The 121,896-nt window shown below is 43.6% G+C and overlaps 1 protein-coding gene and 1 long non-coding RNA gene across 3 annotated transcripts; one reads left to right on the plus strand and one right to left on the minus strand.

Moving 5' to 3' along the window:
- The first annotated feature begins 12,109 nt into the window (after positions 1–12,109).
- On the plus strand, positions 12,110–121,299 carry RIMS4 (regulating synaptic membrane exocytosis 4). 2 transcript variants are annotated; one of them, XM_028735057.2, is made up of 6 exons: positions 12,110–13,021; positions 81,013–81,154; positions 106,165–106,277; positions 108,431–108,532; positions 110,324–110,463; positions 111,417–121,299. In XM_028735057.2, the coding sequence occupies exons 1-6, from the start codon at positions 12,925–12,927 to the stop codon at positions 111,633–111,635; spliced, it is 813 nt and encodes a 270-aa protein (XP_028590890.1). In that variant the 5' UTR covers positions 12,110–12,924; the 3' UTR covers positions 111,636–121,299. The 2 variants fall into 2 exon arrangements, with proteins under 2 accessions (XP_028590890.1, XP_028590889.1); XM_028735056.2 differs by having other exon boundaries at positions 12,112–13,021; positions 81,016–81,154.
- On the minus strand, positions 90,755–93,719 carry LOC144327845 (uncharacterized). The gene is made up of 2 exons (XR_013393013.1): positions 93,102–93,719; positions 90,755–93,044 (listed from the first exon to the last, which is right to left on the minus strand). It is a non-coding gene; the product is annotated as an uncharacterized LOC144327845 (long non-coding RNA).
- Positions 121,300–121,896: the final 597 nt, after the last annotated feature.

A 121,896-nucleotide genomic window follows, 5' to 3' on the forward strand; every position in this document is an offset into this window, starting at 1 on the left:
AGAGATGAAGGAAGCAGTTTGTCTGCACAACAAGCAAGTGCTCATTCAAATGCATCCTGCTAGCTCTCTATTATGGCTTTCCACCTCCACATCCCTTCTGTATATAGCACAAAGCGTCTGTTCCACATTTGCTAAAGAGAGCTATGTGGGTCAGATTTTTTCCTCCCCAAAAGCAACTTCTGCTTTTGCACATGGAAGCAGTATCTATTTCCAAAGGTAAAAAAACCCAAAGCTAAAATGAAAGAGGAGGCTCAAATAGAAAACTCCAAACAAAAAATCAGTCGGGATTAAGTGTAATAAATTGGCTAACATAAAACTCGCCAGGTAAATATATTAACAGGACTTCAAGCGTCAAAGGGAATTGTTGTATAATGAAATAATTTCTAAGGAAAAAATGTAGGTGATTGGCAGAATAAGAAAGGCCTAATTTGCTAAGCAGGATAAGTGAATAACTAGGGATTGCAATTCTACAGCTAAAATGGAAATGACTTGACGGCAAGCTGTATTGCAAACTGACCTGAGCCTAAAAACAGCTCATGCAGTTCAGCATGGATTGCCTTAGGGCATTTTGATATGTTATGCAGACCAAGAGTTGGGGACCTTTGACCCTCCAGATCTGCAGCTCTCATCAGCCCTGGCAAACATGGTCAATGGGCAGGGATGATGTGAGTTGAAGTTCATCAACATCTGGAGGGCCAAAGGTCCCCTGCTCCTGATGCAGACTAGAGGCAGCTCATGACATTTTGCTGCCTGAAACAGATGGCACCCCATTCCAACATACAGAAGCCAACCAGACTGGCGGTGGAAGTTTATTTGGGCACTAGAAATGAGATAGCGCAGCCTCCGACACCACACTTGAGGGCAGGAAGGAGTAAATGGCAAGCCAAGTGAAATACACACAGCTCTGTCCTCCAGTGCCTCACTGCTGCTTCCCAGCATCTGCCGACTGAGGCAGCCTAAACCCTCTGCCTAATGATAGGGCCGGCTCTGTATGCAGAATAAGGTGGGAGAGTTCTGGATGTTGCCACTTCACACTGCAGGGATGGTTGTGTTGTATATTCTGAAGTCCTTGCATGTAAACAGCTTCCAGCATGTGGTAATTGTCAGAGATAGCACTACATATATTCAATCCCTTGATGAAGGGAGATATATTGCGCTTCCAGGCCATCTGTTGTGCAAGACATCCCAACCAACTGTGATTATGTACCCAGAATTTGCCAGTATGTGATTCAATCCTACCCCAAAATAGTAGCAGCTGGGCAGCACCCAGTCATGGGCGCAGCCAGGATTTTTGTTAGGGGAGGGGCAGAACCGACTTGATTGGTCAGTTAGTTAAGTATTTCTATTGTTTTACTTGATGGGGGGGCAACTGCCCCTCCTGGATCCCCCGGCTATGCCCACGCACCCTTGTTGTTTAGTCGTTTTTTCGTGTCCAACTCTTCGTGACCCCATGGACCAGAGCACGCCAGGCACTCCTATCTTCCACTGCCTCCCGCACTTTTTCAAACTCATGTTTGTAGCTTCGAGAACACTGTCCAGCCATCTCATCCTCTGTCATCCCCTTCTCTTTGTGCCCTCCATCTTTCCCAACATCAGGGTCTTTTCCAGGGAGTCTTCTCTTCTCATGAGGTGCCCAAAGTATTGGAGCCTCAGCTTCAGGATCTGTCCTTCCAGTGAGCACTCAGGGCTGATTTCCTTAAGAATGGATAGGTTTGATCTTCTTGCAGTCCATGGGACTCTCAAGAGTCTCCTCCAGCACCATAATTCAAAAGCATCAATTCTTTGGCAATCAGCCTTCTTTATGGTCCAGCTCTCACTTCCATACATCACTACTGGGAAAACCATAGCTTTAACTATATGGACCTTTGTTGGCAAGGTGATGTCTCTGCTTTTTAGTATGCTGTCTAGGTTTGTCATTGCTTTTCTCCCAAGAAGCAGGCGTCTTTTAATTTTGTGACTGCTGTGACCATCTGCAGTGATCATGGAACCCAAGAAAGTCAAATCTCTCACTGCCTCCATTTCTTCCCCTTCTATTTGCCAGGAGGTGATGGGCCCAGTGGCCATGATCTTCGTTTTTTTGATGTTGAACTTCAGACCATATTTTGCGCTCTCCTCTTTCACCCTCATTAAAAGGTTCTTTAATTGCTCCTCACTTTCTGCCATCAAGGTTGTGTCATCTGCATATCTGAGGTTGTTGATATTGCTTCCGGCTTGGGATTCATCCAGCCCATCCTTTCGCATGATGAATTTTGCATATAAGGTAAATAAGCAGGGAGACAATATACAGCCTTGTCGTACTCCTTTCCCAGTTTTGAATCAATCAATTGTTCCGTATCCAATTCTAACTGTAGCTTCTTGTCCCACATAGAGATTTCTCAGGAGACAGATGAGGTGATCAGGCACTCCCATTTCCTTAAGAACTTGCCATAGTTTGCTATGGTCAACACAGTCAAAGGCTTTTGCATAGTCAATGAAGCAGAAGTAGATGTTTTTCTGGAACTCTCTAGCTTTCTGCATAATCCAGCACATGTTTGCAATTTGGTCTCTGGTTCCTCTGCCCCTTTGAAATCCAGCTTGCACTTCTGGGAGTTCTCGGTCCACATACTGTTTAAGCCTTCCTTGTAGAATTTTAAGCATAACCTTGCTAGCGTGTGAAATGAGTGCAATTGTGCGGTAGTTGGAGCATTCTTTGGCACTGCCCTTCTTTGGGATTGGGATGTAGACTGATCTTCTCCAATCCTCTGGCCACTGCTGAGTGTTTATTAAATGCTTGGAGTTTCTTAGACAGGGGACTGCTCAAAAATATTCCCCCATCTGTAATCTGAAATGGTAGAGTTGAAAAGTCTACCACTTTACTCCACCATCAGGTGTAATGTATAGGATGGTTCCGAATGGTTCACAACAATGATTGCTTTGTCTCCTCTCCTGGTGCGGCAGAAACTGGGGGAAGGAAAACTCAGCCCTCATTACTCCCAAGGAAATCTCCTGCCCCTCAATTGGACATGCAGCTTTTTTTGGCAGAGGCAAGTGTTGTCGGCGAAGCCTAGGCAGAACACCAAAGCTCCTTGAATTGTCTGTGGCCTATATCTTCAGCAACAACAGCCTGGGGCCGTGCCTCTGGCATGGCTCTTTGTGTGTGCTTTTGTGTGTGTATAAGTCTGCATTTGTGTTTTTAATGCTTGGTCATCCTCAGTAGGATGCCTGGCTGTACAACAGGAAATGAACTGAGTTAAAATAGTTAAAATAACGACCACAGATCAATAAAATTCAACATATACTTGCATGGATACTTGCCAAGAAAGTCGGACACAGTCATGGCAGCCTGCACTTTCTCCACATTTAATTCAAAATCTCCTGATCCATGGATAATGCAGTAAGGAAGGGAGATCCACCATAAAACTGCAGGTTACATACTGAAGCATATTGCGTGGGCAGGATTCTTTTTTAAAAAAACCCATGTGTAGTGATATTTTACTGGATGCCATCTCCAATGACACCTCCATTGGTGAGGTGCTCCTTAGTAGGCTGCTGATGTGGTTGGTACAACACACACTTTGGGGGGGGGGTATCTTTAACCTGTGCAAATCTGGTATACCGGCAAACATTTATCTCATTTTTTAAAAAAAGAAAAAGCGGAATTGGTCATGCACAGGTAAACAAATACCTGTGCACATTCCCAAAATGGATCGCAGATGGGGAAGGACTAATTGAGGGGAGGGGACCGCAACACACAGTGCAAATACATATCCCATCAGGCACTGCCCACTAGTGAGGATGAGAAACACTGAGATAGCGTGAGGACTCATCCAGACTCACCCTTGCTTTGCCGTTTTCTCTTGGGTAAACCCAATCTCTATTGCTGAATCAGAGCAAACGTCAATCGGGTTTTCTCTGGATTGACATTTGCTCCGATTTATTGCTAAAGAGTGGGTTTTCCAGGGGAAAGCAGACCTGTGCCTAGAAAGAAAGCAGAAAACCTCTTGGACCTGTGCTTTCCAAGTACAGGATTAGCTCAGGTCTGGATGAGCCCTTAAATTGAAAGGAGCCGTGTGTGGATGAACATGCACAAAGGGAAAAATTGGATCTGTGTGGCCTGCATGCACCTCAACACTCTGGCGTGTACACAAGAAGAACATTGAAACTACTTTTTGTCATCATAAATTTCCAGAGTGGCTTAACAGTCAACCCCCCTTTCCAGGGAACTCTGGAAACTGGAAGATCTGTGAGGGGAATAAGGGTCACCCTTTTAGCGCTCTTAACAAAACTACACTTCCATTTCCAGACTGTCAGATAATGAATTCAGCCAATCAGGGTGCACTGATTGGGATTTCTTTTCCCTGGAAACTGAATGCCACGAGTAACTGAGTAACAATCAAAGTTGGAACCTGCTGTGCCATCTGACAGGAAGCTGCTGAACTGCCATCTCTGTTTTGCTTCAAAGATTGTCAATCTGGAGAGAATACGGCAAAAGCGGTGGCATTAGCTGAATATGGAGGATAGGGATATGAGACATAAGTGTCTGTGTGGCAGAGACATGAAGGAGAAGAAAAACTCCCCACATGCCAACAATTTAACTAGATTTGGAGTCAAAGCAGGCAATGCAGTTTCTTTAACCTGGGTTTGGATTCCTACAGAAATGCAGTGCATTGCAGGACTAAAATGCCACAGAGATGACCCAAAACAAGCTGGAAAAGGTGTGGCATCTGTTCCGAGGTCTTAACTGTAGTGTCCTGCATGTGTTCAGATTTTCCTTCCATAACAACAAGGGTTAGAAACTTACTTTTTAAAAGCAAGTATCAAAAATCCTAGATACTCTGAATTTTGAAAAGTAGAATCTGTGCCCAGTTGTGCAATTACAGGGATATCTATTCCAAAGGTAGGCTTTATTTCTGTGCATTTTTATTCATTTATGTTAATGACTGAATTTACTGGGGGGTGGGAAGGGAGCTCAAATGCTAAGCAGAGATCACAGAGGAAGATATCGGGCCTCTGAAGTGAGGGAGTTTTGGGGAGAAAGACTGCAAGGGTTCAGGAGTCTGCAGAAGTTATTAAAGAGAGAGACACAATTAACTGCATTAGCAAGGCATCTGAATCTCCAGCTAAAGACTTATCGCCTCTATCAACTGCTCAAAAATCTAGAGAAGTGTGGAGGTGTGTTATCACCAAATTTAATCACGCGGCCAGAAACTTTAGGCAGCTCAAACCCCATGTACCTACTAGCAACAGGCATTAAGCTTTCAAGAGCCGATTGCATGAATCTCGATAGCTTGAATCTGCTCCTGGACACTGTGGTAATAGAGAGAAGTCTTTGTACTTTAAGGCATTTGGACCACTTCCATCTAACAATATTGGCAGGTGATGCAGTGAAAGCAGCAAGAGGTCTATGACTCAAGATCTGCTTCCATGTTCTCAGAAGCAATAGAGATCTTTATTTCTCAACAGCAAGATTTATAGCACAGCTTATTCCCAGGGCTTAGGGTAATAATGTTACTTCACTTATTCTCAGTTTTCTCACTCCTATCAAGCTAGAGCATTATTACTGCCATTTACAAACAGAACATTGACTGAGGAGAATGCTTTGTCAAAAGCCACCAAACAGCCAACGGAACACAACTTATTTCTTTAATGGTACAAACCAATTTCTATCCAAACCCAGTGCTTTTTTTCTTAAAAAATGTTTAGGGGTACTCTCATTTTGACTCAAGAAAATCACCATTTTATAGTTTAAATCGGGGGAAATAAATACAGTAAATGGACAAAAGTACAAAGATTCACAAAATGTTTAGGGGTATGCGTCCCCCCCCAGAAAAAAGCACTGTCCAAACCTATGGTTTAAGGTAAAGGTAAAGGGACCCCTGACCATTAGGTCCAGTCGTGACCGACTCTGGGGTTGCGGCGCTCATCTTGCTTTATTGGCCGAGGGAGCCGGCGTACAGCTTCCGGGTCATGTGGCCAGCACGACTAAGCCACTTCTGGCAAACCAGAGCAGCGCACGTTAACCTTCCCGCTGGAGCGATACCTATTTATCTACTTGCACTTTGACATGCTTTCCAACTGCTAGGTGGGCAGGAGCAGGGTTCGAGCAATGGGAGCTCACCCCGTCACGGGGATTCGAACCACGGACCTTCTGATCGGCAAGTCCTAGGCTCTGTGGTTTAACCCACAGCGCCACCTATGGTTTAAGGTAGGAGTGCGCTAAAGATTTGAATGAATTCCAGGTCAAGAATTGAATTGGGTCAGATTTAAGGTTTCACAGAATAATAGAGTCATAAAACTGAAGAGTTGGAAGGTGCCTCAAGGATCATCTAGTCCAACCCCCTGCAATGCAGGAATCTTTCACCCGGGGTGGGACTCGAACCCACAACTCTGGGATTTAGAGTCTCATTCTCTACCGATTGAGCTATTTGTTTATTTTTTATTTGTCCAAGCCAAAGTAGAACCTCTCCAAAATACCCTAAGCCAATCTGATCTTTGAACAACCAGCCATAATGACAGCAGGAAATTGACATGTGGGTTACCCCTCCCACCTGTCAAAGTTGACCCATGTGGACGGACTCTCTGCCTGCCTGGGCTGCTGGGCCAAAAAGGTTCCTCCTCTCTGATGTATACTGATGATACTGTAATTGTATGGTGATTTGCATCCTGCCCTTTCTCCAAGGAACTCAAGTTGGTATACACAGAGGCTATCCATTTTATAGGGCTTACTGTCAAGTCTGAACATCTTGGGACATACAGAGTATTTTACAATTCCAAGCACAACTTCTTCATATATATATGGTATCTTGGGATACATACGCTTCAGGTTACATACGCTTCAGGTTACAGACTCCGCTAACCCACAAATATTACCCCGGCTTAAGAACTTTGCCTCAGGATGAGAACAGAAATCATGCAGCGGCGGTGCAGCAGGAGGCCCCATTAGCTAAAGTGGTGCTTCAGGTTAAAAACAGTTTCAGGTTAAGAACAGACCTCCAGAACGAATTAAGTTCTTAACCCGAGGTATACATATATATATATATATATATATATATATATATATATCTCACCACTTGATTGTAAAAAGCAAAAAAAAAAAACCTCAATGTAGTTTACAAAAAACAGAAAACAAGATAAATATCACTAAGAAAAATCAACAGCAATAATTTAAGACATTCAAAAAGGTAAAATGACAATAGAATAATCCTAATTCCTCCTTTTGATAGCAACTGGAAATGATTGGGGCAAAGGATTGGGGGCTTCTTCTCTTTGTGACACACCAAGGAAACCTGCCTGCTGCTGGGAAAACCAACTGAAGGCTAAGGCTCCATCTTATTTTCTATCTGAGGTTTGAGTCACACAGAATCGCTAGGCAGAGATCCCTCCACGCAAATGGAAGCATATGATGCAATTGTGCCTACACTGCTTTTGAGTTTCCTGGGTGAGCAATGCTCATCTTCTGAGGACAGCTGGTGCTTTTGATTGGCAGCCAGGTTTTCTGGGTGAACTTTGAGGGAGGGGAGAGAGAGAGAGAGAGAGAGAGAGAGAGAGAGAGAGAGAGAGAATGGGAAACCGGCCTTCAGGAAACGTTCGGAAACAAAGCTTGCTTATTTATATGTGACACCATAAACCCTGACCAGTGACTGCTCACTCTCAGATGCCGAGAGTCCACTGGACTGTGCTAGGAGAAGGCTTGCATTCTTAGAGAAGGGCTTCAGCAGCTGTTGACTAAATGATGCCTCTCTTTTTCTAGGAAGCCTGCCACAGCTCTACTGCTTCATTCCCACATTAAAGGAAGGAGTTGACACAACAAAATATGAGAGCAAGGAGATGAATCAAATCTGTTTGTCTCCTTTCTCCCAGCTAACTGTTGGAATGCTTTTGATGGTGCAAAATGTGCCTATATGTGTTGTGCATCAGACTGTTCACCTCCCATAGGGTAAATTTAAATGCTTGGAAACAAACATAGGATAACCTCACCTGCTTGATGATCTGTTCTGAGTTTATTCCGAGTCTTGATTTTTAAAGGCTGTGCAGAAGTAGTGGCTTTAAAGTGTTGAGTAACAAATACATGTAATGCTCCTTTGTGGCAATGTTGTACAAACGATCCATTTAATATGGCTGTGTCTGGAAATCATACAATGATGGAAGCATGGGAGAAAGAATGGAAATATAAGTTACCCACTTTGCAGAAAACATGGATCGCAAATTTAAAAATATATATTTTGCCCTTCTTCCCTCCAAGCAGGAAGAATTCTGAGCGGGGAGGGAAATTGGTGGTTGGAGCAGGGGAAATAGCCTGCCTGCTTTTGTGCCTTTGAACCATGGATTGATATAAACTACAGTGGTACCTCGGGTTACATACGCTTCAGGTTACAGACTCCGCTAACCCAGAAATAGTACCTCGGGTTAAGAACTTTGCTTCAGGATGAGAACAGAAATCACGCGGTGGCAGCGTGGCGGCAGCGGGAGGCCCCATTAGCTAAAGTGGTACCTCAGGTTAAGAACAGTTTCAGGTTAAGAACAGACCTCCGGAATGAATTACTTAACCCGAGGTATCACTGTACAGAAATCAACAGGAACAGCTTTTCACAGCATGGATGTAAGCATAGGAGCAAGGCATGGATAAAAAGTTGTATAAAAACAAACAGACTGACAGTACCAGATATTCACAATATCACCATTGTTCTCAGCTCTCTTTGCAAACACCAAGCAAAATTGATGTGCTATTTTAAAATAATAATAATGACATGTACACCACTTAGAAATTATGAATATTGAGCAGTGTATACTAAATGATATGTCCGCTACTGAAAGACAAGAGACCTAGCCACTGCTATCCTTGCCTGGGTAGGCTTTCATTCTGGATCCGCTGCAATGGTGTCTTTGTGGGGGTGTCCTAGTGCCAAATGATGCTGTTTGATTATGGTGGGCTCAAGCCAGCATTTTCCTATTAGCTGTTTTGAAACATTACAATAGTTCCCAGCTCCTTCCAAACTCAACTTAAGGTGCTGCTTTGACATCCAAAAGCCCTCAATGCCCTGGATTCTGATTATCTCAGGGCAAATCCCCTCCCATTTAGCCCTCTCAACATTTAACATCTGTTCAATGAGGTCATTTCAGACTCTCCTGCACATGGAAGTGACGCTGTTCTTTTCAAGAAGCAGGACCTTGTCTGTTGTGGCCCCAGAATCTTAGAATGACCTCCCACCAGATGCTCATTGGGCTTCCTCCCTGTTATTTTACAAAGACCTTCATTTTCAGTGCACCTTCAGTAATATCATTAATTCTTCTAGTTGGTGTTTAATATATATATATATAATATTTTCAGGTTTCTAGCTTGCTCAGGCTACTTGTCCTCCTATGGTGAAGTGTTTCTGTTGTCGTATATTCTTATGGCTTATATATCAAAGATCACAGTCCATCACACCTTCACTGCGCACTCATGCGTAGGCACTTAAATAATATATTCATATATTTACAACATTTTATTGTCTTTTTCTGGGTGTTTGGTTGCAGTATGCTGTTCAACATATTGGGAGCCTTTCAGCCCCAAAGTGGTATATGAATAAGCCAACATGCCCACTCCTTTTCTAAGCGCTTTTATATAATCATTGTTGTTGTTTTTTAATGGATTTTAAATAAGTTTAGTTGAGGATGTGATCTCTTGATTTTTTGTGTGTACTGCTTTGAGAGGCTGCTGCTGATTTTGGAAAAGCGGTATAAAAAACAATTAAAATAAACAGAGAGACCTCTGCCCGAAGTTCAAAGGCTGCAATCCTATATGTATTTAACTGGGTGTAAATGCGATTGAACTCAATGTCACTTACTTCTGACTAATCATGCACAGAATTGTGTTGGAAGGCATCCTTTCCACCCGGACATTTGGCACCTGTGCACACCGCAATCCCACCAGACACATGGTATTAAAATACTTTATTTTTCAGTTACAAAAAAGCCATATCACAATCCTCATATATCCTCAACCCCCCCCCCCCCAAGAAACATTTCATTTATATACAAGTTACAAGAAGAAAAGAGATTTCAAGTAAACATCAGGGATAACTTTCTTGAAAGTAAGAGCTGTTCAACAGTGGGACAGTCTCCCTCAGGAGCAGTAGATTCTCCTTCCTTGGAGGTTTTTAAGCAAATGTTGGATGGCCATCTGTCATGTCTGATCAAGTTGCAATTCCTGCATTGCAGAGGGCTGGACAAGATGACCCTGAGGAGCTCTTCTATGATAATGTAAATCGGGGTGACCAACTCCCAAGAGACTGCGATCTACTCACAGAGTTAAAAACTGGCAGCGTTCTATCCCTTTATTTGGGCTTCAGGTCTAAGTTGTTGAGGTTTTTTTTAGGAAGGAAAGCCCTGTTTTAGGGGTGCAGGGCAAAGTTGTTGAGTTTCTTTGGGGGGAGCCTGTGATCTACCACAGATGTCCACTGATCTACCGGTAGATCTACCTGTTGGTTGTGCCTGATGTAAATAATACAAACATAAAGTTTGTAAGTACAGATGTTAAATTATTTTTGTATGCCACAACTTCTGCTCGTATTTTGTTAGCTAGAAAGTGGGAAACTGAAGAATTACCAACGATAGAAGAATGGCAGATGAAGATGATGGATTTTTCGGAGCTAGCCGACCTAACCGGAAGAGTCCGCGACCAGAAGGAGAAAGAGTATCAGGAAGAGTGGATTAAATTTAATGATTACTTAGTTAAATATGTTAAGTTTAATTAACTGAAAACAGCTTGCAGATACTTAATTGGCTTAGGATTTTATTTATGTTAAGTGATGAATTAATATGTTTAATTTCATAATGTGAAGATCTAAGGATGTTAATGTTTAAGTTAAATTTTATAAGAACTGTGATTTGGAAAACTGTTAAAAGGATATGCAATGAAATTCAACCAAGGGGAAGCGAGGAAGTCACTTAACAATGTTAATAAGTGTAATTTTCAATAAGGCTATGATTTATGTTTGTTTGTCTTATGTGTTTTTTTATAATGTTGTGAAAACCAATAAAATTTTTTGTAAGTACAGTCATACCTCAGGTTACAGATGCTTCAGGTTGCATTTTTTCTGGTTATGGACCTGCCGAAACCCGGAAGTACCAGAACGGGTTACTTCCGAGTTTTGGGGGTCACACATGCACAGAAGCGCCGAATCACAACCCGTGTGTGCGCAGACGCACCAGTGCTGGTTGCGAACGTGCATCCTGCACGGATCACATTCGCAACCTGAGCATCCACTGTAGTTTAGATCTGATTGCATCAGTTTGGTGTCTTCTACTCTCTGTCTTAACAAGCTGTCCCAAAGTGAGCCATGGGTGGTGAGGGGACAGCATTGTCCTTTCCGGTGCACTGAATAAAGATGTGCTATGCAGTTTCAAGGGACGCGGGTGGCGCTGTGGGTTAAACCACAGAGCCTAGGACTTGCCAATCAAAAGGTCAGGGTGAGCTCCCATTGCTCGGTCCCTGCTCCTGCCAACCTAGCAGTTCGAAAGCACGCCAGTGCAAGTAGATAAATAGGTACCGCTCTGGCGAGATGAGTGCCGCAACCCCAGAGTCGGTCACGACTGGACCTAATGGTCAGGAGTCCTTTATGCAGTTTCAAAAACATCTTTGGTCTTTGTGTTCCTGGTTGCTTTAAGATGCCTTATTAGTTTCTCCATAAGGACTTAACTCTACATTCTACCGTGCCATTCCTCTGGAGTTAAGTCAGTACCTGCAACAGGGTAGCTCTGTCAGTAGAGCATGAGACTCTTTATTTGAGGGTTGTGGGTTCGAACCCCACGTTGGGCAAAAGATCCTTGCACTGCAGGGGGCTGGACTTAGATGACCCTCGTGGTCCCTTCCAACTCTACAGTCCCATGATTCTGTGACTGAACGGTGCTGAACATCCTACAGCCAGTGAACTCCAGCAGCGTGAAATCGCTGGGCTGCAAACCGTCCGCCGCAGCCGCCGCCACACAAAAGGCGCGAGGGCGCATGCTCCGTCGCTTTCCGCCTGGCAACGGCCGCCGCCAACCCTTATCCAGCGGCGGGTCCCCTTTCAAGCCCTAGCGACTGCCCCTCTCCGCCCGCCCTCGGGCTCCGATTGGCCGCGCCGGCTTTCCCGGGATGACTTCACGGCCGCAGCCCCCGCCCTCGACGCCGGGCTGAATGAAGAGCCATTGAGAGCCGGAGACGGGCAGCCGCGAGGAGCGCAGCCTGGCGGTGGGGGACGCGGCGAGAAGAGCCAGACGCGCCTCCGCGGGAAGAGCCGTGGACGCCCGGGGAGAGCGGGCGGAGCAGCAGGTGGTTCTCTCGCCGGGAGCTGCAGACTTCGCGGCGACGCAAGGGCATCGGGCTCCATCCTGACATCTGCATCGGGGATCACAGCAGCCTCCCTCCTCTCCTCCCTGGGGGCAAAAGAGCAGCTGCAGCATCTCTCCTCGGGAGAAGAGCGGCAGCTGGAAGAAGCAGCTCTCTTGGCAGCATCCTTCCTCACCGCATCCATCCTCCCTTTGGGTACCACCAGCATCCTTTCTGTCTTGGGTACCACCAGCATCCTTTCTCTCTTGGGTACCACACCAGCATCCTTCCTCTCTCGGGTACTGCCTGCATCCTTCCTCTCTTGGGTACCGCCAGCATCCTTTCTCCCGGGCGCTCAGTTTCCTGGGTATCACTAGCATCTTCCCTGCGCGTTCCCTCCTCAGCATCACCTTCTCTTTCTCCCTCCCTCCCATCTCCGCCGCGGGTGGGTTCAAGTCCGTTCTTCTGTCACCCCCCGCCTCATATCCCCCACCCCACCACCCCGGTCAGCCCATTTCTCACCTCCCTAAGGCCCCCCCACAGTAGCCAAGACGCCGCGGGCTGTGCTCCGAGTGAAGAATGGGGCGTCGAAGCTGGCCAAGCCGCAGGCTGCGGCCGAAGCCCCCGGCGGCGCCCCGGGCTCGGGGCTTTTCATGGAGCGATCGCAGAGCCGCCTCAGCCTCTCCGCGTCCTTCGAGGCCCTGGCCATTTACTTCCCCTGCATGAACAGCTTCGACGAGGAGGACGCGGGTAAGACTCGGCGCGGGGTGGGAGGGGGGGAGAGCAAAAGGGAAGCGGACGGAGGCAGCCGGAGCTGGGGAGAAAACCGAGGCATGTCGGCAGCAAAGGGGTTAATAGTTGGAGCGAAGGAGAGGCTTGTGTTGGGGGGGGGGTTGGGGGGATGCTTGGCGTGGGACCCACCTTGAGCTCCTTGAAGGGAAAGCTGGGATGGAACTGTACCAATCAAACAAATGGACAGGCTGCATAGAGTTAACCGTTGTTCCACATCCCTCAGTCATGTCTGCCATCTCTCTCCCAGGTAAATAGCAGCCAAGAGGAAGGGTGCAAAAATTAGATTCTAGAGGTGCAGAGGAGGGAGAAAAGGAAGCCACCTCCAGTTGTGTGGATTAACTTTTCATCGTGGTACATCTGTAGAAACATGTGTCTGTGGGAATTATACACACACATTCATACACACACAATTTGATGGCGCAAGAGCTGCTTCAATATTGGCTCTCCTACCTTCCACATGCCTACGACCTGCTGTGAAAATAGCTTGAATGGAATTGACAGGGTGTGTTTCTCTCTCTCTCTCTCTCTCTCTCTCTCTCCCCGTGTGCTGTGGGTGATGGAGAAGGCTTTTTTTTTTTTTTTTTTTTTTTTTTTTTTTTTTTGCATTCCTCTGGTGTGAAAGGCATGAGCAAAACTAAAAGAACTTGTGGGGTGGGAGTGGTAGATTCATGTTGCACAGGCCAAGGGCACTTTGGGGGCAGACCACAGGAAAAGTGGAGAGTGGTGTAATGATTGCATACATAGAGAGGAATGAAAGGAATGAGATAGTTGGTGGTGAAGACCAATACAGTGGTACCTTGGGTTAAGTACTTAATTCGTTCTGGAGGTCCATTCTTAACCTGAAACTGTTCTTAACCTGAAGCACCACTTTAGCTAATGGGGCCTCCTCCTGCTGCTGTGCCGCTGGAGCACGATTTCCGTTCTCATCCTGAAGCAAAGTTCTTAACCTGAAGCACTATTTCTGGGTTAGCGGAGTCTGTAACCTGAAGCGTCTGTAACCTGAAGCGTCTGTAACCCAAGGTACCACTGTAATATGAATGGGCTGGACTAATGAAGGGGGCAACAGAAGTTGCTGTTGGTGGCCTCAAGGTGGATGGGTAAGAAGCTTGGGGGTGGGTGGGTGGGTGTTTGGGTTAGTAAAGGTAGGAATGCCAATGCAGATGGTGGGTGCTCTTAGCCTACAGGATACTGGAATGAGAAGGACGATGGATCAGATTTGAGAGCACTGCTTGGCTTTCAGCAGGACTGTGTGGTCATGGATGCACTGACTCAACCCCTCCCTGACTCAGTATGAGCTGCGGATGACACCCTACTTAAACCGCCTGACTAGCAGCCTGCCAGCCACTGCCTACCACACATGCTGTGTGTTTGCCGTGCGAGGCATACCAAGTTACGACCCTGAATTAGTGTGCGGGGTTTAAAGGGCCATCCTTAGGCATAATCAAGTGACCTCTCTGCTTTTCGATTTACACTGAAGTCAATGCATTTATAAAAGCATGGTGCAATCTTAATCCTTCTATTAAGCTCCTCAGCCTTCTGGGGAACGTGATGAAAGGGGAAACTTTAAATACGACCAAAAAAAGCCCTCTCTGACTGCACTTTCTGGTCTTGTAAAAACAAAAGACTGCCCTGCTATTCAGATGGCAAGCCTCACTGCTCCCAGAATAAACACTCCCGCTGTAATTAATTGATAAATATGCTAATTGAGACAGATGGATTTAATACATTTCAAGAATATGCGAGTTTAAAGGTAATCTGCCGCCCGTGAAGCTTTCACCCAGGCAAATTTATGAATTTGTTAGAATAGCATTGTGCTGGGAGTAGATGTGTCTAATGAAATTAATCCTGTGACTTATTGACTTTGAAGGGGAGGGTCTCTTTTGCTGGGTACAGGAAACCCTGTCTTATTAATCCAAACAAAGTTTTAAATTTCGATTCTCCTATATAGGGATGGTCTTCAGGAGCAAGTACTGGCCTCAACTCCTTGTTCAGTGTGCATTTGGTGGCCATTCTCAAAATGGCCCTTATCTTGAATTCCCCAGATTGTACCGCTAAAGCCCTTGATGCTCTGAAGAGGGAATTCTCCATCCTGCCATTCTTGAGCCTGAACTGGAGGATGGAGTAAACCTGAGGCAGAACCAGAAAAAAGAAAAAAAAAAGCCACTCATGTCTTACCTTTTTTGACTGGAGAAGTGGCCTTTTCTTGGGCATCAGGAGGTGCACCACTCACACCATGCGTGACAGCCATGCTTCTCTGTTCAAAGCAGCACCATAGCCATTGTTGACAGTATGAGAGGAGAAAGATCTGTTTTACACGCACAGGACTGCTGCATATTATCACCAGTTTATTATTGTCAGATCTTGCTATTTGCGCAGCTGCGCTTCAGCTAATCTGTAGGATCAAGGTTGCCTGATAATAGAGGTATGTGTGCACTGATGCCCCTCCGCTACAATTTTTCACAACGGTTTGGCAATTGCCGTTCCTTGATTTCCTTCCCTTGCTCCGCATTTCCTTCCCTCGTGTGCTTCCTGCTCAGGCCCCAGGTTAAAGCCCTAGCATCTCCAAGTAAGGCTGAGCCCATCCCCAGTCTGAAACCCTGGAGAGCTGCTGCCAGTCCGTGTAGACATTACTGAGCTTGATGGAACAGTGGTCCGACTTGAGAACATAGAAAGCAACCTTAAACTATGTTCCTGCTCCTGGATGCTTTTTGTTCTTCTTCCTTTGGAAATCATGGTTAATATGCAGACAGCTGTGCATATTATATATCACAGCACATTATACTGATGAGCTATAGTAGTAGTAGTAGTAGTAATAATAATAATAATAATAATAATAATAATAATAATAATAATAATAATAATAATAATATATTTATACCCCGCCCATCTGGCTGGGTTTCCCCAGCCACTCTGGGCGGCTCCCAACAGATTAAAAGCAGAATAAACTAATAACCTTGTGGGTTCCTCCAGACCGGTTGTTTGTTTGCAGATGTATTCTGCAACCTGACACCGTTGCAATAATGACGGTGCTAGTGATGGATTTATTCTCGACCGTCCACACAGCTTTCTTCTTCGTTAGTTGTTCTGCGATGCTTCCCCAGTGTTATTGTATTAATGTCATTTGGAGGCGGCTAGAGCCCAAGAAGTGCAGGACAAACATTTGCGGGATTAAAAAGTTATAGGATTTAAGTTATGGGACATGCACTGGTTGGAAACGAAGCAGTGTGTCTGCCCTGAAATGTTTCCTGGTGCATACAGTATTGAAAATGGGATTGTGTACAACAACCCCGATACCATAAGTGAGCAGAAATAATTATGAATTCATAACAAAAAGGACATTCATAGGGACCCTGTATTTGCCTGTATGTGAGAGGGAAAGAAAAAGAGAGAAATATTTGGAATTAATGGAGGCTATTCAACTTCAAGAGGGAAATCTGCCAGAAGCACACAATAAAGCAGCTTGAAGTGTGTATTGGTGCGGGAAGACTGATGCCTATTTGATGGGTAAATAGGAAGGAAAGCACCCATTTCACCTTAATTGAACAGAAATAAAGAAAGGTGTTAAAAAAACATACTCGAGGAGAATAATGTCCTAGATTAGGGACACTGTGGAATATCTAACCAGGCACAATAGACATCGTACAAAGGTTAGCATCTGGGCATGGAGTATTAATCAAGGCAGAATGCAGGATACTGCGCAGACTGCATAAGCGCTTTGTGGCACACACAGGTGCAAACCATTTGGGGGGAAACAATTGGTGCAGGTGTGCCCTTGTGCTTGGCTACGTCTGCAAAGAAGCTGAATTCGAACACTCTTGATTGCTAAGAAGAATCATTTGTGGCCCCAAAATATGAAAACATCCCATCTGGGACAGCTGATCCAAGACGAGGATCTAACCTTCCAAATACATATTACTGGATGAATTCATTTCCTCAGGATGGATGATATCAGTCTAGACAAAAGTATTTTGGAGTGTGCTTGGAACTGGGCAGTTCAGTTGATGGTTTACGGTTATAGCAAACTAGGGTTTTGTACAAATAGGCAGTTTAAAACAGCGGTGGTTAGTTCGTTTTCGCAAATTAGATCGAAGCTGGTTTGGGGAGAATGCACCAAAACACAGTGTTTTGTAAGGAACGACAGGATAGATATGGATCATGGCTGATGCCCTCCCTCTGTGCACTGCTTGCCAGGCCAGCTATGGGAGTACACTAAATGGGAGTGTGTACACACTCCAACACAGTTAATGTGGCAGAACTAGTGCAACTTCATGCAGATAATATTCAAGCTAGTCCTGGGTTCAAATCCTTGTTCACCCATGAAGTTAGCTTGGTGATTGGTCCACCATCTTTCAGCCTAGAATCATAGAGTTGGAAGGGACCTCAAGGCTCATCGTCCAGCCCCTTGCAGAGCCTAACCTGCCTCACTGTGAGGTCACATTGATGAAGCTGAATATGTTTGTGAAGGCTCACTGTAATTTTTTTACATTGCATTTCTCTTTGACCTCGCTGCTTTCATTGGCCACCCCCCTTGCACTCCTTGCATACAATGTAGGAAACTTTTGCTCACAAAGGCTTATGCCATAATACCTTTGTTAAGTCTTCAAGGAGCCACAAAGCTCAATTTGGCTTTTTATGATTTTGCTTTGTCGAGCAAAAGGAGTAAGCTTCACCTGTCGCCTGAAATCACCTGAAATCGACTAGAAGTTTGCAAAGCCCATTTCACATTTTGGTATTATATCTGGACTGGAGCGACAGGTGAAGCTTGCCCGTTTTGCTCAGGAGCTCAGGAGGGGGACTGTAGGAAGGGGAGATTTTCCTCTGCTCCCTATAATGTCTCTTCCTGCCCTCGCCCCCAGCATACGCACGCAGTGGCGAACAGGTATCTGCCCTACTGCAGAAAGTTACTGCAATCTACGGTAGGAGGAGGCAGGGCCAAGATAAGGCCAGCGATTGAGACAAGAGGCCTTGCAGGGCTTTCAGGGAGCAGGTTTGGTTTGCAGGCTGCTGGCTGTGACTTAAAATGCAGCTCCAGCACTCTGTTTTTGGGCTCTTCCAGGAAACCTGTTGACTGAGCATGCATCCTGATTTGCTTATACAATGCTTACATGGAGGTTAGACTATGTCCGGACTTTATTGAGCTTTTGTTCCAATTTGTTTGTGGGAAGGTTGTATAATGAGTATCCATCCTGAATTGCTTGTTCGCAAGTTATATGTCTTCCTGTTAGCCGTTCCTTTGTTCTGCCCCTCCGTTTCAATGTCACAAGAAGTCTGTGTTTTGTCTGGAGTGGATTTGTTGAACTGGGGAGGCAGAGATCTTTGATCCACGTGAACTGTACAAACCTAAATTTCTGGTATGCACTCAAATCCCTCCTGCAAAATACTGGCAGTTTATAGAGGTGATTTTCGATTGGCGGGGAGTGATATTGACCTTCCTTTCCATTCACTTCTCCTGTAGTCAGCTTTCAACAGTTTCACCCAAATTCCCAATGAGCTTTGCTGTATAAAGCCTTTTTTTTTTTTGGCTGTAAAAGTCTCTCCCTTCTACAGCCTTCTACAGTCTCAAGGTAGTTAAGTTAGAACTTTGTTCCATTTAGTCCTGGTTGGTCTGCTTGGAGTAGCAGAAGAGTCCCAGATATTGGACAGAACTGTCCTGTGATCACCGGGAAAGGACTGGGCAGGCAAAATTCATGAAACAGAAGTAACTGGTGAGAATGACTTTTTCCCACCCCTGGAGCAGTAGCAAGTTGGTGACACATCCTCTTTACTGGGAAAAGGATGACTATTGAAGTTTCTACAACAGCAGCAGTGGACAAGTTAGGAAGGAACAGAGTGGTGGGTGAAATTTCTCCAGTATATCTCTTCCTTCTGAAAAAGGGTGCAGCACGATATTAGGACACCATAATGAGCAGTTAGGGCTGAATCCTACTAACACTCATATTCCATTAGCAAAACAATGGTTTTATTTTTGATTTTGAATCAGACAAACTGTGTTGACATGCTGAAAAGTGTACACTCTCTAATAAAGATAAAATACAAGGGCAGTAATACGGCTTTCTACTTCAGATGGCCAGTACTTGCAGAAACCAACTGCCAACTCTTCCATTGCCATTTCTGTGCAAGAAAAAAGAAAGTGCAAAAATACGATGGGCAGGTGTTGGGTTTGCCATTTTCCACAGGGGCATGTAATTCTACTTTGCACCCTAAACACAATAAACATTTCTGTGTGAAAAAGAGGGAAGTCAACCTGTCACATACGTATTATGGGATTATTTCCTACTTCATGACAAAATTGAGTGACCCGGTACTAGGAGAACCATGGGAGTGGAAATTTGAGCACAATTCCCCAATCATTAAATAGCTGAGGATTTTTACCTAGTCTTCCATGCTTTATCATGTGGTTACTGGACATCTGGAGGCAGGAAGTGGACTTATTAGTAGTGGGTGAGTCTACAGAAGCTGCCATTAATTATCAAATGGAGACTAGCAACCACTCTCATTGCTAGCTCAGGTTGGTTGCAGGCGTATTTTCATAAACCTTGTGAGGAGGACCATAGTAAGTTGAACTGAAAGAAGAAAAGCTTTCAAATTAAACTTTATGTATTAAATAATGGTGTTGGTTGTTGTTGTTTTTTAAGTTCCTAACCAAGCAGCAGTTTACTGCTTACTGTCCCATGAGACTAGGGCCCTTCAGGATTTAACCTCCTTCCTGTAAGACAGAGCTATTCCGCCTGGCCTTTAATTTGAATTCAGCTTGATCTTTTATTTCCCTTCTCTTCCCTCCCCTTTTATGAAGATTACCCACTCTGAGACCCCACAGCTAATTCTCCCCTGGCCTCCTCGCTGGCCCAAGAAGGACTAATTCAGTCAGCTAGCCCTGGTGACTATCTAATGCTTATTGGATGGATTTCCCCCAAATTGATTTTTGAACTTTGAATTTTATTGTTATTCATGCTTTTATACTGTATTTTATGCTGCTCTATGTTGTATTACAATTAAGTGTTTTGAATTTGTTGTTAGCCGCCCTGAGCCCGGTTTTCTGAACCGGGAAGGGCAGGGTATAAATAAAAATTAATTATTAATAATAATATTTATTATTACTGGGCAACTGGGTTGAACACTGCCTGCATGTTAACTCAGTCAAATGGGTGGAGTAAAAAATAGATAAATGATAAAAACCAGAAATTCTGGGCAGAAGACTGAAATATTCCTGAGGGGAGAGGTCATAGGTCAGTAGAGGAGCATCTGCTTTGCTTGTTTGTTTGCTCGCTTCTTATTTATTTACTTAAACAAAGCCTTGTCTTGCTGAGTGGCTTTTTCTCCCCACAAACTCGGTTCTTTAATTTTCCTCCGCTGCCCATTTCCTTGGCACTCTATCTATCTATCTATCTATCTATCATCTATCTATCTATCATCCATCTATCTATCTATCATCTATCTATCTCTATCTATCTATCTATCTATCTATCTATCTATCTATCTATCTATCTATCTATCATCTATCTATCTATCTATCTATCTATCTATCATCTATCTATCTATCATCTATATCTATCTATCTATCTATCTATCTATCTATCTATCTATCTATCTATCTATCTATCTATCATCTATCTATCTATCTATCTATCATCTATCTATCTATCTATCTATCTATATTGGACCTACCAGTCTATTTGCAGTTCTGCCTGCCATACAGATAAAGTGGTTTTGCTCCGAATGCTGCAGTTTCTCCATTGCCTTTTGTGTGATGAAATGGAGAGACAGTGTGTACCTACCTAATGCCAGGCCGTAAGAGAAGCCATAAGGAAAACAGACTTTCCGGTGAAGAAAGTGATTTCATAGCTGAGCAGTTTTCACAAATCCGTCTCATAACTTTTACCTGTCGTCAGCCCAGAGCATAAATCCTGGGAAGTCCTTCTGGCATCTCCTTGAAGACACCCAGCTATCACCAGCAGGGCAGGATTCACAGTGACATGATGTCAGGTAGAGCATCGTTCTGAGCAAATGAGGAGCCTTTCCTTGAAGGCTGAGCAGTCGGTCTCCTTTTTGTTGGACTGTGCATCATCCCATCCTAGTTTAAGCAACCTGGATATTGCTCCTTAGTGCAGCAAGCCTACTCCCCTCCTGAACTGTATTTCTTCTATTGTACCTGGAAGGAATATTGCTGCCGCAGTGGCTTGCAGGAATAGCCTGTAAAGCGTAAAATGCAGTTGGTATCTTATAAAGGGTAAAATGCAGTTGGGTATTTTGATGTGTTGGGAAGACTTAAGCCTCATCTCAAAGGCTAATGGAACAGTCAAAGTATTGCAATAGTGCTTTTGAGAAAAAAGTATTTACTTAGCCACTTTAAAACATACCCAGGATTCCCAGAATAGGTAGGTAAAACTCATATACGAAAAGAAGGACAACCAAGATGGAATCTACACAAATATTTTAAAAACTGCTGTGAAAATGCTTAAAAAAACAAACAAACACATTTTGAAAAACACATTGAATTTGCCACAGCTCACTGTTGCCATCTAATGTCATATTTGCATATTGCACTTTACAATATATTTAAAACGTTTTATTTGCAGCTGTATAGCTGAGTCCCAACCATGGTTCCTTTAAAGCAACTGGAAAGTGAAGACCAGGGGTGCAGAATCTGTGGCACTGTTTGGGTAGGACTACTAGGTGCAGGTCTGAGACCCTACAGTGACGGTGGTTTGTTTCTCCCCCACCCCTATTTTTCTTTAACTTTTCCCACAGAGCTGCCATGCTGCAGTGTGGAGGTCCAGGCCAACTTCATTTCCCAGAGTGCCTCAGGGCCCCATATGAGAAATGAAGGCCGCTGGCACGATTGGCTTTGTGTTTCACTCCACAGTGTGGCTGCTCTGTGGAACAAGTTAAGAGAACGAAGGAAAGATGAGCTTGGCAGTAACCGCCATCACCACCATTTCTGAAGCCTTCAGGATTTGGGGGAGAGGAGTCAAGCATCTTTCCTGTGGGCGCAAGCCTGACACATGGGCTCGGTATGACACATTTGTGGACCATAGGCTCTGTCTTTGTAGAGCACCCTAAACGGCCTTGGTCCAGTATACCTGAAGGAGCGTCTCCACCTCCATTGTTCTGCCCAGACACTGAGGTCCAGCTCCGAGAGCCTTCTGGCGGTTCCCTCACTGCAAGAAGCCAAGTTACAGGGAACCAGGCAGAGGGCCTTCTTGGTAGTGGCACCCGCCCTGTGGAACGCCCTTCCACCAGATGTCAAAGAGAAAAACAACTACCAGACTTTTAGAAGACATCTGAAGGCAGCCCTGTTTAGGGATGCTTTTAATGTTTAATAGGTTATTGTATTCTAGTGTTCTGTTGGAAGCCGCCCAGAGTGGCTGGGGAAGCCCAGCTAGATGGGTGGGGTACAAATTAATAATAATAATAATAATAATAATAATAATAATAATAATAATAATTTATTATTATTATTATTATTATTATTATTATTATTATTATTATTATTATTATCCCCAAGCCACATTCCCTCCTGAACAGCATCCTGGACAGAAGATAGGGAAGAGTACATGTAGAAACGAGCCTACTGTACAAAGATAATATTTGCATTAGTCACTCTACCTGCTTTTGCCTCTGGTCCCGCCCACCCCTGGAATGCGGCCCCCACAAGAATGCTCAGAACAGAATGTGGCCCTCAGACTGATTCCCCATCCTTAGTCCCACATTTAGCATGGGAGAGGGCGGGGGAGGGCCGTATGCAGAGAGGAAAAATCTTGGTCTGTTTCTCTGATTCCCTCTGGGTCTGAAAATCTAGTGCTTCTCAAAGAAAGCGTTTCCTTCCTCATCCCACTCCTTTTATTTTCACCAAGGACCTCTGTGCTTTTCTTGGTTTCAACCCCTCTGCCTGTTAAGTGGTCCCCTCCTGGCTTGGGAGAGGGAAAGAGGCAGCTTGTCATTTTTTCTGATTTGATCATCATGTTCGGTCGCTGCATTCAGGCGTAGCATTTGTAGGGATGCTGAGCTTCTGCAGAGAAGTTGTGTCACAGCTTTTTAATCTACCCTGTGTGGGTTTCTTCAGCTTCGCCAGTTGTTTGGTGATATGTTCATATTATTATTATGCTTAAGTGGAAGTTGGAGGAAAAGATAACCTGGACAGCAGTTGAGATTACGGATGGGTGAATCTGTCAGTTGTAGTTTCCCTCAGTTTCTCATTTTTTTGCAGTCTTAAATTTAATTTTCCACATTATATTTTTTAAAGCCCTCATCCATCATCATTTTAGTGTGAATGATTCTTAATATATACATCTTCGCCTAATATTATAGATTTTTGCCAAGAAATTCCCCCTAATATATCACCTTTTCGTATGTTGTTTTCAGCAATACATGCATTTTATTGCAAACTTTACCCTATTGTATGCATTTGTGCACACATAACTTGGCAGGTGAACTGCACTGCAAAACTTGTGTGAATCCTGAAGGATTGCTGTGTTTTCGATTCTTGTTTCAGAAAGTGCAAATGAGGCTGCTTTGCCTTTAAGTTCAGACTGGATCAAATTTCTCTCTCATCCCTAGGAGAGACTGTTAGAGCCTTTTGCATGGCTTCCTATAGAATCAGGGGTGGGAGCAGAGCAGCTTGGACCACAGCTGTCCAACAGTTGAGTCCTCCCCCAAGCACATGCACACTCTTTCTCCAAGAATGTACCTTTGGGTTACTCATAAACAACAGACGCTAGAGAAGGAGTCGAAATTTTACCTGCAGAATTTTAAGACGATTCCTTGGGGCTCTATTCCTCTAATAACTTCAAAGCCCCACAGGTGCTGGAAGAAGCTGGCACTTGCTGAATCTCTCCCTGAAAAATGGAGTAAGTAAAAAGCTGGCATCCTTGGTGGTGGTGATCCTATGTAGCATTTGTGTGTCCTTTGTGATCTTCAAACTGGTTCTCCATTATCACTCTGAAAGCCTGACAACAAGGTTGCAAGCTGAGAAAAGGCAGAAGGACTAAACTGATCTGATCCAGGAGAAGAAGAAAAACAGTGGTTTTAAAAAATTAAAAAATAAAAATGCTTTAGCATGATTGCATTATGGGTGGTTCAGGGTTTTGAGCAAATATTCAAATTCAGAAATATTGTATGCTATTCCTATGCTACTGCAGACTGCGCACGAGAGATTACATGTTTGGGTGCCTTCTTCCTCTTGGCATAGAGGAAAGTAGCACATCTAAGCTAGCTTTCTCCCCAACTTGCTAGTTTCTACGGCTGTGAAAATTTTGAATATGGATGCTGTTTAATTTTCTTTTCCGGTGCCACTTTTCAAATTACGGTATTGCACCTGCTCCCATCCACCAAGCCATGCAGTTTGCCCAGCTTCTGCTAAGTCGTGGTATGGTCCGCATCATCACAACCTGAAAGCGATTGGACCATTTGCATATATACTGTGATTCTTTTTAAAGGTGTTAGTGCCATGTTAGAAAGCTGGATGCAGAGGCTTCACAATATTAAATGTGGCCAGAACCGTCTGTTTCTCAAGTACTTCAATGATAGTTTAGGAGTCTCCCCACCTTTCAGTTAAGGCGCATTGTGACCATTCCCAAGTTATGCTTTTTCTTCTTTTAATTTCACCCTGCCCCCTGCAGCTAATGTAGGTTAAAGTTCCTATATTTTGGCCCACGCTGCTCTGTGGCTAGACCTGGTCGCAGAGAGGCAGCATGGTGCAATGGTTAGTGTGCTGGACTAGGATTGGAGTTCAAATCCCCACTCAACCATAAAGTTGGCAACTGGCCTAGCTTTCAACCTAACATATCTCACAGGATTATTGTGATGATGATGGTGGTGGTGATAATTTTATACTCCACCCATCTGGCTGGGTTTCCCCAGCCACTCTGGGCAGCTTCCAGCAGAATATTAAAATGCAATGATTCATCCAGTATTGAAAGCTTCCCTAAACAGGGCTGCCTTCAGATGTCTTCTAAAAGTCAGATAGTTGTTTATTTCTTTGACATCTGATGGGAGGGCGTTCCACAGGGCAGGCACCACTACCAAGAAGACCCTCTCCCTGGTTTCCTATAACTTCGCTTCTTGCAGTGAGGGAACCACCAGAAAGCCCTCGGTGCTGGACCTCAGTGTCCAGGCAGAATGATGGGGGTGGAAACGTTCCTTCAGGTATACTTGGTCAAGGCCATTTGGGGCTTTAATGGTCAGCACCAACACTTTGAATTGTGCTCGGAAACGTACTGGGAGCCAATGCAGGTCTTTCAGGACTGGTGTTATGTGGTCTCGGCGGCTGCTCCCAATCACCAGTCTAGCTGCCACATTCTGGATTAGTTGTAATGGTAGCCCCACATAGAGCGCATTGCAGTAGTCCAAGCGGGAGATAACCAGAGCATGAGAATTGAGAAACGATATATATGTGTAATAAAAAACCCCCTGCAATATGGTTGGTGACAGGCCCTATTTGTGCATTACCAGCTTAGACTCACTGCTACCATTTCCTTCTCCATCCCTGCTCAGTGAAACTGACAAGTTATGAGGGAAGAACTTTTGGTGGTGCAGACGCCTCATTACTGTGCTGGAGCAAGGGGAGAAAAATGGAGATCAGCAAAACTGACAAGGCTTCCCCCCTGAGACCGAAACATACAGAACAGTGAAGGGAATGGCTGTGCCATAGTTGCTCAAGGTCATACAAAAGGGAGGAGGAATTGGGTAAAGGAGCAGTGCGAGTTAAGAGCGATCAAATCTATGCTTCCTTAGAGGAAGGAGAGGTTAAGTTGTGAGAAACCATTCCCAAATGTGTAGAACTCAGTGGGGGAAAATGGTGGGTGGAAGATTGAAAATAGGACGCACCTATTCTTAGATTATATGCAATCGCAGCCTCCTACCTGGCATTGCTCAGAAATGCTAGGAAACAACAACAACAACATCAGTGCAGTTTTGAAATCAGTGGTTAAAATCAGTGCAGTTTTGAAAGGTTCAGTTAGCCACTTTGCTTCAGTTGTATCTAAACACAGATGAAAACATGCTGCTTAATCTTAGGAACCATTATGCAAAGATTGGTTACAATATCCTAAGAGGTGTCCAAATACATAGCACAGGCTTCTTCAAACTCAGTCCTCCAGATGTTTTGGGACTACAGCTCCCGTCATCCCTAGCTAACAGGGCCAGTGGTCAGGGATGATGGGAATTGTAGTCTCAAAACATCTGGAGGGCCGAGTTTGAGGAAGCCTGGTATAGCAGCTAAACTAGCTTTCCAAAATATACAGTAGATTGTCAACCCACCTTCTGCCATGACCACCAGTCTAAATACTGATGTGTGTGTGTCTTGCCATTCATACCCAAGAGCCTGAAAAAGGCTGAAAAGTGCATTTTAGGTAGCATGCATGTAAAATCCTTCTGCTAATAGGGAAAAGGTGGGACATTTCCTCAATAATGATTTTTTTTGGGGTGTGGATCTTTTCCCTGTCAATTTACTCTAAATGAATGTGTCCCTAGATATCTTTCTATCTAGAAGCAAATGTTCTCCTGTCACTTCCAATTCATGTAAAATTAATTTCAATGCAAAATTTATTATCTCAAAACCATAACTCTTCCAGCTTTTTTTTTTTAAAAAAAACCCAAACCAGAAAAGAACTAAGGTACTTTGGTCTGTCATGTTTCGACATTGGGAGAATTCCTGAAGTGCTTGTAGCTGTATATGACTCCTGTATTCTCTTTGATGACTGCGTGCATCTGATTTGGTGAAAAGGAATGTCGCTCGATCGCACTTTTGTTTGAGGAATAACTTATTTGCGTGGGTTCTCTAAGCAATGAATTACCTACTGCAGTTTTAAACAACTGATTTAGGTGAGAAGTGCATATGTTTTCAGTTCAGTCTACTGTATCAATAAATCAAATAGGATTTAACCACTTACAGTACCAAATCACGTGATGTAATATAATACAAAATTCAATAGCTAGGCATGCAAAAAGTGCCTTTTTGGCATGCATTCTCACATGCACCCAGGGCTGGCTGGCCCATGAGGCAAGGGGAGGCGACTGCCTCAGGTGAAAGGATCCACGGGGGCAGCAGATCCCAATGTAGATCGTTATTCCCCCTCCTTTTTTCCATACGTAGATCTTCACTCGCTCCTTTTTGCCTGGCGAGGAGAGAGGCCGCCATTTTGTGGTTTGCCTGAAGTGCCAAAAAGTCTTGGACCAGCCCTGCACGCACTACGTACACAGGAGAAACAGGTGTATAGGACCCAGCACATGCACACCCCCCCCCCCAGCTTGCCTGATTCATGAAGATCATCTGGGGAGCAGGGTTATTGCCTTCTCTCCACTCAGCAAATGATCAGTCTGATAACTGACGGGGGGCGGGCGGTATTTATAGCTCCATCAGGATGCTGGGATTAGCAAAGAGGTTTAATATTTTTGCTGCTGCAGTGCTGCCAAAACTGATGGGGTTTGGCGAGCCAGAAGAAATTTGTTCAGGGAGCCAAGGTCTAATCCGCAGGCTTGGTTCACGCCTAGTGTAAGGCAACGATTTGCAGAGGTGCAACTGTTTTATTCTGGTCACTATTCTTATAAAAAAATAAAAAAATCCCACTCTTCACCAACATATTCCAGGTTGGGTTACAAGTAAAACTTCAGTATTAAAAACTGCTGTAGCAAAGACAAACAAAGAGCTTCTTTTATTGAGCGTTTATCCTGTATTGCTTGCAAAAAAGTTAACATAGAGGTTAGATTGCATCTGGTTTTTATTGAAGATTCCATCTGATTTGTTTATAGGGTGGCTATGTGACAATGCCCATTCATCCTGATTAGCTTGCAGGGTGTTTGGATGTTTCCCCATTAATCACACTTTTCAATGCACCTCCCCAAAAAGTCCTTAAAAAGAAACAGGGCAGAAAAACAGCAGATTTGTTGTGCTAGGGCATCAGAGCCCTTTAATCTACTTGGAGTGCCTCAAGTATTTTGTCAGTATTTAATGGGAGGCATTCAAAGAGCCTTGTGGCACCTTAAAGACTAAAAAATTTATTATGGCACAAGCTTTCATGGACTTAGTCCAATTCATTAGATGATGAAGTCCATGAAGCCTTATGCCATATATTTGTTAGTGAGAATGGAAGAGGAGTCCTGCTGGAGCCACAGGCATTTTGTTCTCACAGTGACCATCCAGATGCCTGCAAGCATGGCCTGGGTGCAACAGCACTCTCCCCACTTTTGATTCTCAGCAACTGGTATTTAGATGCAGGAAAAGGTAAAACAAGAGGGATGCAGGTGGCGCTGTGGGTTAAACCACAGAGCCTAGGACTTGCTGATCAGAAGGTCGGCGGTTCAAATTCCCGCGATGGGGTGAGCTCCCATTGCTCGGTCCCTGCTCCTGCCAACCTAGCAGTTCGAAAGCACGTCAAGGTGCAAGTAGATAAATAGGTACCGCTCTGGTGGGAAGGTAAACGGCGTTTCCGTGCACTGCTCTGGTTCGCCAGAAGCGGCTTAGTCATGCTGGCCACATGACCCGGAAGCTGTACTTCGGCTCCCTCAGCCAATAAAGCGAGATGAGCGCCGCAACCCCAGAGTCAGTCACGACTGGACCTAATGGTCAGGGGTCCCTTTACCTTTAAAGGTAAAACAGTAAAGGACCCCTGGACGGTTAAGTCCAGTCAAAGGCAACTATGGGGTTATGGAGCTTATCTTGCTTTCAGGCCAAGGGAACTGGAGTTTGTCCACAGACAGCTTTCCAGGTCATGTGGCCAGCATGCCTAAACTGCTTCTGGCACAGAAATGCTGTTTACCTTCCCACTGCAGCGGTACCTATTTATCTACTTGCACCAGTGTGCTTTCAAACTGCTAGATTGGCAGGAGCTGGGACAGAGCAACGGGAGTCCACCCTGGCCCGGGGATTCAAACTGCCAACCTTCTGATTAGCAAGCCCAAGAGAAGAGGCTCAGTGGTTTAGACCACAGTACCACCTGCATCCCACATGCATTTAGATGCATACTGCCTCTGACAGCGGAGGTAGAACATCGCCATTTTGGTTAGTCATTTTTGGTTTCTCTCAGTTTCTCATTTCTCAAATCTTAAGTCTATTTACCCACATTTCCATGTCAGTTTATTAGTTTTTTAAGTCGTGAAGCATCACCAGCATTTTAGTGTGAATCCATACATTTCAAATGAGCAAAAATTGCCTTCCAGGGGTCGGATCCTAGTCTAGAATTGTATTACCACCGGAAAGTGTGCGTGATATGTATTAACCGCTTACCTGGATCCATGGTGGGCGGTGGTTGCGATCTAGTGCCAGCTTCTCCCAGTACCTCCAGTGGGTGAAAGGCCATTCTCACAGCCAGCTGTTAGATCCATCCCTGACTGACCACTGGGCATGGTGGGATAGCCTGCCTAAACCAAATATTTGAATGGTCCAATCAGGGGCAGGTTGGTGGGCAGAGCTAGGTTGATGGACTGAAGCATGGAAGTCTTCACTGTGGTCCGCTGCCTGCAGACATAAGCAGGGGCGGAGGAAGGGGGTGTGGTGGGTGTGGTCTGCCCCGGGTGTCACCACTGAGGCGGGTAACAAAATGCCGGCCGGCCGGCACTCATTGCAGGGACTGCAGCGTGCCTGAGCCACACGTCTCTCCTGGGAGAGACACGGTGGCTTGGGCACTCGCAGGCTCTGCACTGCCCAAATGTTCTGCCTGCTGCCTCCCCCCAGCTGTAGGGCGGCTGAGTGGGAGGAGGCAGGCAGACTCCAGAGGCCCCTATAGGCTGCTCGCCCCACCCCTATGGGTGATTCGCCCCGCCCCTGGGCGCACCATCCCATACGCCTAAGCAGCTTCCTCCTCCTCCACTGAACATAAGATGTAGTAGCTTTTTTCCATGGCAAGATTATAAATGGGACAGCATCACTGATATTGACAAACATGATCCCTTTTCAGTGCACACTTCCAAATCCAAAAAAATCTGGAAACCAGGAACACGTTTAAACAGAAACTGCTGCCCTGTTGCTTTTAATTACCAAAGTCCTGATTCTGATCATTGCAGTTTTTACTTCCTTTTGGTGTTTCTGTCTTTGAAGTGTTGCCCCAGGCAGTTTTTTAAAAAGGAAAAAAAAAAGAATTAACTTATTTGAATGGAAGCATTTTATTATCTGGACAGTTGTCCAACAGTCTTTGGATGGTTGGTTAGAGCATAGTGCTGATAATGCTAAGCTTGCAGGTTCAATCCTCACATGAGCCACCTGCATATTCCTGCATCGCAGGGGGTTGGACTAGATGTCCCTCAGGGTCCCTTCCAAATCTACAATTCTATGATGGTGCAACCCACCAAGCTTTGTTGCAGCATCTCCTGTGATTTATTTCACTTGGATTGCACAGGAACCATGATCTCATACCCTCCAACATTTCTCTGATGAAAATAGGGGTGTACTATTCAACAATAGTAATAGTAATAGTAATAGTAATAATAATAATAATAATAACAATAATAATAATAATAATAATAATAATAATAATAATAATAATAATAATAATTTATTATTTATACCCCGCCCATCTGGCTGGGCTTCCCCAGCCACTCTGGGTGGCTTCCAAAAGAATATTAAAATACTATAATACATCAAACATTAAAAGCTTCCCGAAACAGGGCTGCCTTCAGATGTCTTCTAAAAGTCTGGTAGTTGTTGTTCTCTTTGACATCTGGTGGGAGGGCGTTCCACAGGGAGGGCGCCACTACCGAGAAGGCCCTCTGCCTGGTTCCCTGTAACTTGGCTTCTCGCAGTGAGGTAACCGCCAGAAGGCCCTCGGTGCTGGACCTCAGTGTCCGGGTAGAACGATGGAGGTGGAGACGCTCCTTCAGGTATACTGGACCAAGGCCGGTTAGGGCTTTAAAGTTCAGCACCAACACTTTGAATTGTGCTCGGAAACGTACTGGGAGCCAATGTAGGTCTTTCAAGACCGGTGTTATGTGGTCTCTGCGGCCGCTCCCAGTCACCAGTCTAGCTGCCTAATAATAATAATAATAATAATAATAATAATAATACAGTTGTACCCTGGAAGTCAAATGGAAATTGTTCCAGAAGTCCATTCAACTTTCAAAACGTTCGAAACCAAATCACAGCTCCTGCAGCCAATGAGAAGCCGCAAAAGTCCCATCGGATATTCAGGTTCCAAAAGAATGTTCACAAACTGGAACAATCACTTCTGGGTTTGCGGCAATCAGGAGCCAAAATGTCTGAGTTCCAGGGCATTCAAGGTACGACTGTAATAATATTTAAACCCCGCCCATCTGACTAAGTTGCCCAGCCACTCTGGGCAGCTTCCGACATATATAAAAGCAAAATAAAACATTAAGCATTAAAAACCTTCTCTATACAGGGCTGTCTTCAGGTGTCTTCTAAAGTTTGTATAGTTACTTACCTCCCTGGCTCTGGGGTCGCATAACTATACTCTCCAACATTTCTCTGATGAAAATAGGGACGTCCTAAGGAAAAGCAGGACATCAGAAACCAGGATGCCTTCTATAAATCCAGAACTGTCCCTGGAAAATAGGGACACTTGGAGGGTCTGTGATCTGTGAATGGCAATTGCTGGCTGCATTTGATACCATGTTTGCTGAAAATCCTTCCTCATCTTCTGAAATGAAGAAGGAAATTGTACATTTTATGAGTAAGCAGAAAAAAGATATTAGATGCATAGCTGATAGCACGGTGCTTCAATATATTATGCATATGCACAAACTGGACAATTAACAACAGCTGTACACTTACTGAGTCGGCAGGTTTCTTGAGCTCTGCGTTGCGGAACTCTTTCATGGAAAATGCTCTAGGGAAAGGGAGGCACATTTCTATTGAGCAGAAATGGGGAGAGACTAGTTCAGTGGTTGAGCACGTTCTTTGCATACAGATGGTTTGCAGTTCAATCCCCGTCATCTCCAGTGAAAAGGAAAAAAATGAGTAATGGGTTTTAGAAAACAAATACAAGACCTTGGAGTTTGACTGCTTGTACTGTCCAAATAGATAACATTGGGTATTATCTACACATATCACTATGTCATACATATACCGGTATTTCTATACAGTTTACAGCAACAAAACAAAACAAAAAGCATAAAATAAAAGCCATGTTTAAAAAGTTAAAATCAGAAATCAGATAACTATTGTGGAAAGATGTATTCTGAGTTGCCTGCCTAGGCCTGATGGAATAGAAGAGTTTCCAGCAGGTGTGTAGAAGTTGAAACAGAAGGTGCCTGCTGAATCTCGATTGGTGGAATATTCCATAATACCAAAGGCTCTGTTCCTTGTTGCCATCAAATGACCCTCACCAATTTGTGGAATGACCAGTGATGCGCCTGATCTCAGTGGCTGATGCGGATAGAATGGTTTGGGCAATCCCTGAGTTACCCTGGACCTAAGTTGTTCCAGGCTTTGCAAATTAATGCAAGCAGCTGGAACCTGGCTCAGTAGAAGATGGGTATCCAGTGCAGCTGTTTTAACAATGGTACAGTAATCCAGCCTCAAGGTTACCAACACATGGATGACAGCAGTCAGGCTGCCTCTGTCCAGGAACAGCCATAGCCGGCGAACTGGACAAAGCTGGTAAAAGGCATTCATAGCCACAGAGGACAATTGGGCCTCTGTTGACCAAGGTGTGTTCAGGAGTACCACCTGCTCCTTCAGAAGGAGTGCAACCCCGTCCAGAACGGGTAATTTGTCTATCTCCTGAAAATGGGAACCACCCACCCAAAAAGCCACCATCTTCCCAGGATGTCAAGACGAATGTCAGAATACGTCATCTGCATCTGTGTCTGTCCTCCTAGGCCCATTTAACTCTTCTACTCCATCCTGCAACCTGACACCTCCAGTTTTATCTTCTCTCCCTCTCTCAAATTATTTCATCCTCGTATAAAACTTCTCATCTGCAGAAACTGCAAGTCTCAAGTCAAATCCATTCTCTAGACAATCTGATTAAAGGATTTTTTGCGGGGGTGGGGGAAATCTCTTTTATGTAGGGTACTTAAATCCAGAAGGATACTATTCCCCTCCCCACCCCAAAGAAAGGTTATTTACAGTTAATCTTAAACGTTCACAGGGATAAAATGATTCCAGAGAAGAGAGATGTACGGATGACATCCCTTTGGGTTTATTCCATGCTTGCCAAATAGCTAAGAGGAACACATTATGATAATCTTTTGTTTCTTTTGTGCTGTCTTGCCCAGGATAAATCATATTATACACTCCCCTCTTCCTAAGCTATGAGAAATTCCAGGGGTTTTGTCTCTCTTTAAATGAGAGATCACTGAAGGCCTGTGGCATTTTTGTGATAAATCTTGTTTATTCTCAAATTGCGCATGGATGAGCATACTTGCGCTCGAGCTATCTATACAGTGGCTTCAGTTTCCCCAAAAGTAAACAGCATCTCCTTGAAGCTCTCCTTCCAGCCCAGTGCAAAACTCAGAACCTAGTTTAGCTTCACTGGGTCTATTATATTTTATCTCCCCGAGCGCTCTCTCTTCTCCCAGAACATTTGTCTCTGCTCCATCCTGGCTAGAGTGGCCTTAGGTACTCCTGAAACATCTTTCAGTCAGCAAAGGCTGACACTAGAAGCACCAGCTTATCACCACTGCCCATTAGCAAGTGTTCAAGTGTACAAAAGATGGTTGTCCTTCTAGCTGTTTCACAATTCTCCTTAGGCTAATAAGGGCTTATTCACACTTACCGTATTTTTCGCTCTATAGGATGCACCCGACCATAGGACGCACCTTGTTTTAGAGGGGGAGAACAAGAAAAAAAATTCTCTCCCTCTCTGCTCAGCGCCCCTTCAGCGAAGTGGCAGGAGAAACGGAGCCCCTTCCATTTCTCCTCCTGCTTGGCTGAAGGGGCGCTGCACAGCTCTCCCTCTCTGCTTAAGCCAGGAGAGTCTTCCTCTCCCGGCTTCAGCAAAAGGAACCCGAAGCCTCCGGAGCGCAGTGGGACCTCCCGCTGTGTTCTGGAGGCTTCAGGCAGCTATCCCTGAAGCAAGACTCTCCTGGCTTCAGCGAAAGGAACCTGAAGCCTCCGGAGCGCAGTGGGAACTCGTGCTGCGCTCCGAAGGCTTCAGGCGGCTATCCTTGAAGCCTCGAGAGCGAGGGGGGTCGGTGTGCACCGACCCCTCTCACTCTCCAGGCTTCAGTGAAAGCAACGTGAAGCCTCTGGAGCGTGGAGGGAGCGCTCCCTCTGCACTTTGGAGGCTTCGTGTTGCTATCGCTGAAGCCAAGGAGCCTGCATTCGCTCCATAGGACGCACACACATTTCCCCTTAATTTTTGGAGGGGAAAAAGTGCGTCCTATAGAGCGAAAAATACGATACCTTTCCTCTGCTCTTTCCAGGCATGGACTGCGCTTTAAATCTAAGTGTCTGAGCACCAGTTTTTGTTTTGCCCCAGAGCTTTCCCTGTGAAAACAATGCTCTTTAAAGCTTAATCAGAGCAAACGGCAATCTGCAGAAAACCCAAATTGATGTTTGCTCCAATTGAGGACTAATGAGTGAGTTTTTGCAGGGAAAGCTTGGGGCAGAACCAAAAATGCTCAGAGATGGGGCTTTTCAGCACGGACCTGTGCTTGGAAAGAGGGGGGCAAAAAGTAAGTGTGAAGCCCTTAAGAGATCCTGTTCCTAGCTGGTTGTTGGCTGCATTTTTGCTTCTCTCTCTTTTGCCGTTTTACAGTCTGGAAGCATCTTAAGTTTTTGCTGCTGTCTGGGAGAGTAGAAGCCTCTGGCGGATGCTTTAAAAGATGCTTGCTCATTTCCCTGCCATGCTCAAGTTGGATGTATATCTGTGTGTGTTTCCAGGGTGCTCTCTTTGCAAGGAGAATGTGGTAGGAAGTTCCTACCACTATGGGAAGGGCATAAAGCAATATAACTGCCTGCCTTCTCTTTCTCATGGTGCTACATACCTGAAGTACATTGTTTGGGAGTTGTGGCCATGTTAACAACATGTTAACATGCTGATGGTGTTCATCCTTGCAGATAATGGAATTATTATTATTATTATTATTATTATTATTTATATCCCGCCCTCCCCAGCCGAAGCCGGGCTCAGGGCGGCTAACAACAATAAAATAATACAACATTCTAAAATCATTTCATTAAAATTAATTCAACTCAAGCTGGGTCTCGTGGAGATTTATAATGTTGCTCCTAAAAAAAAGCTTTCTCACGTGCTCCGGAGTTCAGGGCTGCCAGGTTGGTTGGGATCCAATAGCCGGGCAGCTTGAATTAGCTGTCAGCTGCTGCAGCGACTGCGGTGAACTCTGGAGGCAACTTGATGTGAACCATATTGATGCCGCTTGTAATGAAACAGCCTGTGTCAAAACGCTGCACCGTATGAGGACATTTCCATGGCAACGCAGAGATCCCATGGTACCCTGCCTTGCACTTTGATATCGGCACAGACTTCCGTGGCTGTACATCCTCCCCCAATGAGATCGCTGGGAAATGACACAGTAGTTCTAAAGAGCGAGTTAGTAAAGGTGTGTTGATAGAGGTTATGGCCAGATGCAAAGAAGGACAGGTGGGTTTGACAGGGTTTTCAATAGCAACGGTATGTATCTAATTGTGGAGAGGTAAGAAAGGCTGCCCAAACACACCTGTCAAGAACCCTATTTTTTGTTCTTATTTACTATTATTATCAGTGCTATTTTTCTAGAAAAAAATAGGTGCCGGGACTCACCACAAACACCTGCCTCATTCTCTTAGAATGGCAATGGCGCCCACCTGACAGGTGCCGGAACTGAGTTCCAGCGAGTTCCGGCTAAAAGAAAGCCCTGATTATTATGAACTTTTCACTATATTCAAAAAGGCTCAACATCCCCCAAATCTGGTGAAACAGAAATGACTTTGTTTGTGCCTAAAAGGGCGCAAAAGAGGAAATGAAACTGAAAACTTATTGAGGGAGGGCCTTCTCACTGATAAGGCCCTGCTCACAGTACAGTGGTACCTCAAGTTACAGATGCTTCAGGTTACACACTCCGCTAACCCAGAAATAGTACCTCGGGTTAAGAACTTTGCTTCAGGATGAGAACAGAAATAGCGTGGTGGCGGCGCGGCGGCAGTGGGAGGCCCCATTAGTGAAAGTGGTACCTCAGGTGAAGAACAGTTTCAGGTTAGGAACGGACTTCCAGAACAAATTAAGTTCTTAACCCCAGGTACCACTGTAGTTGACAAAGTGGCATACATGAAATAGTGGTGCTTGGTGATTAATCTGACCAGCCATGTCCAGGTGGCCCACCTCCTGCTTTTCACTGTCTGCCCAGAACTTGAAAACCAGGAAGGTCATCAAGCTGCTGGTGAGCCACCATAAAACATCGTTCAGCTGGGTAGGTCACAAGCTGCACTGACCCATGTCTTGTTTGATGGATGCTTCGTTTTCAAACTGCGGATGCTCCACAAAGGTTTGTCAAATCAATGTCTCTTTCCCCTTTGTCCCCCCACCACCCATTTTTAAAGATCATTTTCTTTAATATAACTTTCCATTTCGATCTGCGTTGCATCTGTACAACTCAAGCACGGCCAGTGTCTCTGCTTCCAGTCTACATGATTAAGGACAGGATTTGGGCCATGGCAATGGTCCTCCGTTGCTCTAATCCAGCCTCTCTCTGTTTGTCCTGCACTTAGGTTATTTTGCAAAAATTGGCCTTTCCAAATGCAGTCAAGCGAGGCAGTGATTTTTGGCTGCTGTTACAGTGCAAGATGTCAGCTACTCATTAATGCCATTAGCTGTGGGAAGTTTTTCTTCTTCTCCCCATACATAAACCTGTGGCTTTTTGGTAGGATCTACCCATGCTGCAGTTGTTTCTGGTTTCATTCATGTCTTAATCAGTGCTTTCTGCACGCCTATAAATAATTCAACCCTTGCTGTCACTTTGGCACATGACATGAGTCCCTCCAGGACTCTTCATTTCTCTGTTGATGCATCTTTGGTGCATAAATAGTTTACGGTGTTTATTTCTTGCATTACAGTAATAGAATGCGCTCTCTCTCTCTCTCTCTCTCTCTCTCTCTCTCTCCTATTGCAAGGGACTCTTCCACATTCACAATTCCCCCTCCCCAAGTATTTATTTATAAGCAAGAAGGGGAACAAAGATACTTAACATCTGTTACGCTCGCTCATTAGCAAGTCCTTTGTAAAGTAGTATTTTGCAAAATACAATCAGTCTCGATCTGTTGCTGCAAAAATAGTAACTATTTTTTCCCCATAGAAGTTTATTCCCCTGCTTGTTTCCCTCCTCTGTGTCTTTGGCTATGTGTACTTTACCAGCGCAAATTGGAGCTAGGCTGTACATTTTCTCAATTTGGATCGAAGCTGGTTTGGAGGGGAAACACATCAAGCTGTAATATTTCATAAGAAATGACAGGATAAATATAGGATCCATATGGATTGTGGCTATCATCGGTTCCCAAACCAGCAGTGAGGGCACACTGGTTGCAGAGCAAATAAGTATGTGTACACAGAATAAGGCTTTGGTCTTCTGCACGCTTATGCGAGAATCGGTCCAGTATAATTCAGAATATACATCTGGTGAAACATGAACAGTATTGGACTACCCATATGTCTACTTTATCAGAATCAAAATGGCTTCCAGCAGTGCAATCCTATACAATCCTACTAGAAGCAAATCCCATTGAGTTCAATGGGGCTAACTCCCAGGAAGTTGGCTATAGGATTGCAGCCGAAATCTCCACACTCACTTACCTGGGAGTAAGCCTCCTTGACCTCAGTATGATTTGCTTCCCTGGTCTGCAAGTCTAGGATTGCACTGTGAAGCAATTTTTTTTAATCAAAAAAGCAATTAATTGAAATCACTTTGAGGCCAGTTCTTCCCCGGCGGTGAGAAGCAAATGTAGTTTACATTAAAAACAAAACAAAACTAGATGCATGGTTTTGTGGCATGAGGAACACTGGGTTCAATCATGCACAGAGAAGCAAACTATCTCTTGCACTGTAGCCTGTTACTAATCACAGTTCACAGCCAACCACCGCCTGTTTTGTATATTACATCAACCCCAACCTATTTAATGGATAATAAAGACATGAGAAATGATCATCTTAAAAGAATGGAATCCTTTACATTTTAAGTATTACTGAATATTGTTATTAACATTTATGTACCAGCCTATGGCATCCCTAACATAGCATAATAATAAAAGACAATAAAACAGCCTCAGGAAGAAAAATCATAACAACAGTCCCTCCACATTTCTAAGGCCATAGATTGTTTAACGGCAGAAGGCCTGGGTAAAGAGGAATGTCTTCTCCTGGCACCCAAAGACATGTAATGATGGTGCCAGGCAAGCCTCTCTGGGGATAGCATTCCACAAATGGGGAGCCACCACAGAAAAGGCCCGAACCTCTTGGGGAAGCGGGACATAGAGAAGGGCCTCAGATGACAAGCACAGGGTCCAGGTTGGTTCATGTGGGGAAGAGGTGGACTTTAAGGTATTGAGTTCCTGAGCCATGTAAGGCTTTATAGGTCAGCACCAGCACTTTGAATTGGGCCTGGAAACTACCGTATTTTTTGCTCTATAAGACTCACTTTTCCCCTCCTTAAAATTAAGGGAAATGTGTGTGCGTCTTATGGAGCGAATGCAGGCTGTGCAGCTATCCCAGAAGCCAGAACAGCAAGAGGGATTGCTGCTTTCACTGCACAGTGATCCCTCTTGCTGTTCTGGCTTCTGAGATTCAGAATATATTTTTTCTTGTTTTCCTCCTCCAAAAACTAGGTGCGTCTTGTGGTCTGGTGCGTCTTATGGAGCGAAAAATACGGTAATTGGCAGCCAATTAGTGAGTTACCGCAATTGGCAGTCAGATATATTTTTTAAAATGCATGCAATATTTGTTGCTCAAAACGGTATCTTGAATTGCTTTCACAAGTACTGTATACAGGTTTAGAAATGTTATAGTGAAATGGGTTGTCCATGTAACTTTTCTAGATGAGCATATGATTGTTTCTTGAAAGTGTACATGGATTCATTCTGTCCACATAAATGGGGCAAGGATAAGCCCTCTGTTTATTCCCTGTGTTTCATAATATATGTGGTACACACACACCAGAGGCATTTGGTACAAGCCAAGAAATTTATTTTAAAAGCAGATGCAAAAGGCACACATTTGAACCTAAGTGTTCAATTTAATTTCTCTTAAAAGCAGATGCAAAAGATACACACATTTGAACCTAAGCTTAGTCATTCATAAGTGAAATGTTTGTGAATAAACATTCCTGTTGTTTGCTCTGCTCAACCCTCAACTGTGCCCCATTGACAGACCAGGAAATTGGCATGGATGACATTCAGCTCTTTTCTGCGTACTGATTTATTCAAGGACACGGCCATGTGATTTCCTTATCACACAGATACTTAATTAGTGCATCCTATCCATTCAGACTCCAGAAGGCCAGTTTTTTGAGTCTCAGATGTGAAGCTGCTTGCAAAGAGCAGGCAGGGCTTTGGAAACGTGACTGCCTGATGGCTTGCTGCCCATTTGCCCTTTAGTTTGGGGATGAATGAGCAAAGGTGCCTAAGATCTACAAGGAAAAATCCTTTCCATTGTTAATCATTATTGTAAGTGAGGAAGGCAGCCTTTCTCAGCCCAGTGAATCTTTCCTCCACACTAGATGCGGTGTGATACTATGTGGAAACAGCTCTCATAGAATTCACTGGGACTACTCTGAAATAAGGGACGCGGGTGGCACTGTGGTTTAAACCACAGAGCCTAGAGCTTGCTGATCAGATGGTTGGCAGTTCGAATCCCCACGACGGGGTGAGCTCCCGTTGCTCAGTCCCTGCTCCTGCCAACCTAGCAGTTTGAAAGCACGTCAAAGTGCAAGTAGATAAATAGGTACCACTCTGGCGGGAAGGTAAATGGCGTTTCCGTGCGCTGCTCTGGTTCACCAGAAGCGGCTTAGTCATGCTGACCGCATGACCCGGAAGCTGTACGCCGGCTCCCTCGGCCAATAAAGCGAGAAGAGCGCCGCAACCCCAGAGTTGGTCACGACTGGATCTAATGGTCAGGGGTCCTTTTACTCTGAAATAAATAAGCATAGGATTGCAGCCATAGCATAGCCAAGACTGGGTGCTTTTTTAAAAAAAAAAAAAATCCTATACTTACATGGAACTAGGGATGGGAGAGAATTTTGATTCCATTTTGCATTTAAGGCAAATCTACCTAATTTGTATTTTCCAAAACAAGGCACGAACTGAAACACCAACCATCCTTTGAAAACAAAAAAAATTCCTTCCAGTAGCACCTTAAAGACCAACTAAGTTAGTTCTTGGTATGAGCTTTCGTGTGCATGCACACTTCTTCAGATACATCCTTTGAAATTCACACTTCTCCAGATTTCGCAGGGAGGTCTCTAGCCAAGTAACACATACAAAAATGCATATACTGGGGTAAAGTGTCCTCAAAAGTGCATATATTAGTGAAACTAACAGACAAAAATGCATTATTTGGGGTGGGGGATTGTATTGCAAAAATCAGGAGACACTAAAATGTTGGTGAATTTTCATTTTTATTTTTTTGGTAGAATATATTATTTGATTTTTTTTAAAAAAATTGCAAACTTATGTGGAAATGTTGAAAACTTGAATTAAGATTGGAAAAATGAGAAACGGATTGCCCATCCCCATCTGCAACCCAAGTTTTCCATGAGGAAAAGCTTAATTCGTTGACCTGGATGACTTAAGGACATGTGGGTACATTTTCTGAACTTGTACAATATATTGGTTGCCTCTGCTGATTCTGGCAAGCAGTGATGAGCAATGAAAGCATTCCACAGACAGGGAGCCACTGCAGAGAAGGCACATTCTCGTGTTGCCACCCTCCGGACCTCTCAAGGAGGAGGCGCATGAAGAAGGCCTCAGAAGATGATCTCAGGTCTACGATGGCCAGTGCTTACTTTGTTGGGTCCTTTTTTATGATGAATCTATTTTAATAGGTGATCCAGACTAATCATTGGCGCTTGATACACATGCCCAAGGAAACCAGTGATGGATCAGGCGAACTCCTGTCACAGTGGTACTGTTGGTGCTAGATTTGTTCAAAGGCATGCTCAGAGCAGTCTTCAATGATCACAGTAGAGCAGGGTTGAGGTCCCTGTGGAGTACAGTGGTACCTTGGGTTACAGACACTTCAGGTTACAGACTCCGCTAACCCAGAAATAGTACCTCGGGTTAAGAACTTTGCTTCAGGATGAGAACAGAAATCGCGTGGTGGCAGTGGGAGGCCCCATTAGCTAAAGTGGTACCTCAGGTTAAGAATAGTTTCAGGTTAAGAACGGACGTCCAGAACGAATTAAGTTCTTAACCAGAGGTACCACTGTACTCCCATAATCTCTGACCATAAACCATGGCGGCTGGGTCTGATGGAGCTCAAATCCAACAATATCTGTAGGGCCACAAGTTCTGCATCCCTTTGTTGTAGCATTATACTCAGCCGTTTATGAAGTTCTCAACAGTTCTGGAGAAAGACAACTAACTTTTCCCCAGGGCATTTCTGTTATTACAGTGGAGAGTTAGCCTTGAAGGCTGCCCAGTCCATAGTGGTTCTGTATAAACTCTGTCAGATATGCAGATATCAGCAGAGGACCACAGCAATATGTTTGCATGTGAGGAAGGAGGGTGCATGAGTTGTGGGGTCTTCAGCTAAGCAAGTACGTTGGGTTCTTACGCAAGCAGAATATCCATCAGCAGAATGCTTAGCTGTGAAGATTTCAGCTTTAGTGCTTGGATTGTGGCTATTATTGGGTTTCTTTCATTGGTTTTCTAGCTTCTGAGGAGAGCTGGGTGAGTTTTTGATTTCTGTGTTACCAATCTCGCGCTGTATCTTTATCTCTGTCAGCTGCTTTGGATGGGCGTTTCCCAGAAAAGCAGCCGAGAAATGGTTCAAAATAAAACAGAATACAATGAATGAGACTCTCCATCAGAGTCTGTGACTCTGAAGTGGTTACCATCTAATTTCGATCAGTTGCATGAGAAAGGCCATCAGGCTTCTTGACAAGGAATTTTAACAGCTTATCTGTTCCTTGCACACATAAGGGAAGGCGGAGAACGATCACTAGACACTAATACATCTTTCTTGGGTCAAGTTTCATAAAGAATTCATTGACCCAGTTTTGCTTGGTTTCCCCATCTTTGTGGAAAAGCACGTTTTCATTGTGCTGATCTTAAATACTCATTTAAATAGCTTGTGTCCTGGTGTCTCTCTTGTTATGCCGTGAGTCCTGCAGGTGTGCAGCTGCTTAAAGCTACTATTTTATTTTATTTTATTTTAAAAACAAATCCAGGACAAATCTGGACTATATTTAACATTGTTCCGTTTGACTTGACAACCAGCTATTGAACACCTACAAATTTTGCATCTGTGAATCACTCCAGGAGTGATGTCACTGGGTATTAATAGCCACATAATTGTAGCCGCGTTGAGGAAACAGCTTCATTAATTACTTCCACAAACAAATACTGTTTATCTGAAAGATCAAGGAGCATTAGGTGTGCGCATTCTTGGCTGTGAGTTCTGGATGAACTGCTCCCTGCCTTGCTCGCCTTTCCCCCACCTGGCCTGGGAGGGTGGGGCACGGACTGACTCCAGCTGCAGAAGCCGAGGCTGCTGAAGAGAACTGGGCTGGGGTAATTGTTTAGGGTTTTTTGCTGGGGGTTTTTCTGGATATTGTGGAGGTTATTTTTGTTTCCTTACTTTTTGATCTTACGATTTATGTGGAAATGGTTTCAGTTTGGTGGTGCACTTTGAAATACATTTTATTTCTGTTGTTTGTAACTCAACTTTGGTTATTTTGGTTATTTTTGTAATCATGTACAGTGGTACCTCAGGTTAAGTACTTAATTCGTTCCGGAGGTCTGTTCTTAACCTGAAACTGTTCTTAACCTGAAACACCACTTTAGCTAATGGGGCCTCCTGCTGCTGCCGCGCCGCCGGACCCCGATTTCTGTTCTGATCCTGAAGCGAAGTTCTTAACCTGAAGCACTATTTCTGGGTTAGCAGAGTCTGTAACCTGAAGCGTATGTAACCTGAAGCGTATGTAACCTGAGGTACCACTGTAAATCTCTTCGTATTGTAAGTCACATTGAGCATGGTTTTAACTATTGAAAGGCAGCATGAAACTAAAATGATGATGATGCATTGTGCAAATCTCTCTCTCTCTCTCTCTCTCACGCACGCACGCACGCGCACACACACACACACACAGAGAGAGAGAGAGAGAGAGAGAGAGAATACCTCTCTGTTTACAGGCTGCTTTTCCAGACACATATCTCATTATTTCAAGCAAAGGAAATAAACACATTAGGAATTGAAACAATGGTCATTCACAACCATAATAATGGAGCTAATGATGGGACACAAATCAAAGCGCTTTCTTTTTAAAGTAGCCTCAATTGTTCAACAAGAGAAGGCCTTTGCTTCTAGGGGATTGGTGGCTTTCCTTCGAAGTCAATGCATCAAGCATTGCATGCCCTTTGGGGGATTATACGAGAAGAACTCAAATGATGCAAGTCTTTTTCATCTCATAGGAGGAACAGGAGCTGTGTGGTGATGAGCCAAACCATTGGTCCAGCTGGCTCAAGCTGGTTGCAGTTTTCCAGGGTTTTGGACAGGAATGTTTCCCATCCTTGCTTAGAGTTGTCAGAAATTGAACCTGGGACCTCCTGCGTACCTCCATTCCAGTTCAGTCTTCCCACCTCAAGCACCTTGCAATCAGTTTTCACTGTGGGCTGGTTCACATGAAATGCCAAAATTGAACATTGTGCCACATATCCCACTCCAACTTCTTCCTTCCCCTTTTATACAAGCCATGGTTTATAACCAGCAGACTATGGTTTGTGCTTGCACTTATTCACGTACGGTTTGCTAGTGTAGACGTTGCCACAAAATACAGTTTGCGTTGTTGTTGTTTCGTTGTTTAGTCGTGTCCAACTCTTTGTGACCCCATGGACCAGAGCACGCCAGGCACGCCTGTCTTCCACTGCCTCCCGCAGTTTGGTCAAATTCATGTTCGTAGCTTTGAGAACACCATCCAACCATCTTGTCCTCAGTTGTCCCCTTCTCCTTGTGCCCTCCATCTTTCCCAACATCAGGGTCTTTTCCAGGGAGTCTTCTCTTCTCATGAGGTGCCCAAAGTATTGGAGCCTCAGCTTCAGGATCTGTCCTTCCAGTGAGCACTCAGGGCTGATTTCCTTCAGAATGGATAGGTTTGATCCTCTTGCAGTCCATGGGACTCTCAAGAGTCTCCTCCAGCACCATAATTCAAAAGCATCAATTCTTCAGTGATCAGCCTTCTTTATGGTCCAGCTCTCACTTCCATACATCACTACTGGGAAAACCATAGCTTTAACTATACGGACCTTTGATGTCTCTGCTTTTTAAGATGCTGTCTAGGTTTGTCATCGCTTTTCTCCCAAGAAGCAGGCATCTTTTAATTTCGTGACTGTGGTCACCATCTGCAGTGATCATGGAGCCCAAGAAAGTAAAATCTCTCACTGCCTCCATTTCTTCCCCTTCTATTTGCCAGGAGGTGATGGGACCAGTGGCCATGATCTTCGTTTTTTTGATGTTGAGCTTCAGACCATATTTTGCACTCTCCTCTTTCATTAAAAGGTAGTCATTAATTGAAGTGGACTGCACAGCAGGGGAAGGAGACACCAGGCTCATTCCATGATGATTTGGAATTGTGACAGAACCCCAAATCCCCAATCCCTTGATTCTTTTCATAAATCCTTGCCTCTTGGCTTATAAAGTAGCCCATCAGTGCCTTCCGATGGCATCATCATAAGCATAACTTTAGAATGTTGTGCCATGGCTGTTCATAGTAGCCGGGCAGCTGCATGTTTCCTTGCGTCCCTCCTTCCCCACTATTCTTGGCTTTCCTTAGTCTTGTTCTCTTCCTTTGAAAATGAATAATTCATCTACGTTGCTTACATTTTTGCAGGCTGGCTGCTTCTCCACCATCTGCCATCAATCTCAGTTATTTATAAAGGCATCTGTCACCTTGGTATGACTTTATTTTTCTTGACCCATAGCTCTCATGCAAAGCTCAATGTCAACGCCTTTCTAATGGCTTCTGTTCTAGTAGGGCCAGGAAATGGCAACTCAGAAAAGTCCCGTACCAAGGGGAGTGGGTGGTGGCAATAGAAATGATCTTATATTTCGCTGTATCCAGAGGTCCAGTGGTACCTCGGTTTAAGAACAAACCTGTTTACGAACTATTCGGTTTACGAACTCTGCAAAACCAGAAGGTTTGCGAACTTTACCTTGGTCTAAGAACAGAAGCCAAACGGTGGAAGGGCACTCGTGGTGGGAGGCCTCATTAGGGAAAGCACACCTCAGTTTAAGAACGGACTTCTGGAACGGATTAAGTTCCTAAACCGAGGTACCACTGTACTCTGGAAAGTGTTTGTTCTTGGCACCTTTTTTTTCACAATCTCCCCTCCCTCTCACAGCCCCTGATATCACATCCCATTGATATTGGAGTCCCCTCCCCCCAAAATTTTTTATCTAAGAAACTGCTGTGGAGGTCCCTCAGAGCAGGTTTCTTTGGAGCTTGGTGGGGTATAGGCTTTCGTGTCTATCATAAGCACAGAATTATAAATAAAGTTCACAAGGTGTACCCAATGTTGGTCTCTCCGGGGGTTTTGGTTTAGATCTCCCTGAAAGCACTTCATTGGCTACCTAAATTATAATAATAACAATAACAATAATAATAATATTAATAATAATAATTAAAAACTTCCCTACCTATATGTTTCTGGTCAGAATTTAACATGCTGATATTCACCTGTAATATCTAAATCACCCGGGACCCAGGGATCTGAATGAGGACTTCTCTTTAGATCAGCCTGTCCAAGCCTCTCCAGTCGGAAGGAGACACCATCTCATGGTCCCACTATTAGGAGAGATTCTTGCAGCACTGGCCAGTGTGAGAGCTTTTTTGCATGATCATACCCCAATTGTGGAATGCCCTGCCCCAAGAATTATGCCTGGCGCCAACTATATTTCTGTGCCAGGTTGTTTCTGTTGCCCTGACAAGGGACTCAGCTACATTAATCAAAATACAGCATTATAAATGTGTTGTAACAGTGTCACCAGATGGCGCTGTAGAGCTGAACTCGCAACTCAATATTTTTTTCGATTGTGAAATTTACAACTTTTTTTTTTTGCAGAGTGTTTTTAGAGCGTTTTTAATAGCTGTGTAGATCTAGCCAAGTTGTGTTGTTTCCACAAATCTTTATGATTTAACCTCAGTTGATTTCAGGTTTTATCTGGTCTATCTGGCTCTTAGGCGGCTTGTATTTTAACTGAGACTATAAGATGAAGGGCAAGATAAAAGCATCCTAAATAAACATATTATGAAATATATAAACAAGTCTCTTTAAGAGATTCACATGATACATTCACATGCTCCTAGGTTGCGGAATTCCCTTCCCACCAAGCTGCATCTGGCATGTTTCTCATACCCAGTCAGATGGGCGGGGAATAAATAATAAAATTATTATGATTATTTCTGATGTATGCTGAAGATGCAACTTTTTACATTGGCCTTTGACACCTGAGATACATGTTTTTCAGGACCCACCCTATTCCTGTGAGTGTGACTTGTTTTAAACTATTTTTAATATTTAAATTTTAATAGTTGTAGCCCTCCCCGGAAACCAATGGTGATGGCCAGGTAATATATTGAAATCATCATCATCATAATTAAAAATGAATGTGCAGACAAGTGGCCCTGACATGGCACCATTTATGCATTTTCAAGATTAGCTGTAAGCCTTGAAGAACAAAACAAAAACCTAGGCAGTCAAAAAACTAACCAAAATTCTGTGTCAGAGAGAATAATATATGCATTTGGGCAAACCACTGCTCCCCTTACCCTTTCCAGATCTACATGAACACACTATGATATAAATGGCTCATTTATTCACTCCCCTCTCCTGAATGCGTTGCCAGTGGTCCGTCTAATGAGCTGAACTATATGTGAATATCTTCCACTAATATTGCACACGCGCACTAACATTTCAGTAACTGGCAATATACTGTGCATTTAATACATCAAGCTGGCCTCTAGTCCAAATTGAGTGGGTTTCACCAGCATGCGACACCGAAAGATGCAATTAGCAAGGTATGTAAAAATGGCTCGGAAAATGAGGGACGTGAAAACGAAAAGAAGAATGTGAAAGGGGCAAAGTGGAGGTTAAATGGTGCATGATTAATGCCAGGTAAAAAGGGTTCACTAAGCTATTGTGATTTCATGATGAGCGCTCTGATGCATAACATGGTATTTCAGCCCATAATTTCCCTAACCAGGATCTAAATGGGTACATAGGTATGGAGGGGGCTACTACACAGCAAGAAGGCTTTGGGCTTTTGGGAAGGAGAGCTCTGACAGGGTCTTAGAGTCCTTCCACCTCCTTCTCAAGGTCCTGTGAGCACTTGCCAAGCTTTGGGAAGGAACTGGAAGATCTCTAGGACCCTGCCAGAGCCCTCATGCCTCCTTCCCAAAGCCTAGCACCTCACTTACCCAGCGCAAGGGCTGGGCTGGACGTGTCAAATTTTGGCCTCACACAGGGCGCCATGTTACCACGGTCTGCCCCTACCCTTGCTGAAGCCCTGAAGATGCAGCACCCAAGAAGGTTGAAAGAAGGCTCTGTTGTGAGCATAGTATCTAAGAGACTATGCAACAACCTTGGGCATTCTGAAGCCCTTCAGATATCTTGGATAGCTGATAGCCTTATGATTTGGGAAACTTGACTAATCCTCTGAGTTTGTAGTCATCTAACTACCCTGACGGTAGGCTGGGACTATCTCCTATTTAAAACCCTGGTGAGTCACTGCCCGTCCATGTATATCATGCCTTGCCTATGATGATGGACTATAATCGCCACCAGCTCCAACCAGCACGGCCAATGGTCAGGGATGATGGGAGTTGTAGTCCAGCAACATCAGGAGGCCACCATGTTGCCAAACCCTGCAGTAGATGAACAGAGCTGGACAGAGCAACTGGTATACTGACTTGGTATAAGGAAGCTTCCTATGGCTGATGCATACCTAGTAAAATTCTGCTTGGCAAAAGTTAGTCTGTCTTCATTTATTTCATGGTAACATTTCTAAGCACTGCGCCATCTAGCCTGGCTCTCAGTGTTTGAATCTCCTACATTATGTGGAGGTCCAGCAAGTTTTAACTGCAACAATCTGACAACAGCATGGCAATGGCAAAACATGTTCAGCACTTTTATCTTGTCAACAAAAGCATCGTTACAGGTTGCATATTAGGGGCCCGTGAAATACTTTCTGACGCCGATTTGACCAGATGCCACAGCAGAAGCACTCGTGCTTTGGGGATGAAGAGGGAAAGAATACAGCTCTGTGTTTCTTAAGCATAAATGGATGAGGTGGGCTTTATTCGAGACAGATTCTACATTGTAATAGCTTCCCGACAAAATAATAAAGGCACAGATTCAGGTGTTGTTTTGTTAGACTGAAATCAAGGCCTCTTTGATGACAGAGCAGTTTCCAGTGGTGTTAGTGGAAATTGCTGGGTTTACGGATCAAAAGCAGTTTGCTTGCTTTGCTAGTATATATGTTGAGATTTGAAATTCTGGAAATGAGGAGGTGAAGCTTAATTTGTATAAAAATAATATAGATCCCCGTGGAGCCTGAATTATAAACTGTATTTTATCAGCATGTACCAGCCATCAAGCCCCACAGACACACAGTGCTTGATTCGCTACTGCGCTCCATAGCAACAAATAGAATCTGCATGGAAATATTGAATGTATTTCTCTTGTTTCGTCATTGGGTAACTAGAATGTAGACCGTACAAACAGCTCACTCATTCACTGTCGCTCTCAGTGCCCTCTCCTGCCAGCAAAATGTGGGGCTCAGCAAAAAGGCCTCTTGAGATTCTCCACACTGTTTTCAGGTTGCAAAAAATAAAACAAATACAAAAATAAAAGATGGGGAAGGGCCAATTTCCCACATATTCTCTAGGTGTGGTTGAATTTCTCCCAACAGTTTGGTGGAAGGCTGAGGGGGCGGATAGCTGAAAATTCTCTTTGAGAAATTTCAGTTCGTTCATTCCGCATGGAATTTTGTTGTTGTTGTTGCTATGGCTATTGTTTAAATTTAAAAGGTCCCCGCGTGACTTATATTGTTTAAAACATGAGTAAAAATACATTGTAATAAAATAAAATAAAAATACATTGTAATAAAATACACAGTAATAAAATACACATTGTAATAAAATACACAGGCAAAACCGCTTTCACACAAGATGCATGCAATTCATAAAAAATACAGACCGCTATCCTGCCCCCCCCATTACCAATAGCAGCAGCAGAAAGCTCAGACAGCACACTAGCAGCAAACAACGACAGCATCTTCCATAGTCCAATTCAGAGAGGAGGATTTTGTGATTACTGTCATGATTGTGGGGTTGGACTAGATGACCCTTGCGGTCTCTTCCAGCTCTGCAGTTCAGTGATCCTGTGCCTGCTGACTCTCCCCCATCATGCCCCCACCTTCTGCCGTCACCCACATGTTAGAGAAAAGTCATTAAGTGTCAGGCACCAGAGGATCCGACCCCCATGGTAGGTTGCCAGGAATGGATTGGTTATCACCAATGCTTTTTATTCAATATTCACAGAGAGAGGCTTAGAAATGCAGCCTCTTAGAGTAATGGCGTTGCTCCAACTGAGTCTCCACCCCCTCCCTCTCTCCCATTATGCATCAACACTACTGGTGCTGAGCTGTGCCCTTGGCCTCTGAGCTCTCTGCTTTCAATGCCCACCCGGCTCTGGGACAGGGGGGGTCTGGAATGCTTTCTAAAGACGCTGTATCCATCAGCTGTCCACTCCCCCCGCCCCCGGTGCTTCTTCTTGCTCCTCTCCCATTGTTTCCCAGCTTTTCCCCTTATCTGCCTCTGAGCTGTGATGATGATGATGATGATGATGATAATAATAATAATAATAATAATAATAATAATAATAATAATAATAATAATAATTTATTTATACCCTGCTCATCTGGCTGGGTTTCCCCAGCCACTCTGGGCGGCTTCCAACAGAATATTAAAATACAATAATCTATTAAACAGTAAAAGTTTCCCTAAACAGGGATGCCTTCAGGTGTCTTCTAAAAGTCTGGCACAGTGGTACCTCGGGTTAAGTACTTAATTCGTTCTGGAGGTCCGTTCTTAACCTGAAACTGTTCTTAACTTGAAGCACCACTTTAGCTAATGGGACCTCTCACTGCTGCCGTGCCGCTGGAGCATGATTTCTGTTCTCATCCTGAAGCAAAGTTCTTAACCCGAGGTACTATTTATGGGTTAGTGGAGTCTGTAACCTGAAGCATATGTAACCTGAAGCGTATGTAACCCACTGTAGTTGTTATTCTCTTTGACACCTGGTGGGAGGGTGTTCCACAGGGTGGGTGCCACTACTGAGAAGGCCCTCTGCCTGGTTCCCTGTAACTTGGCTTCTCACAGCGAGCGAACTGCCAGAAGGCCCTCGGCACTGGACCTCAGTGTCCGGGCAGAATGATGGGGGTGGAGACGCTCCTTTAGGTATCCTGGACCGAGGCCATTTAGGGCTTTAAAAGTCAGCACCAACACTTTGAATTGTGCTCAGAAACATTCTGGGAGCCAATGTGGGTCTTTCAAGACCGATGTTATGTGGTCACAGTGGCTGCTCAAACCCCTGTTGTAATTCTCAACTGTCGTCTTCTTCTCTGGAAGGGTCAGGCTGGGAAGGTGGTCTCCACCATTCCTCCTCTGCCCAGTCCCTGACATTAAATGGGGGCCCCATTCCCGGCACATGCCACATTCCCTGTGACATAGAGCCCTGCATGGGGGAAATCAAGGCAAACTGGGAAACAAAGGTATGGACAGGCCTGACCAGTACAGCTCCACTCAGTGGCTCCATGGGATTGTAACAATAGGATCCTGATGCCCCAGTAGGGCTTAGATGTTTGGCTTGCTTCCTCCAGCGGTATGATCCATGGGTTAAGAGAAGTGGAATTAGGGCTTCTTTCAACCCTATTCAAATATATTGGGTTGGATCCATAATTCACCACCTGCTTCACTGATTACAAAACAGTATGCACGTTTTGCTAATTATTCTTGTAATATGTGTGAAATATTCCAAAGTGGGGTTTTGGGGGCTGAAAAACATTGGGGCGGGGGGGTTTCCTGAGAAGTTTCAGCTCAGCTCTAGAGGAGAGCGGCATTCCACATCTGCCTTTCAAAGTGTGATCAGTCCTTCTCTCTCTGATTGATTTCCAGAGTCTTTCATAGTGGTGCATCTCAATTCCGTTGCTCTTGCAGCGGTAGGGAAAATGGGCAAAATATCCTCAAGGCTGGAATGTCCAGGACAATAACAAACTGGGGCAGAGAGAGGGTCCTCCCCGCCGAGACTTGAAGGCAGTGTAAAGTCAGGATCGCAGTGCATTGTATGTGCAATCATCCCACTTTCACCTCTTGTAAACAGGTTTTTCAGGGGTTTGTATTGTTTCAGAAACCTGCAATACCCGCTGCACACATGTGTCAGGGTTACAAAGCAGAGGTGTGTGTGCAGCCTGGAAACTAATGGGCCTGTCAATCACTTTCAACCTCCTTAAAACTGTTTTGTCTAAGCTTGAGACGTAAGAACTATGATTGACAGGCGCATGCAAGATTTTTTTTTTTTTTTAAATTAAGACAGTTTGGTGTTTTTTGCCTGCTTTTAAAAAACCATTTGAAAAGCCTGTTAGTTAGCAGCGGAGTACAATGTGTGGGATGTAACAAAGCCCAGATTGCAGTTACCCTAATGAATACCCATAGCAGAACCCTAGACTCTCCCGCTGATATATACCAGTGGAAAATCTGCCTTGGTGCACTTAACATATTTGGATAATGTCACTCTCAAGTCTTGAACACAGTGGAGTCACGGCATTAAAAATATCTCCTCTCATTAAAGGGATATCGACTTTTTCTCTTCCTCTCTGTATAAAGAATGTCATCAGTATTCTTTCTTTAATGATGAAATCAAAAACTCTTGGTTCCATCTCTGTTAGCATTTGCTAGACTGGCAATTTGCAGCACATCGATAAAAGTATCCCTGGGCAAATCAGATTCAGTGTTCGTTAGCTCCTGGCTTATGTAGTTTTGGTCCGTGTCTGACTTAGTAAATTGCTTTTTGCTCAATAATTCATTGCCCTCCAACTGTTTTATTGTCATTTTGATTTATTAATGAGTTTGGCTCGAGTCGGCTGTCCTCGTACGGTGTTGTGAAAGAGAATCTTGCGTTCGCCACATTTTGCAATTGCAGTCTGGTTTTATTTTAAGGTTTCCATGGCACAACTTAGACTTGGTAAAAGGAAGCTTAACCATGGTTTGTATGATGGTGTCGAGAAACCATGGCTTGTGATCATTTGGTGGACAGCAATCAGAGACAAAGTTTGGAAGTAATTTGGAAGTAATTCTTAACCTGCTTTGGCACTCCAATCCACATGTGACAGTTTGGACTGGGTGGCTTGATTTTCCACAAGGTCTGTGGGGCAAACTGGTTTATTGATTCGTTTGTTACATTTATATACCACCCGTCAGGAAAAGACCAGTTTACAGCATGGAACCCAAATGTCAATACATAATATCTATTCAACCTGAAAATCAACAGAGTTCTATAAATGCAATTATAATAATATGAAATGCATAATAAAATACAGGTTCTCAAAATACAGATTCTGAAATCAGCAACGGCATAAAAATAAGAGAGGAGAAAATCAGAGGAGAAGATAAAACAACTGCACAGATACAGAATACTCTGTATCCAGAAGTAACTCTTAATCCTGCCCTCCACTGAAAATGACAGACCCTCCCAGCTCTCACCTGGCAACTTTCCTTTCATCTCCCATTCTCTCACCCTGGGAGATATTGACTTCTCTGCCTCTTACTCAGGGTCTTTCCACCGTCTATCTGCCATTTTCATGTGGGTGCAGTCCTTTTGCCCCCAATGGCATCCCAGACGGGGCGAGACTAGAGGGGTAATTCCCTGGCATGTCTTCCCCTTGAGGTCACTCTCGCTGGCATTGGCCCATCACTGAGCAGCCCTTTGCCTGCAGCACGCCTGATTTCTCTCCCCATCTTAGAACACACCCTTAGGGTGCCTCGAGTTCAACTTGCCTGTTTCAGTGCATCACAGCCAATAAAAGCTGCCTTGTGCACCAATTTGCTCCATTTTTTTTCTTTAATAACCCAACTGTCAGCACCTCTGTTGTTGCTGCCAATAAACTGCTGTTAAATATCTCTATCAGAGACCACGGAGATATCTTCAGGAGCACCTCAAGGGTGCAGCTTGCTGATGAAAACACAACAGGCAGCCCTGTTTAGGGAAGTTTTTAATATTTAATGCTGTATTGTTTTTAACACTTGGTTGGGAGCCGCCCAGAGTGGGCCCAGATGGGCGGGGTATAAATATTAAATTATTATTATTATTATTATTATTATTATTATTATTATTATTATTTCAAAAGTACAGCTGTTTTGTTTTGTTTGGGGAGGGAGAATCTGCTGTTCACAGTTTAGGACCAGCAGGGATGGCTGATCCGCTGGCTGAGAACCACAGTTGAGAGCCCAGCACTTCACTTAAAGATAAAGGGACCCCTGACCATTAGGTCCAGTCGTGGCCTACTCCAGGGTTGCGACGCTCATCTTGCTTTATTGGCTGAGGGAACCGGCATACAGCTTCCGGGTCATGTGGCCAGCATGACTAAGCCGCTTCTGGTGAACCAGAGCAGTGCACGGAAACACCATTTATCTACTTATTTACCTATTTATCTACTTGCACTTTGACGTGCTTTCGAACTGCTAGGTTGGCAGGAGCAGGGACCGAGCAACGGGAGCTCACCCCATCGCGGGGATTCGAACCACCGATCGGCAAGTCCTAGGCTCTGTGGTTTAACCCACAGCGCCACCCGTGTCCCTTTAGCAATAATGCCTGGGCATGTTATGTAGGGTCAATTGCTGCCCCACATCCATACCAGTCAAATTGTTCCCCCACTATACTCTGCACAGAAAAGGCCACCCCTATGTTTCAAGTAGTGGCGATTGTGCACCCTGTTTCAACAATGAACCCCCAAACTAGGCAAACTTTTTGTAGCCTTAGTTTGAAGTGGTTTTGCAAGCCATGGTTTGTGCTAGCCACAGTTTGATGCAATGTCCCAAATCCAAAAGGCCATCGTTACTGTTGTTGCTCCACGTCCCCAGGCTGCTGGATTTCAGAGACATAGGAGGAACTGTCTGAGCGAGCAGAAAAAGGAAGCAGATAAGCAGACTTAAACCATACTTTGCCTGTTGTATGATTAGATCCTCTTCATGGTTTGCTGTTGTGTTTGATCTGAGCCAACATCTCTAGATGCATCATGACTGAGTGTACTTGTAGCTTCTGATGACCGGGGCTTTGGTGCTTTTTCTTTGTAGGAACATGGAAGCAAAATGTTCCACTGCTCACAGAATTCAGCTGCCTGAGACCCTCTGCTTTCTTCTCTTTTCTTTAGAGCAGGGTTCTAGCCCTTTTGTTACGTAGATTGTGCAGTAGATATCTGAAGGCTGAAACTGAAAGACAGGGTCTTTCCAAGACCTTTCAATACATTTGTAGTTCAACATAACTTTGAACCCAGGTCTTAGAAGAGTCCTGCTGGATTGGATCAAAGGCTCACCTAGCCAGTGGGCGACCAGACCTCTGGCAAGACTGCAAGCAGCACAATAGCTCAAACACACACTCCCAACTTCCAATTCCCAGGAACATGTATCCAGAGGCATAATTCCTCTGGATTTATCCCTTTGCAATTAAAATATGCCTTTCATGATTTGAGGTCTGGATCAGCAGTCAGTCCGATCGCTCTTCCATGCTTCAAGTAGCTTGCCTTACTTAATTTTTGTAAGCATGCTACGTGTGTGTGTGTGTGTGTGTGTGTGTGTGTGTGTGTGTGTGTGACATTCTTACTTGGTCTCTTTAAAAATGGTTGCAAAACTGCTCTGCAGATAGCGGTGCTGGCAACTTTCTGCTAGCACAGACGTTACCAGTTGCAGGAAATTTGCAGAACTGAGTTTTGGTTTGAGCTAATCTCTGAGAAAGATAAGGATGTGTTTTGTAATGAATGTGGGGGAGGGCAGCTTTACCAAACAGGCCCTCCGGCTTTGCATTCGTCTTCACCACTTAATCAGTCCGGTACTGTACATGATTTGCTCATCAATTGACTTTGCCGGCTTCCCTGCTGCGAACCGTTGCAGTTTCCCTGCCGAAATCCCTGCCAGGAAAAAGCAGAACATCTCTTTTATTTTGATTTGATTTGGTTAGCAGATAAAACCCTTTTGATTGCTTTGCTAACTGTTTCTGTTTGTGGCGAACACCCTCTGTAAGAACATGCAGAAAAGGAACGGGAACTGATGGATGTTTAGAATTATCCTGCAGTCATTTTGCCGGGCTCTGCATTCTGAATGCTCTTTAGGGAGGATGATTGATGGGCTCGGAGCAAGCTGTAACTTTTAAGGTATAGTGTGTGTTACTGGCAATATTAGGGCCGAATGATGGCAGAAAAGTACTTAAGCTTGCATGCGGTACCATTTTCATCTCAGAATTATGATTTATAGCTGGTTTCTGCCTCAGTATGGGAAAAGAAAAACCTTACATTTCATGTTTAGTGAACAGCTACAGATATCCTCCCCTGCCCCCCCTCCATTTCCAGCATAATCAAGTGCAGGCAGAAAGCAAACAATGGATTAACAGGTTTAATATACAGAAAACCCAGGCTTTAAAGGCAGTTGGCTCCGAAACAAGATGTTCCAAGGAAAATCTCAGCAGAAACAGACGGTGTTTTGCAATCGAAAAAGGGAAATGATTCTGGAGCTTCTGGAAGGACAAAGCCAAGTGGATAAATGGTTCAGATGCTGCCCAAAGCTTGAACTTTAATATCAGAGCCATAACCCCATAATAATTCTGCAATCAAAAATAGTAGCTGGAGCTCAAACAATTTTTACCTAGAGATCACAGCTGCACCATACAGTTAAAGAACGCTTACAGCACTTGAACAGCCATGACTACCCACAAAGAATCCCAGGAACAATTGTTTACTCCTCCGAGAGCTACAATTCCCAACACCCTTAACAAACCACAGTCCCAGGATTTTTGGGGGGAGCAATGTGGTTTGGGACTGCTGGCAAACTGGCTGCAGTTGACTTAGGAAATCTTTCTTTGTGAGTGCACTCAGCAATCATCTGTTTTCTGCTGCCCATGGCAGCTATGTTGCACTGGTACCCATTGCACTTTATCAAGATAAAAATACCAGTGCCTTATATTTTTGCCTCCCCACCCCTAAAAAAACACCCCTGAACCATCTTTTCTTAGTGCTGCTCTCAACACTTTTGGGTTTATGGCAGGACTGGTTTTACAGAGTCGAGAGTGAAAGTTATTACAGGACACGGGCAGAAGGTGGAGCTGGGAGGAGAGAGAGAGAGAGAGAGAGAGAGAGAGAGAGAGAGAGACTTTGCACAGGCAGGGGATGGGTCATGGAGAGCAGGGGGGGTGGTTTCAGGGGTCTGGTGCCATGCGGGAGAGAGAGTTTTTAACAGGCAGACAGGGTGGGTCAGACTCGGACAGCGAGAGCGAGTGGTGTTTGCACAGCCCTGATGGAGAGCGGGAGGAAAGAGAGATTCCTCATGGGCAGAGGTGGGTGGTCAGAGACTGAGACTTGGCGTCAGAAAGCAAGAGAGAATAGGTTTGCACAGGCCTTCTCCATCTGTCCGGTGAAGAGCGGGGGGATTTGAACTGAGAGTTTTTGCATGGGCAGAGGCAGGTGGATCAGAGAGTGAGAGAGGGGCTTTGCCTGGGCCTGGTCTCTAGAGAGATTCTGCACCACGTAATTTTTAGCCCCACAATTTCCCCCTCCCTTGACCTGACCCATATTTTTCTGACCTTTTTGTTATGTACTAAAGTTCTCACCCTGGGCCAGCAGGGGGATACCGTAGATAGTTTTCACTCAGGTCCACATATGCAAATAAGGGATTGAAAGTGATGTTGAGTGATTGGATAGTTACAGAAAGTGGTTACAGTTGCGTTGTAGTGAAGGTCTATATAAGCAGGCTGGCTGAACCCTTCTGTTCAGTTCTGTTCTGGCCTGTGAATAAACAAGAGCTGTTTGAAGAATCGCTGTGTCATCTGATATGTTCACCCACAACTTAGCACTTTTCCTTTACTTTGCCCAACCAAGGGTGGTAACCCCATCTTCACAGCATCTATTTCCTGAGGCCGCTGTCTCACCCTGCCTAACAGCAGGGCCACCCTTGTCTTGTAATAGCATACAAGAAGCACCCCATGCCCTTATTCAAAGTAAGGACACATCCACACCATAAAGCACATGATTTCCCTTGAAGAATCCTGGGAGCTGTAGTTTGGCAAGCGTGCTGGGAATTGTAGCTCTGTGAGGGGTAAACTACAGTCTCCAGGATTCTTTGGCGGAAGCCATTTGCTTTAAATGAATGGTGTGGATGTAGCCAAAGACTTGTGTGCATTATTTGAAAGTTGCAAATAAAATGGGCTTTCTTGCATTCCGCGTTATCTTCTGTTTCACTGAATACAGAGGCCATTTCCAGTGCTTTTCTTCGTTATTCTTATACTGAAGACTGTGCTGTCTAATCTATGTCAGTGTGCCAGCTGTGGACCCTTAATTGAAAGAGCCCTGTAGTTAGTGGAACAGATGTTAGTTGGGAGGAAGGTTCGTGTGTCTTCCCTCAGTAGGATATTGCTCCCCAGCGACTGAATTGGCACCTGCTCAAATATTTTATGGGCTCTTATGAGTCAGGTCAGTCACACCAGCTGCACCGGTCGCATTTGCATTTATGAAAATGTTCAGCAAATGAGTGTAATCTACCTCCACTTGGCAGTGCTCCGGCAGACATAAGAGAACAAATTGCTATGGCTTGTGAGCCATCACTGTCAAGTAGTTTCTAGAAAAGAAATAATGCAAATCTCATATTTTCCAGAAAGCCATTGGGGTCAGTGTCTTGCAGACCACACTTATCGTCTCATTTTTGGTCATGTAGCCACACAATATAAGTAATTTGGGTCATAATAACCGAAATCAAGGCCTTGGCCAGAGACAAATTGTGCTAAGTTAAGGTGGGCATTCGCCTTTTTAAAAATGGTAGTTTTCATGGGTAATTATTTTTAGTTGCAAAGGGTAACACAGCCTACCATGCTTGTTTCAGATTTATGAGTATTTTCTTACAAGCTGTTCTGTCCGATCGCTCTGCTTTTGAGGTGAACTTCAGCGTGTTCTTTCACTTAAAAATAAATCAAGGTTCTGCATCATAAAATTCTTCAATCTGGACACACACACAAAATGTGAGGCAGGAATGGGGTTTTATGACCTGCAGTTGTTTACCTGCCAAAGTTCTTAGGCCAAGTGTTTGGTGTTTAGTCTCAAGAATAGAACTGCACAATTAAGACTCTATTTAGAAGCCTGTTCAGAATTTGGGATATGTGCTTGGAGGAACGCTACAGCACTCTGTGCTCAGTTAGCTTGCAAAAGACTTTCCCTAGAACCCACCAAGCCAGGACAAGGGATCTGTGTTTAAACCTCTGTTCATCCCTCCATCTTGGGTGCAAATGTAGGATTTCTGTGTGGATTTATAATAATGGGTTGAGAAAATAAGCAAAATATTAATTTCCTTTTGGGCCTTGCTGAATCTGACTAAAGGACCATGTAGGCTAGTTGACTGCACCCAACAGTGCCTAACCCAAAGCCTTTGAGACCTTGAAACAGGACAGGAGGATGACAGTGGCATTTCTGCTATGTTTGTCCTCAGAATATGGTATTTCAAACTACACTATCTATAGACCTGGAGGTCCCATGTGTCTTGGCTGGTAGCCATGACTAGACTCAACTTCTGAATAGTTAACCTTTCTCTAAAAAGCCATCTGCATTAGAGTTCACTTCCATATCTTCCCAAACAGGCACTCTAGGCATGCACAAAATTATTAGTAGTATAAGGGAGAGACCTTTTCAGCCCCCCCCCCCCCCAGGTCTCTGTCCTACAAAGCTCATTGGACATTTGGGTGAAACTGTTGAAAGCTGATTAAAGAAGAAGAGTATGGAAAGGAGGGTCAATCTCACTCCCTGCCAATCAAAGGTCACCTCCAAACTGTCCATATTTTGCAGGACAGATCTGATTGCGTGCTAGAAATTTATGTTCGCACAATTAAAGTGGGTTGAATCACAGTTAGGAAAGTAACTGGGAGGTGCACTGTTGGATAAACAATTGACCGATGGGAATACATGTAACTCCTGCACAAGCAAATCAGGATGAAGAGCCAGTGTGGTGTAGTGGTTAAGAGTGGTAGACTCGTAATCTGGTGAACCGGGTTCACATCTCTGCTCCTCCACATGCAGCTGCTGGGTGACCTTGGGCTAGTCACACTTCTTTGAAGTCTCTCAGCCCCACTCACCTCACAGAGTGTTTGTTGTGAGGGAGGAAGGGAAAGGAGAATGTTAGCCACTTTGAGACTCATCCGGGTAGTGATAAAGCGGGATATCAAATCCAAACCCTTCTTCTTCTTCATTGCCTAAATTCCCTGCAAACAAATCAAAATGAATGCTTGATAATGAGTGGACATTGTACAAAGTCCATGTAAGTTTTCTGCAAGCAAATCAGGATGAATGTTCAATGAAGAGGTTGTCTGGAGGAGCCTTGAGAGAGCATCATCATTTGTGCCTTGGACTCCTTTCTTCCTGAATCTGTTTTTGCTGCTCGTGTACGGCTAGTAGGCAAAGTGGGGAAATTTGGTTCAATTTGCATTTAAAGGACGGCCAACCTAATCTGCACTTACCTAATTCACACTTAACCAAAACACAGCCATCCTGCGAAATAAACATCTACACTGTGCAATGTAGTTCTCAAACCAAGTAATGTGTACAAGAATGCACATATTAGGGTAAAGTGTACATAAAAATTCACGTTTTAATGAAAGTAACATACTAAAATGCATAATAGGCAAAACTGTGTACAAAAGTGAGTATGTAAGAAGAAATTCACAATAAAGTTCTGATGAATTTTCATGAAGTTTTTTAAAAAATAGCAAATTGATGTGGAAGTGTGAAGAGCTGAACGTAAGATTGGAAAAACAAGGAACTGAAAAAGAAGAAAAAACCTGACAGATTTGCCCATCTGTAGCAGACTAGCAGCTGCTTTCACTACTCATTTGTTGCTTTTCTGCTGCTACATGCGAAACTGCAGTTCGCTTTCCACATTTCAGGAGAACAGGGGTGTGTGGGTGTGGGTGTGCATCCTATGTTCTCTCCACACTGGTGTGTGGGAGGAGGGCAATTCACCTGTGCATGTTTAGCAGCATGAAAACTTTTTTTTTAAACTGTGCTTTAAAAGATTTCCATTTGCAATGATATTTTAATCTTTAAAAGGCCAAAAGGGGAAAATAAGTGTGCTCGTTCAAAGGAAAAGGTTGCTGTCGTTTTAAATCCCACATTGCTGAAATAGTGTTGACTGGGAAAAAGTAGCGCTGAAAGATCAATGGCGAAAGATCAACCATCAACTTTGTCACTGCGTAAATCAAAACCACATCTCATCAAAGAAACAGAGGAGAGGCACTAATGTCAGCTACCCCTGCAGAGATTGCACTTCTGTTTCCAAAAAGGTCACATCTTCTGCAGTTTCAGAAGAGAATGGGAAAAGTGCAGGGGCCAATGCAGAAGAACAATGATTTGATGATGACGCCATGTAAAAGCCCTGGAATATGGGAAAGAGCCAAGAGTGGCAGTTCTGGAGTAAACAGCTACAATGATCACTGTTAGTGTGCAGCTCACTTCTCCTTGTTAATCCAGACCTCCCTGAATCACACTGAAGTGGCTGGAGATAACGAAAAGAGTGGTTCCCAAACTTTATTGAGTGACCGCCCTCTCAGTTCCATAAACTCATCCTCATTGCCCCCTATCCTAGGGTTTCTGTATTTCAAAAAGTGAAAATCCGGACAGAGAATTTTTAAAGAAACTTCGCCCAAAAAAATCAACCTTTCCAACACGGGTTGCCAGGCATATGGATTTTCCTGGACATTGTTACCGATTTTCGGAAATTCCGCCTGGACTCTATTTCCCATGAACAAATCCCAGAAATGTCTGGGAAATTCTGGATTTAAGGAAGATATCTGCGCAATAAAATTCAAAATAGTAGCAATTAACTGCACACTCACTCAAAATCTATTTAGAAATATTCGGCTTCATTAATTCAACAAAAGCGATCAAATCAGAAACGGGAACAGTCTGGGACTGCCCCTGGAAAATAGCGAAACTTGGAGAGTCTTCTCTAGACAATTGCTTATGGCATTTTTGGGTATTATCACCTGGTTCATCCAAGGGGAGAACTATCCTTAAAAGAAAACTGCTTGTGCACATGGGTGGGGTTTGGTTTTTTTATTGCTGGTGTGCCATGAGGTAATTGCAGTGCCTCCAAGTACCAAATTAGATACAAATTAAAATTATCCCTGTGTCCTCCTTAACACCAACTCAGCCATTTCTGTGGACGGCAGGTTTTCCTCCGGGACTTCGTGCAGACAAGTTGTCAGTACCAAACCAACTGGGTGGCAAATTATTTCTGCGATACCTCTGGGCCAATGAGGTTTTGGTGGCTTCCTCCGATTGCTGCTGACTGCTGACTGGATATGCGCGGAATTGAAATGCAATTACAGACTGTCAAAAAAAGAAAGAAAAAAGGACACGTTGCTCTGAATATATTTAGAACAGGGAATTTGTCGCGCTGTATCTTAAAATTAATTTTCTTTGCCTGCCTTCCATCCCCCTTGCCTTATGTGAAAATTCCAGTGTGTCTTAGGCTCTGAACAGCTCCCCAGTTAATTATCAGATCTGTAAACATGAATAATGATGGCAAGGACGCAGCTAGGAAGGCAAGCTAGCTGCATTGTTTGAGCACCTTCAGGATAATTTACAAGACCTGTAATATTCCAGCCTCTCCCTACAGACTGACCTTCTTTTAATCACTGTCTCTTGTAAGTGGTTTCCAGCACAATATAAATCTGTTCCCAGCAAATATATATATTTCTGTTAGTTAGGCTGGCATGGCAAACCACCACACTCTACACCCACCAAGGCTGTGTGTAGACACTGCTCTTTAACAAACAAATTGTGCAGCATTATGTTTAGACCCACTCTGCGGCAGGCATGATGGTTCTGCCTCTGTATGCCACAACAGTTGTGATATTCTGCTTCTGCAAAATACTCAGGATAAGGAACACCAGAGCTATATCATAGCCATTTGACGCCAAATGGCGTCTGTCTCTGGTGTCTTTCTTTAGGCATCATGATGTGCTTCTTGGACTCTATGCATTAAGGTATATAGGCAATACCTCAAGGACCGCCTTTTCCCATATAAAACATAACGGGCCTTCTCTGTGGTGGCTCCCCATTTGTGGAATGCTCTCCCCAGAGAGGTTCACCTGGCACCTTCATTATATATATTTTTAGGTGCCAGGCAACCAGGCCTTTGACTGATTAATATTCTACAGCCTTTTAAATGTGTCTGTGGGAAAGGAGGGTTATTTAGTTTTACTGTATTTACTCAAGTCTAATGTGCCATCAAATCTAACGTGTACCTCAATTTTCAGAACCTTGAAACAAAAAAAAGAGTATTTCCTGGCAAATGTAAACGTGCCATGGAATCTAATGCGCACCTTAATTTCCACAACGTGATTTGGCCCCAAAAAGGTGAGCATTAGATTCAAGTAAATATAGTACTTATTTGCCTTTTTTATCCTGTATTTTATTCTGTGAACTGCACTGAGATCTTATGATGAAGGGCAGTATATAAATCTAATAAATAAAATATTCTCAGCTCAGTTGGTTAGAGTGTAGAGCTGATAACGCCAAGTTTGCAGGTCCAATCCCCATAGCAGACAGCTGCACATTCCTGCATTGCAGAGGGTTGGACTAGATGATCCCCAGGGTCCCTTCCAACACTTCGATTCCACAATTCTGTGATTCAACCACTCCAAAGGAGGGGTTGAAAAGCGAATCTTCTATCCTACCAAAAAAACCCCCGCTTTCTAGAATATTTCAACTTACGGAAGCTTTGCCTACCAAACAGTAATTAATTGCTTCCCAAAGCCCTGCCCATCTTCCTCCAGATTTGGATTGCTGAGCAATTAGAGTAATAGATGAGACAATGAGAAGAACAGAGGTGACTAAGCAGATGTTCTTTCATTACTGATGCAACACAGTTGCTGCACCCCCATGACTGGATTCCATGCAGTGCTGGTAATGTCACCACTGTTATCCATGCTTTGATTATGACTAAGCTAGGTTAGAAACACTGAACTGAATCCCGATAAAATGGAGGCGATGCCATTAGGAAACGGCCGTGGTCTGAAGGGGTTAAGCCTGCCCGTGACTGATGGGGTCTTGACCCACTCCACTCATTCGATCTACAGAACTGACACTTTGACAAGTAGATCCCATACTGTTTGCTCTGCATTTGCGAGGAACCGATCCTTCAGTCTCCCTGTCCATTCAAGATGAGGCAGGCACTTTCACTCCACTGTTTCTGACACCTGCTAAAAATCTCACTTATTTATTTCACAAGATTCATATTCCACTTGATTGTAATAAAACCTCAAAGCGTTTTTGCTCGTTTTGCTTAGGCGTGCAATTAGCACGCAGTTTATATTTGAATGAATTCTATGTCGATTTGTTTCCGATGCTTGCTTTTTATGAGTTTCGTTTTATGCAAACTGCCTAGAGGGTTTTTGTTGTTGATGATGATTAAGTGGTACTGTATATAAATCTTGTCATATAATTTTTTTTAAAAAAACCCCCACCAATCATGTAAAGAGTTCGGGGCTATTCCTGGGCCCAGCAGTTGTTTATTTGTTTGTCCTTAAGTAGGATGGAATTATTGCTTTAAGTGCCTTCTTTCATATTCAACTAACATACCCTCCAACATTCCTCAGATGAAAATAGGGACATTTCTCACCCCCCCCCCACAACTGACCCTCCTCAACCCTCTATTTCTCATCAGAAGTGAGGGCCTCCACAACTACACCAACAGGACACACCACACATGCCCTCCATCATCCTAAGAAAACTTCTCAGTCCTGATTGTGTTATATTTTATTCTTTGGTAAATTTACAGGAAGTCCTTTATGTTGGTGTGGAGTAGGGGTGTACGATATACCAAAATATTGTACAAAACCAGTTTGAAGTCCATATCGCGATATTGGTTTCAAAAATTTTGACCTGGCAATATATCGCGAATCATGGTGTGTGTGTGTGTGTGTACTATGTAAAAATCATGACATGGGGAAAGCCATGAAGTCAGCTAGTGCCTCTACATAGCTTCATCCTTCTTTCAGACATCATGATATATTCAGTATATCGCGATGTTTAGCTGGTGATATACTGCGATGCTGAAAAACCAGATACCGCCCAGCCCTAGCATGGAGTGATTATTGTGAGTGTGTAGTCTGGATCTAGACCTTCTTCATGGAAAGTAATGTGTGTAGGTGGATTCTGGTTGGTGCACAAGTTCACTTCCTGGAGCAGAACTCTCATTTGCAAGTAGGAAGAGCTTATTCGGGATTCCGAGTCCTTCTGCAGCAACAACTCAGGCCGTGTGCCAAAAATGAAACAAAACACCAAACCATTGGACTGCTCTTCAAAAAGAAAAGGGGAGGGGACAGCAACAAAGCTCATTCCATAACAATTTGGCTTTGATTATGGGAGCCGGCTTCTATATATGGATGTCTCTCTCTTTTTTGCCATTTTTCATGTTGTGTCCTGCCATTTATTCTGCAACCTTTAACACCGGAACAATTTCCTTTAATAACAACTGTCAAAAGCAAAGGCCAAGGTAAGGTTAATGAAACTGCCCGACTTGTGAAGGTCAGTGCTGCCTCAAGGATTGGTGAGAGGGGGTGTGAGGGCAAGGCAAACTCAGTTAGCTGCCCCTCTCCCACTTTAGTCCAGACAGTGGCTGCTGCTCTCTCCTCTTAACTACTAGAGGAAAAGGCTGTATGTGCATAAGTACACATAGGAGCTGCTGTATACAGAGAGGGACCCATTGTTGCATCCAGTGCAGTGTTGTTGACACTGACTGCAAGTCTTTTTCCAGGATTTCAGACAGGGGACAAAATTCCCTGCCCTACCTGGAGATGATGGGGGTTGAACCTTGGACATTCTGCTTGCAAGGCAGATTATAACTGACTGCACCTTCACATTGTTGTTGTTTAGTCATTTAGTCATGTCCGACTCTTTGTGACCCCATGGACCAGAGCACGCCAGGCACTCCTGTCTTGCACTGCCTCGCAATTTGGTCAAACCCATCTTCGTAGCTTCAAGAACACTGTCCAACCATCTCGTCCTCTGTCGTCCCCTTCTCCTTGTACCCTCCATCTTTCCCAGCATCAGGGTCTTTTCCAGGGAGTCTTCTCTTCTCATGAGGTGGCCAAAGTACTGGAGCCTCAGCTTCAGCATCTGTCCTTCCAGTGAGCACTCAGGGCTGATTTCCTTCAGAATGGATACGTTTGATCTTCTTGCAGTCCATGGGACTCTCAAGAGTCTCCTCCAGCACCATAATTCAAAAGCATCAATTCTTCAGCGATCAGCCTTCTTTATGGTCCAGCTCTCACTTCCATACATCACTACCTCGAAAACCATAGCTTGAACTATACAGTTATTAAATGTTACTGAATGGGCCTGTCCTGACAGTGTTCGGCCTTTTTAGTCCGGCCCACTGGATTGAACCCCACTCCCCAGCCCTGCTTTGTATCCTGGGTGTTTTTTCCTGCCTGGGATGTGTCTCTGACATCACCTCTTGACGATCGCTCAGTTGTTAGAGCATGAGACGCAAGTGTGGCCAGGATCCTGAGTTGCACAGACTTGACTTCAGATTAGGGGTGGGGAGAAATCCAAAGAAGTTTGCCTTTAGAGGCAGACCTACTAATTCGAACTTTCTGAAACAATTTACAAACCCATGCCTCAAAATTCGCACTTCTCTGAATTTTGCATTGTAATGTGTACACAAATGCATCTTCTCGAATAAAGTGTGCACAACATGCATATATTAATGAAAGTGGCATACAAAAATGCTTTCTATAAGAGGGAATTGGTTTGTAGAAAAATGTGTGTATTGGGCGAAATTGTAATACAGGGAGAAATTTGCACTAAAACGCTGTTGAATTTTCACAAGGACTTGTTTCCCCCTGCAAACTGATGTGGAAACATGGGAACATAAGGAAAGCCTGTGAATCAGGCCATTCATCCTTCCAGGCTGGCATCCTGCTCTCACAAATAGCCAGCCAGATGCCTGTGGGGAGCCAGCAGGCAGGACCTGAGCACAAGGAGCCAGTGTGGTGTAGTGGTTAAGAGCGGTGGACTCGTAATCTGGGGAACGGGTTCGATTCCCCGCTCCTCCACATGCAGCTGCTGGGTGACCTTGGGCCAGTCACACTTCTCTGAAGTCTCTCAGGCTCACTCACCTCACAGAGCATTTGTTGTGGGGGAGGAAGGGAAAGGAGAATGTTAGCCGCTTTGAGACTCCTTTGGGTAGTGATTAAGCAGGATATCAAATCCAAACTCTTCCAAACAAGACCAGTCGCCCTTCCTGAGGCTTCCAGGAAATGTGAAGAAGTGAACTAAAGAGCAGAAAAACAAGAAACTGGAAATGGACAGATTCACCCACTCCTCCTTCAGATGCTTCTCCCTACCTCCTTACGAGGTTCTCTTCCATTTTTTTAAAGCTCTGTGCGCGCATTGTGGAAGGCTTTTAGTGACTCAGATGACAAGCTCAAAGGATGAAGCCAACTGACGGATTGTTGCCCCAAGGTCATCTCCTGCCATTTTCTATCGTTCTTTTCAACCGATATATTATTTAGACACCCATCACAGTTCTTACTTGCTCCTATATGAAACACAATGTAAAATGCCTTGCTTCAGGTGCTCATCAAAATTCTCAACCCATTAAGGTGGAAGGACTGTAACTTGACTGTCAGCGGCATGCTAACTCTTCCAGTCACACTGCAATTGCATTCAGCTGGTTAAATGCTCTGAGGAATGACTTTTCCTTATGAGGACTTGAAGGGGGAGGGAGTGTTGTCTAGTGAAATGGGCAGTTGATTCGTGATGCCCCCAAAGGGAGTATTTCCCCCTTCCCCACACAAAATGCATAATTAATTTATAGAAAAACAGAAGAAACATTGTGCATATTTACTCGATCAATGCAAATGTCCATGTGTTGCTCTTCAACTAGATCTACTATCTCCTGCGCATTCACATGGGCAAATGATTTGGAGTGCTTCATTTTTTTATTTTTTTTAAAATAATATTTTATTATGTTTTTTCAAAAAAAAATTAAGAACCAACGAAAATCAACAAAAATCACAAAAACAAACCACAAACATCAGAAATCCCAAACAGAAAAAAAACAACAGCGAAACAGAAAAATGTAAAAAGAAAAAATTTGGTATAAAAAATCTCTCTTTCATATTGGTAACCTTCAAAACCTTATTCTCTTTGCCTCCACCCGCCTTCCCTTCTTGTATCCACTTTACAAATTAGTTCAGCAAGATCATTCATTATTTATATTAATCCTTAATCCCTCCCTTTATGATCTTATTTATCTTAATCGCTAGAACCCCCTCATTTCATTTTCAGAGCCCTCAGCATTCATAAATTTTACAATATTTTTGTAGATAAACTTTAAACTTCTTCCAATCCTCTTCCACCTGCTCTTCTCCTTGATCTCGGATTCTGCCGGTCATTTCTGCCAGTTCCATATAGTCTATTACTTGCGTCTGCCATTCTTCCAAGTTGGGTAGATCTTGCATCTTCCAATGCTTTGCGATAAGTATTCTTGCTGCTGCTGTAGCATACATAAAAAAGGTTCTATCCTTCTTTGGCACCAATTGGCCGACGATGCCCAGGAGAAAGGCCTCTGGTTTCTTCAGAAAAGTATACTTAAATACCTTTTTCAGTTCATTATAGATCATTTCCCAGAATGCCTTGATCCTTGGACACGACCACCAAAGGTGAAAGAATGTTCCTTCAGTTTCTTTACATTTCCAACATTTATTATCAGGCAAATGATAAATTTTTGCAAGCTTGACTGGTGTCATGTACCACCTATAAATCATTTTCATAATATTTTCTCTTAAGGCATTACATGCCGTAAAATTCATACCGGTGGTCCACAACCGTTCCCATTCAGCAAACATAATATTATGGCCAATGTCTTGTGCCCATTTTATCATAGCCGATTTAACCGTTTCATCCTCAGTATTCCATTTCAACAGCATGTCATACATTCTCGACAGTATCTTAGCATTGGGTTCTAACAGTTCTGTTTCCAACTTTGATTTTTCCACCTGGAAGCCATTTTTCCTGTCCAAATTATAGGCCTCTCTTACTTGGAAATAATGTAACCAATCCTGCACCTTACTTTTAAGTTTTTCATAACTTTGCAATTTCAACCTGTCCCCTTCTTGTTCCAAAATTTCCGAATATCTCGGCCAATTAGATTCCATATTGAGCTTTTTCACAGCTTTAGCCTCCATTGGCGACAGCCACCTAGGAGTCTTACTTTCCAACAGATCTTTGTATCTAGTCCAGGCATTAAATAGTGCTTTCCTGACAATATGATTTTTAAAACCTTTATGAGCTTTAACCTTATCATACCACATATATGCATGCCACCCAAAAGCATTGTTAAAACCTTCTAAGTCCAAAATATCTGTGTTCTCAAGAAGTAGCCATTCCTTCAGCCAGCAGAAGGCTGCTGCTTCATAATATAACTTAAAGTCCGGCAGGGCAAACCCCCCTCTATTCTTAGTATCAGTAAGTATTTTATATTTTATTCTGGGCTTTTTGCCCTGCCAGAAAAATCTAGAAATTTCTTTCTGCCACTTCTTGAAACACTCCATCTTATCAATAATTTGTAACGTCTCAAACAAAAACAACATTCTTGGCAATACATTCATTTTGATAACTGCAATTCTACCCAATAAGGAAAGCTTCAAGTTTGTCCAAATTTCAAGATCTTTTTTCACTTCTGACCAATGATTTGGAGTGCTTCAATATCTTCCTTTGGGGTGACTTCAGTTGTGTTTTCCTTGAAGCTCCATTGTACATAACCAGAATTTGCCTACCGGAAGTGCCGGGTTTACATGTAAGATAAACAAGCTATAGCTTAGGGCCCCACTCTCTTGGCCCCCCCCCAAAAAAAAAAAATTAAAGGGGGAAAAACCTGGATGTAGATTTCCAATATATAAGATAAAAAACAAATAAAATAAAACCCACATACAGCAAGAGTGATTTGTGTTGTGTAGGCTCCTATGATGTAAGTAATGGGCCCCACCTGCTATAAAAAGGGCCCCGTTACCTTCAGTAGCTTAGAGCCTCATCAAACCTATATCCGGCCCTTGAAACTGAAGCCCCTTGTGTTCCTAAATGCTTAGCATTGGAGCATCCTTAGAGCTCTTTCCACCCAACCTTCATCAGAGTGACCTTAGGAGCCAATCTTCAGTGGCCAACACCCTTCCCTTCATTCTGATTGGCTCTGCTCAGCACAAAGGGCGAGAATACGTCTCCTCATTTGCTAGAAAGCTTCCCTTTCATGCTGATTGGACAGCTCTAGGACACTGGAGACAGGAACCTTGCTGCAGAAATAGTAAGAGGTTTTTAACTCTTGCAGCCCCTGACCACTTCACCCTTCTTACTACTGTCAGAAGCCATGCTTGGTCTGATCCTGCACAGCTCTTCATGCGTGCGCTCATATGACTCCAGTCAGTGGCTGTGGCCTCCATGTGACTCCTTGCAGCAGACAGCTACTCCAAACAGCTTTGCTTGTTAAACACAAAAACATAGATAGATGCACACTGTAAATTAAAAGCAAGGGAGCGAAGCAAAGGCCTGCGGAATATGCAGGGAAGACGAATGGCTTCGTATACTTCCTGTGTGCATCAAGGTGTTTGGTATTCATGCCGTTCTGCTGAGATGCTATTTTTACCTCTCTTGTATTTTGAACCAAAGGGATTCTTTTCTTCGGCTCAGAACGGATGGATAATGAAATGCCTCCTGGCAAATAGTCCTCAGGGGGCTCTGTTCTCTGTATCGGAATACGTCAGGAAAGAAAGTGGGAAATCATTTAGGAGCAAACGCAGCCAATGAAACAAAAACAAAGCAAAACAACCCAGAGCAACAACCAAGAAACCAAATTATAAGAGAGACAGTAACAGTTCAAGGTTGGGACTGCAGAGGGCCAGGATCAAACCTCTGTTCATCCTTGAAGCTCACAGGGTCGATCTTGGGCCAGTCACTATCTCTCAGCCTAACCTACCTCATAGGGTTGTTGTGAAGTACTTCTTCTTTGGGACAAACCCTAAGAAGAGAAGAGGAGAATGCTGTGTGGCTCTTTGGGGCAAAGCTTAGCACATTATGGAACATAAACTTAGAATCATAAAGTTGGAAGGGACTACAAGGGTTATCAGGGACGCGGGTGGCGCTGTGGGTTAAACCACAGAGCCTAGGACTTGCCAATCAGAAGGTCGGCGGTTTGAATCCCTGTGATGGGGTGAGCTCCCGTTGCTCGGTCCCTGCTCCTGCCAACCTAGCAGTTTGAAAGCATGTCAAAATGCAAGTAGATAAATAGGTACCGCTCCGGCAGGAAGGTAAACGGTGTTTCCGTGTGCTGCTCTGGTTCACCAGAAGCGGCTTAGTCATGCTGGCCACATGACCCGGAAGCTGTACGCTGGCTCCCTCGGCCAATAAAGCGAGATGAGAGCCGCAACCCCAGAGTCAGCCATGACTGGACCTAATGGTCAGGGGTCCCTTTACCTTTTTACAAGGGTTATCTAGTCCAGCCCCCTGTAATGCAGGAATCTTTTTGCTTAACATGGGGCTTGAACTCATTACCCTGAAATTAAGAGTCTCATGCTCTACCAACTGAGCTTTTCCAGAATTTGGCACCTTTCCAAGTGAGCAGGGCAGGGCTTTCCCGTCCAGGAGGCAGGCAGTGGCAGAATCCAAGAGGCACTAATGTGGGTGTACACACACACACACACACACACACACACACACCCTGCTGCCAGCAGAGCTTTTCATGTGGATTGCAAGTTGTGCAGGTCTGTTGTTGATGAGGACTCACGGTAGCAAAGCCAATCTTCCCAACTCCTGTCGGCCCGTAAACCTCGGATCTGTTAGTGCCCGGTGTGCTTTGGTGCAAAATAAGAAATCTTGGAAGGCAATCTGATCCATTTTAAATCCAACCACCGCCTGTTCAGCTTCAAATCGATTCCACTTAATGTAGCAGATATGGAAAGCCCCACTCAGAGAGATACTTCTACAGCCCCTTGAATCAATTTCCTCCTGTGTCGCTAGAGTGGAAGCCAAGTGGGGACCTGAATGTCGAAAAATTGAATGGTAATCACAGCGGATGGGATTTAAAATGAGAAAGCTGAGAGAATCAAGAACTCAGAACTGAGTGGAGAAGCAGCAGGAGGATTTAAAAGGGAAGCAATAATGCTCAATAATGCACAATCCAGCCAAAGATGAGGATGCCTAAGTCTTATTGATTTCAGTGGGAAAGATGTGCTCAATTTGGCTGAATCAAAGAATCGCAGAGTTGGAAAGGACCACAAAGATAATCTAGTCCAAATCCTTGCAAGACAGGAATCTTTTGCCCAATGTGGGGCTAGAACCATGACCCTGATATTAAGAATCGCATGCTCTACCGGCTGAGCCATGCCCTTAGTTTTTATATATTGTGCTCCTCAAGTGCTCTAAGGTACTTTTCACACATTATTTGTTTGTTATTTGTTATTATTTGGTTTGGTTTGGTTTTTATTATTTGTTTTTGTTCTAACTATTGTGCTTTTATCCTGTATTTTTATCTTGTGACTGCCCTGAGATCTTTGGGTGAAGGATGGTATATAAATTTTGTCAGTAATAAATAACATGTATTTTCTGTTTTTGTCTTGTGTTTTTATCTTGTGAAGCACCCTGAGATCCACGGATGAAGGGCAGTATACAAATTTAACAAAATAAATAAATAATCTCAGTAATTCTTGCAACACTCCTGCAGTGTAGGCTTTGATTATCCTTCTATTACGGGGGCGGGGGGGGGGGTAGTGGAGGGATAAAGCTGAAAGACAATGATTTACCTAAAGCTACCCATTGAGTTTAAAGCAGAGCTAAAATTTGCAAGGGGGTTTCCACATCGCTGATCATGTTTCAGTCATTACACTGCAGTAGCTTTTACAAGTTCCCAGAAGGGTGGAATCACGAACAATTACAAACCGGAAAGTTAAATATGTAATAGCTGCATACGTTCCTGCTGGTACGATAGCCCTGTGGCTAGATATGGTGATGTACAATAAGAAATTAAGAAATTGGAATGCATTGACATTTTGGCACGACGAGTGGATCTGAAAAATGCTTTGATGCATGCTCAGATGTTTACATGCCATGTCCTGGGGAATCTATAACTGAGCCAAGGTGTAGTGAGTCATAATTCTGAGACATGGTGGGTCATTCCAAGCACAAATGCACCATGCCAAATATCATCTCTCAGCATTAGAGATGACACGCTCTAGCCATTGGTTGTTGTTTTCTAATGGTGGTTTGAATTCACCCTATTCTGTCGGTATAAATGGCTGCAGAATAGATTATCAACACTTTGTCTTTATAACCTCAAAAGAGAGGGAACTTGGCCACTAGAGAGGGTGGCCAGCACAGTGAGTGAGAGCGCTCTGAACGCCCCGTCATGTGCTAAGAAATATTGTGAGTCATTGCATCTTGTTCATGCCAGTGGAGGAGCAAAGTGGAAGCAAATGGGCAGCATGCACAAGCAAATTACTTGCTCATGATAAACCACAGTAATAATAATTTATTAGATTGTTCTCCCACCCTTTCCCCTACAAAGCAACATACAGTACGACAAAAGAGAAAAACAATATAGACCTTTTTTTAAAAATGCAAATCCAAAGCATCCTTACAGCTAGCAGTTTCCCTGTTGCCAAAGCACAGCATATTTCATTTTCTAGATGCCTGGATGAACAGGAATGTTTTAAAACCCCACCTAAACACTAATAGGTATGCGGGTGGCGCTGTGGGTTAAACCACAGAGCCTAGGACTCGCCGATCAGAAGGTCGGCGGTTTGAATCCCCATGACAGGGTGAGCTCCCGTTGCTCGGTCCCTGCTCCTGCCAACCTAGCAGTTCGAAAGCACGTCAAAGTGCAAGTAGATAAATAGGTACCACTCTGGTGGGAAGGTAAACGGTGTTTCTGTGCGCTGCTCTGGTTCGCCAGAAGCAGCTTAGTCATGCTGGCCACATGAGCCGGAAGCTGTACGCCAGCTCCCTCGGCCAATAAAGCGAGATGAGCACCACAACCCCAGAGTTGGCCACGACTGGACCCATGGTCAGAGGTCCCTTTACCTTTACCTTTAAACACTAATAACCTACACATGTCTCTATTACAGCAAGTGACTGGGCTGTAATAACTATCCAGTGCTGAATCCATGTGCTGTAGTTATTCTTTACTCTTGGGTTGTTATCAGAACTATGTATGCTGCTGGCAACCTAGAGCATCGGTGGGCTAACATTTGGGGGCTTAGGGCTGCATTTGGGGGGGGAGGAAATGGCTGGGAGGTTACATCTCACTGCTTGGTGGGTGTAGCTAAATAAAAAGTAGGTGGGACACCCCTTCTCTTCCAGCCCTTTGTTCATTCCATCACAATCTCACAACTCTCTCTCTCCCCCCCCCCCACTTTATTCCTTGATCACCCATTCATTCCCTTCCAATCCTTCTCTTCTGCTTCCTCACTCTCTCTCGCTCCGGGGTGGGCTTGAAGGCCACCGTGAAGGCTGCGGAGGGCCACCTGTGAGCTACATGATCCAGATGAGCATGGCTACTTGTGTGAATTCAAATGAATACATTCCCAGACTGTAATCTACTCTGTAGCAGCCTTCCCTTGGGTAGGCTGTCAATTAATTTAACCACCGCTAGCAAGTTTTAATTGCAACGTGCGCAGGGTATATACATCTTCCGCTGCCATAGGAAAGAAGATCGATACTCAAAACAGATAGCCCTTAACAAGCTAACAAAGATAAATTATTTTCTCTTGGTGCATCATCACTCAGGGGACACCACAATTGTCACAAGGACATAATGATGCTGGATGAGATCAAGCATCCATTTGTCTCCACCAGTGGCCAGGCAATGCTAATCAGGCATGGGAAGATGATGAGGGACACCCTTTATTTAACTGGTTCCCAGCATCTGATACTCCCACATTCAATGGATCTGGTGGTTGCATTTCACTTTCTGGGCTCATACAAATTGATTTGCCTGCTCCCCATGAATGTTTAAAGCCATCAGAGCTAGAGGCCATTGGCACTTTTTTTCTTCTTCTGTAATTAACCTGAAATTAAATATGCTTTTCTTTCATTGTTTGGATTTTCTGTTCAATTTGCCTAGATAGTTCATGACTTTACAGATCTTGAACATTCCTCACCCTTCTTCTTCTTCTTCTTCTTCTTCTTCTTCTTCTTCTTCTTCTTCTTCTTCTTCTTCTGTGATCACTCATAGCTGGGTAAGATTGTCTTCCATGAATATGGTCTTAACAGTGTGTCCCTAAGTGACTGTGGAGGCCAAATCTGGATCCATACTTCCTTATACAGTGGGGATATAGGTTTGTGAGTGGGAGTTGATCATGGTGAGGATTTGCCAAATGTGACTTCCTCACCCATCCTTTCATTCTCTCTTTTAAAAAACAAACTAACAAAGAAAAGAAACAAAAAGCCAAACTCTTTCCTCCTAAGCATGCTGGAGGGATGGCAACCCTAAATGGGGATGGAGCAGGGGTAAGATTGGGGGGGGGGGGCAGAAGCTTTTCCAGATGGTTATGCTCTGTTTCTTCACCTCTGGAAACCTTCCCATTCCTCCTCTGGTTTCTGATATCTGTCCAGGTACTGCTGACATACTTTACTGCTTTCACTGCAACTATGATTCTAGATGCTTGGGTTTTAGAAGGGGGGAAGAAAGCTGATATATTCAGTGTGCTGGACTCTGTGCCAAGTATCCGACTGCATGCGTGGAAAGTCTTTGGGTGCACTGAAGACACATTGCCTGCTACTATTGCACCACAATCATTGTCATTGCTGATCTCTCTAGCCTGAGTTCGATTTGGTTGCATAAGTCCCAGAACATCCCTGAAAATAACAACAACAACAACAATAATTTTATTTATACCCCGCCCATCTTTTTTTTCCCAGCAGGAAGTTTGGAAAGCACCAGAGTTTTCATCTGTAAATAACTCTCCTTTAGTGGACTGGTTTTCAGGTTTCTCCTTACAGCTGTGTGATGGATTTAAAAGCCACGAGATGATAGCAAAAGCACTTTGCTCTGTCTTTCCGTTCATGTCCTTCCATCACACGAAACACAAATTCAAGTAGACAGCTGAGGTGACATGACAGTACTACAAATCTACCCACAGCCAATTTGAGAGATGGCCGGTTTTAAGAAGCTACAGTGGTGCCTCGGAAGACGAAATTAATTCGTTCCGCGAGTTTTGTCGTCTTGCGATTTTTTCGTCTTGCGAAGCACGGTGTCGGGAAAGTTTTGGAAAAGCTTCAAAAATCACCAAAGTCTTTAAAAACCTCAAAAAAGGCTACCACACCGCGTTCTATGAGTTGCTCCTCGAAGTCAAGTCGCAACTGTATTAACGGTGTTAAGAAAAAGGAAACAAACCTGCAAGACGTTTCCGTCTTGCGAAGCAAGCCCATAGGGAAAATCGTCTTGCAAAGCAGCTCAAAAAACAAAAAACCCTTTCGTCTAGCGAGTTTTTTGTCTTGCGAGGCATTCGTCTTGCGAGGTACCACTGTGGCTGAAGATGTCCCATCTGCTTTCATCGTGGCGTTGGCTGATAAAAAAACCAAGCCACACTTTGGTACTGTGGTATCTGAAATGGAGGGAAGGGTGGAATTTATGTAATTGTGGTGCACAGTAATTAAGAGGAAGCCGGGAGTGATCTTCAGCAGTTCCTCTGTATCAGTCTACCCTTCTGTGCTTCCCATCTGGCTAGGGGTGAGGGAAGCAGCAAAGGCAAAATGAGAAGTGTATTAGCAGCAGCTGAGCCCTAGCCAAGGCTTTAGCTTCTGGAATTGTGGATGGCACTGATCATGTGGGAGATGCTTCGTGAAACCAGATGCTACCTCTGAGGTTGGACACTTCAGCCTCTAACATTGCACCTCATGGCTTGAGATTTGGCACTGACTTGGGAGAGGATGAGAGGCAGGAGGTGTTGGGCGGCCAGTGGCAAAGGTAACCATTGTCAAATAAGTGCCTGCGACATTTGTCACAGCTGCCCTCCTTGGCAAGAGCCAAGGATTTCCTGACTGAGGGAAGAATCAGGATTGCAGTATCCCCAATCTTGCAATCTGGGTGCTGGGAATTTGAGCACCTCACCAGAGGAAAAGCTACCTTAGGGGATTCATTGCAAAGGTGGATGATGACTGCAGTGACATTACATTATCATAATGTAAAGTTTGTCATCAGCTCAGAAGGCCCCTGTTTGTGGAACCTCCTTCATGAGTTTCAGAGACTATGATGTAAACATCTAAGGGCTTTAGCATATTGTGGATATCTATAGATGTATAACTGTTTATAGGATCCAGTATTCTGCTATTTATTTATTACTTTTACATCCTGTCTCTTCCCTCTGTGGAATTCAGAAAGTTTTTTCTGGATGTTTCGTTGGAATCTCCTTTCTTGTAACTTGAAGCCATTAGTTTGAGTCCTCTGGAGCAGGAGAAGACAAGATGGTTCCATCTTCCATGTGGAAGCCCTTGAGATATTTGAAGATGGCTGTCACATCTCCTCTCAGTCTCCTCTTTCCCTTTTTTTTCTCTTCAAATTTTTTTTATTAAATTTTCCACAATTATAACAAATATGACATAGGGAAAAAACATACAAAAGAAAAAACAATACAATACCGAAAAACAAAAACAAAACAACAATAAAAAAGCAATCTTAACCCCAAATCCCTTAAAAACCTAATTTTCTTTACATTGTTAATTGACTTCCCCAAATCCCTCCCTTCTGAATTTCATTGTATCTGCATGTAACAGTGTTCCAATATCATTCTAAAACAAAAAAATCCAGCTGTTATCTGTCTTAATCACTTTTCTTTCCAATCTAAATCACATTTATATGATTACATCCTAATTTATTCCTAGGCCTATTTGGTACTTTCAAGTAGTTTCTAATTATTTATATTGCAATATTTATTCAAATAGTCCTTAAATTTCTTCCAATCTTCTTGGTATTTCTCTTCTTTCTGGTCGCGGATTCTTCCAGTCAGGTCAGCTAGCTCCAAAAAGTCCATCATCTTCATCTGCCAATCTTCCACTGTTGGTATTTCTTGTGTTTTCCAATTCTTGGCTGGTAAAATTCGAGCAGCCGTTGTGGCATACAAAAATAATATAACATCTCCTCTTTTCCAGGCTAAATATACCCAGCTCCTTCAGCTGTTCCTCATAAGGCTTGGTTTCCAGACCCTTGATCATCTGGGTTGCCCTTTTCTGCACACATTCCAGCATGTCAATTTCTGTCTTAAATTGTGGCCCCTAGAATTGGACCAGATGTGGTCTGACCAAGGCAGAATAGAGTGGTACTATTACTACCCTTGATTTGGACACTAGAGATGACCTCTAGAGCCATAAGAACATCAGAAAGGCCCTGCTGGATCAGGCCAAAGACTTAATTTAGCCCAGCATCTTCTTCTTACATTGGCCAACCAGATGCTTAGGGCAGGACCTGAATGGAAAAGCACTTTCCCAGCATGCGAGTTCCAGCGGCTGCTATTCAAAGACATGCTGCATCTAACAGTAGAAGTAAAACATAGCTATCATAGCTAGTAGCCACGGATAGCTTTATTCTCCACCAATAACCCTCTTTTAAAGCCATACAATTTGGTGGCCCTTTTTCATTTCCTCAGGTGTTTCTCCACTCTGCAAGACAAAGGGCAGGGGAGGTGAAGAAGAGACATTTTCTCTAGCTATCACACACAGGAAGAGAGAAGTAGAGGGAAGACTTAGCAATAGGCTATTTTGAACAGAGGCAGTGGTGTTGCGACCTTTGTTGGTGCCCGGGGCATGCATAGGCACCCCAGGCAGGACCAGGGGCTGAGCGCAGAGGTTGAACAAAACCTGTCATGCACACCCAATCCTCACTGTCATCGCCGGGTAGATGCGGGGCATGGAGGGTTCACAGGGCCTCACTGTGCCACCTGCCTGCCTGCGCAGGGGGGAGCCTGGCTGGCTGACGTGGCCCTTGGTGGGCACATCCCTGCAATGCTGTCTGGGCAGCCATTCAGCCAGGGGGCCAGAGTGCAGCAGCAGGACCAGACCAGGCTCCAGGACCCAGAGACCCATGGTGGCAAGCATGGCAGGGATCCCTATTGGGGAAGAGTCTGGCTCATGTCCCCTGAAGATCATGCACCCGGGGCTATGGCCCCCTAGCCCTCCCCAAACTATGCCCCTGAGTGGAAGATCTGTCCTCCTTATTCCTCCCTTGCCTGGAAATGGTCCACTGGTAAGTCAGTCAACAGGGTGACAGTTCATATAGGGTAATATCAAGGGTAACACAAAAAGGTGTAGTCTCATAAGGCAGATGTCTCTCACCTGGCAGGACATGAATACGGCAGGTATCCGTCCCTTGCCAGAGAAAGACAGTACGAGAATAGCATTCTTAACGGCAGCATGCATTTTGCAGAGAGTTCAGCATCCTCATTCATTAGCAGAATTTTGCAGCCCTTTGTCAGCACTATGGTTTAAGTATTGCATGTCAGCTGAAACTTCTGAGCTTCCTGACGTAAGCCAAAGCAATTAGTGTTAATGGTACTTATTATATATTCATTATATAACATAATTTATTCAAAGAAATGTGGACTGTGAGAGCGGGTGATGAAAATAGAAACTCTTAATTTAAGAGGATGGGCTTTCGAAGGCCAGTTTTTCAGGGAAGGGACTCAGCGTTATTCATTCCACGGGAAAGTACATCAGCAGGACATTTTCTCTGCAAATTCGGCCGCTGCAATGCAAAGTGATAATTCTCTCAAGCACACCAAACAATAACATCAAATATGAAAATTTGGATGTGAATTTGAGAACTGGCATGCAAAACCAGTTGCTAGGAAGTAAAATTGTTTTTATGGGAATAAAGGTAAAGGTAAAGGGACCCCTGACCATTAGGTCCAGTCGTGACCAACTCTGGGGTTGCGGCACTCATCTCGCTTTATTGGCCGAGGGAGCCGGCGTACAGCTTCCGGGTCATGTGGCCAGCATGACTAAGCCGCTTCTGGCGAACCAGAGCAGCGCACGGAAACACCGTTTACCTTCCCACCGGAGCAGTACCTATTTATCTACTTGCACTTTGACGTGCTTTCAAACTGCTAGGTTGGCAGGAGCAGGGACCGAGCAACGGGAGCTCACCCCATCGCGGGGATTCGAACCGCCGACCTTCTGATCGGCAAGTCCTAGGCTCTGTGGTTTAACCCAAAGCACCACATAGGTCTAAATACTCTTCCATATACGAACATCTCCCAGGAAACCATAAGGACATCCAAGTATCTATGTGCAAGGATTTCTTTGCTTTTTTCCATAAGAAGCAGGCATTCGTGCTATCTCCCTGCTACATTTTGATCTGCAGTAGTTAGGGATGGGTGTGTGTGTGTGGAATTTGATTCTGTTCAGAATTAAAGCTGAATTTATCAAATCCACACTTTCTGAAACAATATGAGAATCAAGTCATAACCACCCTTTGAAATTGGCTTTTATCCAGATTTTGTAATGCAGTTCCCCAACCAAACAATGTTTTCAAAAACACGTATCTATGTAGAGTGCATAAAATGACTGTATTTGCGAAAGTATCATACAAACATGCAGTATTACATTAGGAGAAAATGCTTGCAAAAATGTGTGCATTCGTCAGAAATACATACAAAAATGTTGAATATTTTTAATGAAGATTTTCACAAATTGCTGCAGAAATGCAGAGCACTGAATTTCATATTGGGGAAAAAATAAAAACTGAGAGAATAGAAATAGACCAACCCTTCTATCCCTGGTAATGCCACAGACCAGGGAGAGTTTTGCCGCTTATCTGTTGTTTATATAAACGAGGCTTGTGCTGTAGGTGTAATATCTGGTTCTGCTACTTTTGCAAACTGAAAGCCTGGCTTTTCAATCACACTCAGGCCTCAAAACCCAAGGCTAATTTGCTGGCTTTGGATGTAGGAAACTGAGAAAGTTTCATAATTGTGTGGATTTTTATGGAGGAGCTCTATGCGCATACATCAGTTAGTGTGTAGAAGGATGTGTCACCAAAAGCAAAATGGAATCTAGGGTCAAACCCAGGGCCAGCTCAAGACATTTTGCTGCCTGAGGCAAAGGACAATATGGTGTCCTGCCCCAAGGCACATACAGAAAGCAACTGGACTGGTAGTTGAATCTTAATCCAATACTAGTGAGAGGACAGTCCTTTCCACTGTGCTTAAAGGCAGCAGGCTAGTGTAGAAAGTACAGAGGAGGCCACATGTCACTCACAGCTCTGGCCACTCCCTGCACCTAAGCATCTGCCGCCTGAGGCAGCTGCCTCACTCTGCCTCATTGTAGACTCAACCCTCTTCCTGCCACACCAGAAAGTGTTCCAGGTTTCCAGATTTTCTGGTGTTGTCCTAGTTTCCAGATTTCCAAGTACAAATCTTTGTATTTATTTGTTTGCATGTTGCTTTCCACTGTTGTATAGTCTTCACCCAATATCAAAATGCCTAATCACTTTTCTTTTCTTTTCTTTTCTTGTCTTCCTTCCCTCCTTCCCTCCTTCCCACATGCTCTTTGTCTTTGTTTTAGAAGGAGATGGCCGGAAACTCAAAGGTGCCATCCAGCGGAGCACAGAAACTGGCCTGGCTGTTGAGATGCCAAGCCGAACGATCCGACAAGCCAGTCATGAATCCATTGAGGAGAGTATGAACAGCTATGGATCTGAAGGAAAGTAAGTAGCAAGAGGGCAAAGTACATATATCTGTATATTTTTATCTATCGATTGATCGATCATAAGCAATCTTTAATTACTTGTAAAATATAATAAGAAGTGTCCTCTGCGTTGCCTATACCAACAAATACATTGACAGAGTAGGCATCTTTGAATGGGCTTCCAGGGGACAGTTGCCACTCCACATAAAAACCATAACCCCCAGATTCCCAGCTTTCAGTTTTTTAAAAAAATAAGTTTCTAGTGTTTGTGGAACCCGAGATATGAGGCAAAATGTAGAAGCACTATAATTCTTCCTTTCTTTTTTTTGTAGGAAACTAGCCTCCTCCCGGGGGACGCAGGTGGCGCTGTGGGTTAAAGCCTCAGCACCTAGGACTTGCCAATCGAAAGGTCGGCGGTTCAAATCCCTGCGGCGGGGTGCGCTCCTGTCGTTCGGTCCCAGCGTCTGCCAACCTAGCAGTTCGAAAGCACCTTCGGGTGCAAGTAGATAAATAGGGACCGCTTACTAGCGGGAAGGTAAACGGTGTTCCGTGTGCTGCGCTGGCTTGCCAGAGCAGCGATGTCACGCTGGCCACGTGACCCGGAAGTGTCTGCGGACAGCACTGGCTCCCGGCCTATAGAGTGAGATGAGCGCACAACCCTAGAGTCTGGCAAGACTGGCCCGTACGGGCAGGGGTACCTTTACCTTTACCTAGCCTCCTCCCAATCAATGTTTTCCTTTTCCTCCCCACCCCCCACCACGGGAAAAGTCAATCAATCAACGTGAGACGATGAGTAACGAATAAGTCTCATTGATTTCAGTAGGACCAATATGCAACTTCTTTACTGTGGATTCAACCCCGAAGTCTGACAACAGCACAAAATTAGCTCAGTTGTGGGATGTCATTGTCTGAATTTTAGAGCCTAGAAGGTCTTCAAATGTGACTCATTGAGGCGGAAGGTAAATGGTGTTTCTGTGCACTCTGGTTTCCGTCACGGTGTCCTGTTGCGCCAGAAGTGGTTTTGTCATGCTGGCCACATGACCCACAGAAGCTGTCTGTGGACAAACGCTGGCTCCCTTAGCCTGAAAGTGAGATGAACGCTTCAACCCCATAGTTGCCTTTGACTGGACTTACCGGTAACCATCCAGGAGTCCTTTACCTTTCACCTTTACCTTTTTACCTTTTGGAGAAATGGTTTAAGGTTAGAGATCCTACCAGGCATTATTATTCATTGCTATTGTTTGTCTGCTGTTACCACTCTGCAATTGTAATGATTATGTAGCTGATGCCTTTCATGAAAACCTGCCTCCAAGGAAATAGTTCTGCTACGCAATTGCAGTAAGGTAACTTTGTTCCTTGCCTGCGTTACAAAATTCAGTGAATTTGGAATTGAGGCGTGTTCTTTTGGCCTTGCGGGGAATCTGTTTTCCATGCCAACAACCATTATTTCCTTTCTGTCTGTGTGGTTCAGCCTCTCGGGAACGATGTACAAATATCTTGGATCATCTGTGCAGCATCACTGCACAGACCAGCTGCTTTCATGTTCAGGCTTTGATTGGAAGTGGGTAACAGCCCAGTTCCAAAAGAAATAGAGTACCTTGGTAAAAAGCTGCTCCACTGCAGTATCCTCCATTTATTAAAGTTAGTGGCATGCAACTGTACCCTTTATATTCAAACTCCAAGTTTACACAGGATGATATAACAGCTCCTTGGCCATCAAGAAGGTGACATGGACAGAGATTCAGAAAGGCACAAGATGTGAGCGCTCATGTTTATTCCAAATCATGCTTCCAGTTCCAATTTTGCTCCTAGAATATCGAAAGCATGTTTTGCTTTCTTTGCTGTACTTAGAAGCTTCTGTAATCACAGCCCTTTTCATGCATGCAAATAAGGGAGGCTATTAAAGGGGCAATTAATAGGCTATTCACCACCAGCACACACTCACACGCATCAGGAAGCAATAAAATTGCCGGAACTGAGGAATTTGTTAAAAAGAACATTGCTGGGAACTTTTACAGGACTTATTTATGAGTAAACATGATAGGAAGCTAAGAGGACGTTGGCCATGGGGAAGGAAGGGCACTGCTGGTGGAAATTTGTGTAGAAACTCCATTCTAATTGCTTTTCCAGCTAACTGCACATACACACACAAAAGTCTTCAGCAGTGCTTAAATGCTGTAGCATGGAAGCAACCTAGGTTAAGAACTCCAGCTACTGAATGCCTAGACCTGTTCTGTGAAAGCAAATACTGAATTATTTCTTTCAGGGAGCATTGTCAAGAGATAACAGCATTTTATGAATTTGTAATGGTTTGCTTGCATAAGTCACTTCTTGTGGCTTAGGACATTCAGAACCAGTATTACTTCGATGGCACATTTCATGCCTCCATGTTTCAGTTCTTGAGAAGTAGCTCACACACGTATACACTCTTGCCTTTGCCATTTGAATAGCACCTACGAGTTAAGATGACCAAGCCCTTCCTAGCCTCCCAGCTGAGGACAGATATTTACAGAGACCTGTTGCTACTTACTCATCCTGATGAGCTGCCAAATTAGGAAGCTTGCACATCTCCCAGGAGAGCAGCAAGCTAAGAAGGCTAGTGAGAAGTCAAATTGTTCCTCCAGCTTTCAGTTCAGAGGTTTGCCCCTGGGGAAAGCTGTCATGATGTGAATGCCAACTCACATCCAAGACCTTGTGGAAGTGCAGAAATGGCTCCTTGCAAATCATGGCTTCCAAATTGAGATCCAGCCTCAGGAATAGGTATTCTATTCTTTTTCACTCTCGGGCATAATTTCCCCCCTCTTCTCCCTTTGTCACCTATAACCATGGCTTAGTATTACATCTGTGCTGATGCTAATCTTGTTTATTGCTAACTAGGGGTCTTGCATGGTCCCGAGGATGACTTCTGGTTTGCAAATCATGGTTTGCAGGAAACAAACAGGAATCAATCCAGATTAGATTACTGCAATGCGCTCCATGTGGGGCAGCTTTTAAAAAGTGTTTGGAAATCTCAGCCAATGCAAAATGTAACGGCAAGAACGTTGTCCAGTGCTTTATTTCATGGTGTGCATTATTCTGATTTTGTTCAATCTGCATTGCCTCCTTGTTCATTTCCAGGCACAAATAAAAGTGCTGATTATAACCTCAGCCTTAACTGACATTCTATGTGTTGCGCTGACTCTATTTTTCTATATTCCTGTTTTATTCCGTGAAGTTTTCATATGTATTTTGTATTTCTAATGATTCATAAGCTGCCTTGAAGGTTGATTTGGCTGAAAGACAGGATATAAGACGAGGAAAATTTTTGCACCAGAGCAGATATGAAAACATGGTTTAAAAAATTAGGGTTGTATCCAACTCAGAAACAATAACTGTTGTTTGGGGATTTTGCTGATTCAACAGAGAATCTGAAGCTTAGCTCTGACTCCAACAAGGTCCCGGGTATACTATATGGTACAGTTAGCAGGATGTGGCAAGTTAATTATGTTTTACATAATTGCTTCCACTGTGTGCATGCGCACACCCAGCCAGGTACTGGTTTTCTTGGATGAGCTGACTTCAGGTAAATTGCCCCAGAATAAAATATTATGGGCTGCTGAAATCCGAAATGCATTGCAGTTGAAGGCTTTCTTGTTTTCTGCTGACGACCGCTGGGATGATTAGTTTGCAGAATGCTAAGGTGACTTTCTTACATTAGAATAACACAGCAGGCAATGACTTCGGGAGGAGCAGGAAAGGCGCTCTCTCGTCTGATATGGAAGTCAAAACCGTGCTCTGCAAGGACACGTCGTCAATTTGCTCTGCCTCCCCCCCCCCCCTTCATGCTTTGTTTCAGCTCTTAAAACAAAATGTTCTCTTGCCACTTCCCTAGAGGCTGGTATCATGGCATCATGTGGGCTCCACTCTGAGATACAGCATGGAAGGCTGCAGAGACACCTGCAGCTCTCTTTGCCACATGCCTACCTGTGAAACCCAGATATCATTCCTTCTAACAGAGAACCCGAGTAGCTGTGTGACTGTCAGTTTGTAAATTAAAGGAACCTCTCACATATAATGCAGCAGTGTTCGCACGCACACAGTCACTGCAGTGGTGCATACATTTGTAAATAATGAGGGGAAAGGAATGATTGCTGCTATTGTGAGTGGTTCATTTCAGCCCACTGTTTACAACATCCTTTTTCTTTTTCCTCTACACACCCATGTAAACATAAACCTGCCCCTTTCCAGCAACCCTTCATGCATCTGACTCTGGTCCATAGAAGGTGATGTCATAATATTTAACCAGAAAATGGCTTCCCTCAAAGAATTCTGGGAACGGTAGTTCACTCCTCCCAGAGCTGCAATTCCCAGCACCCTTCACCTAAGAGTCAGGAGGATATTGCTGAAAACCATTCCGCTGTACTGCCAAGAGGACAGTGGGAGTACATCTGGCTGTCTATATTAGATAACATCAGAAACAGTCAGGGCTAATCCACTTTAAGAAGTGAAAGTGATGAAGAGAAAGCACATTAATCCAATTGTGAAAGATTATTTGCTCCATTTATTCTGTTAGGTGATCAGTCAGGCAACTTGATGCCAGCAAATTTCCAAAGTGTCGTCTTCTGAGCAACACCAATGGTGTAATAAACATGTTTTAACGTGCATCAGGCAGGTTTATGGCAATTCGCTCCACAGAGGCCTCAAAGTCTTCGCATCGTTAGTGTTTTGTTTACAAACAGTGCCTGCCCGCAAAAGTCGTCTGCCCGCAAGGGTAAGAGAGATCCATTGTAAATCTCTACTTTGACTAATGCCCACCCAGTGCTCTGTTTGATTCAACATCTAACAGCTCTCCAGGCAAGAGCTGATCAGCAGATTTATGGACTCTCCACAGCAAGTTTTGAAAACCATGAGCATTATTCTTCATTAAATGTTCCTGCCGCAGGTGTTCTCCCAAGATACCCCCTCCATTCTCCCTCCCATTGATGGGGACGTTTGGAATCCATCTGCAAGTCGGAACATTAATTTTCCCTACTTCATTTCCATTCAGCCTGATAATTTGTGATAGTGGCTATTCAATGTCTCAAGAAAAACCGAAAAATGGTCAAGAAAGTCTCCCCCTCCCCACCCCGGACTTTGCTTCTTTCTGGTCTCGTTGCTCAAAGGTTCAGATCCAGTTTTGCGTATTCAGGTTCATTGGCTCATTCTTGTGGTCTATGAGATTACAGGTTTCTGAACCACCCAAGCACTGCACATAGTCCAGATTGTTGTGCCTGCTACAGCTGACCATTTTTGCACAGCTAAAAAAGAGGAAAAAATACATATATACGCATACAATTTATGTGTGCTAATTTATACTTAGAAATGAAAATTTAGAAATAGAAAGACGACACATCTTTGAACCAAATTCTCATGCCATTCCTAGAAGAGCAGAAAGTAGCTCAGTTGCCTTTAAAAGAGATGAACAAACTCATGGAGGCGAAGTCTCTCAATGGCTACTATAGAGAGTTGAAAATAATGCCAATATATTTCACATCTGGCAACCAATGCGCCCCTTTGGTTTCCGATAGTAGACGAGTCTAAAAAGCCTGGAACACAAATGTTCACAGCCCTCTAGCAGCCATGGTGGCTCATTTAGCAGAATTTATATATTTAGTGTTGGCTCTGGAAGTGTATATGCAAAAGCAACTACTCTATTCCGAACTTAAAAATGGAAAGAGTAATGTTGATGGTCAACAAAAGAGGTTTAAAGACTATCTCAAGGCAAATCTTAAAAAAAAAAAGGACTGTAAACACTGACAGCTGGGAAATACTGGCCTGCGAGCGCTCCAGTTGGAGAATAGCCTTTACCAAAGGTGTCATGGGCTTTGAAGACACTCGAACTCAGGACGCAAGGGAGAAACATGCTAAGAGGAAGGCATGCTTGGCAAATCCACACCGTGATCAACTCCAGCCCGGAAACCAATGTCCCCACTGTGGAAGGACGTGTGGGTCCAGAATTGGCCTCAACAGTCACTTACGGACTCATTGTTAAAACCGTGTTTATGGAAGACAATCTTACTCAGCTACGTGTGATTGCCAAAGAAAGAGAAAGAAAGATACTCAATTCTGTTCAAACAAAGCCTCTAGTCTCCTAGTCTCTCCTCTGCAGTTTCTTAGCATTCCTTTGAGTTCATTCCATCATTTTCTCTCAGCCCCCTCTCTCCCTGGACTCCTCCAGATGACCTGTTTATTGAGCATTCATCTTCATTTGCTTGCACAAAGCTTACCTATTGATTAAACAATCTCCAGTGTTCACTGAGCATTTGTTCTGATTTGTTTGCTTTGCAAGGAGGTCATACAACAATGAACATTCACCCTGATTTGCTTGCAGGGTGTTTATAGGTCTTCCTAGTAATCATTCATTTATCCCACAATTTTCAGTGTGTTTCCCCATCACTTTCCTAACTGCAAAAAGTACAGTATCTTCTTTTTTAAGCAAGCTTGTGCCAGGATTGCACTTTAATCTACCTTGAGTGCACAAACTAAATTCCCAGTATGCACGTGAATCTCTCCTGTAAAATAGTGATAATCTGGAAGCACTCCTTGAATGCTTTCATGGTAGCACAGAAGCAGCACAGGATCTACTGTTCGCAAGATAAGAATTCAGCTAAGATAAAAATAAATAAGATACCAAGAATTGAACCTGAGAGTCTCCACATACAAAGCAGTTATGCTACTTCTGGGGATGTAAGAAGCATCATTTCCCAATCTGCTCTGAATTTGCTGCGTGCAACACTGTTTCCATTCCGCTGCAGTATGTCTTCTGCTAAAAACTATGTTATTTGCCTTGTTGCCCACTGTGGCAAAATTACACAATTCATATGATTAATTTTGTAAATTGTGTTGTCATTACATTATCCCACCCTATTCATTTCAGTGTAAAGGAAACACAATGCAAATGACGGAGGGGAATATAATTAATTAAGTTTTGCTTGTGGACAGAAAACAACAACAGCAAATACTGATTGTCTTTGTTGACATGGGGCAAGTAAGCAAACATTGGCAATTTCTGCTGTTCTTTCCCTTTTCAATGACTATTCCCGCATCCCTAGCTACTTATAAGTCAGGGGTTCCATAACCTTGTTCATGCACGTGTCAGCATCGCCCTTGAGCCAGTGCCACCAACTGGACTCATCCACTTCAGCCCCGACGGGGCTAGGCGAGCTGAGTAGCACTTCCAGAGACCACCTTCTGCACAGGAACAGGTCAAAGTGCTGTGGACTCACAGCTTAGAGTTGTGAGCACCGGATTCACTTCTTCAATAAGACAGTCGTCACACTGTAGCCTTATTGGAGTTCACCGATTGGGTCTGCGTTGCTCCGTGACAGGAGGAAGGAAGTCAAAATGACACCGAGTTGGTTCAAAGAAAGAGTTTATTCTGCTCTCCGGATAGCAGAAGGCACTTGCGTGGTGAGTCCACAGCAAGTCCAAAGAAATGACAAGTTTCATGCAGTATATATATCCTCCAGGCACCCTCTCCCTCCTTCCAACCACGTCAGCTTGTATAAGTAGGTTGACATCACATATGTTCCTGCTCCGGCACTCTTACCATAAAAGGGATTTCCTTCCTGTACTCCTGACCATAAAAGGATATTCCTGTTCCTACTCCTATCTTAGAGCAAGAGGTCACTACTTCCGAGAACATGCTCTGGCGTTAGTCCCAGACTTGGGTCTCTGTGGTCAGGACATAAGATATGTCTGTGTCTGTGTCTGTTCTACTGGTAAAGTCAAGGCCAGTCTTGCCGTCAAACTGATAAGGGAGAGAGCTGTGTTCTTGTTTTGCATTTGCTCAACGGCTAAAGTTTATGCATTTTAACTAAGGAGAAATGGGGATTTTGGTGCAGTTTAAAAACTGCCTGCACAGTCAGTTTTGGGTTTTGGAAACCCATTCCTTCATTCCCTACTCTTCTTTTGGACAGCCTTTCGGCTCGTCCCAAGGTACTGGCCGGTATTCTCGTGTCAGTGCTGTAATCTGGGGCCGAATCATTTGTAACATCATTTTATGCATCATATTTTGCAGGCATTGTGTTAAGCAGGGTATACAGGAGCAGAAAAGAAGCAAGATTAGTCCATTAACATCATTACAAGTCCTCTAAGCCACCCAAGGTTCAGAAGCCACTGAGTCAACCAAAACATGTCCCATCCATTCTAGGTTGGGACAGGAACATGGGCTACTTTCTCTCTTTCTGTCGCCAGGTGTCGAATAGCTACACCATGGTCAGAGATGTTAAAGCCACAGGCTCCTTCTGTCAAATTTAACGCAGCCCAAAATCCGGCGGAAGCCAAAATCGGGGCCGTAACTGAGGACTCATTCCAAGGCACAGGGAGGAGGGGTACTCCTCCCAAAGCATCTATAGGTCACAGAGTGCGAGAGGTTCCAGGTACAGACCGTGCAATTGGTTCGGTTTTGCAGAATAGGCTTCCATTTCTGCGTGTTGCGGGCACCCCATTCTCTCATTAGCCTTAAGTGGTTACCTTAAGTGGTGTGGGCGCAGCGATGGCCAGAAATTAGAAGACTACCATCCTGGCTAAAACCATGTCCCCCCACAGCCCTACCTGTATCATTTGGGCACAGGGATATATCTATTTCTTCTTTTTCTAACACCTGGGGTACCTCCCACAAAGCTACATACAAAGCTATATATTCAAAGGGAAAGAAAAGAAAATGTCCTCTTTTAGTCCACGCTGGATTCTTCTTTTGCCGTGCGTAAGTGGCACCAGCAGGGCGGTCGTCTGGTGGGCGCCGAGCCGATGCGGTGAGGAGAAGCGTGACGCGGCGTCTGTAGGGCACCGAGAGATGGTGAGTCGAAGGGGTTGGTGTAGATCAATCGTAGCAGTCCAATCTGATACTGCCTGGGGTTTGCTTCATCCTTCAAATCAGGCCTGCTGGAATATATGCAGTCAGGTGTTGGAGGCCCATTCTCTCCCATAGGTGGTGGCGTAACCGGGTTAAGAACCTCAGTAACTCGAAGCTGCAACTGCGGGTGCATGAGCAGTGCTTGGCAAAGGGAGATAGAAAAATAAGTTTCTTTCATGTCCAACAATGCTGGCCCAGTGTGAGGAGTGACGCACGTGGTTTCCTGTCCAAAGGTGAACTTGTCAGCTTTTGTAATCAGAGTGGCAGCAGTCACTGCTGTTCACATGCAGGGAGGCAAACCTTGTTTCGTAGTGGTTAATTTTTCAGACAAATAGGCTATGGGTTGGTCATCGTCAGGGTCTAACAATTACCTTGATAAAATTACCTTGATAAAAAACATATTTCGCCATGTGCAAATGGCTTTGGATACCTACTAGGTCCACAAATCATCATATAGCATATATTCAATACACACAAGAAAACAACAATTTGAGCCCAACAAAGGACTGCTGGACATCCAAAGGGCCCCATTACCCCATTAATGCCTTCTGTTTCTTCAGCCAATTCCTATCCCTGTACTCTGCTGCCCTCAGGACCAAAGGCCCACTTTATCACTATATGATCTTATATACTGAAACACCCTTTTGTACTGTCCTTTTGTCTACTTCACCTCCTTTTCTTAGGTCCCTTCTAAATTCTTCAGTCCCAACATCATCATTATTTTTTTTTCCCCTTCTCATCCTCTCTCTCTCTCTCTCTCTCTCTCTCTTTGACACTGACACAAAGATGAAGTATGTTAACAAGGTGACACAGGTGATGATCTGGCATCTGAAATCATTCACACAAACAGAAAGCTTAAAAACACACAAAAAAACATGTACCAGATGCTGTCTCTCTTCCAGAGCTAAATATGATTGTAGCATATACACACACAAATTGCAAGAAGAAATTAAATCACAAAAGAATGAGATCCTCTCGGAAGGTAGCCTATTACCATGATTATCCTACCTTTTCCTTTTAAGATATGCTTCTGTTTTAAATTCTTTCTGCAGAATATTCACTGTGAAAGGGGGTTCTGTTTGGCTGCATTTGGAAGTTGATTGACCTTTTAAATAAACTGTAGGACAGTCCTTCCTAGTTTCCCCCTCTTATTATTTATTATTTATCTGCAAATAATTTAATCCTTGATATACATATTCACGTACTTAATTGGCTTGGGACAGTGGTTCAGTTAGAATTATGGTTCAGTTAGAATAAGTTAAGTGCTACCTGCTGTATGGCTGAATTTTCTTATAAGAAAACATCTGATGACAGTCAGAAAGGGTATTCCTATTAAACAGGAGGAATAAGCAACTCATGCTGACTAAATATAAACTCATTTCTGCATCTGTATATTACACACAGAAGGAGACAGAGTGCAACTCAACTCTTTAACACCACTTTTCTTTTTTTTTAGCATATCTATTTAATTCAATCCCATGTAGAGCAGATGGGGAGGGGTTGAGAGAGCAGGTACCAAGACACTGTTTAGGGGAAAGGTTCCTGCTTGTTCCTTTTCATAATGTGAAACTAAATATCTGACCTAGAGCACTAGGAACATTTTAGGGAACACCACCATGTCGGAGAAGGCTACGAAAGCATATGACATCAGCAGCCCTGATAAGAAGAAGTGCCTGATAACTTTCATATTTGAAACCACAAAGAAAGGCACAAACCACAAACAAATGAATACAGGCAGTGGGGCCTTCACTTACTTCAAAATGTGGCATCTGATTCCTCATGCATTTTTGGTCCTAGTTGTGTATGCTACAGAGAGTGTAAACAAACCTTAGACTAGAGAAAAGCTCTGTAGCTTCTGTGTATGACTGTAGCTTTGTGTACACTGTATCTTAAGTGTGTTCTGCTGAAGGACAAAGCTTGCTTGGTGTTATTCGCTTTATGAGTTAATGTCCCAGTTTCCCAATACACATGTTTGCTATTTCACTCCAACACTCTTCCTTAATGGATTCACACATTCATGCATTCAGTTGGGCCAGTGTTCACATCATCCTGTTTTACTTAGCATTTTGGTTTGAAAACCCAAGTTCCACTTTCTCTGCACTTCCTGCAAGATTGTATAGTTGAAGGAAAGGGCCTCTAATAGAGCTTTTGTTTGCTTTTGAAGCTTTAGAAATTATTAACCCAAAAATATTGGGTCGGATCTACCCACTAGTCCTCTGGGGGGGGGTAATTGTATCAATAAGCATTGAGGTATTTGTCTATCAACATCTTGATTCTGCTGTCACTAATGCATTTGACAACTTTGGAGGTTCAATCAACACGAAGAGCTTCAATATCTCCCTTTCTCATATAAGATGTTTGTTTTGGAACACTTTCCACAGCCTAATGTAAACAGGGAAATAAAAATTTATTTTGCCTAAGACCTCTCCTGGCATGTACATTCAGAGCCATCTCAATTTTCAATTAATAGATGTCCAAGGAGTATCTTTCATGGGAGGGACATACTAAAAAAAAGGCACAAACAACTTTCCAGGTCCCTACTCTTGCTGTTAATTTATGGATGGTTAGCTGTCCAGCCAGCCAAAAAAAAAAAAGCTGTTCTATAATATATTATATTCTTAATTCTTAATTCAGAATTCTTTAAAAGCTGGTTTTACTCATGAAAACCTCAACCAAGAATCTTAGTGTGGATCACTCCACACCTCCATGTAGGACTGTGACTAAAGTGTGTTGCAGGTCACACAGCCTCTATCTATTCAGCTTTTACTATATTTAGTAAATTCTCTCTGAATAAAAAGAATTTACTCTCTCAATAATAGCATATTATTGCTCATATAATTAGCTGTATTAATTACTCTCAATAATAGCATATGAATATATTAATTTCAGTGATACTAATCAGCATAAAACACTCAATTGTCTTTACAACCCATTACCCAACCTTTCTCCTGTTCCAACATTCTCACTTCTTTACCCTCTACCTCTCACCTTTTCTACTTCCCTCTACCTTCTCCAGCCCAGACCACTACTTCACCTTCTGCATACACCTCTCTTCAAAAGAAGAGCCTTCTCCGACAGACCACTACTTCACCTTCATACAATTGTTCATCCCTTTTACAAATAAAAATATTATACGCATTTCAAAAATATAAAGGTAGTGCAAAAATCAATTTTGGTTGAATTTAAATATTGCTGTGCAATATTTGGTAATTTGTAATTTTCCTTAGTGTTCTATGGCCCCATTTTAACCTGGTTTCCAGACTCCACCAAGGGCTGCATAGCGTCTTTGTTTCTGTGTTAAACACAGACACTGCAAGGGGGGTGGTTTACTGCTTTGTCCCCGTAACCCTCTTACTTCTCTTCTCATCTGTCTGAACATGGGATGGGGAGGTTAAAACCCCATCTCTTTTGACAACACTACCTTTTTTCCATACATTTGTACATTTTTACTTTTGATCAACATTTAACAAGTGGTTTCTAAATCACCCAGGGTACCTTATGCAACAGAGTCAATAAGAAACAAACCTATTAACAAAAACATTAAGATACCAGGTAGCTCAAAGCACAGTGAATTGATGACATTCAAATTCTGAAACCAGTACATGATTACATGATTGTATTAGTAATTGAAACCTTCCCACCTTTAACATGAAAACACAAAATTTGACCTCATGAGCAACTCATGTCACTTTTAATGTTAAAGACCAAATAATCCTTTTTTTTTTATACTTGTACTCTGCAAGATTCTAGGTGTTTTAAGGTCTGTTTCCCAATCCCCTAACATGCAGCGCAGTGAATGTGGCAGAATTGAGAACCCCTTCATGCAGGGTTCTATTCCTGGCGCCTCTGCAGAGCACATATCTTTTTTCCTTTTTTTCCCCGGACCCCACGTGTTGGCAATACAATACAAGCCAACTGGATGCACCTATGCTGGTTACTGCCAGAATACAGAAAGGAGCTTAAAGGGGTTTTTTCAATTGTAGCTTGACATTTCCAATTGTCCAAAAAGAACAAACACTGCAAGGGGGTTGGTTTACTTTTTCTTTTCTTTTTTTTTTTCTTTTTTCCGTTCCCTTAACCTCTGGGACACTCCGTCCACCTAACGTTATTTCCCACTCAGTCACCTTTCTCCGCGTCCTGTCAGTGGCCTAGACGGACTCGCGTCGCTAGGAACCGCACCTTACAAGGACCACACTTCGCTTCGTCAGTGGCTCTGAGCCCCAGCGTCTCATCCACTCAAAACATTCACTGGAGTGTCCCCATACACAAATAAATACACATACATACAAACCCCCATACACATACAAACCCCATGCACCTCCCCAATCCCCTTTACCCATAAACTTCCCAAAGCCGGTGGCACTTTTACTGCTCTTCTACCGGCAAACCAGCGGCACACTACTGCTCTCTACTGGCTAAACCCAGCGGCACTTTACTGCTCCTACTGGGCGGGGCTGATCAAACCCCTGACTCCCACAAACAAGCTGTGGAGCCTACCTTTCCCTTCCCTTGGGCACCCTTTTCCCCGTGCAGCTGCTGTCTTTCTTCCGTCTCTGCTGCATCTCCACTCAGGTACGGTGTGGGGGCTCCCCCTAGAAATGGTAGGGTGCGCGCTTGGAGCCACCGACGCCGACCGAGCTGTTTGCTTCGCAGTGACGCCTCGGTCCTTTGTCCTGTCCTCGGAGAACGCGGATTCCCGACCAACGCACCAAGAAATGTAGCCTTATTGGAGTTCACCGATTGGGTCTGCGTTGCTCCGTGACAGGAGGAAGGAAGTCAAAATGACACCGAGTTGGTTCAAAGAAAGAGTTTATTCTGCTCTCCGGATAGCAGAAGGCACTTGCGTGGTGAGTCCACAGCAAGTCCAAAGAAATGACAAGTTTCATGCAGTATATATATCCTCCAGGCACCCTCTCCCTCCTTCCAACCACGTCAGCTTGTATAAGTAGGTTGACATCACATATGTTCCTGCTCCGGCACTCTTACCATAAAAGGGATTTCCTTCCTGTACTCCTGACCATAAAAGGATATTCCTGTTCCTACTCCTATCTTAGAGCAAGAGGTCACTACTTCCGAGAACATGCTCTGGCGTTAGTCCCAGACTTGGGTCTCTGCGTCATTTGTGGTCAGGACATAAGATATGTCTGTGTCTGTTCTACTGGTAAAGTCAAGGCCAGTCTTGCCGTCAAACTGATAAGGGAGAGAGCTGTGTTCTTGTTTTGCATTTGCTCAACGGCTAAAGTTTATGCATTTTAACTAAGGAGAAATGGGGATTTTGGTGCAGTTTAAAAACTGCCTGCACAGTCAGTTTTGGGTTTTGGAAACCCATTCCTTCAACACAGGAGAGTATAGCAGAGTATAGCAGAGCATAAACGACTCGGAGAGCAGCTCTGTAGAATATCTTCTTTATTCTATCTACAACTATAATACACAACTATATACAGAGCTAAAAGAGGTCTAAACGAAAATGCTGAACTGCACTGAGTGTCTGCAGCTGCTCTTAGCAGCAACCTTATCTATACACACGATCTCTCTCTAACACTCAGTTTCTCTCTCTCCCCGACACATTGATGTGAGGCTGGAGCGGAATAAGTAGAGAGCAGAAACCGCCCCTCCTCTCTGGAGAATCAGCAGAGAACATCAGCAGATTCTTGGATATGGGAGGGGTGAAATCTCCTCAGCACGTGCTCCATGGCATATCTGTAGATTTGTGGCTGAAGACGGGAGGTGGCAGATCAATCAGACGGGAGGTGGCAGATCAATTTTATTTTTAATTGCTTCTTTTATTTCTTATATTGGATTTTTGCCATTACCGTTTTGAATTCTACAGAATTCAAATTGCAATGCAATAAGATTCGATATATAAGAAATAAAAGCAATAATAAAATGCAATTTAAAAATTATACAACCTCCAGCACAGCACATTACAATCTCTGCAGGCAGAAAAGTTATTAAGTGGTCTGCCAAGACCTTTGGCAATTTCCAAGTGGTCCATATTGGTGGTGGGGAACCACTGAGCACTTTTTTTGCACAGTGAGCATAGGCGGGTGACTAAAGGGAAGGTTTTCTGAGTTCCAGGGCATGGAGAGGGTGGGGAATATGTCCCTCTTTAGCCATGTGAATCGTTGGGAGTTGCAGAGCAATGGCTTTTTCCGGGTTGGAGAGCTTGGAAAGGTGGACAGGCAAAGTAATGAAATATTGAGGCTTTTGGTGAGTTGAAAGCTTTGGCTTGGCACTCCGTAGCAGCACTTGGCATGGAAGATCTCAGAACCGCTTTAAAAATAGATTTGAAAAGAGGTCACAAACTCCACACGGACAAGAAAAGAAATTAATGATACGTTTGCCTAAACTTAGCTGCGCGGAAACTGCTTTCCGCATACTAATGCGTCGCATTTGGCAGGTTGGAGGGGAATGGCTCCCGCTTGGGATATTCTTCAAAGCATTCCTTGCTGCAAGCAGTTTCCTTCATTAGGCTGCTCGTGCTACTGTCACTTTCCAAAATAGGATTTTAAAAGCAGGTCAAGAATATGGGTAAATTATACGGCGGTGGGTGGTGGGCAAGGGGTAGTAAGTTCGGCAGAGCAGCTTGCAATGGTTCCTTTAAACGCTGAATGTAACTGTGGTGTGATATTATCATCATCATCATCATCATTATCATTATTATTAATATACTGCCCTATAACTGGAGGTCTCAGGGCAGTTCACAGAAAAGATCAACATAAAAACCACAATATATACATGCTGGTGAGAGGCAGAGAGCATGGCCTGGTATTTGCTGGGCTATTAATATAGCATGTTTAAATAATAAAGGAAATGCACAGTGACCAAGCCTTGATTAGCCACTATATAAGACTAAGAGATGACTGGTGCAGTATCATCATTATGTGCCAGACAGCATTGACTGTTTCATCTTTTATTAACTTTGCTGCTGCTGCTATTATTTCTGCCTCGTTGTGGTCATTTCCTGCCTTTTAAGATTCTTTCAGTGAGTTTTATGGATACTTGTTGGCGTTGGGCAGGGCTGGAACACCTATGGCACTTCAGATATTTGTTGGACTCCAGCTCCCATCAGCCCCAGCAAGCATGGTCAAGGACCAGGGATTATGGGAGCTGGTGTCCATCAAGGTCTGGAGAGCCACAGGTTCCCCACCCGCTGCTTTAGGATTTTGACTCTAAATTTAAAAGCAGGATAGATTGTATCAGTGATGGACAGAATGTCATTCAGGATCTACCGGTAGATCTCTGAGTTAATTGCAGCAGATCGGCAAGGTGGAAACTACACACATGTTTAAAATGTTGTGAAAATGCTTTTCTTATAATTGTTTTGAAAAACGCATTGAATTTGCTATAGCTCACTGTCCCCATCTAGTGTCACAATTGTATATTGCGCTTTACAACACATTCAAAACGTTTTATTTGCAGCTGTATAGCTGACTCCTCTGTCTCTCAGAAACCCTAAGTTGCAACACAAGAGATGCTGGCCATTCGGGTGAATGAGGCACTGCCCCACCAAACTCAATATGCTATTTGCCGGCCCCTCTTCCTAAAACTACTTAATTGATGGGACATATTTTTTTTATAATACCGTCATACCTTGGAAGTCAAACGGAATCTGTTCCAGAAGTCCGTTCAACTTCCAAAATGTTCAGAAACCAAAGCACGGCTTCTGATTGGCTGCAGGAAGTTCCTGCAGCCAATCAGAAGCCGCAAAAGCCCCGTCGGACATTCAGGTTCCAAAGAACGTTTGCAAACCAAAGCACTCACTTCTGGGTTTGTGGCATTCAGGAGCCAAAACATCCAAGTACCAAGGCGTTCAGGAGCCAAGGTACGACTGTACTGCCTTTGGAACGGTTCACAATCTCTCATGGCTGTGCCATCGTGATATGGTGTGATGTTGTAGCGGTTCAAGTGTTGAAGGGAGGCCATAGTTTGAATTCCTGCTCAGCCAGGAAGCATCTTGAGCCAGTCACCATATTTCAGCCTCACAGAGTTGTGAGGATAAACTAAGGAGTGATGGGACCAGACATGCCACCTTCAGTTCCTTGGGGGAAAGGTGAGACGTAATGCAATAAATAAATAACCTTTCTCTGATTTCCCTAAGTAGACAATCTGGAAGATACTAAGCAGATATCTGATTTTTACAGTGCGGACCAGATGTGTTGCAGATGCCATAAATAGTCACTGGCACTTAGCAAACACCAGCAGGGATGCTTCAGAGCCAAGAAATTGATTTTGCTGTTGTTTCTTCTTGGCCTAGAAATTAAATTCCAATGGGTTTGTTGTGAGGGTGACCTTGCTTATATTTAACATGTGTTACATGAGAAACTGAGCTCTTGCAAGCAGCACCGCTATCATCTAACATCTCTTGCGGACATTATATTTGAGTTTACTTTAGTCTGGGTGTTATTTGGGAACACTTCATAAAGAAAAGAAAACACACTGGTGTTTTCCCTTCAAAGAGGCACAGTTGACAGAGCTGGTAATCGTGTGAGTGGAGGCAGCAGACTGGTTATGCATGCATGTAATGGTGCAGGAATGCTATATTTTCATTTGTTTCGTAGCAAACCAATGCTTGGCTTCCAATATGCTGTCTGATCTTCCATGAAAAGAATCCTTTCTCTCATGAAAAATCCTTTGATCCATCAGAGGCTCCCCACGGGTGGAAGAACAAAGATGGGTTTTTTTTTTTAATTTCCTCCCTGAAATAAAGTTACTAGACGTCCCAGGGACAGTCCCCGGATTTACAAATCAGTCCCCATACAAAATCCATTAAAGTTGGAAAATGTCCCCAGATTCATTGAAATAAAATCTGGTAACTTTACCCTGAAACCCCTAACTCCACCTGTTGTACTGGCCCATTGGTTTCATTGATTCTCTGGGAAAGATTTCCAGGGCAAAGAAGTTTCAGGGGAATTGGCAAAAAAAAAATTTTTTTAATCCCTTTCTGCCAGAGAGAGCTCCCTGTCAGCAAAGTTCCACTCATGAGATCTCAATTACTATGTCCATTTAGGGAAGCTTTCATGCAATAGCTGCCCAAACTAGTATGCACTCTATCCACACCATAGATAGAAATAATTTATATATATATATATAAATATATATAATTTATTATATATATAATATATATATATAATTTGTTGTTGTTTAGTCGTGTCCGACACTTCATGACCCCATGGACCAGAGCATGCCAGGCACTCCTATCTTCCACTGCCTCCCGCAGTTTGGTCAAACTCATGCTGGTAGCTTCGAGAACACTGTCCAGCCATCTCGTCCTCTGTCGTCCCCTTCTCCTTGTGCCCTCCATCTTTCCCAACATCAGGGTCTTTTCCAAGGAGTCTTCTCTTCTCATGAGGTGGCCAAAGTATTGGAGCCTCAGCTTCACGATCTGTCCTTCCAGTGAGCACTCAGGGCTGGTTTCCTTAAGAATGGAGAGGTTTGATCTTCTTGCAGTCCATGGGACTCTCAAGAGTCTCCTCCAGCACCATAATTCAAAAGCATCAATTCTTCGGTGATCAGCCTTCTTTAGGGTCCAGCTCTCGCTTCCATACATCACTACTGGGAAAACCATGGCTTTAACTATACGGACCTTTGTTGGCAAGGTGATGTCTCTGCTTTTTAAGATGCTGTCTAGGTTTGCCATCGCTTTTCTCCCAAGAAGTAGGTGTCTTTTAATTCCGTGACTGCTGTCACCATCTACAGTGATCATGGAGCCCAAGAAATTTAAATCTCTCACTGCCTCCATTTCTTCCCCTTCTATTTGCCAGGAGGTGATGGGCCCAGTGGCCATGATCTTCGTTTTTTTTTATGTTGAGCTTCAGACTGTGTGTGTGTGTGTGTGTGTGTGTGTGTGTGTGTGTATGGAAATAATTTTTATTAAAAAATTTCTTGAATTACAAAAGAACATGCAATGTCACTTTTCCTTTCTTTTTTCCAGATCATAAAATCCCCTCCACACCATAGATTTAAATATCTTGGCTTCCCACAGAGAATCCTGGGAACTGCACTTTGCCACCAACAGAGAGCTAAGGTTCCCGATACCCTTCAACTACATTTCCCAAGATTCTCTGGGGAAAGCCATGTGTTTGAAATGCCTGATTGTGGATGTGGCCTAAGCCTCACGGTGCTGAACAAGTATGAATGGAGCTCGCCCTGCTCATAGCTTACAGCTCTGTGTTGAATTCAAGCGGTGCTGCAGCAATCCCTGACCTCCACTGACTTTGTTCAGACCTGATGATACAGCACATACTGGTTTGTCAGCTGCTGCCCGGGGCAGATTCACCCATCTGTATAAAGTTCAGAGGAGGAGTCAAGTACTGCTTCCAAAGGCCGCCTGAGCTAATTTTATTAAAATCATTAACATGCTGCCATAACAAGTTCATCATTAATTGTAATGACTAGGAGGCAAAGGTCATAGAAGAAGAGAAATTGGATATCCCTTTGAAAAAAAAGGAAAAAGAAAAATGCTGATCATCAAGAGGAAGCTTATTGAGTCCATTTTGTCCTCCGGGCTCAGTTGTATGAAGGGTGCAGACGTTTCTCCCAGGTTTGATAGAAGGAATATAGCATGCTGCTTATTAATATTTTGTGTAAAGAGGAGCAGCCCCTTCTCTGCTATAGCACCAAAAGCCTCTCTGTTGACTGGATTACTTGTCCTTTCCAAAGTGCAGAGGAACATGCTGATAATAAGAATAATTTATTTTTTATACCCCGCCACTCTGGCTGGGTTTCCCGAAGAGAATATTAAAGGTAAAGGTAAAGGTACCCCTGCCCGTACGGGCCAGTCGTGTCCGACTCTAGGGTTGCGTGCTCATCTCGCTCTAGAGGCCGTGAGCCGGCGCTGTCCGAAGACACTTCCGGGTCACGTGGCCAGCATGACATAGCTGCAGTTGGCGAGCCAGTACCAGCTCAGCACACGGAAACGCCATTTACCTTCCCGCTATAAAGCGGTCCCTATTTATCTACTTGCACTTAAGAGTGCTTTCGAACTGCTAGGTGGGCAGGAGCTGGGACCGAACGACGGGAGCTCACCCCGCCGCGGGGATTTGAACCGCCGACCATACGATTGGCAAGTCCTAGGCACTGAGGTTTTACCCACAGCGCCACCCGCGTCCCCAAGAGAATATTAAAAACTCGATAAAACACCAAACATTAAAAACTTCCCTAAACAGGGCTGCCTTCAGTTGTCTTCTAAAAGTCAGATAGTTGTTTATTTCCTTGACATCTGATGGGAGGGCGGGCTTCACTACCCAGAAGGCCCTCTGCCTCGTTCCCTGCAACCTCACTTCTCACGATGGGAATGGAGATGCTCCTTCAGGTATACTGGGCCAAGGTCATTTAGGGCTTTAAAGGTCAGCACCAAAACTTCCTTAGCACCTTCTTGATAGGGTTAGGTGGAATCATACTTGTGACTCTGGTAGCATGTGTATTGATCAAAACAAGGGTCGGTTACACAGCTCTGGAAACAGCATAGCAAGTGGTTTGATGGTGTGTGCCTCAGTTTGCACATGCAGTGAAACTGCCATGTAGTTGCGTTGCAGTTATTCAGTCCTCCTTTGAGAAGAACCATAGCTTAGTGGTGGTGCACATGCTTCACTTGCAAATAGTCCCAGGTCCAGCCTCCAGCATCACTTCACATAGCGCTGGGAGAAACTCATGTCTGAGTTTGACAGTGGAGCCATCATCCTTGGTAGATGGTGGACTCTCCTTCCTTGGAAGTTTTTAAGCAGAGGTTGGATGGCCACCTGTCATGGATGCTTTAGTTGGGATCGTTTCCAACTCTACAGTTCTATGATTCCACGATCAGTGGCACTTACCTCTGTGTAAACATGCTATAGGACTGGGCTGCACAACACTTTGCTCTTTAAAGGTTTGTCATCGCTGTTACTATTAAGGTAGCAACCTCAAACGATGAAAACCAAATGATAATGGAAATAATTATAATGAATGAACAGCAAACTTTGCGACGGACTTCCTTGAAGAACGTTTGTTCAAAGGCCACATTCAGAAGCATTTCCCTCAAATAAATTATAACACATTTGAAACATATACAGGAAGATGCGGATCACAAGGAACAGGCTTGTGATACAATCTGTTTGAATCAGAAGCTGATATATTTCACATACTGAAATAACCAAAAAGGATAAAAATAAAACAAGCTTCAGCTCTAATTCAGTGGTTAATTTATATGAGAAGTGCTGGAAGCCTCCATCTTTCATCAGACACTGCACTCCCTCCCTTAATCCTAGAGAGATGTAGACCTGCTGTGGTTAACTCGTTGGAGAATTAAAGTCACTCTGCACATGTGGCATTTTTGCTGTGGCTTCTGCAGGGTTTCATCCTGTCCTTGATGCTGCTTAACATCTACATGGGAGCAACCATTAAGGGATTTAGAGCAAGGTTCATTGGTATGTGAACAACAGCCAGCATTGCTTTATCATCTGAATCAGGTGTGCCTAGACCAGTGAAGGGTGAATTAGCACATGCATTGGGGGGGGGGGTCCTCTTTTGTTGTGTTGCTTTTGAGAGCCAGTGTGATGTAGTGGTTAAGAGTGGTAGACTCGTAATCTGGTGAACCTGGTTCGCGTCTCCGCTCCTCCACATGCAGCTGCTGGGTGACCTTGGGCTAGTCACACTTCTTTGAAGTATCTCAGCCCCACTCCACAGAGTGTTTGTTGTGAGGGAGGAAGGGAAAGGAGAATGTTAGCCGCTTTGAGACTCCTTCGGGTAGTGATAAAGCGGGATATCAAATCCAAACTCTTCTTCTTGGTGAGGGGAATAGCCATTGGAGGAGAATTCAGAGGCCATAAACACCTCCTTCCTTAGCGCTCTGCCTCAGAACAAGATTTTGTTACAGAGACTCCCTTCTCATTTAGCATTTCCAGACTGTTCACTGCTGTCAGTAGGTGTCCTCTGGACTAGCCAGGCCATGCTTCCCTCATATGACCTCCCCAGCTTTTCAGCCATCTTTCCTGGGAAGCTGCTACACATTAATGTCAAGTGTAATTACAAAATTTCTGGCGCTGTCACATGCATCGCCGCAGGGAACGCATACCAGATCAGTAAAATGGTTCGCTGCCTCCTAAAATCGGTTTCTCAGAAACGAGTCTGTACTCGGGGTCAAACATTTGCTAATGCTGTGCCTCTGCTCGATGCAACATCTTCTCCTGCAATCGCTAATAGCTTCCAATATGCTAATTTAACTGCCTATATATCACTTACAATTTTGTTGAGAAGTCAGTACAGGGTTGTTGATGTTTTGTGCCCAGAACTGCTCTGTTTGTAATATGAGCTAGCCATCCACCCACTCTCCATGCCAAGATTGTTTTCTCCTTCCACCCACACGAATAGGTCAAATGCTGAAGCTCAGCGCTCTCCATCTCTTTCTATGGAAGTCTGTGTCATTACACAGAAAGGCATCATTATCTGTACTAAGAAGGGCAAGCATGCATTCGCACCATGTCTGCTGTGCAGTGTGCCTGCAAGGACTTTGTGTTAGCTTTATAGATTAGTTGCTCTAAAGCCACAAACCTTTACACGCAATCATTAATAGGTGTCAAAACCCCATTCAGTTAGAAGTTGGCTAATAATGGGCTGACATCATCCATAATGGGACGTCCATTTTTGCGGTCACATTGACATATGAAGCTACCTTGCATTGTTCTGTTGAGCTCAGTATTATCTATCCCAGCCTTCCACAATCTCCAAATGCTTTGGACTACAGCTCCCACTGGCCCAGCTGTCAGGGATGATGAGAGCTGTAGCCCAACGATAATATCTGGAGGCCACAAGTTGGCAAAGGCTGATGTCCATAGAATGGCAGCAGCCGTGGGAGTTTGAATTGGCCATTCACAGGTGGGCATAGGTGAGCATCACAAGGAGGGCGGGGCCAACTGGAAAGCCACCAGGGTTTTCACTTGAGTACGCTCTCCGGCCTTATAAAAGGGCCCAGCTCCTCGCCCTAGCACTGCAGTCTGTGGAAATGTGGCAGTATAGTTGTAAGAAATGAAAATGTTGTTTTTTCCCATAAAAGGCCAAAAGGTCACAACAGCTAAGTAACCGCCAACTCACTTAGAAGCTTATCTTTAGCAGGGCTTGTGGTTAGAGAGCCCGAAAACAGGGCGTCTTGCAGTTGAAATGTGGTTTATCTATACGCTTCAGCAGACATAGAACCCGTATTTGCCTAGGGTGGTCGGGATTATCACTTGAGTCAATGTGTCAAAACCTAGGAGCATGGACCAAATAAGGATGAAAATAATTAGAAGTAGGTGGTGGGTAAATTCAGAGTAATGGAAGATTTTAGTATTTTAATTAGGCGATTGTGATAGGCTGTGAACCCTGCACGTACCCATCCAATGGAGAAACAGGGGAGGGAAACTGCACTCGGGTATAGGGGATATAAGCTTGTGTTTTGTTAATTTGGGTGTGCTTGCTTTCAGACACCTGCTTCTTGCAAGAACATATATAATCAATAAGCTCTTTGCTGCTTCACCAATTTTGTTCAGATTCTGTTTGTAGGTTCCCAGGACCCAGAGTCTTGGGACCTGTGTTTTATACCTAACAGTAGTGTAATGTTACAGGTAGGTAACCATGTTGGTCTGCCGTAGTGGAAACAAAATAAAAAAAAATCCTTCCAGTAGCACCTTAAAGATAAAGGTAAAGGGACCCCTGACCATTAGGTCCAGTCATGGCCGACTCTGGGGTTGTGACACTCATCTCGCTTTATTGGCCAAGGGAGCCGGCGTACAGCTTCCGGGTCATGTGGCCAGCATGACTAAGCTGCTTCTGGTGAACCAGAGCAGTGCACGGAAATGCCATTTGCCTTCCCGCCAGAGCGGTACCTATTTATCTACTTGCACTTTGATGTGCTTTCAAACTGCTAGGTTGGCAGGAGCAGGGACCGAGCAACGGGAGCTCACCCCGTTGCAGGGATTCTAACCTCCCACCTTCTGATCGGCAAGTCCTAGGCTCTGTGGTTTAACCCACAGCGCCACCCGCGTCCCTTAGAGACCAACTAAGTTTGCTATTGGTATGAGCTTTCATCTTCAGATAATGGTTAGAGTGTTGGACTATGACCTGGGAGACTTCAAATCCCCACTCAGCCATGAAGCTCATTGGGTGACCTTGGGCCAGTCACCATCACTTAGCCTAAACTACCTCACAGGGTTCTTGTGAGGACAAAATGGGGAGGAGGAGAACCATGTATACTACCTTGAGTTCCTTGGAAGATAAAGGTGGTATATAGATGTAATAATTGAAATAAATAAACTTAAGTTAGGGAAAATGGGCAGAGGCAAAATGGTCTGATTGATATGTACAGTTGGCCGGGAACATCTGAGGCATCAGGATTCAGCATTTTTATTGAGATCTCCAAATTCACATCACTTTAGAAGCATTGCAGTTTCTGATCGGTGTACCATGATCTCATTGGTGGCATAATCAGGAAATTAAATTCTTCAGGATAATCATAACAATAAACTCCTTCAGATTTATGGGAGGAGGAAGGACGTTAGCATGGGAAATATGCCAGAAATTAACAGAGGGTCAGAAAGAGACCAAAGTGAAATTATATGAAATACGAGGAAGCAAATCAAGATGCACCTCAACCGATTTAACACATCCTACTGTATAATTTTCACTTCTGAACAGGATCCATTCAGCTTCGCAATGAATTTTTAATTGTCAGAGGGAATTTCTGCTTTCATCTACTGTGGTTTCCATTGAGTATAAATACAGCACGGCTAGTCTGTTTGGCTCTAGATTCCCTCCTAGATGTAATAGCCTCAGGGGAGAGAGACTGCACATCAGCAAAAAATTAATTGCATGCCATTCGGACCCCCAGGCAAAAGAGTTTCAGTTTTTCCTACTGTATTTGGGGGGGGGGGGAGAAGCTTGATACAGAAAAATGACACCAATTTCCCATGTTGATTTATCATGACGATAATTGTTTTGTCTGTGATTATCTGTAACTACACTAAGTACACATCCCTTGCGGTTATGGGAAGAAACTGAAAGCGCGTCAAGCCAGTTTGAAAACCAGCGAGACTGGAACTCATGCAGAAATAGCTCTTCATTTCACGCATATTTCCAGTTAGCTTAAGACTGTGTATTTAGCAAATCTCGAGACAATTAATTACACTAACCAATTTATTTTGCAGCTTGAACTTCAATGGAGTTCACCTGGCAGCCGCTGGGCAGTTCAGCGATTTCCTGGGCAGCATGGGGCCTGCACAGTTTGTGGGTCGCCAAACCTTGGCTACTACCTCCATGGGTAAGCAAGAGAAAACCATTGTGTTTTTTATGAATGTGTTTTTGTGTTTGAATAGTGCTATCAATGCACATGATGTTTTGCAAAGAGGAGGTTTTCCAGGTTGCCCTATCCTAAGGGAATTACAAATTTATAATCAGACGGAATGACACAACAGAGGAAGGGGAAATAAATGAGGGTGCTTAGATTTGACCTCTTGATCGTGCATTCATCCTGATGCACAATAGATGAGATGAAGTTGGCTATTCAATGGGCATTCACCTGGATTTCTTTGTGGGGCACCAAAGCAAGTGTAATCTCACACTTTGCAATGTATTTTTCCACGACTTTCCTTATCGCAAAAAGTCTGCTCATCTGGGGAAGCGGGTATGTTGCGCAAACCTCCCAATCAGCTATAACTGTCCAACTGGAGTTGGCTAGTCTGTGATTGAAGCACCCGCCTCCTCTCTTCCGAGTAGCTAAGAAAACATGGAGTTGCTTGTGTAAATCAGAATGTGTGAGATTCCCTTAAAGCAATGCACGGCCTGTATTTTGTGTGGTAAAGCATGGACATTAAAGATAAATCAAATTACTTGAGGGAAAGGTCTTGATAAGAACACAGATTGCTTTGAAACATCCAACAATATGTACATTACAACAAGAAATAATAGAAGAGCATGCAACATGTAAAAAAATTCCAAATGGTGATAGCTGTAATAAGCAAAAACAAGTTTCAGAATAAAAGTTTTCTGAGGCTTCTTAAAAGGTTAGCCTTTCTTTGGAAAGTCTTAGCCAAGTGATCCCTTTGAGCATGTGGGAAGGAAGAAAAGAGAAGAAGCCATAATGATGCCAGGCACTAAGGTATCAAAAGCCTTTTGGGGGAAAAATTGAACTGTGTCTAATATTTATACCCAGGGCTTTTTTCTAAAACAAAAAATGTTTAGGCGTACTCTCATTTTCGTACTCATATTGAAATATTGCTCCTCAATGAGGCCAAACTTAGATTCACAAAATTTTTAGGGGTATGTGTACCCCTGCGTACTCCCAGAAAAAAGCACTGTTTGTACCGTTTAAATTAGATAGGTCAGCAATAATATTTCTCTCTCTCTCTCCCTCTCTCTCTCTCTCTCTCTCTCTCTCTCTCTCTCACACACACACACACACACACAATCATCATTCTTGGAATTGTCTACAGTCTAGTTTTATCTTCTACACATAAGCATTTCAAACACTGGACTTTAGGTCCTGCTGAGTTCTGTACCTCCATATAACTACTTTCATGCTGCAGAAATATTTCTACTTGTTCATTTTGTCATATTTCCAAACACATATTAACCATTGTAGTTTAACAAGGTTCCTTCCCCTTAAGGTCACTCTTTACTCTTTCATGGATCAAAATTCAGCTGGTGAAATGCAGGTGAAGTTTGTGTTATATACTGAAGTTCTCACCCTGGGCCAGCAGGGGGATACTGTGGATAGTTTTCACTCAGGTCCACATATGCAAATAAGGGATTGAAAGTGACGTTCGGTGATTGGATAGTTACAGAAAGTTGTTACAGTTGCGTTGTACTGGTGCCCTATATTAGCAGGCTGGCTGAACCCTTCAGTTCAGTTCTGTTCTGGCCTGTGAATAAACAAGAGCTGTTTGAAGAATTGCTGTGTCGTCTGATATGTTCACCCACAACTTAACAGTTTTATTCCACTGTTTTCACTATGCACTGTGTAAAGAAGTACTTCCTTTTTCTTGTCCTGGAATTGCCTACCCTTCAGCTTATTTAGGGGGGAAACAACAACTTCTACCTTTTCTCTGCAACATGCACAATTGTATGTACCTTTATCATGTGTGTGTCCCACCACTGATATCGGTGCTCAAAACTTCTGAATGCATCTCCTGATGTCAAATAACATTTCAAGAGATCATTCGAGGAAGGGCACATAGTTTGGAAGTTGTCACTTTGAAAGGGTGAGTTGATTCAAAGACTCTGGCAGTTAATATGCCTGGTGGACCACTTTGAGACAAGGAAGGCCAGTGCCTCAATTCCATACTAGTCAGGGAGTTCTTTCTTGCCTCTAGATAATCAACTTGTTGCAAGGGGAAGCCTGACTTAGAGCAATGAGGAGTTGTTCATAGAGATCTTTTTGACACTCACTTACTTTTCATTTTGATTGCTGTCCAGGTGATGTGGAAATTGGGTTACAGGAGCGAAACGGACAATTAGAAGTGGACATCATTCAAGCTCGAGGATTGACTCCAAAGCCTGGCTCCAAAACCCTGCCAGGTAGAGTGTTTCAGCCTCTTTGCCTCTCCCAAATCCTGGGTAATAGCATTGAAAAAGGATGCTTGGTTTTTACAAGGGAATAACTGATAAGATTGTGGGAACTAGAAGGGGTGGGAAGGATGGTGTGGTGTGTGCCATCTGAATTTTTCAAGCATTCCTTACGAGTTATCGCAAGGTTCTCACTTTTTTGCAAGGTTCAGATAATTTTTAAGATGAGCAACCAGTTCTTTGCTCATCTCTACCAGGCTGCATGGTTGGGACGCGGGTGGCGCTGTGGGTTAAACCATAGAGCCTAGGACTTGCCAATCAGAAGGTCGGCGGTTCGAATCCCCGTGACAGGGTGAGCTCCCATTTCTCGGTCCCTGCTCCTGCCAACCTAGCAGTTTGAAAGCATGTCAAAGTGCAAGTAGATAAATAGGTACCGCTCCGGCGGTAAGGTAAACGGCGTTTCCGTGTGGTGCTCTGGTTCACCAGAAGCGGCTTAGTCATGCTGGCCACATGACCTGGAAGCTGTACGCCGGCTCCCTCGGCCAATAAAGCGAGACGAGCACCGCAACCCCAGAGTTGGCCATGACTGGACCTAGTGGTCAGGGGTCCCTTTACCTTTACCTTTACCAGGCTGCATACACACCATTCCCTGAAAGTGCATTTAAAGCATGTGGCTCAACACACACACACACACACACACACACACACACACACACCCGATGCTGAGAACTGTGGTTTGTAGAGGGAGCTGGGAATTGTAGTTCTCTGAAACACAGTTCCCAGGATTCTCTTGGGAAATAAGTGTGCTTAAAATCAATGGTGTGTACACTGCCATAGACACAGGACCTCAGAGTGGGGTGGTTGCCTCAGACAGCAGGTGCTGGGATGTGCATTGAGAATGGGGCAGTATTGGCAGCCCATCTAGGGATTCTCCTGTACTGGAGGTAGGGATGAGGGAGATATTTCATTCGGTTTGCCTTTATCAAATTTGCACTTTCTAAAATAATGTGAGAACTGAAACAAAGCCATCCTCCAAAATTTGCATTTACCTGAATGCACTTCTTCATCCAGTGTTTACAAAAATGCATTATAGTATGTAAAAGCATGGAAAAAAATGAATGCATCAATACAAATAACATACCAGAAAATGCATTGTATTAGGAGAAATTCCTTGCAAAAATGTGTACATTAATCAAAGCCACATATAAAATTGTGCCTATTTAGGAGAAACTTGAACTAAAATTCTGAAGAATTTCCATGAGGTTTTTCTAAAAGAAAATCTGCAAATTGTTGCAGAGATGTGGAGTGCTGAATTTAAGACTGGAAAAAAAATGAGAAACAGAGAGAACCAAAATAGATAGATCCTTTCATCCTTAGTGGGAAGACAGAGCTCTGTGTAGCAAACAACCCACCTTGCTCCCACTAAGCAAATCTGCTGTTCTCAGGTGTGAAGGAGGATAGCATCCCATCACCAGTGTTGGAACAAGATTTAACTTCCTGTCCAATCAGCTTCTGTATGTGGAATGGGAGTTGCACCATGTTGTCCCTCACTTCTCGGGCAGCAAAACGTCCTGATGTGATCCTGAATAGATACTTGCTGCGTATGTGTGATGATGGCTAGAGATAAACATTATACCAAGGCCAGTCACAGGCAAACTCAGCATCACTCAGACACCAAGCAAGGCTTGAAAAGACCACTTTCCTTTTTAGTAGCTTCATCTGAGCAAATGGATGGTGGTGTTCGTGGGGGGCCCCCGTACTTAACACGGCAATATAACCTTTTACCCTGTGTTATTCTTCCAGCTGCTTACATCAAGGCCTATCTACTAGAAAATGGGGTGTGCATTGCAAAGAAAAAGACCAAAGTGGCTCGCAAGTCCTTAGATCCGCTGTACAACCAAGTGTTACTTTTTCCAGAGAGTCCACAAGGCAAAGTACTGCAGGTAAGATGGACCCGTCTGAGGCCTCCTGGCAGATCTCACAGCTAGGATTAGGGTGGCCTGTGTGGTCAGCTAGGATGTAGCATTCGTAGGGAGGCACCACACAGGCAGAGGAAGTTGTTTGTGCTTTTTGATGAGTTGCCATTCCGCTGAAGAACTAAGGTGGCCATGTGTCCTACTTTGCAAAGGACAGCCCTCTGCTTGAAGGACTGTCCAGTCTAGAGAGGAAGAGCCAAGAAGGGAGAGCTGGGGGACTGTGTAACTGTCCATTAATAGCACCCAGAGAGCAGACACAATTCTAGTTCTATAATAATAACAATAACAATAATTTATACCCCGCCACTCTGGGCGACTCCCAACAGAATATTAAAAACACGATAAAACATCAAACATTTAAAACTCCCCTAAACAGGGCTGCCATCAGATGACTTCTAAAAGTCAGATAGTTGTTTATTTCCTTGACATCTGATGGGAGGGCGTTCCACAGGGTGGGCGCCACTACTGAGAAGGCCCTCTGCCTGGTTCCCTGTAACCTCACTTCTCATAGTGAGGGAGCCACCAGAAGGCCCTCGGCGCTGGACATCAGTGTCCGGGCTGAATGATGGGGATGGAGATTCTCCTTCAGATATACTAGGCCGAGACCCATTAAAATTAATAACTTAAAGTAGTTTACTTAAAATAGTTCTTTTAATTTCGGTGCCTCTTAGTATATTGTGTGTATTTTATTTTTATTTTTCAAATTAATGAAGTTTTGAAAAAAGAAAAGGAAATACAGCGCAATTGATTTGAATCTCCCGTGACCTTCACCTCAAGTCCTTCCTTGGTCTTCTTCAGTATCATTCAGATCATAAGCTGTGCCAATGCTTTGCTAAAAGATAAATTCCACGCCAGCCTCCCATCATTCATGTGATATTGCTTGTGAACTAAACATGTTCCCCACCTCTCTTGTTTCCAAGGTGATAGTTTGGGGAAACTACGGACGCATGGAACGCAAACACTTCATGGGAGTCGCCCGGGTTCTTCTGGAAGAACTTGATTTGTCAACTTTGGCAGTTGGCTGGTATAAGCTTTTCCCGACCTCGTCAATGGTGGATCCTGCTACTGCTCCACTCTTACGCCAATCCTCGCAGCTTTCCTTGGAGAGCACAGTAGGACCTTGTTGTGACAGGTCTTAATGGGCAAGGAAGTTCCAGGGGGACTGCTTCTGTTTTTAAAATCATGCTGTCAAGGTTTTGTTTGCCAGAACGCTGTCCTCAAGCGCATTGCATCTTTGATCAGTCCTTGGAGGAACCTGAAGGTGAGGATAGCCAAGTAACCTTGGACAGGAACCAAGATGGAGGCCAATGACCTTTCTCCATCCAAGTAGAAAGAGCTGCAGGGCACAAGTCCTAATTATGAAATGACACACACACACACAGGACACACTTTTTCGTTTCCCTTTTTCCACAGTCATCCATGCACCCTTGCTTCAGATCAGTGTAAAACCTTGAAATGTTGCAGCATCTTTTTTAAAAATTGGGGAAGATGTTTTTCTTCTTCTTAACGCTATTTTACAAATTGGGGAAAGAAGAGAGAGAGAACTTTTAGAAAATTCTTAAATATTCAAAAGCAAACATCTGACCTAAAAGAAAACAGCAGTTTCAGGGAAACTTTGTGGGTTTTGTAAACTTTCCCCACCCCCTTTAAGGCATGGGGAGGGGTGGGAGGAACTGCAGCTACTACTTTAGAACAAGTTCCACGGTTCTGTATGATGTACAAATGCCGCTGTATTTTTTACACTGTGCCAAATTACCAGCAGTGTCTTCTACTATAGGACTTAGGCCAACAGTACTGCTGACGCATTTTTGTTGGAAGAACAAGAAAACACACTTTGGTTACACCAGTCGGTTCTAACGCAGAGTGCATAGCAAGCCAATTAGCTGGAATGTTGCACAGAGAATGTTGCTGAATGCAAACTGGAAATCTGGCAGAGCTACTTGCTAGCCCATTGTTAGATATGAACATTGCAAAACACACACACACACCATACCTTACCTCAGCTTTTGCTGTGCTATCCCCCTGTTGTGTTTTTTGCTTCCATAACGCTAGTCGTGCTTTTGGGATTTTTAGTGCATATCTGGTGACGTGCCACTTTCCTCTGGAACAGGGATCAGTTTGAGGTAGCAATACTTTCTTCTGCCGTTGCAAATGAAATGACAACATAAAAAGTCTGCACATTAAAAAAAAAAAGAGGTGGGGGTGATCAGAAGATGGAGTTCTGTTTGTCCTGCAGGAGATTATTAAACCCTGCGCTTAGAGAAAAAGGAGTGTTGCATTCAGACAACTGTATTAATACCCAAGTGGTGTGAAGCAACATGGAAAACTCAGGCACAGAAGGCAGATAAGGACTTATTTAAAGGTGTTTTCACAAGTGACACTAAAAGCGCCTTCCAACCTTTTGCATGGTTTGTGTGCACGTGCGAATGACTGCAATGCACTTTTGAATGAGTGAGAGGAGGAGATTGATGTTGGCATTTGAACTTCCACGTGGCTTTTTGTGTGTATGTGTCGGCCTGCCTGTATATATGTGTGGATGTTCTGAGTGGATGTTCTCTACTCATAATGCTTTGTTGACCCTCCATCCACCATTCTTATTGCCACAAAGCTCTATACATTCCGGGTTCAGCAAGCAAGGGTGTGTCTTCTGCTGTACCATGAGCTCTTATTGGTAGTCAACAGAAGTCTTGCTTTTGAACAGAGTTAAATGTGATTCAGCTGGAGGGTTGATACCGGCATGAGTTTCCGAGTCACTTGTGAAACTGACCTGGTCACTGCAGATAGGCTTTGTGGATTGTTTTATAATGAACAAAAAATAAATAAAATAAAAGGTAAATATTTTATGTTCGCCAATAAAAAGATAGCTATAATATATATATATATATATATTCTGCATACAGCTAAGACGACAGCAGATTGTCAACAGAGTCACCTTCAGTAGAGTAGGTTAGTGGTTTACCAGATAGAGCAGTTGCACAAATGAAGCAAAGTGATTTACCTGGTCACAGCGACATCTGGAGGCTTTAGTTTAGAGAGTAATTTTAGGAAGTAGGCCAAGACGCTCTATCTGTATTTAGATCTACCTTTTGTACATTGCTAGGTGTTTTGTTTCTGTTCTCATTTCTAATGAAGATTTAATGATTGCTATCTCAAATCTGTTTTCCTATTAGGATGTCAAGAGCTGATTTTGCTCCACGGTTTCTGGTGCCAAGTCCCATGTTAGCATTTAGGAACCATCTCAAAATGGCTTCCTGGCCTGTTGTTACGTCACAGAGTAATAACAAGGTTTCTACGTGGACTACGAACTAAGCATGATTAAAGCATGACTTACTATAGAATGAAACATAGACAGTCATATGTTATAGGTAGTGTTTTTAATGGTTTGGGAAATAACGACCAAATGACTAGAAAAGCAGTAGGCCCAGTAATGAGCTCTGCTAGAAGTAACCTAATATAGATAATAGCATAAGGAAACATTGAGCATATTAAAATCACAGAAGCTCCAGAGTTTCAGATTGATTATCTTAATTTTTTCTATGCCTGCGGTTTCAAGTATAATTCCGTTTCCAAGTCATATTAAAGATTTTCTGTGTATTGGCTGAAGGGAGGTAGTTGCATGCTGGTCAAAATATGTTGTGACTCTCCTTTCCCCCCATTTATTTAAAAACTCGCTTAACTATATTTCAGACTGAATCCTCTTCATATTTGTGTATAGTAGGTACTAGGCAATATTGTACAATATATGTATGGACTAGAATAGATTGGGTTAGATTTAGTGATTGGTAGCCATTGACTCTTTTAATAACCTTGTCGTAAAAAGGACTGTGGAGAAAACAAAACACATTCCAAAGCTGGGAACCGAAGAGCAGTCGTTGATGCTTTATAAATTCAAAGATTTTGCTTATGTTGTTTGAACCTGTAAATCAAATCAGCCCTGTTTTGTATGTATCCTGCAGCACAGCTGTCAATTCTTACCCAAATGTTAATAGGGGAAGTGAAAGCAAAAATGCTGGAAACACAATCTTGGCTTCCTAATCTGTTGTTAACAGCACAACAGACTTAGCTCTAAAATGTCTGGAGCTGCCTATCTCTGTTAAGTCAAATGTGAATGGATGTGTGAGTTGGGTTAAACTGAAGGACTCAGAACAGAGAGGTCCATCCCAAAGCTGCTTAGAAATAATTTCAATAGGACATAAACGTCAAAACGTTAAAAACATTTTCATGTTGATTCTGTGTGTTTGTATACTACCCTTCAACCAATTGATTCCCAGGATAATTAGCAAGAGAATAAATGGCAATGAAAAAACAGTTTTAAAAAGCAATTCTTTTTTAAACCCAGTAACGCCAGCAATTAAAAGCAACAGATTAAAAGTGTTAGAGGCTTGAGAGAATAAAAAAGGGTTTTGCTTAGCAAGCGGATACTTATTTCAAGCTATTTGTGCAACCCTTTGGATCCTGGCAAAAAACCCCTTAGTTACAGCAACTCTGAGCTAGGTACACATGCAATCCAGTTTTCCATTTTTAACAAGCAAGTCTGCATTACTACGAATGCAAGATTATAAACGATCTACAAAGACTGGATTAGAAGGAACAAAATTTACTTAGCAATCGAAACTAGTCAGGTGTCCCTGAGCATCCCTTCCCTGCTAGTCTCACCCAGAACTGACCACGCCTTATGACCATTTCTAAATAACATCAGTTCCTATTTATCTATTTTATGCATCCATTTCAAGTATTTATATACCACTTTGCATCATAAAAGATCGCGGGGTGGTTTACAAAGAAAAAGCGAAAAAGAATGCTCAAAACAAGAAAAACTAAACACAGTATGGAGAACATCAGAATCAGTAAATAATGCAATGTATGAAACATGAAACTTCATCACATGGACTTCCACGGACTCTATACACTTATTCAATATCCACATCTTCTAACAAACCTGTGCCTCAACCAGAGCGCACCTGCACACATTCACTCACATACTCTGATCAATTACAAATCCCAATAACCCCCTGGGTGGGCTGCACTATGACACTGGCAGACTAATGCCAGGAGACTAAAATCACCTTTCAAAGTCTAAACTAGGGCCCTTGTGGTCTTGTGTGCACCCTCTGGGTACATGCATGCAGCGGCCTTGCTAGATCCTGACCCACAAACGCAAACAGAAATCTAAAACGCAAACCAGCTTTTAGAGCACCTCGCTTTCAGCCCACAACAAGCAACGTCCAAATACGAAACATTGCCAGCTTAAAGCTGTTCTTCTCATTCTTCTGAGAGCCCTTATTCTTGAGAGCAGCGGTGGGCAAACTCTTCTTCTATCAAGGGCTGCACTCCCTCAGGGGTGACCAATTGGGGACCACATGACTGCAGTGGCCACAGCCAGAGACAATAGTGTTCTGGATTAACTAATCTCGAACAATGGCTGCCCTGTTTCAATTTCACCATGGCTACCTCGAATTAGGATTTCCAATCCTTTGTAGATCTACTCAGAATTAAGCCCCGCTGGTTTTGATAGGTTTTGATACTTATTCCTCTCCAATAAGTATAAAGAGGATTTTTATTTTTTACTGAGGACAACAGACCCATACAGCGACTGGAGGGCGAAGTGAAAGCGACTCTTTTCTAACTTTAATGTGCTTAACACGCACCAACCACAGAGGCAAGAAAGGGGAAGTGATGAACAGGAAGGAAGGAACTCTGATGAGGTGGAAGAATGAGGCAGCTTCCGAGGGTGTAGGGGCCACAGACTGGCTACAAAAGAGCAAATAAGTTTTGCATCTAAATTAAGAGGCAGTTCTTCAGTAGATGCAGGTGTTCTGCTCCTGTGCACACCTTTTTACTAGGTTGTTGTTGAAAGCTGGGTCAGAAATCCACAAGTGATAAAGAGGTACCATATTGTTTGCTCTATAAGACTCACTTTTTCCCTCCTAAAAAGTAAGGGGAAATGTGTGTGCGTCTTATGGAGTGAATGCAGGCTGCACAGCTATCCCAGAAGCCAGAACAGCAAGAGGGATTGCTGCTTTCACTGCGCAGCGATCCCTCTTGCTGTTCTGGCTTCTGAGATTCAGAATATATTTTTTCTTGTTTTCCTCCTCCAAAAACTAGGTGCATCTTGTGGTCTGGTACGTCTTATAGAGCGAAAAATACGGTAATTAGTATCACTAGGCTTGGATCAGCTCCTCTTGTGTAAAGACCAGCCTGGAGCCTGTTTTCTTCCACATTAGATCGCATGATGCCTGGTTATGATCCACTGCCCCTTTAGGGGCACATACCAGAACATCTCCCTTACTCTCCCCACAACCCATAGCTGTTTTTCATGCTGAGTCAGAAGATGTTTCTGAAGCCACTCCCAAGAAACTTACGGTGAAGCCTTTATAAATAATAATAATAATAATACTAATACTTTTCATGAAAAAAGGCCCCATAGGCCTAATTTTCACTTCATCATTTTGGATTTGTAAAGCAAATGTTTGCATTTTGAAACCTCGTCTCTTGCTGCCTCTTAAAAGCTTAAAATAGAATCGCGTCTGTCTGTAACTTTTAATGATTGACTTCTATGGGGAAGTAGAGGAAGAGTTAGTGTGTGTCTGAGAGGTAATCATTACCTCTGTGGCTTGCCTGCTTGTTGTTAAGCTAAGGAGCGAAGGCTCGGCCTCTCTCCATTTTATAGCCTCTTCAAGCACTTTTAATTTTGGTTAAAATGACTGACAACTGCATCATATCCACATCGTGCGCTGAAAGCACATGGCTTCCCCCAAAGAACCCTGGGAAATGTAGTTTAGCAAGCATGCTGGGAATTGTAGGTCTGCAAGGAGCCAACTACAGTTCCCAAGGTTCTTTGGAGGAAGTCGTGTGCTTTAAAGGCGCTTTAAATTTATGACATGGATATGACCTAATAAGCAAAGCAGTGACCTCTCAGCCACAATCCTAGGAACACACAAAATACTGGCTCTGAGCTTCATTGCCCTATTCTTTAACCCCCCAAAACAGGAGAACCATTTTATTGCCACAATTGTTTTCAGATGCAAATGTCATATTTTTCTGGGAGTGCTTTATGACCCCCCCCCCCGATTCCTAATGGTTATGGTAGAGAGGACAAATCTAGGTTTTCTTAGCTCCCGGAGTGCCCATGAAAGTCCATTTACTAATAATATACAAATAGAACGAAATGTATCTTGCCAATCAAAATACTGAAACAACGTGTAAAAGACCGAAACAATATTATACGTCAATGGCCTCCAAGTCACAGCTATTCTTGTTTCACAGGAAGTTCCCAGGCTCATACAGGAAGTCAGTTTTTAGAGTAAGGAGTTGAATCTGGACTTCCAGTGCCTCTTAAGCACCAGATCATTCTTCCTCTGTATGCAGAGTTATTTTCGAGGATCAGGAATTAAGCAAAACCCAGCCTGCTGTTAGCTCAACCAGTGCTCCCAACTTTGGGGCAAAGGACTTTTGAAGAAAGAAAAATCAATTTGTGAATGCTTCTGTTGTATATAATTATACCTTTTTAATGTTTTTAATACTGGATCCCTTATACATGTACTTTTTTGTTTTTTTTAAAGTAGGTCTATAGGCAAAAGAAATATCATAAATTTATGTATACAAAGAAATTATGTAGATGTTGAGGCAGTAAGAATCTCAATGTAAGCATGATTAGTAATAACCATCTTAGACAGCAAGACTTTTTAATGAAGTTTATTTAAGTTAGTTTACTACATGCTATTTAATAATTTTGACACTGGAGGAATATTTTCTTTAAAAACAAAATGTGATCCTTTTTTTTCTAACAGATTATATGATTTAAAGTGCAATCTTTTGCATGGTTACTCAAAATAAATCCTTCTGTGTCCAGTGGGACTTATTCCTTTGTAAGCATGTTTTGGATTGCAAACTTAACTTTTTTAAATTATTTTTTAAAAGTTTTATGTTTGGTACAACCTGTATTCTTCCTGATCTGGAGAATGTTAGCCATCAGCTTCATTGAACTAAATGAACACTGGTTAGTCATGACAACTAGTTAGCCATTGAATTCAATGGAACTTCAATAGAGTTCCCCTCCTCTGGATTCAGGCCTTACTGGTTTAGTGTTAGATGCTACATGTTATCAACTTGCTGTTTTCCCCAAAAAAATGAAGGGGGAAAAAGTTTTGTAAATAGCTACCAGGAAATAGTCCTATAGAAATTTCACTTGAATCTCTCATTAAGTTATTATTACTATTAATATTGTGTAAGAATATTTGCAGTTGTTCATTACATCTCTGCTAAAGATCTTAGCCTAAGATCTAAGCCTTTGTTGAAGGAATCGATGTCGTATTTTCAAGATGAAAAAACAAAAACCTTAGCTAGTTTGTCATAATCCTGTATTCTGTAAACAAACAAAAGAAGCCTTTTTATAAAGAGAGTCTACATAGGCTTACAAGCAATAATATATTCCATTTGGTGTGGAGAATGTGATGTGCAGATGGCAGTATATACCATGGATAACAATATGTGGTGACACACTTAGTTTTTAGGGATGTCAGGTTTGATTAGGCCATATTAATATTGGCCATTTGGTTATTTTTTAAAAGGGAAGTTGGGGTAGGTGCCATACTGTTGGTTCCGTTCTACCTTCTTGTGTAAGTCCAATCACTGACCATAAAATATATGTAGTTGACTTTCATGCTACAATTGTCAAAAAGTTTCAATATAAAGCTCACCAAATGTGTCAGATCTCCTTGTTTTCAGATAACTGTTGAGCATTTGTCACAGTTTTTCCAGACACCGCCACTGCCAGTGTTTTGTATTATGAATCTGATGGCAGCTCTGCCCCCTAACGGGCCTGTTTGGCAAAGACACCTCGTTGAAGTTAAAGGGACGTGGGCTGTATTTTTCTTTTTCTTTCCTGAGCTGCTGTTCCATCCTTTATTACTGTACATGACACCAAAGCAGGGGAATACATGCACCTTTGTCAACGACAAGCACAGATTGATGTGCAAAACAGAATGCCACAGTGCTTGACTGCGCTGTCAAATAACAGCAAACAGTATTAGGGAATATGCGTGGAGGTTTCAGCCAAATGGCAGGAGCAGAATCTGCTCTGCATCCGTATTAAATTCAGTCCAGTGGATAAAATAATTAGGCTGCAATCAGTGCTAAAGTTTAGCTCCGGCAGGTGGGAGAGGGAATGAACAGGCAAGCTCAGATGGAAACTCTCAAATTGTAAAAGCGTTCCCACTCCCAGGGCTAGTGCTTGGTTCATAAAAAGGCCCGTCCCCAACACTCCTAAGAAATCTTGCAGAAAATTAATTTCCCTTGTTTATTACAGATCGGGCAACCAGCTACGTTTGCAATGCTAAACCTGCAACAGAAGTCAGCAACTGATGCTCATGGGCCCACATCCATTACTGTGCATGGTTCCATCTCTTCCTATTGCTAGTGAGGCCACTGCTAATCCCAGAGGCAGAAGATGAATGTGGATGAACATTCCCCAGTCAGCACAACCAACCAAAGGCCCCTGCTGGTCACACCAGGGCTGCCATTCCAAGTCTGGCAGTGTGTGAGTGGATTGATGGGAGACCTTATTCCTTTCGCCTCTTCACATAGCCACAGAAAATAATTAAAGTATGGAGCTCGCTATGACAGGATGTGGCATGCGCCTTCCCCTTACATGGCCTTTTCAGACAGGGCCTAAACCAGAGCACATTTGCTTGGTGAAAGGCCATGACTATATCCAAGATAACCTGATGCAGAAGGGGAATTCCTGAAGCCACTGTACCCCCGCACATCATGCATTCATCTGATGCTGAAGTTCACTGGTGTGTCCGACTTTATGACTGCTTCCACATCCTAATTTGATGGATGCACCTTGGCCAAAAACCCAGTCTGCGCAGCACATGTTGACTTGCAGTTACATATTATGAATTGCATTTGCCTGTGTCCTGCTTCCCTTTCCACATGGGCGTTATGTTTTTACACACCAAACGTAGGAAGTTGCCTTATCTCAAGTCACAGCATGGGTCCATTCAGCTCAGTATCACCAGTACAGGCTCTCCAGGGCAGCTCTCCAGGGTTTCAAGTTGTAGTCTCTCCTGGTCCTACCTGGAGATGCTGAGGATCAGACTTAGGACCACCTGTATGGATGAAGATGCTCTACCACATAGTTGTGGCCCTTCCCTTAACAGAAAGCCAAAGCCTAGAGCCAAGAGAGGCTTGAAGGCAATTTAAATCTCGTGTATGGAAATCTTTTTAGATGTGACTGACTTTCACAGGGACTTAGTGAAGATAATCTTTTGCTGGGTTGTGCCCTCTATCCCTGGGTGTTAAAATAGCGCTACCTGCTACATGTCCTCTCCCTTGCCATGCCAAGCCTCATAACGCATGAAGTTTGCAAAAATTTAACGAAAATGGGTGGGCAACTAGATAATTATCAACTGCATGTTACCTGGGTCGGTGACCTTTTTGGAACGCATTGCACAGGACAGGATCTCTCGTAAAAGACCCCCAAATCCAAGAGAAGGTCTCCTTTCTAACAAACCCCACTGAAATGTTCATAAGGTGCATGAACTTCCCTGTTTGGCATCTTCTGTGGCAGGTTGCTCTGTAACAGTGCTGTACATGTGGCAAAGTGTGACTTAGCACATAGTGTCCAGCACACATGAATGGTGGATGCTGTCTTTTGTCTTTAAGGGAAGATACGGATGCGCTGTTTTCTTTGTCTGTCAGTTTTATCCAGACAATACAAAAAAATGGTTGGGTAATTTGCAACTTAGTGTTAAGCTACTGAAACTGTTGAAAATAAACATTCTTCATTTCTTTTCCTAAGCTGAATCCGAGCCTTTTCATTGAATGCATTAAAAAAAAAATGACAACAACGATGATTTATTAAATTTCCGCCCTGCCCTTCACCACGAACAATTAAAAAAATAACAATATTAAAGTCAGTTAAACCAAATTACAGTCACGAGAATGGGGTGGATCCCAGAAATAGATGTCTTGGGTGTCCAAGGTCAGGGTAAAGCATCTTCAGCCTACAACAAAAACCAGGTAATGAAGGTTCTAGATGCATCTCTGTAGAGAGGGAATTCCATGGCTTCAGAGGCTGGCAAAGAGAATGCACCAAACTTCTGAGGACAATGGAAGCATCAAGAGGGACCCCTCTGTTAATCAACTCCACAGAAATTCCATTAGGAAGGAGGGAGTCTTTCAGATAACTGGGGCCTACATCACTTTGGGTTTTAAACACTAATGTGAGCACACCTTGAATTGGACTTTGAATTATAGTGGTACCTTGGTTCTCGAACTTATTCCATTCCAGGAGTCCGTTTGATTCCCGAAACTGTTCGAAAACCAAGGCGCAGCTTCTGATTGGCTGCAGGAGTTTCCTGTTCGTCTTCCGAAAAACACTCACAATCTGGAACA

The sequence above is a fragment of the Podarcis muralis genome, chromosome 5, assembly GCF_964188315.1.
Source record: "Podarcis muralis chromosome 5, rPodMur119.hap1.1, whole genome shotgun sequence".
Lineage (NCBI taxonomy): Eukaryota > Metazoa > Chordata > Lepidosauria > Squamata > Lacertidae > Podarcis > Podarcis muralis.

Bases quoted from the DNA above. Each gene is read 5' to 3' on its own strand.
- RIMS4 (XM_028735057.2), top strand. From the start codon at position 12,925: ATGGAGCGATCGCAGAGCCGCCTCAGCCTCTCCGCGTCCTTCGAGGCC. The intron at 13,022-81,012 runs GTAAGACTCGGC...TCTTTGTTTTAG, and splicing joins CTTCGACGAGGAGGACGCGG to AAGGAGATGGCCGGAAACTC. The intron at 81,155-106,164 runs GTAAGTAGCAAG...TTTATTTTGCAG, and splicing joins AGCTATGGATCTGAAGGAAA to CTTGAACTTCAATGGAGTTC.